This window comes from Aythya fuligula, chromosome 3 (assembly GCF_009819795.1).
Source record: "Aythya fuligula isolate bAytFul2 chromosome 3, bAytFul2.pri, whole genome shotgun sequence".
NCBI lineage: Eukaryota > Metazoa > Chordata > Aves > Anseriformes > Anatidae > Aythya > Aythya fuligula.
The window spans coordinates 23,025,648-23,169,826 of NC_045561.1; the positions used below are offsets into that span (position 1 = coordinate 23,025,648).

General features: G+C 41.5%; 3 protein-coding genes across 3 annotated transcripts in view; all 3 read left to right on the top strand.

The window, feature by feature from the left end:
• The first annotated feature begins 21,042 nt into the window (after nt 1–21,042).
• On the top strand, nt 21,043–87,533 carry LPGAT1 (lysophosphatidylglycerol acyltransferase 1). The gene is made up of 7 exons (XM_032185437.1): nt 21,043–21,296; nt 47,058–47,176; nt 53,354–53,449; nt 56,472–56,745; nt 64,182–64,308; nt 77,759–77,865; nt 82,024–87,533. The coding sequence occupies exons 1-7, from the start codon at nt 21,059–21,061 to the stop codon at nt 82,173–82,175; spliced, it is 1,113 nt and encodes a 370-aa protein (XP_032041328.1). The 5' UTR covers nt 21,043–21,058; the 3' UTR covers nt 82,176–87,533.
• Nucleotides 87,534–111,586: 24,053 nt separating this feature from the next.
• NEK2 (NIMA related kinase 2) lies at nt 111,587–120,468 on the top strand. The gene is made up of 9 exons (XM_032184845.1): nt 111,587–111,682; nt 111,783–112,000; nt 112,706–112,943; nt 113,655–113,737; nt 113,969–114,095; nt 114,744–114,963; nt 115,914–115,968; nt 116,064–116,134; nt 118,644–120,468. The coding sequence occupies exons 1-9, from the start codon at nt 111,587–111,589 to the stop codon at nt 118,868–118,870; spliced, it is 1,335 nt and encodes a 444-aa protein (XP_032040736.1). The 3' UTR covers nt 118,871–120,468.
• A 19,407-nt stretch (nt 120,469–139,875) lies between these two features.
• Nucleotides 139,876–144,179, top strand: part of SLC30A1 (solute carrier family 30 member 1) — a 7,548-nt gene continuing 3,244 nt past the window's right edge. Inside the window, exons 1-2 of the mRNA XM_032183758.1 lie at nt 139,876–140,521; nt 143,822–144,179. The exon at nt 143,822–144,179 is cut by the window's right edge and continues 3,244 nt beyond it. Coding sequence (XP_032039649.1) covers nt 139,876–140,521; nt 143,822–144,179 — 1,004 coding nt within the window. The remainder of the gene's footprint in view (nt 140,522–143,821) is intronic.

The following is a 144,179-nucleotide window of genomic DNA, read 5'->3' on the forward strand; positions in this document are numbered from 1 at the left end:
AGCCAGTAAGATTAACCTTGCTACAATTTAAAAAAAAAAAAAAAAAAATCCTTCTCCAAACGAATTTGTTTGCCTGATCTGAGAGGCATTCAGAACTCCAAGGACTCGTGTCAACTCTGGAGCCAATAAATAATACCTGAAATCTGAACGCTAGGTATGGGAGCTTGGGAATAGAGGGGTAATGTCTTCTGGAAAGTGCCAAGTACTACTTATTAGAAATTAACTTCTATAAGGTGGCTTTCTGGACAAGTATGTGAATTTCTGACAAATTACTAAGGATAAGTCTGCTGCTGGCCACTTTGCAGGTTAGATGTGCGTGCTGATCAAGCAGGACCCTGAACCTGTTACTAAACTGCCATTTAAGCAAATGCAGTGTTTTAGGTTATGTCAGTTTTATACTGAGGTTGATTTTGGCTGTGTTTTTGTTTTTATATGTATTTTTATTCCTAACACAGGGCGTAATACAATTGGCAAACAGCAACCAAATTTTCTCATAGAAATTAATGACTCAAAATACCCAACAAGAAGTGAGGAAGGTTGTTAGAGCTGCAGCAATGTACAGAAAGCTGTTGAAACTATCAAGGGTAAATGTGATCCTTTACTATTAATAGAAATAGAGAGGTTATCTTGCTTGACTCCTGTTTCTGGTGCCCATACTTGATCCTTTGTCGCATTATCTTCTATAAAGTACTTCTGTGATATGGGCCCAAGTTAAATCTCCGTAACATTTCTCAATAAACAAAGCAGTAACTTGATCACTATGGCTACTGCACACTCATAATGGCAGATGGTTCAGGTCTCTCACTCACTGGCAAAAGTAGGAAATTCAGTGGCTAGTCGTTGGTCTTGAGCCTGCTGCTAAGAGTTCAAACTGAAGAGTTTATGCAGGCAAATGCTAGCTATGTCATTATTTAGTCTTTATAATTACTATACATTTTCATCTAGCTTTGATAAATTCTTGGGCTGGGGAGGGGTGAAGCTGGTTATCAAACTCAGATGAGTTTGGAAACATTCATAATCCAAGGATTCAAGTGAATCCATGCAGTCCTGCATTAAGCCAATAGTAATCAGGGGCTAGAATTTAAGCTGACTTCCCCAGGGATGATGTAACCAGACTTTCTCAGATGTGGAGAAAATCTTTAAAGCTGGAGAAAACACATTCTTGCGAACCTGTGTTCAGGCATATCAGAAAGTGTTAGATGCTCAGCCAATCTCTTGCTCAAGCCAATGCAGATCCTTACAAGAGGTAGGAAAGGAGTTTTTCCCATTTAAAATTATAACTTTCTCCAGGGTTTAGAGTATAATCTTCCAAGATCACTTGAGTGACTTGAATGTTCTTCATAAATGTTTCCCTGAAATTCGCATCTCGGACTTCCCTTTTCTTTCTCCTTGAATATGCACTCATTTGACCTGAGGATTGAAATGCCTTAATTTAGCTAAGGTGGTTTTTTGTTTGTTTTAATTTGATAATAAGTGTATGTATATCTTGAATTTAAATCCTCTGAAACTCTACGGGAGTTAGGCAGGTCTAGAAGCAAGTTTAATGGTCCTTTAAATATAGGCATCAATTTTAAAGTGAATTTCTTTACTGATACCACAAATTTATATATAAAAGGAATGGGTAAGATCTGAAAGAATTACATTGTATTCTTAACATCTCTTTTAAATGATGTTAATATGAACATTTGTGGGCTATTAATATGTATAGAAAGTACAGTAGCTGTAGAGCTCTATGTTGAATGCCCCAGTCAGGAGTGCTATGTATATGAGTGCCTGAAGGGAGGGTGCAAGACAAGGAACGTGAACTGGCAGCGTGTGCTTGCAGCCCAGAAAGCCAACTGTGTCTGTGCTTCATCAAAAGCAGCGTGGCCAGCAGGGCGAGGGAGGGGATTCTCCCCCTCTTGTGAGACCCCACCTGCAGTGCTGCGTTCAGCTCTGGAGCCCCCAGCACAGGGACAGGGACCTGTTGGAACAAGTCCAGAGGTGGACCACAAAGATGCTCAGAGGACTGGAGCACCTCTCCTATGAGAACAGGCTGAGGGAGTTGGGGTTGTTCAGCCTGAAGAAGAGAAGGCTCTGGGGAGACCTTACAGTGGCCTTCCTGTGCCTAAAGGGGGGCTGCTTCTTCTAGAAGGACAGAGAGAGACTTCTTACAAGGGCATGTAGTGATAGGACAAGGGGTAACAGCTTTAAACTAAAAAAGGGTAGGTTTAGATTAGATATTAGGAAGAAATTCTTCACTCGAGTGTGGTGAGGCCCTGGCACAGGCTGCCCAGAGAAGCTGTGGATGCCCCATCCCTGGAGGTGCTCAAGGCCAGGCTGGATGGGGCTTTGGGCAGCCTGGTCTGGTGGGAGGTGTCCCTGCACATGGAACCAGATGTATTACTACACCTGGCTACTGTGACTATTAATTGTCACCTAAGGTTTTCAGACAAGGTCTGTTCTTGCTAAATAAACTAGAAATATGTGTAGATTTAAATAGTAAATCTGTGATCAGTGGTTTCGGGCGTGGGTTGTGGAATAGGTATATATGAAATGCAAGAGGATGTAGTAGTAATCTTTAGGCTGGTGAAATTCCTGTTGTCTTTCAAGCTGGATTGGGCCAGGAGGATTAGTATAACACCTGGGATGACTAAAGGGGAAAAACAAAAGTTTTTGGTTTTGTCCTCTGAAGGTACTTTCAGCTGGAAAAATTGTCAAGAATAACTTGGTCTGTTTTTTGTTGTTGTTGTTGTTGTTGTTTTTAACTCTGCCTACTAAGCACATTTCTCTCCTAGTTGACAACTTGTTTCAGCAGTAGTCTTGAAGTTTAGCAGCTTCTTAAAGGCATGTGATGCTGCCTTGTACACCCTGAAAAGAAAAGATACACAGGTGTGTGTATGTATAAATGGGTATATGTATGTGTGCATGGAGGGAATGATACTTTGGTATGGAAGCATTTTGCCTTTGGAATAGCTGTATTTTTTTTTTTTCTGACTGTCTTCTTTCTGCTGGCTTATGGTGCTTTGTCTCCTTGGTCACCGTGTTTATACACATGCCCTTTTGGTTCTCAGCAGCATCTTCTTACGACACTGTTCCTTTTGTGGCAGCACAGGTGTAGTCAGGTGTCTGCATTGTCCAAGCCCTGCAGAGGGGTAGGAGAAGTAAGGGAGAGAGGAAGGAGTGGATTTAGGAGCCCTGCCAGCTCACAAAGCAGTTCTGGGTTGAGAACTGGTGGTTCTCTGTGCTTGACTGCTGTAAGCCAGCATCCAGCACTATTAGAGTTGCTTGTGCTTCACCCACATCGATGCCTCCAAGGGCACAAGCTTGGATGCTAAGCCAGAGGAGACTTATCCAAATCCTTGTCCTATTAATCTCCAAGGCATGGAGAGTGATAGAGACCAAAGCACTTCTTGAAAGCAAGTGGAAAACAAGTGTTACATTGCTTTTCTTACCAGATATGTTATGCAGTGTTGCAGTTACCTTCTATCTATGTGACTATGAAAGCCAGGTGCAGTTTTCTGTTGCAGGGAAGTTATCTGTCTTAGCAGTGACCCTAGATAGCTTATGTTTTTTTGTGCTCCCAGGGACATCTCACAGACAAACAAACAGCAGCTGCTCAAACTCACTGTTGAAGTCACAGACTGCATGTATTTCATTGAGCTGTCTTAAGACAGCCATCCCTGTTGCTGTACTGCATACTCCCAGAAAGTTGCCTTACTCTGCTGCTTGTCAGCTTAGTGCTGAGAAATAGGGCATACCTCCCTGGTGTGCTTATTTGCTTTTAGGATAAAGTCTTGATCTACCTCTTGCTTGCCCATCTCTAATGCTGTCCAATTTAAGGACACGTTGTTAATGGAACTTCCAGTTAACCTCAACCCCTTGATCCAAGGATCTCAGACAAGGTAAGAAGGGGGTCACTGAACTTCAAGAGGAAATCTTTCTTGGGGTAGAAAGAGCCCATGGAGATCACTTAAGCTCTTGAGTCTGCTGGATGCTTAACTATAGTAAAAAGGTGTTTTTTTTTTTTTGTCGTTGTTGTTTTTCCCTTTTGTCAGTACTGAAACAATTGACCTAGTACAGCAGTCCAAGAGTTGCTGCATTACTTCCATTGCATAGAAATAATAGGCCATAGCCATGTCACAGTCCTTTGATTTCTTTTTTTTGATTTTTATTTTTTTTTAAATCATATTCCCTTAGATTTGAGACTGATGAAGTCTTTCAAAAATCTGACTAATAAAAGCCATTTTGTGGAGTTTTTAATGGGTATCAGTGATGACTACATAGCTCCAGAGAAGATAGAGGTTTGGATTGGGTGATTTAAAATTTATTTCTCTATAGTTTAGGTATTTCACTTGCTGGTACTCTGTCTTACAGGTCTGCTCCCTAGAAGTACTAAATTTAGATATGCAGTTAAATTAAAATCAAGAAGTGTTGGTGCTTAATGCACAGCTTTTAACTACAGGGCAAAACCAATGAGTAGCAGTTGAACTAGTAGGGACTGGTAAATATAAACTGAAAGGTATGTGAATGGCTGGCCCCTGCCAAAGGTGATGGGTGAGCCTTCAGGGTACAGTTTCACACTTCACTTAAGGCAGTCTAGCTGCGAGTTGTTGCTGAAGCAGGCTGTCTCTGCTTCTCGTTCCTGCTTCCATCTTTATTCCTTACGTCAGGTAATAAGTTTATCTAGTTAAAGCTTTCATTTTGCTAGGGTGTTTTTTCAGCTGAATCAGCAGGTCTGTCTTGGCTGACTGCAGCAAATTGATCGGAGCCAGTACCAGGAGGGTGCTGGGAGAGAAATATGGTGTATCCGAGAAGTAATAATCAACTGCTGGACTGACTGTGCATCTGCGGTGTGTTTCTGTATTTAACACAAGTCTGGAGGGAACAATCTGTTTGGAGACATCTGAACTGTGGCATTTCTGCATGACCAGTCGGAGGGCAGAGTTCACTTGCTGCAGTCGTCACCAGCCAGCTGTCTGGCCTTCCCTGCTGCCATGAGTCCTCACCCAAATGCAGGGCAGAAGGGAAGAAGTGCCCTCTCTGGAGGGATGGATAAGGCCAGGTCTGTGCTGAGATGTCAGTCTGTGCTCTGGAGTGAGTGAGATGTACTGAAAATGTCCCAGTTTGTCAGCAGTATGTATACTAACAGTCATGAGCAATGACAGCTGCCTGACTTGCATAGTTTAACAAAAATCCTAAATTACACAGACATTAAGGTTCTGATTTCACGTTACTTTTGTTATACTGGTGTTACTCTTACACGAACACTTCACAATTTTGGCTGGGGCCTGGCTTTTGTCACTTAATCTTAAATCCACAGGAATTAGTTCCGTGTGTACATATTTTCAGAAACAGGCCTATGCAAATGCCTGTGCCCAAACTACACCGTTGTCTTGCTGAGTAAAGTGAAAAAGCAACGTGGGTTGTGATGGATCAGAGCTCAAAAACCCACCTCAGACAAATAGGAAGTTCCAGGAGTTCTAATAATTAACCAAAAAATGTTGTCTGACCTCATCAGAAGGTCTCTTTCCATCATTTCATGAGGGAGGAACAAAAGCTATTGTAATTAATAATGCTAATTGTTGCAACTCATTCAGTGAAGCTGTCATCCTGGCACATGTTTTTCATGAGCAATGTAAATTGATCCTGACTATGATGTACAGACGGGATGCATCTGGGTGGTGCAGCCCACTCAATCTCTTCCCTAAAGAAATTTGTATTCCTGTAAACATTCCTAGGCTAGGTTTAAAAACATGAAGGTACTCCTTGATTTTTATTTTTTGGAGAGTGGGGAAGAAACAGGTGAAGCATGAGGGTAGTTGGAAAGCTGTTGCTTTAGTTGCCTTCCTAATAAATAAATAAAATAAAAAAAAAAAAAAATTAAAAAAAATTGAATTTACTCCTAATGCTTTGTTCTTCAGAGTTGTGGAGATTAATTTTTTTTTCTTTTTTTTTTTTTATCCTTAAGGAAAACTTTTCTCAAAACCCAGTGTTAGACCAGGTATTCATGTCCAAGTCTCTCCTTTCATGGTGTGAATGTACTAAATGGCGGATGAAGGTGCTGATGACTCACTGAGTACATTTATGCATATATGTAAACACTGCCGTACCAGAATACAGCTTACCAAGAGGGATATGGTAATTGGAAATCTGTTTCCAATGGAGCCCATTCTGTAGTATAAACACAGCGAGCACTTGCTGTGACAAGACAGATGGGAGAGCCCTCTGTGATATCTGCCTGATCACCTGGGCCGTGCCTTTCTCCTCCTCCTGGGCTTTCTGGGCAATCCCCTTATCGTCATGGCTAATAACAGCATTTAAGGGCTAATAATCTACTGTCAGGGCAGCCACTGTTTATCGGTGATGCAAAGTACCTTTCCTGATTCATGAGTCCTCACCAATGTCTGACCGCTTATTTATCTGAATGCTCTTTGGTAGGAGAAACTGCTGGGAGCCTGGGTGTGCTTCCTGCTGTGAATCTAGTGGCTGCAAGGCAGCCCAGGGAGAGGCTGGTATTGGCAACCTCAAATACTCTGCTAGGCAATCTGAATAAATTTTCAGAAATTATTCAGTTTTTAATCTCTTGAGCTTTTACGTTGAGCTGCTTCTCCGCACTCATGATGGCCGTAAATAATGATTTGCATAATCTCATTCCTCCTTTTTATTTTTAGTACTTGACTCCAGGATGTGTGGCTTTAAAAACAAAAAAAGGAACAAACACCACTAATCAAATGTACAATAAAATCTATCCTTCTGACAACATTGTTAATTCAATTAACTTTGATTTGGCCTTCAAATGCGCCCTCTTACAGGGTTGTGCCTGATATATTTGGCCATTCAAGGAGTAAAGGAATAGCAGAATAGCAAATAAATAGGAGTGTTACAAGCCAAGTGTCTTCCACTCAAAATTGTGTAAAAGGAAGTTTGGGCAGGTGGTGGAAAGCACTTGTGTGAGTGAGATTTGCAATTTAACCCAAGTTGATCAGAAGGAAGTTAGCAATTTAAAAATGTATCACTGCAATTATCTCCTGTTGCCTCATCTCCACCTTTTGTGTGAGGCAAAAAACTGAGTGCCCTCTGATCCTGTTCATGGAAATGATTACAGTAAGTGAAAGATAAGTACTTAGTAAACTGGAGTTTTCAAATATTGGTATCACTGGGAATAAAAATCCAACTTGCTTTGCTTTGTCCTTCACCTGCAAGGAAAGATTTTGTCCAGTTTTCCAAGGAAACTGCAGAGCCATTGTTATTCATAGCAGTTTAGCTGGTTGTGCACTGATTCATTTGTACCACTTCTGAGCACTAATTGTGTTGTTGATAATGAAAAATTGATGTCTGGAAATTACACAAGGGCAATGATGAGAAGAACCTTGTCCAACAAGACCAGCAATCCACAGATATGCTGCCCAATACATAACTTGTTTGCCAGTGATTAAGTAACTCAAGTTACTCAGTCTAGATGGATTTACAAGAAACTCACGGGAATCAAATTTCTCAATAGAGCATAGACAAAAGTTTCCTTGAATATAGGACAAATCCTGTTAACACTATAGTAGGGTCAACACAGGACACAAACTCTGCTATCAAACTCTTTGCTATAGTTCTATATTAGACTTCTGTTAAGACATAATTTATGCTCAACAGAGGCGGTCAAGGCTATGACTCATTTGTGCCACTCTAAAATATTAAAACTTCCAGGCCACTTCAATTACAAACCTGGCAGGACATATCACCTGATACAGTGAAATATTTACCTATGTTATCCAGACTGGCAAAGAAAGAATCCAATCACTGCAAAGAATGCTACTTGTGATTAATACTGTCATTGTTTAGATTTCTTTCTTTATTTTGACTACCTAGGAGTAGAAGGAGCTACAGATGAGTGGGCATTTCTTCTGTTAAAGTATGTTGGAGATGCATGAAAGCTTTCTACCTTTTCTTCAAGAGTTTAAGCCTTTGAAGTATTTGTGTTCATGCAAGCAACTGCTAATCTGAAGAGGGATGATGTGGAAGATAAGACACCAGATAAGCTTATGCTTCTGTAATAGCAAAGATAAAAGATAAGTAAGTTTTCAGTCAGTTGAGTTTAATTAACATAAGACATTTAATTATATTTACTAAATAAACTGTTAACACCTTATCCCCCCCACCCCATCACCACTCGACTACCTTGAGCTCCTTCTCAGATTCTCATTTGGAATTGAAGTGTACTTGATGATCAACTCCAATGCAACAGGAATTAGAACCAGGAATAAAGTTTGAATTTTTAAGCACTTCTAAATTGCTAAAACTAGAATCTTGTTTATAATCATCTGTTTTAATCTAGCTGGTAGAAATTTCTGGAGTCTACTTGCTTCTTGCTTTTTGTTTGTCTGTTTGTTTTTTTTTTAATGACTGGTATCATTGTATCATGAATTCATATTTTGATTTTTGTGTTTATGGTGGCAGCTCCATTGAACTCTGTTTGCAGAATAACAGTGTACTTGAGTGGACTTAGCCCAGAACAGAGTGCATGCAAATGTCTGTACATGTGAAACTGTAGACTAGCCCGAAAAATCTGAGTATTCCAGCTCATGTTTCCCTGCATAATGAAGTTACTGACTAGCTGGGATCAGATTAAATAAGAGGCTTCTTTGGCTTATATATAATACCTAGGTTCACATTAACTGTTTTTAATTGGCAATTCATATTGTTTGTCTTGCATGATGAAAGCATACAAAGAGCTGCTCATTTGTATACACTGTGGTGACCTTTGTTAGAAACCCTGCAGGATTTTTATAACCATTCAAGTGAAATTAAACGTGAACCGGATCAGCTGTTACAGGCTTGGTAGGATCTCAGCAACATAGCTCACAGGATGAAGAGTGCTGTGAACAAGGACACAGAGACCTAGAAAGAAATGGTTATTAGAGATTCTACTGAAAAGCAGTGATAATATGGGAGACAGACACCCTTTGACTAAAATATATTTTTTTCTACAACACTCGACACTTTCCTATCAGAATAGAATATTGATCCATTGTATTTTGTATTTTATATTCTGTATGGATATGTCAAATTTTGTATGGATATTTCTTTTGTTACCTGTTTTGTAAAGATGGTGACCAGAGACAGCTTGAGCAAGTCAGTATTTTCATCTTTACGTTTTGATTGTAAAGTCAAGTAGTGGTATGCATGTGGTCATTCAAATATACCTACCTAGTGATTCTTTCTGTCATTCTCTTAAGTTATCTTTGCAAAAATTGTGGTATTTCGGATTTTGTCAGAGAGAAGGGAGAGCAGAGGGAGGAGGGAAAATGTGCACTTGTGTGGTGGGTCACCAGGTGGTGATCACCCTTGTTGATTTACCTGATCTACCTCTACCTGACCAGGCTGTGTTAATGGCTGCCTTCTTCCTTGTTTGCACTTCACCAAGAAAATGTAGTGGCCAGGAGCAAATGTTAAGGCAGTTGGCATAATGAATAGCAGAGATGTGAATGCATCATTTCCTCAGCTGGAATGTGAGCCTTCCTTGCCATAGACTGGGACACGTGTACCTTCTGCTTGCTTGCAGTGCTAGCTGCTGCCCCTGCCATCTATCCAAGCAGAGCCCAGGAAATGCTGTTGTGGCCTCAGCTAATGAGTTGTTTCTTTTCCTCCTTTTTTTTTTTTTTTTTTTTTTCCTCCATGTGACCCTTTCCTGATCCATCCTTAGTGGAGAAGTGATCAATATCTAAGGTATGTAGCAACTCCAATGCTCCTTCCACTTGGGGAGAGGAGTGACCACAGTAAGTGTATGTTACAGGGGCTGGAATGTGCAATAGTTTGCATACCCCAAATTGCTGGCCTCCACCTCAGCCTGAGACAGCACCAACTGATGTGGGACTGCAAGGTGTTAAAGCCTCAGCTTCCATTCCTCCCTGCCTTCGGGAAAAGAAGCAGATTATGACACATGGTAGGTGCTCCTGCAGGTCCCTGTGCCCAAGACACTTCCCTAAGCAGGGTTGCTCTTGACTGGGCTGTCAGCTGGTGAGCTCCCCACAGCCAAGCAGGCACCAACTCAGTTCTCCACTGCTCAAGCTAGAGAATCCTTATGAGCAAGCTGTAATGCAATCTGTTCTTCAACTGCTGGATTTTATTTTTGTGTTTCTCTCTAGTAGCTTGGCCTTAACAAGGGTCTAACTCCAGTGCCTGCTGAGTACTAATAATGGGATAAAGGATACCAGGCTGGTTTCAGGAAGCAACAATCTCCTGGAAGGCTCAAGTACAGAGAAAAGAACATTGAATAGTAGGTTAAATACCCAGGCCTACCCTCTTCTGAATCTTCCTGCTCCCCCAGCATATTGCTGGTTTGATCCTTACTTACAGTTTGCCCATGAAGCCACGTTTTATGGCAAGATATCTTCATACTTTTTTAATGTTCCTGCTCTGACTGGAACTTTCAGCTTCTCTGTAGCTTTTTGGCCTAAAAGGTTTGAATTAATGTCTTCCCTTTAGATATATGCTGCTATTTAGAAATGTTATCTAAAAGACGTGCAATTAAATCTTGACCTCAATTAAGTCAGTACAAAGTTCTCGCAGCTCATTGTGATAAGCAGTTATGGTTCTATGATACTGCGTTTGCTGTGATGTATCATTTTACACTCAGCATTAACACAAGGCACATCTTGTTTGATAATTTTCAGAGCCTCAACACATTAGCCTGTTTCCTGTTCTCCTCCCCCACAAAATCTAATTATAGTGGCTTTCACTGCTGTTTTCAGTCTTGACAATTATTAGTGGAAGCAAGCAGAAAGACTTGAGTTATACCAATCACCAGACTTCTCACTTATTAGTCTCATAATTTCATTTATGTATATGATAGCCATATATGCACACATTTCACCTCAAAGCTGGGGTTGTATCCTCATCTGAACTACCTGGTGAGTGTCCTGGGCTAAGTGCACCACAGATACGATGTCCTACTCAAGTATGCTCTTGGCCCGGGACGTTATCTTCTGCTTCCTCCTTCTCTGGGCTCTTTTGGGCCCAGCTTGCATTTGAATTCTTGGGGCTAGAGAATGCTGAGAGGTGAAAGCTGGGACCCTAGCAAAACAGTGGTATTTGAGACACTGCTTTTAGGCTGGATTGGCCAGGTGGGGTTAAAAAAGTGTGTCCAGAGCAGCTCAGAGAAACAGAGTATTGAGGGCAGATATGAGAAGAAGGGATAACTTCTCATTTTTCTTTTCCCCTTGCATCTGTTTTGTGTAGGAAAAGTCTTTCATTTGGACTGTGGTTTTTCTGTTCATTCATCTTTTTTTTTTTTTTTCCTCATAAAATATGATAAATGAATAAGTCTAAGCAAAAGTAGCATTACGGTTGTGTCTCAATCATTTTGAAATCTTTGTTTCCCTTTGCCTTTTGTTATGAGCTTTAGGCTGATCAAATCAAGCTATGTAATCCCCCGTGGTCTGGCTGGATTCACCCGTGCCATTAGGACTGCTTTTCTTAGCCACAGTTAACAATGGTGTAATGGATTTTATAACATTTTATTAAGTTGAAAGGCATCAATAGCACTGATGAGAAACAATTGTGGTATTTTAGGAAGAACAATTTCCAGCATTTATTGCACATGCCAACTTGCAGACCTTTTGGGCAGCACTTTACTCTATGGCACGAAATCTGAAGTATTTGCCCATTATAGACATGTCTGTTGTGTGGCACAGACTTCAGGAAAGTAGTCTTGGAGTCCTGTAGTAAGAAGTATATAAAAGCATTACTTTCATCACTTTAGATTAAAATTCTTCTTCATCTGATGATGACTGTTGCATAAGCCTTTGCTGCTGGCTGGTCTAAATCAGGAAAAAGTGGCCTGACTTGGATTTACTGTGGGGATGATGTGAATGTGATTGTGGTGATGCCAGTTGTACAACGTGACAGTTGTAACATAGCCTTCTCCCTTTGTCCTCCCCTGATTCACACTGGGTCTGTCCTTAGCTTAGATCAATAAACAATGTGAAAAGACAACTTAGATGCGTAAGGATTTTCTGGAATTCAACCTCCTACATCTTAAAGCCTGAAGAAAAAAAGGCTACTTTTTAATGCCTAACTAATAGTGTTAATAGGCTGACTTAATTAATGATTACTGATTAACTAATGCCAACAATAGCTGTAACTGAACTTTTCCAAGGAAATGATTAATTGCTGTTAGCAACAGACAACAGTATTTTACTAAATTCAGCAAAAAGGCAGCAATAATTTTTTTAGCCATGCAACAATCAGGTAGTGAGACTGCAGAGGGTGTGGGTGAATGTAGCTTAGATGCAAATCATGATGTGACTTCTCCTTTTGGATTTCCCAGTGCAGGGTTATTTCTTCAGTCAGCTTCAGCTTGTTGTGCAAAAACTGCGTAACTGGCTTGCAGCATAGACATATTTATCATTACCCTAACTCAGCAACCAAGTCAAACACGGTCTTGAGGAAGCTAAGCAAAAGAGTTGCACATCTGTATACGGCACCATAAGACAAAGGGCTTGAATGCTGTGCTAATTTGTGCTAAACTGGGGGAGGGAAGTTGAGTTTTGTTTTAATTTCTCTCTAGACCCCAGTCCTGATCAAATTTCACTGATGGTATTTATTCTACAACACCTACTTCCTAGAAATGCTCAGTGGACCTTGGATCAGGCCTGATCATTTTGTCCCCAGTGCTTCAGTCAGCTCAGTTGGGATGGATCTTTGCACTTTGCACAGAGTTGTTTGAAGCCACTGGAATTCACATGAACAAATATACTCCCCTGCAAAGGTGGCTGGCATTGTTACCTTGGACTCTACTTTCTTTTTCAACTAGAAAAGTAACACTTTTCTGGAACATCAGTATTAATTTTAATGATAACGTAATCCAACAAACATAGGAAGGATGAAGTGGTCGGAAAACATTTTTAATTTTATAATAAGCTATCTATTGGGGGTAGGTATTTATATATACAGTTAATATTTATATATACAGTTCTCTTGTACTTGCGGTTTGATCTACAAACATTGACCAGATGTTGATAAGAGTTTACCAAAAAACAAGTCAGTCAGTCTGGTAAATGTTGACTTGAACTGAACTTGAACGGGTTTGAAGAAAATAGGAGCTTAATCTGGTGACTGACCTCACAGCATGTGATCTTTACAATCAGGGCCGTGCAGTGCAGTGCACAATCTGCCAGTACAGATGGACAAAAATATTAGAGATTAATTCAGTGCAGCCAACTTCACATTTTTCACTACGTATTTTCAAAATGGCTAATCGCAAAGCAATATGATAATAGCTAGTAATGGTAGAGGAGTCCCATCTGCCTAAAGACAGGCTGGCTTCAGTTTTCCATTCATACAATGACTGCATAAGCAAGCATTATGGGATTACAAAAATCTTGTAAAGTGTAAATTTATATGTAATCAGTATATCAAAATTGCCTGAAGTAATATGATTTTGTAGATATGATTGAACTCAATCAGTTTGTTGTGAATAAATGATTTCATAACCAAGAGAGCACAGAGGTTAAAGATTCAGTAAGTGCAACTTTAGACCTCCTTTCTTTCAAAAACCAGAACAAACAAACAAGCAAAACCAAAACACACCACCAAAAAAAAAAAAAAAAAAAAAAAGCACAAATTTTCCTTGATGATGGTTCCTTGGTGATGGTAGTGTCAACAGATGAAAAATGCCCATGTAACTGAAAGGCAAACCTAGCATTGCTCTCTACGTGAGCCACGCATTGACTGACAAACACAGTATGGCAGAAACACCATATCTGCAGCAACAAATTAAAGTGTTCCTCACTGACCATCTGGTTGCATAGTGATGTATCTGTTATCCATCTTTAATAAGTAGTCTCAGTCAAAGTCTTCAGTTTAGTTTTAATGAGAAATTAAACACCTCAAAACATCTGAATAATTCAGCTCACAGTGACGGATGCTGGTGCACGGAGAAATCTAGTATTGTATGAAGTGGCACTGTAATAGCACGAGCAACCATTTTCTTCCCGTATGTATGCTTACTGCAATGTTGAGAGTCACATCACAACATGTACTTTGTGGAAGCAAAGGCATGAATCTGAGACTCAAGGCATTATCCCTCTATGGTTAATATTAAGTTCTTGCTCATCTTATACCTTTATGAAAATTGTAGCCAGAAATGAGAACTTTAAGTTCACTTGTGCTTCTTGGAGGAGATTGAAGCATCTGTTGAATGGTTTATCTGTCTAAAACCTAACTTTTTTGAGTGCTAACCTCCCCCTTTTTTAAAGGCGATAGTGATTTGGTAACTGTGAAACAGGTTACTAGTAATCTTATCAGATCTTCTTGAGTTACAGAACATGTAGCTGTAACAAGAGGCTAACGCTAGACCAAAACCAATAAAAAATATTCTGAAGGCGATGCATATATTTTGTGTAAAATTTTGAGATGGAAAATCTGAGTGGCACTGCTGTAAAGGCTAACAAGCTACTCTCAAGTGGAAAATTATGAAATTTACATATGGCTGATAGAAGAAAGAGGGATGATTATATCTGCTTCGTGTTCTGCTATTCTTAACTAAGTGGCAAATAGTTAAAAATGTGATTCATTTATTTTTTTTCCACCTTTTTCACAAATGGTAAAGGACATGAACAAAGACAAGTGTGCTGTTCTCATGCAAGATTTTCATGCCAAACTTCTTGACAGTGTTTGGGTTTGATCTGCTATGCTGTAGAAACAGTAAGTACATTCAGATGTGAATCTACCCAAACCCTTTTAGGAGACCAGCACGACCTTCACTGAAGTGTCATGTGGCTTGGGCCCCCTCTGTAGCTTATAGTTAGTCTTGTTATATTCTTTGTAGTAAAAGTAGTACAGGTGTTGGTTATCACACCTGTTTTTGTAATACAAAGGTAAAGTGATGAAAAACCTTTTTTGCTTGTTTGTTTAAAAAAAAAAAATCATAAATAACTGAGCACTTCTAAATTTTAAAACTTTACCTACACCTAAGGAAATTTATAAACTATCATTTTCTATGTGTCTGTACTCATCAAATCTACTTTGACACAGCCTTGGCCTCAGGAAACTATCAGTAAACACTTGATAAACAAGAATTAGCTCTCAGGCGGGACTAACACACATTCCTGTAGATAGTGCCCGACTGATCAACAGGATCAGGAACAGGTATGATCAACAGGAGGAATACCATTTGTTGCCTCAGGTCCAACTTGCTCAACTACTTGGAGCAGTGGTGATCCAACAGATGAGTTCAATCAGCAGTGCAGGACAGGGAGGGTTATATCATTGCTCTTGCGATTTCTCACTGCATAAAGAAAATCCCTTTTGCTGCAGGACTCGCTAGACAGAATGATGGGATTGTAGCCAGAGCCAGCAATAGATGTGAGTGGTCCTCTCTTTTCCCTAGTAGCACACTTGATAATTTGTACTTGTACTCATTTAGCATAGCTGTGTCTTCCATGTCAGATGGCCTCCTTGGCTGTGGCTCCTCTTGTTCTCCTCAGAAGCCGTGGGTAGAATTTTAATTTTTACTTTATGTTGGACAGAATTTTAAGCATCACATTTGAATGGAAAGTGAAGGGATGTTTCCTCGCTGGATCCAGAAGTTGTTCTGTCTGTGCCTAACTATACGAAATTCCCTGAAGTAAAATTACAGATGCAATGCACCCAGTTATAAAACGTTTTCTTGATTTCGTTTAAGCTTACAAAAATATTGGAAGAAAATATCAACTCAAAGACATGTAATGTTCAGTTTTGCCTAATATTTAATTAATCATGATTAAAACATATATATATTTAAGCTCGAGCAACATGACATCGATATGTGACCACAATTTCTATGTACGCTAAAGGAATAGCCTCTGTTTTTCAGTCTCTCATATCCTAGCAATAACCTTTTGATTTCTTTGGGCTATTTAGTTGTGGTTTTATATAGTTTGTTTAAAACCAGGAAGTCTTCTTTGCCACTTTCTTTAGGAAAAATACAGATGCCCCTAGAACAACTCAAGGCCTTAACTTGGCAGCCTTCAGTTTTGTCAGAACACTGTCTGAGGTCTGATGTAAACTCAAGATAGTAGAGAGGGGGAAAAAAGTGTGCATTTATCATAAGCCTGAAATTTTGGACACACTTGTGACACATTTTCTCTGAGGCCTATAATTTTTTAATGAGAAGGAACTTAGGCTCTCATCCAAGAGCTTAAAATATTGGAGAAACGAGCAAAAATGACAATGCTGTATGATAGAACTGTAGGAGCTGGCAAGGCAGCCTTGCCTGCAGCTTGGCTCATCTTGAGGGATGTAACAGGTACTAAAGCCATTGGCACAATTTACTGCATTTTAGTGGCTCCTTCATATTACCCTGAACTGTCCCTAGGCAGAGATGCCCCTAGGAGAAGATGACCTTTCAGTGAGAGTTGCTTTTATTTGCAGAAAGACTGGTGGTATTTACTTCCTGGGGAAAAATCAGTCAAGGAAAATGGCTGTTCTGTTTTGTTTTCATTTTGTGTGCAACTCTTCAAAAGGAAATCATGCCTCTTAAAAGATTGTTGAAAGTGGGGCTTTTAAAAAGCATGGCCCTGCCACTGGATCAGTAAGAGAAAGGACATAAGACCCTCTTGGCACTAAAGATCAAGGGACTTTAACAGGCATGATTTTCCTTGTTCCCCCTGAGGTTACAGGTCGTAGAGGTGGAGTAACAGATTACCCTTTAAGTTTAAGAATTGACTTGGAGCACAGAGGTGGTTTTACCTCTTTACAGAGAATGGAAAGGCAGACAGGGTTGGAGAATACTACGGAAGGTTTAACAGATATTGTCAAAAAGAAATGAAATGTTTAATGTTCTGGGGATGGCAGTACGAAAACCCTCCAAACCAGGGTATTGTACACCATGTAAAGCACCTTAGAATTGGAGGCTGCAAATTTAACTCTCTCGCTTTCAGGCCCACAAATTCTTTTATTCCTTTTCCTTTTTCTTTCTTTATTGCAGCCTATGGAAAACATAATTGCGAGGTTCTTGGTGTTTCTTTAAACTTTTATTTTTCCAAATCCAATACCAACTACTCAGTTCATTTGAGATGCTTTCTAGAATTATGCTGCCTTGAGCATATGCCCTATTTCATGCTGTGCATCTTCCAGCTGTCTGCGCTCTGCACACGCTTCCATATTTGTAGTTCCTCAATGTCAGTTTTGTCTACTTTTATCTTCTCTCATGCTACCTTTTCAATAAAATTTATACTTCTTTTTTCAAGTAATAATTTGCCCTGAGAGGTGGGAAACAGTAGTCGTTTCCTGCTCTGCAGAATTTCTGAGGTTTCTCAGGCTGTCTCTGTTGCCTGTATGACAGGCCTTCATGATTTTTTAAAGGCAATTTTGGTTTTAGTGTCATCTGCACATGAATGCCTATTCCTAAGGCTTTTTTCTCAGGCCATATGGCATCTGTGACTTTAGTTTGCTACACGAAAAGCAAGCAGGGAGAACTGATTGAATCTGGTCAAGACAAAGGAGCAGCGTTTTATTTCCCAGCCTTGGACCTGGATGGAGGTTCAAAAGCATTCCAAAACTTACTGTTTCTGAATTCCAGAAACACATCTTTAAGTCGATTTGGTGTTTACAGCTTTGAACCTGGATTTCATTATGGAGATCTATGCCTTTGTAACATGTGGCTTGCCTGAACGTCCGCAGTGTGTTCTCTCCTCGCAGCTATGCTTGGAGGCAGCTCTAACACGACGGCAGCGTTGCAATGCAAATGCCTGCCCTCGAATGGCAGCGTGCGAGAATCACGGCAGCCAGGGACTTCTTCAAGGGTAACCAGGGGCAAAAGAACATTATCTTCTGCTAAAGTCTCTCAAGGGGTTAATGAGTAAAAACTGACTTGCATCTTGTAGCCAGACACTGTGATCAAAGCCAGCCTGGTGAATTCAGAACCTTGCAGGCAGCTTGCCTGCATTCATTTATAGGCTGGTTAGGCTAACTTCTTAACATAACTGTCTGAGTGTAACAGATGTGTTTGTTTATTATTGTGTAACACTTCCACTGCCATAACAACATGGTTTTTCCATCTAATAGGCAGGAATAAGTCTAACCTTTTTCTCTCACTTTTTTCCCATAGGTTTTCTTGGAGGCTGTAGGAGACACTTCCAGTAGTGAAGTTTCTGCTCCAGCTATGCCTGACATCATTTAACCACCTAATATTACCAGTGTTGGTATCTGTATATTTCTAACAGTTAATAAGCACATTAAAACATGTTTTTCCAAAGATGAATATTGACATCTTTGTTATTATCATCCTCTGGGCTGAGAAGACATAGTTTCAGTAAGTTATTTAGTTGAAAAATGTGTAAAATGTAGAGAAATGGTTAAAAAGGCCACAAATCAAGAGCTGCTTATATTAATCTTAAATCCTTTTTAAATGACAAATTACACATTAAGAAAACTCACAATCTCTTAGAAATTATGAGGAATTGCCTCGAGGAATTGAATTTAAAACAAGAAAAAGAAGAAAGAAAAACCACAACAAACCTCTTGTGAAACTGCAGAGGTTCAGCATTAACAGCTACCAACCAAATGAAAAAAGTTCACTTAGTTTTTTTTTTGTTTGTTTGTTTGTTTTTTTTTCCCATTTTTAATTGCAGTAATGGCACATATATGCACAGAGGTGTTACTTTATACCAGAAAAGTTTCCTCAGAGCCCCAGACTGGATGACAGGCACCTCGGGATCTGTAAGGGCTATTTCCTTGAGTGAGCTTCCTAGAACATGGGTTGTCCACATGAAGGTCAGGAAATGAGGACTAAGGGTGGGTCTTTGCTACTAGCTCATTCAGCAAAATGTTAAACCACAGCTTCCTAAGCTTTAAGGCCATAATGCTGACAAAGAATGCTTTGTACGCCTGCTCCCCCATGTGCAATTCCTTTCTGCTGTATAAATTACCTAATTTGTTAGTTGTCTAACATAAATGCTGCGGACTCTCTCATTTTGAAGCATCATATATCAGGATTTTATTAAAAATTGTGCAGTGATTAAAACAGAATAAAAAGAGCAACCAAATTTTATATGAAAAACATGAATTAAAACTTATTTTTATTTTGGAATTATATCCAAACAAGGCTTCATTTTGCTATTGGGATGTAAAAATTAAAATGTAACTTTAATTATTACCTAACAGTTGTCCTTTATCTTTAGGAGTTTGGACTGACATTTTGCTGAGAGTAAGCTCAAGTATATGCTCTGAGTTGTTTGCATGTGTTATAAAAGAAAAAAACCCGAGTCCTACGGAAGTTGATAACACCTCAGAATAGCTAAAGTTGACTCCATAATGATTACCGAGTGCACTGTCAGATTTAACCCAGTAATAAAAGTATCAGAGCAAAACACCCAGAGTTGGAACTGCTAATGCAAGACTTGTCCGTTTTGTCAAGAAGGTCAGCAATTTTGTTTTGTTTTGCTCAAACAGAACACGATGGTATTATTTGGTTGTTTGTGTTTTCAAATTCTGAAATGAGATTGATCTGCAATAACATCTTTGTTTTCTCCCTGGAGTGAAGGTTTGGTTTTAATTTCCTTGATGGTACAGCCATCTCTGAAGACTCAGTGTCTGGGAAACAGTAGACTAGCATTACACATAGTACGGTTTGGATGTGAAAGCGATATGTGTTTCAGTCTAAATACTACAGTTTGAAAATTTTATTTTTCAGTGCAAAAGATGTTCTAGCAGAGATATCCTTCTTGAGGTATATTTATTTATTTGTTTGTTCCATCCTGTGTCTATTCCCTGAGAATCAAGCCAAGTTAAAATTACGTGCACAAACCACTCAGCTCAGATCAAGCATGACAATGTTTGAACGAAACTGGGGAAACTGGGCCTGGTCAGCCTGGAGATGGCTGGAGGAGGTCAGCAGTGGGAGACGGGTGAGATTTTTTGCCAGGCGTGCACAGTGAAAGAAAGGGCAGGGGACTGCAGTAAGGGATGCTCCTCATTCACGGAAGGCAACACTCCTCAATGGTGTGGAGCAGTTTGTCAGGAGGGTGCTGCGAAGCCTCCAGCGCTGGAGCCTGGCCTGCCCTGGTGGGGCGCAGGGTCTTGGGCCCGCTGTTGCTGCGACATCCCCTGGGGACGGCTGTGGCGCGTTCCTAGAGGAAGCAGGCAACGGATGAGAAGAAAAGCTGAAGGTTTTGATGGATACGAAGCACACCCTGTGCACCTATGCCTGTAGAGCCAGCAGCACACACCGCCTGGCTGCTGCCCTTGGCAGGACCGATAGCACCGAGCCCTGCCAAGCCAGAGCGTGAGCTGCAGGTGCCCGCGCCCCGCACAGCCCCCATCCCTTAACTAAGGGGGTCGCCAGCCCCTAACCCACCCGCGTGGGTGGGGACCGGGGGCCGAGCGGCCCCAACAGGTGCAGGGGGCTCCCCGTGCGCGGCCGGGCAGGGCAGGGCAACACCGGGCAGGGCAGCCCCAGGTAGGGCAGCCCCGGGCAGGGCAGCCGAGGCCCGGCTGGGGAGAACCGAGGTGCTCCCGCGGTCTGCGCCTGCCCGCCCGGCCCGCCGCTCCCGCCTCCCCGCCGCCCGCCCCCTGTCTCTCTCTCTCCTCTCCCTCCCCGCGGGGCTGAGCAGCCGTAGCCCGCCGCCTCCGGCTCCATGAGCGGCCGCCAGCCGCCGGCCGGCACCGCCACTGCCACCGCCACCGCCAGCGGGCCCAGCTCCCCCAGCCCCGCCGCCGCTTCCGCCGCCGCCCCGCCGCCCTGCCGGAGGTGAGCGAGGCCCCGCCGTGCGGGGACGGGGCCCGGCTCCGCTCGGCAGCGCCGGGCAGGGCAGGGCAGCGAGAGGCCGCCCGTGACCTTCGCGGAGGAGGCGGGGGGGAAGATGGAGGGAGGCCGGGGTCCCGCTGCCGGGGAGGGAGGAGGGAGGGAGGGAGGGAGGAAGGAGGGAGGCGGGGAGGCTGCTGCCGCCGCCGGGCGGAGCTGGGGAGCTGCCCCGCTGCCTCCGTGCCCCCGCAGCGGCGGTGGCCGGGCGGCCCCGAGCCCCCCGTGCCCCGTTCCCAACGCGGAGCCTTCACCTGCGCCCCCCTTTTCCTTCCCCTGCAGGACGGTCCCGCAGTGAAGAGGATGGCCGTGACTTTCCAGCAGGCCCAGCGGGTGGGCTGTACCTTGCTGAAAGCACTCCTCAGGTTCGCTTTTATGGTCGCCAATAACCTGGTTGCTATTCCGTCCTACGTCTTGTATTTAATTGTGCTGCAGCCGCTCCGAGTGCTGGATAGTAAGCTCTTCTGGTATATCGAAGGAGTGTTGTTTAAATGGCTTTTAGCTATGGTGGCTTCCTGGGGCTGGTGGGCAGGATACACAGGTAAGCACGTCTTATTAACTACCAAACGTACCAATATTACGCTGGCGACAAGCCTGATATCGCGGGTGTTTTGGCGTGGGGGAACCCCGCAAGGCGGTGGGCACGGGGGGTGTTTCTCTTCCAGGTGCCGTGCAGGGATGCATTGTGTTTCTGCACGGAGATGCCGAGCGTACCGAAACGTTTCTTAAACTGTAGCTGCACATTTATTGTGTGTTAAACAATGGAGTTTCTCAATCGATGCTCGGTGCTATCAGAAACAATGCTTTTTTGGCATTATGTGTCTTGATCGCTTCGGTTTAGTATTACGTGAAGGAGGCACGTCTATTCAGAACAGTGTTGATTTGTGCTGTGAGTGTAGCTGCTAGAGCCAAACTCTGAGTGTGAACAAACTTCCTGTAAAAGTGCATGCATCTCTAAATCATCTCCACTTAAAACTGTCAGGACACAAAGCTAAGAAGTTTGGCATGAAGGTCATCTCAAAAGAGTAGGTCTTCTGGTCCTTGAAACAGCAACTGTCTTCTCTGCTGCCTGAGAACGGAGGGAAACAGGGAAACAGAAGCAGCCTTTTTCACAGAAATAGCGATACCCGGTGTTTCTTGACTGTGTGGCTCTTCATTTACTGTTAGCAAAGCTAATTACAGAACCTGTAGGTTCCCCCTCCCTCCCCTGCATGCTTGTTTTGCAGCGATTATTGAACTTATTTTTACTTGTTAGCATTCATAGGCTCATCGAGATGAAGGACTGAACTGAAATATTAAGGAAGGCTCTAGTCTTGTCCTTGAATACACTGATTTTCATCCTGGCTACTGCACTTCCTGCAAGAAAACAGCTGTCAGATCTTTGTATGTGCTTAGACCTTGGAAAGGGGAGGAAATGAATCTACTGAGTGCAAAATATGAACAGCCCTCCTAAAATTCTTTCCCTCTCTTCTGCCCAGGCTGCATCCGCAGGTCTTGTCCATGTAAACAAGGAAAAAAAGGAATGGCAACACACAGCTCTGGAGTCTGGTCAGACTCCCGATTAGTCAGAATGTCAGTGTTGACCCAGACGGAGCGCTCTTTTTGTTAGGCTACAAGAGCTGAAGCCTCTGATAATATGCCTTTTGGTACCCTGTCATGTGCCTTTCCAAGATGCACAAAGTTTCTGTGGATACTCTAGGTGAGCTTCCAGTTCTTCTTAAGGAGATGGTGGCAGCAGCAAGCTAGATCCTGGTCTGCCGGGCTAGAACTGTCGCAGCGTTGCACTGCTTCGAAATTGCCTTGCCTGGTACAGCTCAAGCTTTTCCAGATATGCTGTTTTAAAAATCTGTTTATATTTGCTCCTTAAAAGAAGTCCACATAGTATTTGCAGTGGCAGGTATATTTTTTAAAAGTCTGCTTTACACCTTTAAGCAAAAAATCCTCCCGGAAGGGAGGGTTAATTTTCAAGGTGTTGTGTGTATTATATTAATTGGAAATGGGAAAGTTCATGGGCATAACGGGAACGTTAAAGTCATACAGCATACGACCCTGAGGATACGCTGCGTATATTGAACATGCTAGTTAAAATTCAAGCCGTCATCCCATGGCGATACGGTTGTCAATTTTGAAGGCAGTTTCTTTGGGACAGTTTTCCTGCTGACTGCAGAACTGTGTGGTTTCTTTTGCCTATTGCTTGGGAAGTGGTCTTAGCATGATCTGCATATCCTAGAGACTTCCTGAAGCATCTGTTCATTGGTGTTGCTGCTGTATCTTGACGATTTGAAATCCTTTGTTTTGCAGTCTTGAAATGTCCTAGTATGTTTATGTGACGTATCATTTACAAACAGCTACCCAGAAGTGTTTGCTGGGATGATGTATGGGTAAGGAGGCCCTTCTCTTCGCTTCTCACTATAAAGCATGGCTTCTGATTCGGGGAGGATTTTAAGCAAGCGCTAGTATGAAGTCTCAGTTTGAATATATTTTCTTATTTGGTATGAAGACATGAACATGTTTTATGCTAAAAGCTACAAAATAGCAAAAATAGCTGGTTTCTTTGTCCTTCCTTTCTTTACCCTCATCAGTGTTCACTACCACACGCAGAACAGACCTGGAAAGGCTAGGATACCTTTCTGACTGCAGTACATGTAGACAGAGGAAATCTGTCCGTCTGTTTCCAGATGGGTAGATTTATAAAAGGTTGTTGCTGTGCTCTCCTCTTCATATAGAGTATGACATACATTAATTCAGGACTGAAATATTACTTTATTAGAGTTGGTGCCTAAGACTTACAGTGGTGTATCTGAAAGAGACATTGCTCTAGAACTTTTCTGTTTTCAGTTCCAAGACTAAGCCAAAGATAGGCTGCAATATATTCCATCTTCGTGAAAGTAAACAGAAGATAATAGGTATGTATGGGTTCATCCAGAAGATTAAGGATTTTTCTTTTTTTGGTGTGGTGGAGTGGTTGGTCAGTTGGATTTTTTTTTTATTTTTTTTTCCCTCTCAATTCAGAGGGTTGCCAGCTAAATAAGTTTACCTGTCTTTTAATTGGAGGTAATGTTCTGTTTTGCTTGTGTTGTAGGTGTGTTTCTATTTTTATTTTTTACTTATTTTTCCCCTTCCAGGTTTGGGTCATCTGTTGAGTAAGAAGTGACATTAAACTATAATTATGGACTTAAACTCAGCCTTCAAGCTAGATTCAGGGCAGACTTTTTTTTTTTTTTAATGCCCCATGTAAGTTTGTATGTAATATGTAGGAGAGAGCTTAACACAAATGAAGAAAATATGGCGAGTGTTAGTTTTTCCTTCTGGGCTTTGCTGTTGTTGCATAATCGTTGGTACACTTCACTGAATCGCGCTGGAACAGCTGAGGAAAACTCATGAACTAGGTCTGCCCTTCTCCTCCCCACCCCCGCATAAACCTGTGCTTTTGTGCTAGGATCCCAGAGGATTTGTTAGAGAAAGTGCATGATCTGTGTCTGTAACAGCAGCTCTAATCTGTGCTTTTTGATAAATGTAGGTGTCTCTGTTTGCCAGTGCACTTGATCTTATGTAAAGAGGTAGCAGATAACTGGACAAGCAAAACAGGGAAAGGAAGGGGAAGAGAGGTTGTCAAAATTCTCCTTTCCCTATAATTTCCTTTTAAGATACAAATATGAGAGAGAACTTGGAACTTTGATTTTTCAAGGGCAGGGTATTATAAGGATATGTTGTTCCTGTGCTCTTTATAGTATTTCCTAAGAAAGGGAAAACTGAGTATCTTCTTAAGAAGAATGTTCAGATATCTAATGGTGTTACTTTATTTTTAGCTGTTTTCAGAAAGACCTTCTTGGAACTCTTGTAAGCCATTTTTTTGAAGGCTTTTTGTAATTTGTATTGCCCTTGTAGGAGCAGTTCAGTTAGGGCACTCAGAATCTACGTGTTAGTGTGGTCTGAAAGGCACCTTTGAATGACACTTCTCAATATTTTTCCTGCATTTGTTGGAAGACGCAGACTGAAAAAAAGCGAACTTGAGAATGCTTGATCCTTTGTTGGCAAGTACCTTTCTTCTATGCTATAATTTGTCATTTAACATACAAGTAGAACAAAAGCCCCTAAATAGTACGGTAGATGTAATGGGAGGGCGATGGAGCGTATCTGCAGAGGTGAATTTCTGATGAGTCCCTGCTCACCTGCAAAACTCCTTTTAAAGCAACCATCTTCTAAACTGGAACTTCTTCGGGTCAGTAGCTACTACTGAGTAAAGTTTAATATCCCTGTGTCTAATCAAGTCTCTAAAAATAGTTGGGGCTGGTAGAATTAAACCTCGCTTGGCTTAAAAATGCTTAGGTGCACTGTTTCCTTGTCTTCCCCTGCCATCTATGCAGCAGTTATCATTAGCCGGTGACATTGCTGTTGCGGAATGGCAATTATAAGTCTCCGTGATAGTCATCAGCAGTCCTGATAATCGTGATGCTGATCTCATGCTTCACTCCTCTCTGCTCAGCTCAGTCCTGCTCGGGGAGCAGCACCGTGTGCCTCACCCTGCCCCGTGGTGACAAGGAGCTGGCGATGGGCGAGTGTCCTCTGTCTGCAGGAGCTTCTGCCTCTCCAGGCCCCAGGCACATCGCATGGGGTCAGTCTCAGAGGGGCTTTGCTTCAGAGTTGTGCTTGGAGCATTTTGTACTCCAGTGGTGAAGAAGGTAGAGGGTAACTCAGTGCTACCTTCTGTTCTAGCCTCTTGGCAGCGCACACGAAGTCTCTCAATAAAGTTGGACAGGGTGGTGAAAGGAAGAGTAATAAACTTCTGCCACCATGCAGAAAGCATCTTAGTGGTGTGAGGATGCTTGGTGGTATCGTGATGCAGGTAAAAAGCTGAACTAATCAAATAGTATTGCCTGTTACCGCTCTGTACCAGCCAGCAAGGACGTTTAAATAGTATCTAAGAATATTATGTTTTTGTCAAGCAGTGAGAATTTATATTTTATCCCTTTTGATTATTCAGCCTGAAAGAGTAAAACTGAGATTTGGATTTCTAGTTGTCTCTCCCCTCAAGTAATTTGAAATCCATTGTAAGGCACTTACATAAAATCAAGTTGTGACCAGAATTTAATTCTTCTATAAAACTTGTTCAGCAATCACCCCTTTTTTTTTTCCTAATTCAAAACATTCTTTGTTTCATCAGTCAACAGACTCAACTCCTTAAACCCTTTACAAATGAGAATGTTTTGGTAAGATCCAGGTGGGGTTGTGATAACATTGCACAGGCAAGGCGTGCTGTCAGTGCTGCTTGGCATGGCCAGGGCCCCTTTCGTCAGGCAGGAAGTGCAACATGAGTTGGAAAACAGCAGATGAGATAAAAGTACGTTTTTGGCACCAAATAAGGCAGGGGGTGTTGTTTCAGGACGTGTATCTATGCATTCAGCCCTGCCATTGTCTTCTACCCCACTTCATTCCTGCAGTATGATTTCTAATTGGTAATATTTGGGGATTGTTCACCACTGCAAGGACTGCACAGTTGGCTGGGGGAAATAGTCATGTTTTTGAGTTGTGGAAATGAAGAAAAGAGATTGTTCCTGCTCTGTGGTTTGTTTGAATGTGTGACGATAGTCGATGTGCCTCGATGGCTTTGGAAAGCAACGCACCAGGCAGAGACCGGTGCTAGGCTTCTGGGCAGTCCCTGACTTGAGTGCAGCTCTCCCCAGTGTGTGTGACTTCGGCGTAGGCTGGGGTTGGAACAAGCTGGGATCTTTGAATTTATGTTGTAAGAGGAAGTTTGTGTGTAACTAGCGAGCTGCCTTGATAAGGAAAGGTCGGAGTTGAATGAGTGAGGGACGCTGGAGCTGGTTTTGGTGCGGCCGCAGAGCAAAGGCTCATTGTGCCTTAGCGTAAGAGGCGGTGAGCAGTACAGTGAACTCACTGTCCCCTTCTCTGGGCAAGTGATGTCTGTGTTTGTAAAGGGTGCTATGTAGTGACCCCTGACCTATTTTAACCACATCTAAAATCACACCAGGAAATTCCCATCTCGCCTTTTCGGAGCACAGGCTTTGCCATACTTCTTGCTTTGTACTTCGTCTCTATCGTCAGCAGTGTGTCAAAAGCAGTAATGCTCATCTTTTATTTTCCTATTGTATCATTTAACTACAAGCGGTCATTCTGAAAGATTAGCTATTGAAATGCTCTCAAAGTTTTATTTTTAGAAAGCTGGCACAGAACTTCAAGCACAAGCACATGCTGTTATTTTTTTGCTAGCGGTATTTGTGTTGTTTGTTGCTATTTGCTTCCTCTTTTTTAGGGTGGGTTAGTCTATGCTCCCGCGTTTCACCTGATCTGGATAAAACAATACGTTGCCAGCATACCAAATCTGTCAGGTAGACCTAAGGAAAGTAAGAGCGAAGTTACTGAGGAGTACTCGTACAGGAAGGTGTGAAGGGGAAATTATTTACTCTGGGAATGCCTGTGGAATGCTTCTGAACTGCAGTTCCATTCCTGCTTACGGCCAAGATTTCTATTTTTAGGACGTGTTTTCATCCCTCCTAGTTCTAGGCCTGACATTGTTTGTAGTGTGTCTATTCATGCTAGTCATCTTACTTCTCCCTTCATTGCTGGGTAAGTGCCTGGAAGGATATGGCTAAGAATACCTGAGAGATGTCTCTCTGTTCTCTGTACCTTCTTTTTTTTTTTTTTTCTTCATGGTAGGGTCTTAGGAACCATGTGAAGTAATTGTAGAAAAGGTTTTGTCCAGCTCTGGTTTGGAGGAAGAGCAGAATCTTAGGGCATTAAACTCTTTATGCACCACTTCTCTGCAGTGTGTGTGAAGGGGGGTTTGGAACGTGTCAGGGACAATGCCTTGATGCCAGAGATGCAATTTCTCCTTCTCACTTGTGTTTAGTATAACTGCTTTAGCGCAAAAAAAAATAATCTTAGAGCTTTTCAAGAAAACTAGAGAAAACAATTTTATGACAGGAATAAAACCTATTTTTCTCTGTCATTTTGTTCTGAGAAATTACTTTTTTAGAATGCAGCTCAAACGAGTAGATGTATTACTTTCCCTTTCTCTGTTGGGTGTGTGAGGGACAGAGAAGTCTTGCCAAAGGTTAGTTTGGCAAGGTTTTAAGCCGTTGAAAACAGGACTTTAAAAATTGAAGAGTTGTGCAACTTTAATTAGACAGGGCAGTTAGTAAATCCTTTATGGAATATAAGCTTAGTGGTGTAACTTTCCGGCGTGAACTGAGCCAAAATACAGCTCCAAGATATGTAATCTGCTCGTGTTTATTACAGCGGAATATAAACTAATGCTTAAGATGACACGTCAAATGCAGGATTGCGTAGGCACGTAATTGCACTGCTCTTGCAGTTGCCACACTGGAGATAATAGTCCATCCATTCGTATGTGCAATTACTGAAATAAATAAGACCAACATGTTTGCGTTCCTAAAAATGCTCCATGACACCAGTGAGAGATTTTGCATACAAGGCTGTATTTTTTCTCCCCACAAGCATTTTGAGCAGGGAGTGCCCCCGAAGAAGGCCAGTCCCAGGCTTTCAGCCTCATGGTTGCACCACTGCCTCAGTGTTCTTGCCAAATACTGCAATGGTTGTGTGACGATCTGCATCACGGCCCTGAGACACGCTAAAAACTCCCCACCGCCTTTCTTGCTGGAGTACTGAGGGACAAAACACACCAGCTCCCAAACCCAGTTCACTGTACAGGCAGGGTGAAAGAAGATGGGAGCAGACAGCAAAGGGAAAGAGGACCTGCATCTGTTGGTGGCACGGCCAGCTTTGCTGTAGTTGTTGAACTACTGCACGTGGCCCCAGTTTGAGAGAGCAGTCCTGTGCAGGACAGGGCTCCAGTGGTTAAGGTGTCACTGAACTTCACCTCCTTCTGCTGTCTTGTGATTATTGTTATTTGGGCTGTAAAAGTGCCTTTTGCAAAGTTGCTTTAGAGAAGAAAATCAAGCGTAGGGTGAGATCGAGGGGCTATCGTGAACCGAAAACGGGTTGATTAGGGAATAAAAAGGCCAGTGTTCGTTTTAATGAAAGCTTAGCAGTGGGGTTCCTCGGAAGTTTTGTATACTTGGCTGTTTGAGTTTGTCAGCTGCAGAGACAATTGTAAAGAACTTTGAAAGTAGCTAAGCAATATGAATAGCCAGCAAATTGCAGAAGTTGTTCAGTGTTGAACAGTCCAAAATAATGAACATTTAAGCAAAGTAGCAGCTTAGGAAAGAGGTCAGTATCACGATGGAGAGCTTAGGGAAAATTTTGGCTAATGTTGTGTTATTATTCTCCTTGTTCTCAACATATTTTAATAAAAGTACTAGCTTCACACTTTGCTGTTCTTGTCTCAGTTATTTTAAAGCTATTTGGGAATTAAGAAGGGGCTCTACGAGGGTCAACAGTTTCATTAATGCAAGCTAAAATCAAAAAAGAACCATTTAATTCACAGCTAAACTTGAATCAGAACTGAACCAGACAATTTAATGGCTCTGTTTCCCAGGCAGAATAATGTAGAAGAGATGCAATCTCCCCACCTGTGTGTAAAAAAAGAAGGGGACTTTAAGTATCATTGGAAGGTAATAAATTTAAATCTTTTAAGATTTAATAAGTCAGCAGTGCTGATTTTTGGGGTTTTATTTTCCTTATGGCTTTTCACAAATATATACTTTGCAGGATAGGTGGTATCATACAATATGATCTCAAAACCTTCTAAAAGGTAAGGAATTGTCCTTGTGTAAGGGATCTAATAGTTTAAGCTAGTTTAGAGTGTCACCTACCTTTGTAATTTAAGTAAAGGGGGAGAAGAAGGATTAACAGCTTTATTACTGCTTCTCACTTCTGTAGAACTAAAAGTAGAAAGTGTTCTGCAAGCCAGGGCCAGTGTGCTGCTGTCCGAGAGGACGCAGGTTCTGGAAAGTTGAATCTGTAGGTCACTGACATAGTGTTTGTGGGGGTGTGTTTTTTTTGGTGGCAAAAGGGAGGATTTTGACTGTCTTTTTTTTTTTTTTTTTTTATCATCCTGTTTATTTAGTTTCATTTGTTTTCTAGCATCCTGACAATCCAAGCATGTGCAGTTTCTGTGAATGTCTGTAGCGTCTGTGCTCGTTTGCCAGAACAGGGGGAAAAAACAACCACCAACCTTCAGAATATGTATTTTTGGTTAGTATAAGCATCAGTTGTGTTTGAATGTGGTATTTGGGAGAGGCCATTGAACACCTTTTTAATGTAATTTGGTGACTTGGGTAATTTATCATGTACGTAGATAAATGCTTTTAGTGCTTGTAGTATGGTTTCCTTTTGGGATTAAGCCTCTTGTTTAACAGCTCTTCTTTTTGTCATCCCTCCCACATTTCTGATTTGCCTCCTCACAAATTTGTCTGCAGTTGACCAGATGGTTCAGAGAGAATGATGTTCTCGGGAGTTTTGTGAAAACTGGCAGCTGAGCAGAGAAGAGAGAGACCCGAGCCAGTGCCTCAGCTGAGGGCAGAGCAGGTGGAATTTGACCATCGTCTGTGTCACTGGACATCAGCTGCAGTGCCAACTAGTGCACAGGTGCTTCTGGGTTTGTCCCACCTCTGGCATATCTTGTCTAGCACGTTGTGGGAAAGGAGGTTAGGCAACAAATCTTTGGGAAATGAGGCTTTGTTGCTTCTGCAGCTTCCAGAACAACTCATTCATCTGGCAGTGGCAGATGGTGTCAGATGCAGCGTCCTTTCCTCTGAAAGATGTTTAATTCACCTGGTTTATCATGGCCTTTTAGATCCCAAAGGTATACATGGGTAGCTGTTCAGCTTTAATATAAGGAAAAGGATAAGGTAGTAATAGAACTTGAAGTATTGTGGGTTTAAGACTTTCTACTCACTTTGCGTATATATAAAGGAGTTGGTGTAGCATCTCTAAAAGGAAGGCGTGAAGGACGTCAACCCAGCTGCAGCTCTTGAGGCACAGCAGTGATGCTTCGATTACCGCAGGCAGGGCAGAGCCAGAGGAAGTCAGTCAGAAATCTGACCCAGGGTTACGTGGAAACATGAGGCTTGAGGTGCATTTGAGAGTGCTTGAAGAGACCTGGGAGAGAGCAACCATGTGGGCGGTAAGCAGCGTGACGATCTGTCGAGCAGGGCTCTGCACCGTCACGCAGCATGCGTGAAGGCACTGCATTAGTAAGGTGACCTCTCGAAATTTGTACCTGTCTAGTCTGTTTTGATATGCATAAATACATATAGATGGCCTGGCAAAACTCCAGCTCCGGTAGCTGCCAGCCTCCTTTCCAAATGCATTCCTTTCATTTGGATTACGTACCCCTTTTTATTTCCTGCACTTGCCGCTGGCATCAAATTCAGTTTTTGTTCCTCCTAGCAACAGCTTTTTACTTGGAAACAAATATAACCATAGCCTGTGTATGTGCTGATACACCATGAAGGAACCCAGGACGTTTAGTTTACATTTGTAAAAGTGTTTTCAGATGAAGGTATGGTTAATATGAATGTCTGTTAATCCTCTTGCGTGCATTGGATTACATGAAAACTAATTTTTCAGTATTAGAGACTTCTGTTCGTACCACCAAATCTAACACTTTGGTCTTCTAACCCAATATGGGAAGGGAGTGGCAAAGTCTTTATCCAGATTGTTCTGTTGTCTTGGATATATTTAAAGGATCATCTGATGCCCACCTTGGGCTTTTGAAGTTTTATGAGACTTTTGCAGGCTGAAGTAGAACTTCCATGACAGAAAACATTGAAACACCTTTTTTTTTTTTTCCCATTATTGCTCCCATTCTTTGCAAATATTTTAACAGCCTACTGAAACTTACGAACTAAATTGCAGTGCTGAGGTCATCTAACCACGAGTGGTGTCACAGTGCGTCACCAAAGGCAGGTTAATTTGGGTGGCTGGCGGCAAGGAACAAGCTATTCCAGGTGGCATGTTCCTTCCTTTTTCAGTCCCACTACCATCCTTGTCTGATGCAAAAACAACGTCTGATTGCTCACTAGGTTTGTTTCGAGGCAGGGTTTCTTTGAATAAATTGTGGAGGGTTTAGTTGGATAGGTAGAATTTGATGTTTGAATGGATCGGCCAAACTCTTATGCTGTGCTAGTGCTAGACTTTTTGTGGCCTGAATAAACTCTTTTTTGCCCAGTTTTTTGCCCACATTTTTGATCATTTGTCAGAGGAAAGAGCAATTTGTGAAACTTGCAGCATGTGCTTCCTGAGTAAGTAAAGCTGCCTGTAGCCACAGGATATGACAAGCTACCTATCAAGTACTGTTGATACACACGGCCTTAGGAGTATTCACATTAATCATTGAATTGTAAAGCAGAATGTTGAGATTTACAATGTCTGTTTGTATTTGTGGCATGTTTGCTGTGTTTGAAATAGAGAAGCCTGTTTTTACAGTCTGTTTCACAACTTTGTTGTTCAGTCCCTTTACTGGTGCTCTCCAGAGAAGCTGCTCTACAGTGAAGTACTGGTTTTAATTGATGTATTTGGAAGTTTGTTCTTTTTTTCTTTTTTCCCCACACAACATTTGTCTGCTGTCATTTTTAGCATGTGTTCCCAACGTTTAGAAGAACTTTGTGATCTGAGACGTGGATTTTTATTTATTTATTTACTTGGAGAGTGAGAAGAGAGAGAGAAGCCTCAATTACTGTCATTGCAGCAACGTACTTCAAAATTGGGATTTCTTGGGTATTTCTTTGAAAGGTACATTGAATATTAGTCTGTGTGCTGAGAATGAAGGGTAGATATTACAGCCAGCTATTCAGAGTGTTTGAATAAATTTGTTGGAGACTGTAAAAAGTACTACTGAAACTCCTGGTAAGACTCACCTGCAAATCCAAGGTATTTTTTGCAGTTAGCAGGTATAAGAGGATTATTTGTTTTGTAATACTAACAGGTGCCAGAGAGCTAAACTTTTTTAAAAATTAGGAACAGCATACTTGCTGCTGCTGCTTTGAGGTACATCAGCTAGAATAATGAGAGTGAGGCTGCCCTCCCTTCTAATCACTTCATTTGTGGCAGCCTGAGAGTGCCACTGATGGTGTCTCCTCTGATTTTATGGTAATGGACTTCTGCTTACTGGCAACCTGTAACATAGGTTACACATTTATTTCTTCAGAGTCACTGAACTGCTATAGGATAATCTGGGGTAAATATGTTTACATATTTAACTTGGATTGTTTGCTGCATCATGCCAGCAAAAAGTTTCCCAACTAGAATGACTTACATATTCTTTCCAGCATGCTTCTCAAAGCTGTTGTGGCCTTTTGTTCTTAACAGTGGGCCTTGCATAAACATAGAACTGAATATAGGAATTTGCTGTTAAATTAATCTGCATCACTAACTTCTTATTGTTTTATGATTAATTTACTTAGATTAAATTTGTGGCAACAAAACATCTTATTTCCCTGGGCCTTTGTAATATCCATTCATTGAAAAAAAGAGCATAGTATCTCAAAAGCCCAGGAGGAAATGTTTGTAGTTCTTGTTCATGTTCTAACTTCTTTGTTTTAGACTGTTTGTAGTGTGGGTGAAAAGTTTAATAAAGCCCTTGAAACCCAATAGTGCAGACATTTAAGGCTTCCTTTAAAAGGTTTGTCCTTGTGCTTCCTTGCATCTGTATCCAGTTATTTCTTGATTCTTTGCACGCCATTCATTGTTAAGTTTTGCCCTCCACACTGCAACCTGAAAATGTTCAATGACTTCGTTATGTTTTGTGGTGATCTTAACCCATTTTAACACCTGGAGGATGGCAAAAAAAAAAAAAAAAAAAAAAAAGGTGTGTGGGGGGAGGAAAGAATAATGCTGCAGCTGCTTGATTAGCACCCAATTTTACTGTCTGTGGATATTGATTTTTAGATTATGCTACTTCTGCAATCTCAAAATACATTGTGTGAATATGTATTTCTGTTCTTACGATCATTCAGGCACACAGAATTTGTTCTTTTTCTGTCAGGAGTCAACTGAGTTGAGGAGCTTGAAATGGTCAGTGCCCTTCAAGGGGAGACAAGCTCCTTGGTTCTGAGTTGACTGCAGGGGGACAGTGAATAAATGCACAGAATGGCCTTTTGCCTTTCCCACGTAGGCCTTTTAGCAGAGATAATCTAAAAAGTAAAGGGTTTCCTGAATGCATTCTGCATTATTTTTTTTTTATATATACTCCAACATAAGCTGGGCTGAAAAAGGTCAGTTGTATAACAAGACAGCATCAACAGCACTTTGCAGTAACACAGAATCACAGAGAGGTTTGAGCTGGAAGGAACCGTAAAAGCCCACCCAGCTGCAACCCCCTGCCATGTGCAGGGACACCTCCCACCAGACCAGGCTGCCCAAAGCCCCATCCAGCCTGGCCTTGAGCACCTCCAGGGATGGGGCATCCACAGCTTCTCTGGGCAGCCTGTGCCAGGGCCTCACCACCCTCTGAGGGAAGAATTTCTTCTGAATAGCTAACCTAAATCTCCCCTTTTTTTGTTTAAAACAATCACCTCTTGCCCTATCACTGCGTGTCCTTGTAAAAAGCCTCTCTGTCTTTCTTCTTTGGCCTCTTTAAACACTGGAAGGCTGCTATAAGGTCTCCCCAGAGCCTCCTCCAAGCCAAACATCCCCAGCTCTCTCAGCCTTTTTTCACAGCAGAGGTGCTTCAGCCCTCTCATCATCTTCATAGCCCTCCGTCTGGACCTGCGGAGACATGAAGGATCCAAAGAGGTAACCACAGGGTAACTGAAGTTGATTTAGGTAAGCAGAAGGAGAGCAGGGATATAGGAGTGGTCTTACAACCTGTATAATCTTGATTCCCCGTAATAGTATCATTGGTTTTCTTGCCTTGAACCTTCATCCAGTAAGTAAAGTCATGTAGTTTGCTTCAATTTGGAGGAAAAGTCAGTGGTCTCATATTTTTGAATCAAGCACTTATTCAGAGAATATATGCAAAATCATGTTTCTCTGAGCCCAGTTGGATTTAAACACTTGGAAAACATTTCCTTGCTCAGCTGTTTAATTCTGGTGGTGTTTCCACCACCAACAACCCCCAGTTAGCAAATCTTTCAAGAAGTGCAGTCTCAGTTCTTAGCTGTAGCTGCTCTGGAAGCTTTTCTTGGGACCTACGCTCTTGGCTGTATCACTTGCCTGCTCCCAGTCCTGGGGAAACAGTCTCAGAGAGAAATAGTCCAATGCTCACGCAGGGTTTGATCACACCTTTCCACCATGCTATTTAACTAGATTTGGTATAAAGGGATGAATGCAAGCTTTTACTTGGAGTTTTAGGCAAGTCCAACATCTTATTTAAGAAAAAGTAACGCTTGTTTGCTTCCAGCCCCGTTGAGACTTTTCTGGGTTTTGTATTTGATAAACCTCAAGGTGCCTCAGAGCAATTCATGGGTACCAGAAAGCCCTCCATTAGCGAGCTCTCCAGCTACAGTAGAAGCACGCTAGAATAACATGCTTTATTGATTTCCTGTGAGAAATTGCTCTCCATCTTTGCAGAAAACTGGTGCTGGACTGCCTATTCTGCGTGTGTTGTACCTGAAGGAGACTCTCGTAGTGCTCTGAAAAGCTTACAGTCCCCAAATATATGGTGTTTTAAAACCTGCAGTGAAGAATGGAAATGAAATTTCCACCTCATGTCTTCCCATTGCTGGCTAGCCTCTCGAGGTCTTTGTGTATACGTAACTACCTTCTGTTGAGGTCTTACGCTGTCCCAAGAAGGAGCTGGTATTCCACAGTACTGGGATATTTGTTGTAAGAGTTCTGGGTGTATCAAGTTATTTCTTCGGGAGAAAAACATCTGAAAAGTTTCTAGTTGTTTTGGATTCCTTGAAACAGTACAGGATGATGCTTGCAATTTGCACATTTTGAGAGGAGAATGCTTAGCCATCTCTTCCTGAGCGTGTTCATGGCTGTAAACCACCAGTTAACTGCAGTTTAAAGGCATGTAACATGGCCTGACATGGAAGCCTGAACTAAGTAGTGTCATAAAGTTCTGTATGCCTAGCACTGAGCCTTTCCAAATACCTCACTTGTCATTTAAGCAAACCACCATCAACGAAAAACCACCCTGAGCAGCAGTTTATGATAAGCTTTGCTGTAACAGAGCTTGCTCCCTCCTAAATAACCGTGAAAACTTTGTGCTGATTTTATCAGGCATTCGTTTTGGGCAGTGCAGCTGTTACCACAGAACATACTTAAACTTTTTGTAACGGGTTCCTTCGTCAGATCTTCTGAATCGGTTGTCGACAAGCAGTGAGGCCTCGAATCTGCCCTCTGTACAAGCACAAAATCCAGTAGGAGAGGTATACCTCTGAACGTGCTGCATATTGCCCTTGATTAATAGCAGCCTTAACTATTGGGCATGCTGCATAGCATTATCTCAGTGGAGCTAGTGGAATAACTGCCGTGCACGAGCTGCAGCCATCCTTCTGATTTTCACAGGCCTTTGCCCTCACTCTGCTCTTGGAGCCGCTTTGATGTGAGTTTGCTTTTATGTGCCAGCATGGGCAGAAAAAAGAAAACCTGATTAAACCTGCTGGTGACATCCATCTACTTACCTATTTATGATGGTAGATTATTCTTTATTTATAGCCACTGGACTCTGCTACTGTCCTTTTTTATTTTTATTTTTTCCCCTTGAAGCAGAATTGCAGTTTTTCTCCAACTACTTGTTTGAAGGCTGCCTCTGTCTTGTGGCTGCATTTTTTTCCAGTGGAATCTCCAGTCCAGTTTCCCCAATATTTGTGTTTTTCTGGACTGTGCAGTGCAGACTATGTTTCTGTGATAGGGAGAACTGATTCCTCATGGCAAATCCAGTGGCATTGCAGTACACAAGTCTGCGTAAGCAGCCAGACAGTTGGATGGAAACCATCGGATGGGAGTGCTGTGGTCCTACAGGATGGCCTGTTGATTATTTGCTTTAGCCAGCTTGCACTAGACCAGCTAGTTGACTTTCTTCTGTTTCTCTTTTAATCAATATCCTCAGATTTAACAGCTGAGGCTGTGAAGCAGGTTTCAGCCACCCCCCTACTTTTAAGAAGGTAGCTGTCTCTGGAGGAAACAGGACTGATATTTCACAAGTCATTTGCTTTGCACACGCCATTTCCCTGAAGGCATTTTTCACATGGCTGGTTCTGATGCACTGAGTTTTGGTGCTGATTACACACTCTGAGAAGTGTCCCTTCAGTTAAGGCCATGAACCCCTGGCATTGCCTACACCTGCTGGTACAGTAGCTATGCTTTTGGAGCCACCTTAACAGCTGATGGAAATAAAGTACCTTATGAATGACTCTGCCCTGGCCTCACAGGGAATTTCACATCTGGAAAGACAAGCAACAGCATCAAATTAGTAATGCATACCATTGCCAGTGACTCAAAAGGAAACTGTAGTAATAGCATTGTAGTTTGTGATAATGCCCCTGGGTAGATTCAGCCGTGTAGCAGTTGACTCTGCAGAGACAGCTCAGGTTATTGTCATGATGCAGTAGTTCAGTTGTGACAGAGGGTGTGTTCTCAGAGTGCTCTCTTAAAACTAATTTTTATTTTCTTTAAAATCTGCTTTCCCTAAACAAACAGCAAACCAAACAGCTGTCGCTCTGTCCCTGCCTAAACAGCGGTTCTGCAGTGTGTGTGGCACGTGCTTACACAACTTTTATAGCAAGGATTTATTGTTTTTAAAGCAACTCATAGCAACTTGGGTGGCTTGTGCAGGTTATGCTCTGTATGTCGGGCTGATGGGACTTGCCTGGCAGGTCTTCCAGCCTAGCAGAGCACAGCTCCATAAGGCTTCATTCTGGTTCAGCTGGTGCTGCCGTCATCCCGTCTTCTTGATACCTCAGATAGGGCTGTCCCCCTCCACCCCCTTTTTTTTTTTTTTCCTTTTAATTACCAGCACGGATGCTCACATGATACTGCTCTAATATTTGGGAAGCAAAAGAAAGCCATTGCAACTTGCCTAACAGGGAAAATAGGAATCTTTGGAAAAAGAATAGGGGAAATAATTGAGGCCCTCCCATTTCACAGTGCGGAAGAAAACGTGCGTGCTTTTTTGTTTACTTACTACTACTCTAATCTTGAAGTCTTGTGTTTAAGTAGGTGGTAGATGGCTAAATCTGAACGTTAAGTAGTAATCTCAATGTCTTGGTATTTGAGTAAGTAAAAATTGCTTAATTCGGGTGTAACTGCCTGCATGCTTAGTGTTTGACATGCAGACAAAACAGTCTCAGTGAAGTAGCTTGTTTTGCCATATTTTGTAATACAGATAAAGATACAGAGGAAGACCTGAAGTTCTTCATCTTTGGATAAATATCTGAAGATATTGTAACAGTGAACGCAATGCTTTGTTGTGGCTGAAATACATTGCTGCCTCAAGTTAGCGTTGTTGCTTACTGACCCCACTCTTTGCCTTGGTCTGGTGGTGCCAGGTGAATCACATTCTGCATCTTACATTGGTAAGAATTGAACCATCCTTCAAATAAATTTACCTCTTTGCAGTTCTGCAGCAGTAGTGTCAGCAGTAAGACAGAACAACCGTGCCAGTTCTTATGTGAAATGTGCTTTGTGACTAGAGGCTGTTCCTGCTGCAGGATGAACTGGGCCCAGTGCTCCAGGTGTGGCCTCCCCAGTGCCGAGGGGAGGACCCTTCTGGCTCAGGGTCAGCTTGTCGGCCAGGACATCAGGCCTTTTTTTGCAAAGGTGTTCCCCAGGTGCAGGACTTGGCATTTCCCCCTGTTAAACGCTGTGAATTTCCTGCTGGCTTGTTTCTCCAGCCTGCCCAGATCCCCCCGAATGGCAGCACAGCCATCTGGCATACCAGCCGCTCCTGCCAGTTCTGCGTTGTCTGCAGGCTTGCAGCAAACTTGCAGAGGGTGCTCTCTGTCCTGTCATTCGGGTTGCTAACAGAGATGTTGAGCAGTGCCTGTGCTGGTACCGACCCACGGAGTGCACCCCGGTCAGTGGACTTTGTGCTGGGGGTGAAGATTCTTTTTCCTGTAACTTTCCATCTTAAAGCTCAAGTCCCAGTGTCAACGAACTGAATTTCAGAGTGCCATGTCCCTTGTCTGTGTTGTAAATGACACTTCCCCCTTCCTTCTTTTTTATTTCACATTCTTTTGAGATTGTGTATCCAGGGGGCTTGCCTCTGAATTATTCTGATGAGACTCCAGGAGGAAGCAAGTTCTCCAGCTCACGCAGCAGTTGGAAATTTGTATGAAGATATCCTGAGTTAAGGGATTGACCGTGGTGTTCCCATCATTGTCTGTGCTATGGAGTTGAAATACACAAAGGGCATACTGGTAGAAAAACCTTCTATGTCTTGTTTTTTGTTTAAAATTTCTTTAATATCTGTCTATGGAGCAAAAGAACACATGGACCAACATTTTTCAAACCAACTTTTTTTTCCATACAAGCAGTCTTGTGGGCCCTGCAACTTGTGCCATGTTTCTTTCTTAATATGTAACATTTTATAGTCTTGCTAAACTGCAAATCCTGTCTTTTATCAGTTTAAGAACTTAATGGAGGTCCACCTATTCAGAGCCTCTCTGATTTTTGTGTTACATAAATATGTTTCTTTACTTCCATCATTGCAGTGTTGCAGCTTGTTGGCCATCCTTCAAATATTTAGCCAGCAAAAAGCAAGTCATCTTTAGCTAGCCTCTGTTTCTCCTTTTGGTTTCCAGTAATCTCAAAGGCAGTCCCATAAATTGTGTGTCTTTGATAATGTTGAAAATCCCCATTTCTGAACATGAATTGTTTCTTTTCCACAATATAACTAGGAATGATCAGCATGTTACTGTCAGCTTTAAATATGAACTGAAGCGATAGCTGTTCATCTGCAGTGTATTCACTGTTTGTCACCAAGGTCTTAGAAGAATCTGAGCCATGTGCTTCTAATTAAATCATTTTTTGTCTGTCCTTTGAAACTCCTTGTGATTCTTTTAATATTCTAGCCTAGTTTTTTGTTTTTGTTTTTCCGTTTGCCTTTATAACCTTTACTTGTTCTGATGTTTCATTTCATGTGTTTAAAATTATGAAAAATTATTCTTCCACAGCAAGAAAAATTTGGGACAGTGGCCCATTGTTTTTCTTCTTCTTGTTCTGGGCTTTAAACAAATAATGATTCTTCTGGCCTCTGTATCATCTGCAATATATTAGGTATTAGGGCTTTAAGATATTATATTATTTCATGAATGCATTGATGTTCCTCTGGGTAGTTAAAGTTTAATGCATTTTATCTCTCACTGGGGAGGAACGTGCTGTACAGCTGGCTCTGTCTGCAAGTGGTCTGACTCATGAGCTTCGAGGTACTTCAAAAGGATTTCAGAGCTCCATCCCATTCTTCAGTCTTGGAGTTGCTTTTCTAATAATAGAGGCAGCAAAGCAGGCAGCAGGATTGCTTCTCGGCTGCCATGGTTTGTTACCAGCATAGCCATGAAAAGCTGTGAGCGCTGCCCATCTGCTGCCTCTGCTTGGAAGTGGTAACCGCTGTATTCGACCAGGGTTCCAGTTTCTGTGGTCAGAAGGAGAAGTAGCAGGGCTTCAGTGCCCTGTAATGCAAGCGGAGTTGTGGGAGTGGCGTAAGGTAGCTTTTGGAGACCTCCAGCAGGTATGGAGGGTATGTCGAGTGAAAGATCCATCCTCGTAAGATGGATGATATATTGGAACTATGCCTTAAGCATCTGTAACCAGCACAGCTCACCTGTCCTGACAGAATTTGACTTGAAAAGTTTTCTTATCATGTCAACTGATTGCCTTGCGTAGTTACGAAGAGAAGCAGCTCTTGGGATGATGCTGTCTGTACTGAAGTCAGTGAAAGATTTTGCTTCACTGAAGGTGAGCCAAGGTTTCATTTCTATTGATTCTCAGTCACACGTGGGTAGAATGAGCCCTCTCTTCAGCCGCAAACATCATCTCTTGTGCCAGTGAATTACAGAACTCAAGAAAACTGTGCCCATGAGGTCCTGAATGTGCATTCCAGGAAAATGAAGTCAATCCTCAAAAGTAGTCATCACCAGGGGCTATTTCTAAATGGAACTGCTGTGCTTTAGGAAAAGGATGGTTCTTGGGTTTGTGAGATAGGAGACAGGGCATCTCTGTTCTAATTTTCACTTGTTTTTACCACCTCTTATTGCCAGTTAATTGCAATACAGGGGTGGATGGACTTACAGCATAAATATTGTGACCACCAAAGTCCTCTTTTCCACAAAGCAGCAGTTTGTAAATTTCGGTCCTAAAAGGTAGAAGCTGAAAAGAACGGAACTGAAAGCAAAAGGAAATGCTCCTAAAATGAAACATGGAGGAGCGTGAAATAGTTTGCTACAGAAAAATTACGATGGTGACTGGGACATCTCGGTATATTAACAGATGCTGTACAACAGGCTCCTTTTGTTTGTGGGTTTCTCTTCCCCAGCTTGTTCTTCTCTTGCTTCTCTCTGATAAGTGTTTTTCTTGAGGGGAAATAAGAAAAAATTCTCAGTGGAGTCCTGAATTGAGTTATCTGTAAAAGACACTTTTTTTTTTTGGTATCAAAATCTTGTTTGAAACTATTTTTTACAACCTTAAGGTGTGTATATTATAATGGCATTAATATTTAAAATACTTCTGTTAGTAAAGACACATTCTTTAATAAGATAAACAAGACGATGAGTGAAGCTGAGCTTAATGATACCTGATGTTGTATGCACATTCTTTCCTTCCTTTTCTGGATTGTACTTTTATTAATCTACTGTGTGTCCTGTGTGTACAAAGACAATATATGAAGGTGTTCTTGGCAGTAAAAGTGAATCTTGAAAAGAAAGGGTAGCCTAGGAAGAGCTTTTTTCAAGGGTAGGAAGAGCGTTTTTCCTCTTTCCAATAGAATGTGTCTGATTTTATATAGTTTTTAAATGCCTTCTAGCCCTAAAATATTTATTTAAAAACAAAACTAATTGTATGCTGATTTACTTATCCCATTGTTGGTTTTCTTTTTTCCACCATAGGCAAGTATATCGATTTACAGAGACAAATGCCTTTAGCCTTTTAGTTAAGGGAGTAAAAAAACACCTTTAGCGTGTCTTTATCCACTTTTTTTTATGAGGCCAGGAGTGCAATTTCTTAATGGCAGCTGTCAAGGAATCCCATCTGTAAAGGAGACAGAAATGTATTTGACAACTCCATCTGAAACATGCTTTGACTGGACATTTGTGAACAACAGTAAAGCAAAAAACTTGCCAAATACAAATGCTTGCGCATGAGGAGGGATGTTTAAAATGTAGAAACCTGGTTGTCATGAGTTAAATTACTATTGAGTAGATAATAACAAGGTCCCTTATTTTTGAAAGCAGGGTGATTTTTGAGGAATCAAAGGAGACTGTCCATTAATAACGCCATTTATTTGTGACTAAAGCTTTGCAAGAACCACAAAAGGTGGTACTGTTCCGCTCTAAGCATTGCCAACCCGCAGCTTCTTGGAATTGTTTTTCTTGAAGTCTTGCTTCATGGATGTGTGTGACTACAAGTGATCAGAAGAAAAATAAATCATGGGGTGGGGAGTTCCGGAGTAAGAAGTTCTTAGCTTCTCTGATTTGTAGAGAAAGTTGTGAATACTCTGTGTAAGAAAATCTAAAAGGTAAATAACGTGGATACCCAAATCAGTTACACCTTTATGTATATCATAACTTGCAGATGATTTATCTAACCATTCTATCATAAAATCACAGAATTGTTTGGGCTGGAAGGGACCTTAAAGCCCACCCAGTTCCAACCCCCTGCCATGTGCAGGGACACCTCCCACCAGGCCAGGCTGCCCAAAGCCCCATCCAGCCTGGCCTTGAGCACCTCCAGGGATGGGGCATCCACAGCTTCTCTGGGCAGCCTGTGCCAGGGCCTCACCGCCTTCACAGTAAAGAATCTCTTCCAAATATATAACCTTAAATCTAACCTGTTTTAGTTTAAAGATCTTACCCCTTGTCCTATTGCTACACTCCCTGATAAAGAAGTGTTTATGGTGTTTGGGTTTTTAATAAAGGTAATTAGGACACTTAGAGTTTCCCTGCCCTTGCCATAAGCATTGGCCTTCTCATGTTTTTTATTTATGGAATTAATGTGGGAGCTTTCAGATTTGGATGATGCTGGTAAGAGAATTGCATCTGGTTCCTTCACATTTCCTAATGGCTGTTGAAATTTCTGGAAGGAGGTTTTCCTTTTTCTGCTTTCCAACTCAGTGGAGAAAGAAGTTGAAACCCAGTGTGATTTCTTAATAATAAGCCCAAGTGCTCACTAGAACTTAAGTCATTAATTTGCCAATAAAATTAATGCTGGTTCTTACTGCACACACGGTAGTGCAACTGTTAACTATAATGAAGAGGCAAGGGTAGAAAATCTTAAATGCTTTTGACGTTTTAAAGTGCAGCATGCAAAGTGAAGTTGTTCATATTAATTGCTATGCAAATCACAGGACTGCTTCACCTGTAGACAACGTGCAGAATACTAGGCTGTCATTCTTGCCAGCTATGTTCTGAAGTACGATGTAAAGCTGCTGAATTGTTAGCTAGCTGAGTAGTGATCTGCACAGCCTAATGACATGCTGCAATTAGAGTGCTTGAATATTTATTCATAGCATCACTTACATTCATGCAGTTATGATAAGGACATGATTACAAAGCAGCCACGTGTTCTGACAGCTTTCCATAGCTGCATTTAGATGTGCAATAATTGAGTTACAATCTGAAAAAAAAAACCTCTTTTATTGCTTTTATTTTCTTCTTTAAGCTTTGCAAGAGTTAGCTCATAAAAAGCTCAGTTTGCAGCTCATTTTATGAAATATTTTCTTAGTTTTAGAGACTTGTGTACGTCTTGGACTCGGAAGGAAAAGTCTTTCTGTCTTGCATTTACTTGCAGCTGCATGCTGTGTCTTCATCCTTTCCTGGAGAAACCTACCTTTTGCTTTCAAAACTAAGTCACAAATGAAGTCTCTCTTACAGCTAAGCCATTTTTGTGTCACTCCTGCTGGTAAAAGATTTCATTACTCATCAGGATTACTAGATTTGTTCAGTACTGAATTTACCGTGGCTTCAAATTACCAGGTTAAACTGATTTCCTGCTCCTCCCTCTCTTTATATTATTTCACTATGTTACACCACATTTACAGAAATCTAACTGTTACAGGGCTGTAGACACAGAGCTGGTATCGTTATAAAATGTGTCCTGGCAATACAAGGAAGTTGTGGAGGAATGCTTGCTGGGTTTCAGGCACCCTGAGCAACAAATATTTGTCTTTGAACTGTTTTTTTCTTGTTACAGTGGAGCAGAGCCCTGTTGCCGGTTCTGCTGCCATGCATCTGAGGCTGTGATTTGAGTGTTTCCAATTGGAATGGAGGAATGTAATGGCACAGGTATTTCTGAAAGAAAAATGCCCATTTTGAAAACTTGAGAGCAGTTGGAAAGTCTGAGAGGGACATTTATTCCTCCACTGAGTTTAAAGGGCACTGTGAATTTAAGCTAGATGGCTTTTTTTTTTTTTTTTTTTCTTCTTTAAAAAATTGTGGTAATGGCAGTGGTTCTTCTGCACACTTGTGGTTTGCTGTTCTGTTTCCCATCCAGAAATGCTATGTGAAGGACTTGTACAAACTGTTTCTTTTCTCCCTGATAATCAGCTCAATCAATTGACCATAAAACGATATTAAGCACAACAGACAGGTTGCCTGAGGAGAAATGGCAGAGGGAAAAGAAGCTAGAGGATGTACAGCTGAATCACTCTGATTTAGTAACTTGCTACCTGTCAGCTGAGCGGCAGAGGTTGAGCTATTAGTCTTACCACTTGATTTACTCAATTCATTTTATCTGTCAACTAAAGGATTAAATGAAACTTTTGTTAACCTTGCCACGGGACTCACCTTGGTACTACATCTCTGCTGAAACTCATTAGTGCACAGTAAGCTGGTTGAGTGTTTGCCCCATATTATATCTAACAAGAGCAGGTAGAATACTCTAGGTAGTAGCAGAAACTTATTTTTCCCTATTTTCACTTGACTGGGACCTATCTGAAAATGTCAAGATCACCTCTTAGTCTTTGCCTAGTATGCTACTCTTTTATTTATTTATAGATATATATTTATTTATTTATTTTTATTTTTTGCAAAACAAGCTTAAGTTCTCCTCTTCAGTTGTTTTCAGTAGTGTGTTACTTCTCATGACTTTGTTACGAACTTTACTTTAATCCTTCAGAAAGCTGGATCTGTGAAATGCATTCCAAGATTAAAAATAGGTTATTTTTCAACTGCTTTTTTTAAGCTGTTCTGTGGTAGAAGTGATTAATAATATAAACTGATGTGTTCCAAGGAAGTCTCTATGGTAAAGATTACCCCATCCCCAATGACAGATCTAGAAGTAAAATGGTTTTATTTGGTAATAATTAGACATCTGTGAGCCACCTTATATTGCAAATTCTCAATGTATTTAGTGCTTAGTTTTTGGTGCTTTAGTACTTCAGCTTTTGTTGGAAAGCTGCAGTTAAGTATGACTATTTGTGTATTGGCGCCTTAGTAAAGTTGCTGAAGTAATAATTCCAAAATGGGCTTAATACATTTTCTTTAAGACAGTTTTTCTTTCGTCTGACTTTTTTGCATTGTTGGGTACTGTTGTGCCCAGAAATGTGAAATACTTGACCGTGCACCTGCCTCATCAACTGAGATTGCAGCATCCCGGTGCTTTGTGCCTTCCATGGAGTTAGAGAGGACATCGGAGGATATTTGCTTGTAATCAAGGAGGAAGAACAAAGATGATCTTCAAAGTTCACACTGAGAAAAATGAGGAAGGACCTGTGCTTAGTTTGCCAGGGAGAGGAAGGAAGGTTGGACATTATGGGATGAACAGGCTTCCCCTCTCTGTATTTGTAGTCTGATTCCATCTACTTGTGACCAAGTAGAGTATTTTATTTTACTTTTTTATTTTTTTTACTTTTTTTTATTTTACTTTGTGCTTAAGTCTCAGGTCATACTGCTTTTGGAGCTGATGGAAAATAAGCAGCAAGTTTCAAATGTGTGATGCTAATTGGATTTCTGCGAGGACAGGGAAGCTATGCACGGGTTATTACTTCTTGCCTTCAGTGCATAGCCTATGGGTTTCTCCTCAGTTAAACTACAGCTGGGAGCACAGCAGAAGTATAACCCTTGAATTGTGCTGCAGGGAGGGCTGGTTGCTGCTGGGAGACCTTTTAACAAAACCTTTCTTAACTGGATCTTTAGGACCATAGTGGAGCTGACATACTGCCTTTGAGGTCAGAAATGGAGATAATAGCCAGTGAGAACCTCTTGAGGTCCTGAATGAATACAGAAAAATAATCATGTCCTACGTGCACAGGCAATGCATCTTACTTTTCCTTTTGAGCTTCATAGAACTGCTCAGCCTTTCCATCCTTCCCCTTTCCTTGAGCTGCAGTAACCATCTCTTGTTGGCGAGGGTCAGACTCTGCTCATCGGTCTCTTTGCCCCAGTAAGAGCAGTAGGTGCATGCTGGCCTTTGATTTATGGCAGGCGTTTTTGTTTTCCATCCTGTGTTCTTCTGCAGGAGGCCTTCTACTCTCTATCTATTTATTTTCTCTGTGATGATGCAACTAGCGATTTTAACTCCTTCTCCTCACCTCAGCATAGTTTTTGTGAGTATAGATATTGGATGATCAACAGCTGTGGCTTCCTCCTGATGTCATTCTTGCCACTGGAGTATCTGGTCTCTGGTCTACAAAGTAGTGACTAATAGTTTCTGTCATCTGAGCAGCTCGTTTTCTGAACCCACTTTCTTGCTTACAGCTAACTTCATTTGAATTACTAAGTTTGTTTAATGTAGTGTTTTAAACAGAATGTTCCAACTCAAGTTTTTTCTTTTTTTTCTTTTACCCAAGTAGCTTAATAATTGTATGTGTAGAAATGAAGCAAACTTGCCAAGTTTTAAAAAAAAACAAAACAGTAAAAGCAGCTTTTTTTTTTTTTTATGACATAATTCGAAAAATAAATCTAACGAAGCAAGATGGTTGAATTTGAAAGCTGGGTCAAAACCTTATGTAATTTTGAGACCCTAAATATAGAATGGTGTAATGACACAAAAAGATCAATCTCTGCATATGTCCTGATAGAGTATTTTTGTTTTGTTCTTATTCTATGCATGCGATTTAAAACTAAGCTGGATACCCTCTGCTTGGAGAAACGGTCTTGCTAATATAGCGTATCTTATGCTATGTGCCAATTTAAATTGACATGTAGCATGTAGGTTTCTTTGTTATAAGTGTGTGGGTGTGGATTTTTTTTTTTATATAGTGAAATTAGCAATGTGGTCATCACAAAGTTTACCTTTTATTTTTCTTTTTCAATAGTAGTGGAATGGGGTGATGATGTTAAAGCAGTATCGGAAGATGAAGCCATGGTGCTGGTGAACCATCAAGCAACGGGGGATGTCTGCACTCTGATGATGTGCCTTCAGGATAAAGGCACGGTAGGCTACAACTGGGGAATGGGCAGCTTCTGTTTGCAATTTGTAACCTTGGGTGTGCGTGTGTCTGTGTGCGGTGCTGATGACTTACTTTCTTTTGTCTGTTAATCCATCAAATAATCCCAAGGCTCTGAATACAGGAAGCTTTTTGTTTAGATTTCATTTAATGTGACATTACCTTGGAGCAGGTTTTTAGACCATAAACGTTGCCTTTAGGGAATGTCAGATACAAGCTGACTCAGTGTGCAGGTCCAGGTTAACATGGAGGGAAGCAGATCTCCTTGCAGGTAATCGTGTCCTCCACTCTTTCCTCTCACCATATGTCCTTCTGCAATTCATACCACCTTTGGTCAAACCAACACAGGTGTAGCTTCTTGGTTATGACTTTATTCCAGTGTAGAATTTTCCTCATGAAGTCAGGAGCAAGGTCTGTATGGGGTGTTGGTTGGAGTTCAGAAACTGGAAGTGACTCCCCTAGGGCAGCACATCCAGGCTAGCTAAGGTCAGAATTGCTTAAGCTCTTATTTCACAGACTCTCAAGCATTTCTCGGTGAGAAGTGCAATTAATGTCAGTCACTTCGTGCATTGGTGTTCAGAAAATTCATGTCTAAGAGTGTAGTGCCAGAAACTAGAGTAATGGATCTAAATGGAAAATTAAATCAATGAGGAAATTAGGGGAAAAGGGTAAGTATGATTAGGCTACAAAGGGTGAGGGACACACCTGGCAAGCTGAAAAGCTCCACCAGCTGTGTGTTGTTGGTTTTCGTGCTCTCATACTGTGGGGAAACAAGGGAAAAAAAACAGCTGCTCTTTGTTGCATTTGCACAGCTTGTAACTGACACTGTTTTTCTTAGTGTACATTAATATAGATTATGTATCCACTGTATCTCTACCAGTCACTTAACATTTTTTGTAGATTTTTTCCCAGATGTTACTTATGCCAGCAGAGCCAATTTGTAAAACAAAGGAAAAACAAACCCCCTCAAAGATTTGAATTGGAAAGTATCACAGTGCCACTCAAGGCTGAAGAAAGGGACTTACTTCTTCCTTTCTACTATAACCTAGAGAAGAAAATGTTCTAGAAGCACTTTTAGTTTCTTTTAATACCTTTGGGAATTCTCAAGTTAGGCTTGTATGGTATTCTGTACTATACCCAAATGAAAGGAAACATTTGTTCTGTCTTTTGTGATCAAGGTGTGACTGTGAAGATACAGTCCTGTGGATGTGTATGTCATATAACCCTGACTATTGAAGTCTCATGTGCTTTAAATATCACAGAGGTTTGTTGACTCATGTATGTTTCCTAGTGTGCTCATCCATATGTATAATTTAAGCCATGTTTATCCTATTTGTCTCCTTAGCTAAAAAGCTTCAGTCAGGACAAAGCAAGTTTCAGTGAGTGCAGAAGATCCTAAAAATGGAGGAAGGTTTTGAGGTGGCAAATAACCTTCACTACGGAGAATGTTATGTTTGTGGGCTTTTCGAAAAGAAAAGCAGCCTTAAAAAATCAGCATTTTTCCCTTAGAGTTGCTGTTGTTGCTCTTGGAATATACATGTCCAGAGCCTAGAGCGGCTTTAATATTTTTTTTAGCTAATAAAGAAAATAAGTACAAACTTCAACACATTCTTAAAATATTGCATGAGTGGTACAGCTGGCTAAAAATAATGAGAAAGATCAGGATAGTTTATCCTTGATAGAACTTGCTGAGTCGGGCACTTTTAAATAGCATGCTTCATATTTCTGACCAGGAGAGAATGTGAAACCATTGGGGGAGTGAGGGGGAACCTATCCAAAAGAAATCATTATATAATAAACTGCTATTTAAATGAGGCAAGTTTGTTTGGTTGTTTTTTTTTTTTTTTTTTTCTTTTTAAATACTGTTTAAACTTAACTCTGGAGTTACAAAAGATTAGAGTATTTTGTAACTTTGATATTTGTCTGTAAGTAACCAGATAGTAATTTCCAAGAATTGCTTTTATTACAACGGTTAAGTTGTGTTAGTTTCTAAACAGTTCTTACCACTTGGGAGACCTTTTTCAGCTCAAAGTATTTTGCAAAAGTGAAATGCTCATTTCCATCTCACGCAGAAGAGTGTACAGAGAAGTAAAATAACGTACCAAAGGTGGCCTCTCAGTGATAAGGCAGTGTCAGAACTAGGAAGAACTTCCTCCTGTGGCGCACCAAAGTGTTTTTTTTTTTTTACTGTCCTTTGCAAGGTAGTATGGACTGAATCCAGATTTAAGCAGCAAGCATATATCCATTTGCTGCTGCCTTTTTAATTGTTAATTTAAGAAGTCAGAAATGTTCAATTTAAGACTAAACTCTGTTTTTCTGTGTAGCAAAGTAGAATTCAAAAATTTTCTTGCAGCTTGACGATAGATTTCCTAAGGGCCAGGTCAGGAACTGTGACATACTTTTTTCTAGTGTTCTATAAATTCTTATATACAGATGATAGTGTTTCTTATCTGTTTTAAGCAAACTTAATCTTATTAAACACTGAGTTAAAATGCATTTGTTAATACATTTATTCCATTTCAGATTAACTTAGGTGGATAAAGAAAACTTTATCTTTTATTAGTGAAGTGGAACTTAGCTAAAAGTTATGCTTTAACAGAAGGGCTGGTCTGGTGTTGTTTGACTAATACCATAAGACAAGTCACAGAGAGCAAGGTTTCTGCTGAATCAGATGTGACCTTATTTCACTTTTTATATAGCTCAAAACGTTTGTTCCAGTTTGTGAGTGTTAAGGCAAACTCTTAGTAAGTTGGTTGAGGTCTCATAGCCTTTAATGCCTGTGTTAAAGAAGTAGATTAAAATATTGTTATTACTGCATTCTGGCTGGGTTAGGATTGATAAATTTGATTATTATTATTTTATTTTTTTTAATTAAGAACAGAAACAGTACAATGGAGAGAAAAAAAAAATGCATCTTGCAGCTTTTTTAGTACAAATGTCAAGACATGCATACCTGGCTTTCATTGTTGTTATGGACAGGTGCTTTAAAAATGAAAGTCAGTCTGTTCAGGTTGCTTTGTTATGAAATCTAAGCAGGGTGAAATGAAAACGGGCCTGTGAATAGGAGGCACCTACATTTCCTATTAACTCATTAAAAACTATTTTCTGCATCCTGAACTTTGCTTAAGTGGAACTGGTGTAGAAAAAAGGACCTGAAACAGCATCCAAAAATTCTCTGTCCATGAACACCTATGAGCCTACATTCAAAAATGTTGAGTATCTTTGCTTAACCTACTTGAAATACATGTGATTAGAGACCCACATGAGATGTGCTGTTTTGTTCCTGAGGACATTAATAAAAGTGCCAGCACCATTATCCTGCAGTTTGCTCTGCTCTGCCCTTGGTAGCAGAACAGAAGGAATACCCATTAATCTAGTTTGCTTTCTGATTGCAAACAGGATGATTGTGTTTTACCCTCTGAACTCCCCTTTTTTGATTTTATGTGCTTGTGTGTATTCATCAATTAACATACATAAAATATTTGTATTTCCTTTCTGTACTTTATAGTACACCACTGCACAGGCTTACAGGCAAATTTGTAATCACTGAGCTCTGAAGTTTGCCTTTCTGTAGCCCACTTGGCAGCAGTATGTATGTTTTGTCCTAGTTAAAACTTATGTTATGCCGGTCTTTGATGCAGTAGCATCACTCCTTCCCAACAAGACTGAGGAAGTCCAGGCAAGGTTGTTAGAAACTCTTGTGTCACCTAAAACATGGTGAGATGGGACTTCAGACCCTGCAGATCAATGATCAGCCTCCAAGATAAAACTACAGTCATCTGAATTTGTGATCTAAATGCCCAGCTGGCACACAGCCACAAAAAGTGCTCTGGGAGGAGGGAAGCCCCAGTATTGCTGGGCAGTTCTTCCTCTTGGATTGCCACACATAGGGACCAAGGCTGACTCCTCAAAAGACCCAAACTGTTTCTTTTCAGGGAAGCAGATTATTATGGTTGTTCATCTCCTCTGGCCAAGCAGATTATGTTGGCTTAGCTTCTACTTGGTAGAATAGAACAATATTTGTAAAACAGCCAAAGTAATAGATGAACGCTGAGGGTCATATGGGTGCTGCTGCAGACTAAAGCATCATCAGTGGAATTTGAAAACTATTTTTAGCTTGATGATGACAAAGGATGTAGTTCTCTACAACATGTCTTCCCTAGGCTGGTGCGTGGACATGAAGAGGTGGTATTATGGTGCTTTGAGGAGCAGTAATACCTCTCAGTAATGCTATGTTTTGTATTCTTGCCCTTGGGGCCCACCTTTTATTTCTTTTTTACTTCGCTAAGGCTTTCTCTTTTACTGAAATGGAGAGAATGTGAAGCTCTGAAAAAAAAAAGAAAAAAAAAAAAACAATAAAAATGTTTCACCTATATTAGTCTCAAGTGGGCAGTTATATCCAGGAACTAATTTTGTTTTTTTATCCCTCACGAATACATACTGTGTCTTTGTTCCCTTACATATTTAACATCTAGTAAGAAATGTCACTAGCAGACAGGAGAGGATACTGGCATGTCATAGAGAAGGAATGGATGCTTGCTTCTGGAGCAAAGTATTTCATGTCTTTCAGAGCTGCCCTTTTCTCTCAGACATGGTTTCCCCTTTCCACTTCCAGTGATGCTAGAAAGTCCAGATTCCAGTGTTCTAGCATTATCCAAAATCTTCAAATAGAAAGTTTGCTGATATGAAAACCCCACAAAAGTTACGGTGTTCTTAATGCATTCTGTGACGTTTAGATTTAGCTGAGATATCAGCTATATGTATAAGGCAATAAAGCATCTTTAATGTCCTTTGGCAGTTATGTTCTCCTAAGTGTGTAAAAATTTCACTTTGCTAAGCATCTGGCCGCAGTTGTTTAAGGATAAGTAAAAGAAGCAGGGTAGGTAACAGTTAGCTTTCTCCAAATACATAACCCAGGATTCATTTATAGCTTCTGTGGTCAAAAGGGAGAATAGGTAATCAGAACACTCCAAGAGAGGATTAGATTTATTTGGAAGGAAGACTTACTGATGCAATTCTAGATAGGTACTGCAAATTATCAAGCTTTTTTTTTTTATTATTATTATTTTTCACGAAACAAAATTCCCGCAAAACATGATCTTCAGACTGTCAGAGAATTACAGTGGTTCTCCATACTCTTTGGATCGTGATAAACGGAAGAGTATTCTGTTACATGACTGGGTTTCACTGAACTTGGAGCAGTCTGTGCAGCCTTCTAACACAGGGAAGAGTAGAAGGCAGCCAGCCTAACGTATTGACAGCATGGATGAGACATCGGATCTTCCAGTGTTGGAAAGCCAACTCCTACTCCTCTTAAAATATACAAACAGGAGCTATAGAGGGGAAGGACCTTGGGGGCAGAAGCTTTTGCCTTCTGTTATCTACTTTTGGAATAATTCTCAGACTTTAAATCTCAGAGGACGGAGCACATGCAGTATCTGCTTTTGCTGTCCTACAAAAACGATGGTCAAGGGGAATCTAATGGCTCCACTGTGCTTATGCTTTCTCACCACGCTGCTTGGCCAGGCAGGACAAGGAGCATGACTTAATGAAATTCTCAGGGACACATGTGGCTGCTCTGCCACGAGAGAAATCCATAATGGTATGCAGGCTGTGCATAGGTCTCAGTGAACGCCACTGCCCAGAGATTGTAGTGAGCACGTGGGGAGCATGTGCATGTCAGAAATGGGAGAACAAAATGATCTCACCCCGAAATAAGTACAAAAACGTAAGGAAAGATTTTTGTGGTAAATATAAAACACTTGGAGATTTCAAACACAAACCTGTGATGTTTTGTGACCTTTAACAAACACCAGAAATAGTTTTAGTTTGCAGATGACTTAAAGTTGTGACGGTGTGTCAATAAGAAGCATTATACCTCCAGTGCAAAAAGACTGAGTAGAAATGACTGTAGCATAAAGCTAATAGAGTACAACTGTATGTTATGTTACAAAAAGGTTCTTGAGGGAGAAGCATAGCATTTGTGTAGCTTTATACTTTGATGCAAAAGGACTTTCTTCCATACATTTGCTAGTTTTATTGCTGTTATGAGGGTGACTGGTATATACATAAGTCTCTACACATTATATTTACTAAGCCTTTTCTTTTCTTTTCTTTTTCTTTTTTTTTCTTTTTTTCTTTTTTTTTTTTTTTTTAATTTTCAGGTTGTCCGTCAGATGATGTGGCTGATGGATCATATTTTTAAGTATACAAACTTTGGCATTGTGTCTCTAATCCATGGAGACTTCTTTATAAGACAGGTAAATAGAAACATGTAACGGTGCTTTGATTTATCCGTATATACGGGGTGTTTTGGTGTGACAGGACTTACTTGCGCAAGTCCTTCAGGGTTGCTTTGCAGAATGAAATAACTATGTTGAAATATGTGTGTATTCTGATAGAGTGAATCCAGTATATTCTGAAATTTGTTATTTTAAAGCTTATTTTATTATTTGTGTGGACATGAAGGTCTACAGGACTCGATTATGATGAAAGTCTTTTGTGAGAGTTGGACAAGCAAAGTACGTGGGTAGTCCTCTTTGTCTCTCCACTTCTGACTGCCCGTTGTTGTCCCCTCTCTTCTTCCCTTAGTGACCTTGAAGCTGTGCAGTCAGCCTGGTTAATTCACTGTTCTGACTGTCAGCATTTCAGATAGAGAAAGGCAGGACCATTCCTTTAGACAGTGACACGGTACCAGTTTCAGGTAGTGGTGGACCTGCACTAATTGCAATGAATGGGTTCTTGAGGATCAGTTAGTATTTGAGCATCAGGAAAGAATGTGTTTGGAAAAGCATCCTAAATGTTAATAAATGAAAAAATGATTTGTTATTTTTCTTTATTTTTTTTTCCCCCGGGCTTTTGTTTTGTTTTTGTTCTTTTTGGGGGAGTTTGTTAGCTGTTGATTAAACCATACTGTAAAAGTAGAAATGTAAAAGTACAGTGGTAAGTATGGATCTGGTGCTATGAACTGTAGTATCTAGCATACATGTTTCTTTCCTCTTTATTTTTGTCTAGACTTGAGCTCTGTGGGCAACCAGAGAAAATTCACTTATTTTACATTTACAGAGGAGAAAAAGCTAATTTACTTAAAAATAAATACTCACAGCAGTAAACATCTAAAGTGAGATTTTAACTAAAACCAGAGTCCTGTTTAGAAAACATCAAGCAAAATTAGATAATAAAGCTAAGATCTTGAGATACATGACAGTGTACTGTGAGCGTATTGAAAAGAACAGGTGTGATACTTCATAATGTATTTCAGTGGTTAAAATTCACAAAATACACATTTTGAGGTACACGAGGCTGTCAGCTTGTTAATTATAATTTCTGAATGTGTTGTTGCAATTCCAGTTACAAAGCTGAACTATTACTGAGCTGCAAAAAATAGTTTTGCACATTCCTCTTCAAGTGACTGAGGTCTGCAACATCAAAAATAAAATATCGTCCTAAGTCTACATGCAAACATATTGAAAATAAAATGTTTCTGAGTCGTTTGGTAGCTTCTTATCAATGGGTGTAGCAGACATGCTTAGGGTGAGAGAGTAATGATCTTTTACCTAACTATAGAAAGGCCCTACTAACATTTGGATGAGCAAATACATTATTTTTACATAAAAAATAAACAGTTTGATGATGGTGCAATATAACCGATTTGGTTAAAAAGGTACATTAGCCTCACTTTCATGAGTAGCAACAACGGCAGTTTTAGGAATGCTTTTGGTGTCTACTACAAGGAGAATGGTGCTTTCTCTTCTCCCATTGAGAAGTTGACAGGTAACCGAGGGTGTCAGTAACTTGCCGTATTGATGATGCAAATAGCATGGCACCCTAAAGAATTTGTCAGTGCTCTGCTGCTACCTGTTTTCTTTCCTCTAAAAGAAAGAAAGCTGACCCAGTGTTTGCTAAATTGCAGTTACCCACCTGTCCTATTTGCCAGGTGTGTTTAGGTTTTGGAAAGTCCTGATATTTAACTTGCATACAGTTTATTGTTCACTGCTCTTTTCTTAAGTACTGTGCTATCCTGGAGTCCTGTGGTCTGGTGTCAAAAGACTGTTTTAACTGAGGAACTTTTATATTGCTCTTTAATTGCATTAACATGAGCAGGCAGAGCATTTTCCTTCTTTTCATGAGGTAAGTTTGAAATAATTGCAGTGGTGAGATTTTAAAATTTAGGATCCAGACTTTCACACAACTTGTCTTTAATAAAATACTGTTTCTTCTTGTTTTCCCTTAACACCACTACTTCCCTCTTCCTGCCAGGGGGGGGAAAAAAAAAAAAAAAAAAAAAAAAAAAAAAAGTACAGTGGAAGGTTTGTGACAGTATCTTGAACTTAGAGAACCCTTAAAATGCTAATTCATGTAAATTCATGCCTGTGAAAATTTGGGTGGCTTGCTCTTGCTTTGTGTGGAGGTGGGAAGAGACAAGATTGTTGTTGAAGATGATGTAGATATTTCTGCAGTAATTAAAGACAAATTTTACTGTCTTAAGTGGAAAAAGTTGTCCTAATATGTTAAAGAGGAGAAATTAATGAGTCTTTTTCCCTACCCTTGGTCCTTCGGGTTTAATTATCACCTGGCTATAGCCCGTATACAGCTAATTATCAAACTGGAAGCTGGTGTCATACATCTAGTTGGCTAGGCTGTCTCTCACTTTTATTGCTGTGGGCTTTTTTTTTTTTTTTGTGAAGTTTACGCGAAGCACAAAATGCTTCCCACTCAACAGTTTCTCCTAGAGGAAGAAAACCTGTAAACATCGTAAACATTCATTTTTCACATGAGGCTTTTTTCCTTTCATATGTGGTATGGAAGAGATCCAGTCCCCAAGTGTGCCCATCAGGGTGCTGATTTCAGCTAAAGGGAAGAACCAAGCGGCCTGGTTTGGGGAGAAATCCTCTGTTTGCTGTGGTGGGGAACCCACCTGGCCTGGCTGTAAGGTCTGGCTGTGGCTTCTGGTGCCCGTGCAGCTCTTGTCCTGGCTGGGGCTGAGGGGAAGAGGTGTGTGGAAGATGATGCAAGGAAAGTTAGTGCTCGGCTAGGAGAAATTACTGGTGGAGTGCCCATTCACTGTCCAGATGTCTCCTGCAGACAAGTCACCAAATAGAGAGTTTCATCCTTGCTAGCAAAGATTTTTTTTCAGATGGTTTGTGAAGCAGCAGTAGGTGCTCTGAGGAGAATATTGTTTGAGTCTCTGAAAGGGGAGAGAAATCTTTGAAATGTAATAATTATTGGTCTGATGTCTCTTTTAAGCATTCATTTTACTCAGGCAGTGTTTTATTCTTATAGGGAAAAGCACACCGTGACCAGCAGCTTGTGTTACTCCAGGAGCATCTAGAAAAATATTACAGGAGCCGTAATCGGAAATGGATTGTTTTATTTCCAGAGGGTGGCTTTCTGAGGAAAAGGAGGGAAACAAGCCAGGCATTTGCCAAGAAAAACAATTTGCCATTTCTTAAACATGTCACCCTGCCAAGACTTGGGGCAACGCAAGTAATCCTGAAAACGCTTGTTGCTCAACAAGAAAACGGAACTCCTGCAGGGAGAGACGCTGTGATAAAAGGTAAAGATCACTGAACTCTTGTGGATAAAAAGCAAATTGAATGTCCAAGATGTTTGCATTGTTAAGCAAAACCTTTTATGTATATTGAATTGGTCTGTCTACATGTCAAATACACCCGTAATGCACACTCATATTTATATAAATGTTTTCACGTTTGCTTTTATTTCCTCTATTTTTGTGTTGGGACAAAAAGGAAAAGAAAACCTTAATTTTAATTTGATTTAGTCTGCACCATGACTGTGTGAATGCTCGTCTCAGCACACGTGACGGGCAGAGCAGATACTGGAATGAGCACCTGGCAGGATGAGAAGGTGGGGCAGCTCCTTTCTGCGAAACCGGTGGTTTGTGCTGCTTTACAGTACTATGGAATTGCAGTAAAAGTATTTCTGGAATATGGAATAAGCTACATTTAAATCTTTATTTCTGGCTTTAAAAGTAATTTTGCATCCAGTACTGTGTATTTCATTCTTCTTGAACTATTTTCTATTGAGTTCAATTTCTTTTATTCTCTCCAGATTTTTATGATGACTGTCCTTTGCTACTGGGAGTTGTGCTGTCACTGACTGGATTTGAAAGATTGGTTTGGGTCTCTTGTATTGGAAGAGTTATGAGGGATCAAGAATATTCCTGCAGCATTATTGTTCTGGGATGCCTGGGCTGTAGGGGAGAGTACAGCTGAGATATAAATAATGCCTGTAGTTACGGGACTTGGTGCTTTTAGTCTCTCAGTTTTAAAAATGAACTTCTTGGCACTTTCAGACAGTGGACTTGGATCCTATTTAACCCAGTTGTGGATTTCTTTTACTTACTATAGAAACAATGGATAGGGGAATTGTGTTGTTCTCTTATTGGTGGGTGGTGGTGGTATTTCCATACCAAAATTATTATAATCATTTAGCAGTTTTACTCATTTGGAACCAAATCACCCAACCTAGTGAAGCCACATTCACAGATAACTTCTTTTTTTTCTGTGCTGAAGTTCAAATTTCAGGGTTAAGAGGAAACCTCATACAGAAATTACTTCCAGATTTTCAGTTTCAAAGTTACTTTTGTCAACATTGGAAATGAATGGAGATGATGCTCTTGCAGGAGTGGAAGGAATATTTTAAATGAACTGAAATCAAGCTGTGGAATGCATTAGAATATTTCCTTTCAGGCTACGTTCAGAAAAGAAGGACTCAAGAAAGCCCAAATTTTCTTAAGAAATTCTAGGTTCTAAAAAATGAGAAGGAAAAGGTCAGCCTGTTCCATTTCTTCTTCTCTCAAAGGCAGAACAGTGTGAAAAGTAAGTTCCCCAAATGAATTGCAGGTCTTCTGGTTCTGGAAGGGAACCAAACATATGTTGTTTTCATAATCTCAGATTTCTATCTTAGAGTGCAACTTCTCTGAACATCAAGCTCTGCTAGTTTTTGTTTGTTTGTTCGAGTGGTGTGATTCAGACTCTTGAGAAAGGGGTATCTGATAACAGTTGACTTAGTTGGGTAACAAAATAAATGACTCATCTCAGAAATATAATAAAAGTACATCTACCATCTACCCATCCTTCTGAAAACACAGAATTGGGGAAAAATAGGAGACAAATATTTGATTTTAGCTATTACTCTTTCAGAGTAAAAGAGCACTGGACATGAAAACATAATAAAAGGGAAGGAAAAGAGAAGTAAAAATAAATTGTGTAGGCTAGGAAAGAGTAATATTTGACATGTGAAACCGAGCTATTTAAGTCCTCTCCTCTCTTAAGCTCACCAAAATGTTTTTACCATGGTAAAATTTTACCATTGTAAAATTTCTCTTCCAGAGATGTATGAAAGTTTAGTTCTTGATCTATACCTTGCATGGAAGACTCTTGCTCGAATCTTCTGCCTTCCAAATGCTTTTACTTTACTCTTGCCACTTCAGAAAATTGAGGAATATTTGTTCAGCTGAAGGAAATAAAACATTACAAGTTTATATAATTTTAAAGTCTAACAGGTTAGTGGTCATCTTTCCTTTTTATCTGTTTTATTTTTTCCTTTTTTAACCACTTGAAGAAACCCATCTCAGTGAAACCAAACTTGGGTGTATCTTCTTTGGTTTACCATCACTGAGTTGTGGATGCCAGAATTAGCTGCGTGTATGGTTTTGTTTTCAGCAGTGCTTTGCACAGAAATTGTGTGTAAGTTTGCCCTTCCTTACTGCACTCCCTTGCTTGGGAAGTGACTTTTTTGTCTTGGTAGCATCGCATTTGAGTTTCATGGTTCGTTGAAAACATTTTTCCTCTGCACTACTTCTTCGTGTTCTCTGCACTGTGTTATTTAAGTGTCGCTGGTGTTCCTCTGTCCTGGGTTCCCAAGTTACTCAACTTACTGTAATAAGCTTTCTGCTCTGTTATTTATCATTCTCCCAATCTTTTCGTTACTTCCAAGTTTTATTACTAATGATTAGAGTTCATCTCCCCCCTCACCTGATTTTTGTTAAAATGCTTTATACATTAGCTCCTTCTCCTCAAAAATTATATCCCTTTCCTGTTGAGTTTCCTTGGTGTTAGTGCAGAATAGAAACAGGACAGCATAAAAATACTTGATGTCTGTCCATCGTCACCCTAACTCTGTGGGGACTGATGGTTGGGCTATTTTATTTTGGTGTGTTTTTTTTTTCTTTTCCTTTTTTCCAGGGCACTTAGGCCACAGTTGCAAGTGAAGGGTTTCCTGAGTTGGAAAGAATTGATAGTCTTGAAAGTTTGAGAGTTCTCTTTGCAAGAACTAGCAAAATCTTCTGGCAAAAATCAACTACTCTGTTTTTTTTTGTTGTTGTTCTTTGGTTGACTTGTGTGTAGATCCAAATCTTAAGAAGGAACAGTTGGCAAATCAAAGAAGTTTGGAGCAGTTGCTGACTGAAGATATGCATTACAGAGCTTATTTTTAATCAGCTGTGCTCTAGTATATTTTTTTATCCTGTTTTATTTTACCATGCAGTAAATTCTGTCTGATAAGAGGATGCTATGAGCTTGGTCACAGCCATATTGAAATGTTACCCGTCTGTCTTCAGAGGTAGCACAGTACACTCAGTTTTGTTGCTTTATCTCAGAGAAATTCAGTTTTCCTTTCTGCAGAGCTGGACTCTGGACTTGTTTTTTTTAGCTCACGTTTTGATTCACTTTTTGTGGAATGTGACTTGGATAATGTGGGAAGGTGGACTTGGCTGTTGGTTTTAATCTTGTAAAGGGGGCTTCTGGTTTTGTTCCCAGGTGATTTCTTGCACAGAGATTTGGGCTGATGAGTAAGATGTTCCGTCTGAGTGCTAATTTCTGAGGAAGGAGTTGATTTTGAGGTCAGTGCTCCAGCTGATCACAAGAGGACAAGTAGAGGGCAGAATGTGTTGCAGGGGAGGCAATGGGCCTCTTTTGGCTGCATTTAGAGCAGTGTAAGCTATTCAGGAAGCCACACCTGAATCCTAGTGAATGCTAGCAAATATTTTCTTTCACAAGTGGAAGCTGGAGTCCCCAGGTTCACTCTCGGTTGATGATTTCTTTCCTATTCCAAGTGCAATTTGACAGTGTTCCAGAGCTTGGCTGGAGGCAAGGTTTCCAGCTAAGCCTCTCTTTGTAGCTTATTCTTTTTCTCAGTGGTGACTACTGATGGTCTGCTGGTGGCTTTGAAGAGTCTGCTCCTAGTTGAGCCTGGATGGCAGCATTGGGTGGGAGTAACACCAGGGAATGAATGGAAGGGACAATGAGAAGCTCTGAGCATCAGTAAATCTCCAATTGGAGGTGGTCAAATGTCTGCTGTGTGAGCACCACAGAAAGGGAGAGCACTGCTGTCTTGAAGAATCTGCCTGAACTAAATAAAAAGCAACATACCATCGCTGAATGGAGAGTTAGAACAAAAGTAAGACACAATAGTTATGCAGATTTACCTCTGCTGGTGATTTAAAAAAAATAAAATAAAGTAGGAGACTGTTTTATTTTTATTTTTGTCTAGATTGGAAAACTGCCATAACCTCTGATTGCTCAATCTTGTCTTTGTGCACGTCTCACCTTAGCACTCCCAAGGCAAGTGAGTACCATTGATACTGAGGTATATTTTTACTGTGTGGTTTGAGTACAGCCGTGTAGGACAGATCCCCGCAGGCCTGTTGTGAACGTTTATGTACAGTTTAAACAGAATCGTACTGATGGCATTTTGAGGCAATTTGAGAAATCAAAATCATCCACCGGGGCTGAAAGTGGCAAGCAGACTGATGCTGCGGGAGAAAAACGAGTCCTCGGAGAGATCAGCTTAAATTTGGCCTCTGCAGCTGTTTCTGCTGCTGAAGTCTCGGGCAGCCAGGCTGCTCAGTCTTTCAGCAGGTGCTAGAAATGAAGGATGAGAGTGTTGTTTAGTGGAGGTAGAATGTTCAAAAGGGTTTGGCTGCCAGAAACATCTGTAGCTGCGTTGGCCAAGCCAAGAGGAGTTCTTGAATGGGTATACTCGATGCCCTCTTTTTCTGTTACAAATACCAGACCTGAGATTCACACCATATTATAACTTTTGTAGTAGCCTCTCCTGAGTTTCTGCTAGTTCAAAAGTCTCCTTACACCTGAAAGCAGCATTCTCAGAGATGTGGAAGTCGGACCCCCTTGTGTTGTGTGCAGTTGTCCATCAGGATCTGCTAGAGCTTCGTGGCTTTAAAAATAAGCATGCCTCATAGACAGGACACAGCACAATATATAAGACCTGCTTGCTCAAAGGGAGGCCTGCAGAGGCTGAAGTTCCCTTTAGAATTATTTTTTTTTTTTTAAACTTGGGGTTCCTGGCAGACTGCCAGAGGTGTGTCTTTCTCCCCACGCTGCCCTAGAAAGGGTTGGAGCTGATCTGAGGAGTCCATGCACAGATCTGCCCCACAAAAGCAGAAGGTAAGAAATCAGCAACGAGGAGGACTGCAGCAGTCTTCCCATAGTGAAGTTTGAAGCACTATCCACTGAAAGAATAGTTTGAAATTCTAGCTAAATATTTAATAAATGATTTAAAAACATTTTACTGTAAATAATAAGATAATGTGCCCATATTTATCTGGCGCTTTTTAATTACAATTAATGATCTTTGTTGCTTACTCAGACAATTTACTTGTCTTTGTCCATTCCCACTTTACATCTGGGAAAATAATAAATCGAATGGCCTTGTTTCGAAATCCATTTCTAAATGAATACTTCTGTGGATTTACTATTAATTTCATATTGGCTTCTCTCTAATACATTGCTGCTTTTAAAATGAAGGGCTCTGCACTTAGTGCTTTTCTTGAGAGCGCCTTGACAAGCACTCTGTCATGATCCTGGCAGGCCTGGAGCCTTGTGCTCTCATTTCACGTGTCTGTCAGCATTTTGGAATACAGTATTTCCAGAAGGTGACACTGCGGATATTTCAGCTTGACCTGTGTAGCTTGCACGTTGTCAGATTTTGGCACATTGCATGCTTCTAATAATTCATGAACTAAATGGTCTGACACACCGTCTCGCCCCGCGCAGGTACTGCATTTGCATTGGTAATGAAGTGGTACAGGTAGGCACCGTGACAACAGGAGGTGCTTTTTTAAGATGACAGATATATGTGATTGGGTTGCTGGAAATGTCTTCACACGCTTAATTAAATTGAGTGCAAATTAAGTGAAACGCAGGTGGAAACCTGTGAGTCAGCCAGGTATGTTCTAGTTGGTGTGGCTTTCAGAGCGTGCCTCAGACTGTGCTGCAGATTTCTTCATGTGTGCGGTAGCTCCTCAGTAAAATTTGGGTGGCAATTTTGGACAAGATCAGAAGTTTGTCTAACCCCAAATCTTCTCTGTGGTTCCAAGTGCATACCAGAGGCAAAGGACAAACAGAGCAAACACACATCACACTCCTCCCGCCACACTTCTCCCTCACATTCTCCTAGCTTGTGATTATTTTCAGTGTGGCACGTTTTGCAAGCCAGATGGGGGTTTCTGCTTATGTATTTATTCCTCCAATGGACATCTTCCATATACCTGTCCAGTTTCCTCTTGACGCCCAGTCTTGGCATCCTTAACATCCTTTGGCAAGGAGTGCCCTGCAGTTTTACTCCCCTGTGCATGAAGAATCATTCCTCTCTGTCTGAAACCTTTCTCTGTTTGCTTCAGTTTGAATACCTCTACCTATACTTGTATCGGTAAGGTTGGTGAACAGTCTCTCACTGTCTTCGTGCTGTTTTTTGTCTTGACCTCTATCATAGTTAAGTATCTCAGTTGCAGGCTTGAAGAGTCTTGAACGTGGTACTAAGATGTAACACCTCTTACTTATGCCAACAGGTGGTTATTTATAACAGACAGCTTTTAAAATTCTGTGAGATATGTTGCTGGCTATGGTGTAACTGTGTGCCATTACTCTGCTAGCCCAAATGTGGCATGACCTCAAATACAAGGCAACTCCAGTTCCCACGGAATGGAAACAAAATTGACAAACTCAGCTCACAGTGCCATCTGGCAATGTGCCCCTCCTTCTTGGCTCACTTTCCAGATCTGCTGCTCTCCCCCTTGGTGAACCTGGGGATTGAAGATGGGCCAGATGGGCTGAAGCAAGAGCAGGGAGAGGGCCTGGCTAAGCTGCTGTCTGTTCTTGACTATTGCTGGTAGTAGCTTACATTAAGGTTTAGATTTGACTCCACTGAATAATTTTCACAGCAAGCATGTTCACCTCCTTTGACCCTTTTTCATTTTCTGAATTTGATGAGGAGTGTAAGAGCAAGCCCTGCTACCAGCCTTCCAGAGACCTCGGGGATGGAAGCTCCATTGTGAAAACCGACCAGCTTTTCCTCCTCATTGCTTTCCTGTCTTTCACACACAAAGTGACCAATTTTTCTTCTTTATCTTGTAACTCAGATTTTTAAGAACCTGTAAGGGCTTTTTATTTTTATTTTTATTTTTATTTATTTTTTATTTAAACAAACAAAAAACTTTGAAAATCCAACTCTTATTTTATGACACAAATCACCTTTATCTGCTTGCCTTACCCCCGGCAGTGGGGTGGGTTGCCCAAAGGGATCTGCATGGCTATTGCTTCATCAGAGAGCTGCAAATGAAGTAGGTGCTGAGAGCTCTTACAAAGGCCCATCTGTAAATGTCCTTAAAGTGCAAAGAAAATTGGATCTTTATTTTTTGAAGTTTTCCTTTTGTGGAATGGGGGGAAGCACCTAAGATTTGGGGCAAGGCGGTATATGACTATACCCAAAGGCTGGAGTTGCTCTGTGGTAAAGTTTTGGTCTTGCCAGAGTTTCTAAAGAGTATTTCTGTGCTCTGAAATGAAATCTAGATTTGATTTTTGGCTGTCTTATGTTTTCAAATTTTTAAGCTATATTTGAGCTTCATAGTTCATTTGAGCTTCATAAAGTAATCTAAAAACGGAATAACTGTCAAATCAGTGGCATGCACTTTCTGATTAATTTTAACATAGCATTTCTTTTTACTCCTAGAGAGCAAATCAAAAGGCCTCCAGTGGGTGATAGATACAACCATTGCGTATCCCAAAGGTGAACCCATTGACATCCAAACCTGGATTCTTGGCTACCGGCAACCAACAGTTACACATGTACATTACAGGTAGGAAATAAACCTTCTAGTCCCACATTGAACTAAAGTGTACATATATGTAAATTACTCAGAAGTTATTAGCAGCATGTTTTGGGATATGGGAAATCAATAGCAATGTCTTGTGTGTATGTGAATCTCACACACGTAGGCAACTCACTATTTATCAACGATTTTCTTCTGAAAAGTTCAGTGACCATTCTATGGCTTAGCACATAAGAGTTGTTAGGACAAGGAGTTAAGGTTTTAAACTAAAAAAGGGTAGATTTAGATTAGATAAAAGGAAGAAATCCTTTACTCAGAGGGTGGTGAGGCACAGGCTGCCCAGAGAAGCTGTGGATGCCCCATCCCTGGAGGTGTTCAAAGCCAGGCTGGATGGGGCTTTGGGCAGCCTGGTGTGGTAGGAGGTGTCCCTGCACATGGCAGGGGGTTGGAACTGGGTGGTTCCAACCCAAACTATTCTGTGATTCTGTGAAATTTTTGACTAATGTCTTATGGTTTAACGTAGTTTTGCAGAGTATGTTTGAAGGCTTGGTCATCTTTTCTACTTCAATATTAAGTTGATGTTGTTAAACCCAACTTAGTGTTTGTTTTCCGTTTTTCTGTAATAACAACAGACAAAAAAATCACTTTGTTTTTAGATAATAGGGCTTCTGAAAGATTACTATGTATTACTATGTATTTAACTTTTTGACAAATTTCAGCTTTTTTGCAAAAAGCACACTCTTACTTGTTGAGCAGAGCAATATTTTTGAAATAGCAAATTCAGTTGAAACTTAAAATGGGTTACCATTTAAAATCTTAATCCTCAGCAGTTCTTTGTCTCAGGGCCTATACTGATGGAGAGAGAAGTTGTGCACGTGTGTGTGTGGTGTATGTATGTGTGTGTATATATATATATACACACATATATGTATTTTATATTTATATTTAATTTATTATTTATTTTTATATTTTATATTTATATTTAATTTATTATTTATACTTAACTATGATAGAGGTCAAGACATATTTATATATATATATATAAAATAACAGTCTGCTTTGTTGTTCTGTCTTTTTATATATCTATATCTGGATGCACAGAGTTAAAACACACAAATATGCAGATCTAAACTGCTTCTGGGAAGTTGATTAAAAAAGAAAAAGCAGCACCAAATACCTGATTGTTGTAACACAGCTGTTGCTTGCTTTGTTTTCACTTGTTTTTCACCTGCCCACAATTGATTGGATTTGATATTGAGTGCTCAGAAATTAAATATTTTCTTGGATTTTTTTTTTTTAAGAGGTCTTTGTCCCTGGACATAGGCAAATCCAAATTTTGGCATACAAACATTTTCTTTTTTAATTGGTGAAGCAAGCAAGGGTATTTCATTAAGGCAGGGTGTATCTTCTGGGCTGTGTATCAGTCCTTGGTATGAAGTTGCCAGTGATGTTGTAACTGAATGCTGGCTGAGAAATAATTACCTTGGTTGCTAGGAAGTTGTCATCATGCATACTCTTGGGGTAAGAACTTGATTAAAGATTAAATTTCTTGAAAAAATCTTATTTGGAGCATAGTAATAGTATTTCATGATCCGTTAAACTCTGCTGTATTTCTTCACATGCTGCAAACACACGTGTATATATAATAGAAAGAGTTCTTGGGTCAGGAAAAGGGTGTGAGGCCTCAAACATATTTCTGACATGTCTGATAGTTTAGTTGTTTTTATGTTAGTGGTGCTGGTCTTGATCAATATTATTCCCCAGCATCATTTTCTGAATGTTCTTAGGCATTTTTTACTGATTGGTGCCCTAGGAAGTAGCTGACAGACACTTTATACCTTTACAGTTACTTCTAGCTCCTGCAATGCTCCCTCTCAAGCATCTCCTTATACCCACCCCATACACTCAGGAGTTCGACCACCAACTGAAGTGGTCATTTTTTTTCCAGAGAAATCCTTGTTTTGCGTAGGCCCTACAGAGTCTGGGGGTGATAACTTGGGAACTTTTTTCACAGCAGTGCTACAGACTTTATCACCTGGGAAAAGCAACTTGCATCTGTCTAAGGGAAACCTGAGGCTGCCTTGCTCCTTAGTGTTGGGAGCAGCTTTGACAGAGTAGGAGACCTTGATCAAGGAGGATGGCACTGTTTCGGGGGGGGGGGGGGGGGGGGGAGGGGAGGAAAAAGAAAAAAAAAAATTAAAAAAAATGCTACTTTTCCATGACCAAAAAGGATTTATCATTTCTCACTTCTTTATAAAAAAAAAAAAAAAAAAACAGTCTTTTGAATGTCACTTATTCCAGCTCTCTGCTTCTGCTTGGTAATTTCAACAGTGCAGTTGGGTGGCTCAGTAAAAAGAAGAAACTCGTGTTTGCTACATACTTGGAAGTAGAACAAACTAAAGAAAATAAAAATAGCATAAATCTTCTATATTGATTGTGCCCTTTAAGTTCAGTGAGTCATTATGTGCTTTTACAATAGATTCCTGGTTTGCAAGTCTGCTGCTCTCTAGCAAGAAGGAGGCCTTGCAGAAGAATTTAGGTCTAGTTTGTTGTAGAGTGTACTAGGCTGGGGCTCATCTTCATCCTAAAATAAAACAGTTGACGCACTTACATCAACGATTAGGTCCATCTAAAATGAGAACATTTTTCTTCTTACCAACTTGCCTTGAGCATTTGCTAGTAACCATTGTCAAAGCAAATAAAGTAATCCTATTGCTGATGTTTTGTAAAAGTATGATACTTAGATTACGTATTTGGGTTAATGATATATAAAGCAGCCTGCCTGCATATTGTGAAACCAGCAGCACTCCAAAGACTACCTGTCCTCATTAGGAGTGCAAGTACCAGCACATGGTGTGTCTTGGGGATGAAAGGAAGATGCTTCTCCCACAGAGCTCTTTGATCTCCCACTGGATTACTTTTTAAAAATTCACCCTGCAGTTTTGTTTAGTGCACTTCTTGCCTTTAATCACTGTACACGTTGAATCGTTTTGGAAGAGAAATGATTCAGTGTCCTATTACAGACAGTACCAAGATGATTTTCTCTCCACAAGAGTTAAATTTTGGTAATGAGGGCAAGAAGTCACCCCAGCTCCTGCTTTCAGGAGCTTGGCTGGTGTGCATCTGGGGAAGCTGTATCCCAACATAGCTATTAGAAACTCATAAGAGAGGCAATGTACTGTTTTTTTCCAGTCTAGGGATTTTTTCTTCAAGCAAGTAGATCTGACTGATTACCACTTACAGTATTCTGCAGCAGGTGATGTGAAAGCTGCAGCTACAGGGAGAAAAACATGCATGCGACCCCAAAGACATTTTATTTTTATTTTCCTAGTTGCTGTTTGATTTTGATTTGCATTTCATTGCAAGTCTGAAATCTGCAGGAATATTTTAATGCTCTTGCTATGTCAAATAAGTTGATCACGTTTACATCACAAAAATCCGTGATTTTGTCTTAATTCCCTTGTGCTGTTTACTGAGCTTCTGGACTCTTACAGTAAGGTTTCAGGTCTCCTTATGTGGGTCCCCTTGGATGGTACTTTAACTGGGAATGACCTTGTGTGAAGCACAGTACAGGATGCTCACTGGAGTTCTTTTCCACAGCCATGCTTAAATCTGTTCCTGCTTTTTATAGAAATCTGCCTTCAGGTTTCTCGAAGGTGAACGTACTTACAATTTCTATAGGACATCATTTACCTAATATGCCTTATTCAGGTCATCTTAGTACTCCCTCACATCTCTGGAATAATTGCAAGTTGAATGTGTTTAGAATTTCACTAAAGAGACTTCCAAGACTACTTAAAGTTTTTTTTCTTTAAAAAAAAAATAATCTGAGGTTGAATTAACTTCCTGATTCTAAACATGTACATTGAAAACATAATTCTGAACATGAGCATAAAGATGTTGTTACCTTCCTTGTACTGAACTTGAACATTACAGTGCTTGTAATACTAAAATTTTTAAATTTGTAAGAAATTGTTTATTGTTGGGTGTGGGTTTGTTTTTTTTTTTTTCCAGAAGGTCTAAGTCACTGGTTTGGAGGACAGGGCCTCTTGGTCTAATTTTTAAAAATGACTTCTAGTAGTTGTGACTGACCCTATAGAACTTCTAAAAGTATCCCCCAAGTGGAAACTACTGCAGGTTTCTGAGGCTGAGAGCTGTGTACCATGCCTCTAAAATGAGAACGGAGGGTCTTGGCTCTGCCTGGTGCTGTGGCTGACTTTCCAGTCAGGGTCGTTCTTGGTTGGCTTGCCAGCTTGAGGTACGTGTCCTCTGGCCCATAAGGGCTGCAGTTACACCTGGGCCAGCAACTCCTACAGATCTCTGGGAGCAGACGGCAGTAACAAGAGCGTGGGGAGGGAAACCGTGCGAGATCCCTCTGCACGTGGGTGCTTGGTGGCTGTAAAAGGCCAGGCTGGATGAGGCTGTGGGCAGCCTGGTCTGGTGGGAGGTGTCCCTGCCCATGGCAGGGGGTTGTTACAAACTGATCCTTAAGGTCCCTTCCAACCCAAACCATTCTGTGATTCTATGGACTTGTCTGATACCCTTTATAAACTGCTTACACTTTAGACTTTTACAACGTCCCGTGGGATTTACTACGTGTAATTGTTCTGGCGGGTGGCAGCAGGGAGTTGCTTCCCTTTTGCATGAAACTTTCCACCGATGACTTCAGCGGGTGCACCCTGTTTCCCGCGTCCTGCCAGTTGTGGCTGAATCACTCGCTCTGTGACCGCCCCGTGGCTCTGCAGCTGTCTCATATCCTGCCTCGCTGTGCCCCTTCCAGCCTGGCGAGTCTTTGTGCGTTTGGTGTCTCCTTACACCAAAAACCTCTCAGATGAGCTTTGTCTGTGCCTTTCCTGGTTGTGCTGTAAGCAGTTTGGGAGATGACTGATACCCCCAGTTCCCCACAGTGATTTTGGGATCACTTAGCAGAGTGAGAACAGCTCATCTTGGAGCCTGGGGCTGTCTGTGCATATGTAGCAGCTCTTGCTTGTTCCTTCCCCGGTGCTCATTGCCTTGCACATGCTGGTATTTGGATTTGGTCTGCGACTATTGTCAGGCCCTTCTGCAGCTCTTCTCATCTCTTTGACTACCCAGAAGAATTCTATACCAGAACCATTTTGCTGTCCTTTTTTTTTTTCAGGCTTACCATATCATTTATGAATGAGATGTGAAGAACTAAAGTATCTGGGACTAGAGCTGTGGTTTGGAATGAGTGCAGTGAATTTTCACCTTCAGTGTTTATGATAATCACGTTTATTTTTAGATATTTCCGTGTAGCTTTAAATATATATTTAACATTTATGTGGATAAACGTAGCCATGTTTATCCATGGCAGCATTGGCAGAGAACAGTTGAATTTTGTGTGTGCATGAGTTCACTCAAGTTGCATCATCTTTTTCTGTTGCTTACACAGGCATTTTCTGTTGGATTCCATTCAGGGCATTACAGCAAGCGCTTCTTTTTTTTTTTTTTTTTCCTAGATCACCTGGCTTTACTCACTAGCGGTTATTTTTTAGCAGAATGCTGCAATGTCGTGGATACCTTCAGGGTTTTAATAGTTTCAGATCATGTACTGGCAGTTTGAACCGAGTTGTTGGTACCACTGAGAACCTGTAAGGATGGAGTATGAGCTTGGGAAACAGGGTGTCAGGTAGGGAAGAGTAAGGAACAACAGTTCTCTCCCTGAGAGTTACTGGTGAAAGAGAAAACCTTACAGCTCTGCTGGCACTTGATCAAACCTTCTCCAGCATTGGGAAGCCAGATAATTGAAGCCCAGTGGACCAACAACAATTTCTTAGAGCTTATTTGTGAAGTTATCAGCATGACCAGTGGAAAACTCTCTTTAGAGCCTCCCAGGTAGTGTCCTCACATGTCCAAACATACAGCGATGACTTGATCCCATTGCCTTGTCAGATCTTAATCAGGAGTGGTTCTGTGGTGGAAAAAAACACCACCACAACACCTTGTATGCTGGTTAAGCTGCGTGTCTTGACCTGGAAACATGAGCTGCTTCCAATTTGTCTTCTGCATGGAAACCAGAATATTAATCTAACAGAACAACCGGGGTGTCTGAGGCTGTCAGCGTGGAGCACAGCTGTTTATTTTGCAGATCATAAATCTGTGATGGTTCCTCAGTGATTCTTAATTCTGAGAGCCACTGGACATTAACTACTGCTGGTTCCCAGCCTCATGGGCAAGTATCAGACCAGTGACTGAGGTTTGGAAGGTCCTGTGCTCCATTAAGACCTGAGATGTCATTTTGAAAAAGATTAGTACATTTCTTTGTTAACTTTTTGAAACAAACTCAGTTTGCAAAGGAGATACTGAAGGAAAGTGAGTTTTATCTTTTCATGTAACTGCTAAAACAATGGAAATGTCAGGAGTGTTTCTGTTTGGGGGCGGGGTTGACACAGGAGATCTTCTCTGAAATTGCCATGAAATGTATATCGAATATGTCTGGATTGTTGTTACTCACCTTTTTCCTTCATTTGACACAATAAAATTTTGCTCATTACCTTTCCTAATTGTAAATGCTTTGGGAGCTTACATTTAAAATATTTTTTAGGGAGATTATTTTAAATGACTGAGGAGAGAGGAAGGTCTGTGTCGGCCTGTGCTTTAGCACACCAGTTTCTCATCTTGTGTTGTTTGAACTGAGTTCTGTGTCTAGAAAAAAAATCATTTAAAAAAAAAAAAGTGCTTGGAAAAAGTAAACAATAATTTCACCAGATGCAATCTCTGATGTGTGAAAGGAGACTGGGGACTTGAAAACGCTTTTTCTTTGTTTAAAGCAGTCCAGAGAGAGACGTAGCTTTTTTCCACTGCTGCTGTTCATTTTCTGTGCTACTTCCTCGCTCTGAAGTAGAGGAAGAGATTGCAGAGCCTCCTTTGTTTCAGTCACTCTGCCATCCCCCTTGGTCACAATCTGTCTCTGCCATGCTGTCTTCCAAATCTGCTGTTTTCCTTTTCTCACAGCCTGTCCTTTTAATGCAGGATTGTTTCTTTCATCCTACTTAGAGAGCAGCAGGAGGAGTGTAGAGGACACAGTGACCAGCCTTATTTTTTCATTTGTAGATTTTTTTTTTTTTTTGCTGATGGAAATGTCAGAGAGAGTTCAGTTTAATCCAGTAATCATTTTTGGTTGAAAGCTCAATTTTGATAGGTAAGTTAAAGCTTGCTTGTCAAAATTCCGTTTTCTGTACAAATCACGTGGTTTTCAGCTCATAATTAGGCTCAGCTATGGCCTCATTTTTCCTCAAGGTTTTAGAAGAACTTTCTTGGAAAAATGGGCAATTGCCAAATTCCACAATCTTCAAAACACAAAGGTGTGAAAGCTTACCCTTTGAACTATTAGAATAAATTTTTGACCCTGACAGACTTTCCTCAAAACTCCCTTGAAAGTGCTGAAAAACTGATTTTACTCTCAGAACCATAAGAAGCAAGGAGAATATCTGATTAACTTTGTCCAGGTCAAACGCTGCTGGTGTTTTGGGGGGAAATTAGAGTGGCTGTTAGAGCACTAAGCGAAATAAAAGGTTACGTTCTAGGAGGTGTAGGGTGTCTCTAGCTAGAGGAATCCCTGCGAGATCTGTCAGAAAGGCTGGTCCCCTTCTCAGAACAGTTTAGCTTTGTGCAGGGGTCATCCTGTGCGATGTGCGTTGAACATAAATCCAGACTAACGACGTTTACACAATGTAGAAATAAGTTGAGTGATTTGCTGTCTATGTAACAAGACAGCATACTGGCAACCCTCCTCAGCTTCTGCTTTTCCCCCACACTGAGCTGGGTTTTGTTGTCTGGAGGGAGTTTTTACTTTTACACCAGTCACTCGTCAGTCTGACTTGGCATTTCTCAGCTGGTCTCTAACAGTAAGATTTCCCTAGTGCTGCTGTTTGCTGTCAAAACCCAAGAGTTTAAAATCGGTTTAGTTTAAAAAAAAAAAAAAAAAGAAACCTGTCTGTGAAATTTGTTTGACATCTAGACTCCACTCAGTTAGGAATGGCTTGGTGTTGTAAGGTTTGTTTTGCACTAAACTTCCCCTCCGGATACAGTCGTGTCCCCGGTTTGCTCTGGGCAGTAGTGAGGGTGGTGTAGAGGCCCTCAAGTCAGAGCCAGCCATAGCCCCCTCCACAGCCAAGAGGAGAACCCCAGCTGTGCTGCAGGGAAGGACCACATTTTATCGAGCTACCTCAGCCATCCCACTGCCACAGAGCAGATAAGAACTGTGTCACCTTCCTTCATCGTACCAGCTTTTGCCCTGTGCTGCTTTTGAAGCAAGCTTCCAGCTACTGAGGAAGTTTGTTTTCTGTGTCTACATGAATACAGATTTATTAAAATAAACTAGACTCTTAGCTATAAATAAAATGGAATATTTTGTGGCTGCTGAATGAGTTTTGCAGAAGCGTGTCTGAAGGGCATCCAGCGTGGCAATACATTTTAATATGCTTTTTTTACGCAAGTAACTTATTTTTGGATGTGCCTGAGATCTACCAATGACCTCCATCATGTTGAGTTTATTTAAAGAGTCATTGGAATGGCAAATAAGATTTAGAAAGAGGAGGGGGTAATAAAGAATTCAGGATAGGACAGGGGATGAAAGGCGATTAGTACTTAAAGGTGGTATCTATGAACTTCAGCATTTTCATACAGAATTAGTGGTGGTTTCTCCAATAAGGCCTGTTTAAAATGGATTAGTTGATCCTGAGAATGCCAAATTTCTGAAAATTATTTGTTAGCTTTTGAGAAAAGAGGTGTAATGTATCTTGAAGTGTATCATTTAAACTGTTCTGCAGACGTAGATTTTAAGATAACTATCCTCATTCTGTCTTTCTGTTCCTTGCCATTCCTTTCTACCATGCAGTTTTACAAAGGTGTTCTAGCTAGTTCTTTTTCCATAAAATTCCTCTTGCTCTTCTGCCTCTCCAGGTGTAAAAATACCAAATTAATTGTTTTAGGTAGTTTCAAGTCTTCATATATCTATTGGCACGTGCAGATATTGCTGGTGTTAGTGATAAATCTGTCAGTTCAAGGTGGGCTTCTGCCTTCTCTTTGGTTTTCCTCTTTCCTCTGTGACTGAGAGCAAACCCCTTCCCATCCGGAGGGGATGGAGGCTTGGCGTGGCTGCAGGCGCTGTGCAGTGTTGTGGCAGGCAAGACCACTGCTTGTAGGCTGCTGCCTGGGATGAAGGAGTCTCCTCTGAGGGGTATGGAGTACTTCGAGGGGTACGTGCTGTTCAGATGCGGGACAGCCACCTTTCGAGTCTTGCATTCTTGTTGGATGGATCGTTTTAGATGTGAGGAACAGAAGAATGCAGATTAAACTGACTAAAAATAATTCTGTACTTACGTATCCTTTTCTTCTGCGTCACAGGGTAGGGAGGAATCTAGCAAGAGCTTTAGCATTTGTTTCGTTACGTGTACTGCTGCACATGCTTCATCACGAGTTTGAAGTGCGGCAGTCAGATGGGGTGGGCACTCGGAGTAAGTTTCCTCTATTAAAACTAAAGCCAAGGACAGTAAAATACAATTTTTTGTTCAGCGCTTCAGAAGTGGATGGCCCCAGCTTCCTTGTGAGCCATTCTTCTGTTAGCTTTGGGACTGAAGTTACAGTAACTGACAATGAGGCATGAGGAGCAAAATGTTCACATGTGGCAGGTTGGGGCTCTTCCAGAGTATGTTTGGTCCTTGTGGAAGGCAATATCAATGATTTATAATTGGTGGCTAAACAACTTCTGTGGTAGGCTTGTGAATGCGCACATGTAATGGCACAGGGGTTTGAGAAAGCAATGCCGCACGCAGCAAGAAGAGTGGAGGTTGTTGTTTATCGCGGTGGTGCTAACAAGATGAGGCTGATTACCTGTTGTGTGCTTTGGAAACTAGAAAAAACATCTGCTTGCAGCATCATATAGGAAATACCCTCCCCTCTTGCAGGCTGTTACAGCCAGGCAGTCCCTGACTTTGGGGAGAGCCGGGGAAATCCCTGCAGAGGGACGAGCCGCTGCCAGCCATGGGGCTGGGCGGTCGGATGCCAGCTCTAACGCTGCCTGAGGGCACGGGCCCGCAGGTGCTGTAGAGAGGCTGCTGGGCTGGTGCCTCAGATGGTTGTGTTGAATCAGGTCTTGAAAACGTTATAATAACATGAAACGTTATAATATTCTGAAAGAGGATTGCTTATTTATTTGCCCAAATATGCATTGCTCTCTTGCTGTATGTCTGGTGAAAGCTTTATGGTCGTTGGTTTCCCTTGCAGTCTTGCAGATGGAAAAAAGCTTGTCTCTTTGCTAAATCTCAAAGAAAAATGCTAAAATAAATATTTTTCCCTGTTCAGTCTGGGAAGTATTCTGAAAACTTTATAGAATAAAATTGTGCCTGAGCTGAAGTGAGGATCTCTTTGGAGTTCCGGCAAGAAGCGAACTGAAGCTGCTTTCTTCAGCTCATGGTTCATGGGTGAGGGAGTTACAGATGTAGGAGTCTGTATGCGTACACACCTCTCTGTATGTTGAGAGGGAAGGACGTACAAAATGTTTATTCTAGTCTTCACCATGGATGTAATTACTGTCTTGTTAATGGTGGAAGGAGAAGACAGGCCTCGCAGCCTTCCATCATGGTGCGGCCTTGCTGCTATCGCCACTGCCATCGCCGCTTCCAGGGCCTCAGGTCACAGCTGGTGGTAGCACAGTCATTACTGGGGTTGGCCAGCACCCCTGATGATACTGAAGCAGCAGTGCCCTTGATAAGAAATTAAAATTTCTATTCTGCTTGACTTTCATGGTCAAGTCATCTTACCTGGTGCTATAAATTTCTGTGTTTGCCACATCAGGAATGAAGAAGTTTATATTTTCATGCAGATTGAGGCCAGTGTTGCTCAAAAACTAGGAGGATTCAGGTGCCTGAGAGACTCCAGAGGTGTCAGATACTACGTATTGACCCACTGTTCCCTGTCAGCACAGTTCTGTATGTCAATACATTTTATTTTCTTGAGCAGTTCCTTCCTTCTTGGCGTTCCTGATGCTGGAAGCACAGCAGTGGGTTGGAGCCAAGTTGATGCTCTGCCTGTGACCACATTGACCAGCGTTTGTGTATCACTGAAAAGACAAAACTGTTCCCAGAATCTTTGAACAGTAGAGCTGGCAGACCTCGCAACTGATGCCTGGTGATGAACCTGCTCCGGTCAGTGTGGTGCTTTCATCCTTTGGGTTTGGATCATCCGTGTAGAGTTCGGTAACATCAGGCTTCTCAGTTGCTTTTCCTGGACCCAATCTCCTTTTAAGACAGAGGTGCTAAAGGAGCTGTCTGATGAGCAGAGAATGAGGATAGTGGCAGTGAGTGTAGTTTCCAGTGTTTTAGGATTCTTTTAGACATTTCATCTCTAATTAAGTTCAGTCATTAACACAAATACTCTGCAGGTAAAATATAAACCTAGATAATCTAAAACTGTTTGAACATACTTCTAAATACACTATCAGTTATCATTGATAACGTGACAGGCAATGTAGCACTATTGGGAAACCACTTGTTTTCCGCTCTACATTAATATTCATTCAAATTAATATTCATTCAGAAAGGGTGTGACTGTGATTGCCTCTTCAAAAGTTTGAGTAAAAGTTTGAGAGATTGGAGTATTCTGATACTGTATTGATTCATACAAGAACCTGAATGGATTCAAGCAGGAAACTGCTATGTTGCACTCCATTAGTCTCTCAAAATATTAGCATCCGTTATGCTACTTTGCTACTCCATTAAAGTGCCAGCTGATAAGTAGTTTCTAATGAATATCTTGTTAGCTCTTGTGATAACGTTTTCAGACTAGTGAGTACATTCTTGGAAAAACATCAGGCTTGATTAGGTCATTGAGTAGTCGGTCCCTTCAGTAACTGACAAGTGGAGGTGAAGAATGCCTGCAGCTTACAGTGGAAAATGCATGTGAAGCCAGGTAATCCTAGACTTCTGTCCTGAGCCCACGCACACATTCTGTTAGTTCTGAACCATCTTCAAACTTGCGTCAGCAAGCATCTGTCCTTCAAAAATATACTGTGAAACACAATATTCAGTTGCTGAGTCCTTTTATCTCTTCACACCAGATAGGCAGAAGAGCGTAAAAATAGTGCTTGGCAACTTGGTTGTGCTTGTGGACAGGGAGTCAGTCAGCCTTAATGCTAAGCCCTCAACAGAAACGGTCTATCAGTGTGTTTTCACTTGACTTTACATGCAATACCATTCAATATTGATTTGCGGTACAGCATCTGGGCTTCGAGATGAGATAGTTCTTTACTACCTGTCTTTTCCATTTTCTTAATGTGCACGCTAAGGACTTGAGCTTGCTGCACTACCAGCTGTCTTGTACTCTTTGTCCAAAGACTTATGGCACAAAGAGCTCTGCACTTTGAGAAAGGTAAAGGTAGAGCTGCTACCAAGGCTACACAACTATCTGAGTTAACACTGATGCCATAGCGGGTAAATAAAATTGTTCATGTATTTATATTGAAGTCTTCTCTATCTACCAAAGCACCATTGGTTTTTATTCATTCGTTAGATCAATTCTTTGCTTCTTTTCTTTTCCACTAATAGCTTGTTTTTTCATGTGTAGAACTGTGAAAGGAGGAGGTACAAACAACTTAGCAACAAAGCCAGGATGTTGAAAACAGGAACAGCAACAAAAGCATTCTTCAGATGTGTCCCTTATTTCTGTAATCTGTCATTATCTGTTCAGAAACTTCCCACATGATAAAGTTATCACTGCAAATTCTTTTCAGTATAATCAGTCAGACTGCGTTTAAAAACAAACAAAAAACCCACCATAGCATAGATGACAAGGTAAATGGTAGCTCTCCTGAGAAGAGAGACCTACAGTAAAGGTCTTACATTTCTGAGTGTGAATTTTTCAGGCTAGCCTGATACGCAGATCTTTTTCGTTGGCTTACCTTTGAACCACAGCAGATACATAGCCTCTTGTATATATCAAAAGGCACTCACTCCACTGAGGAAATTTCACAATTACTGTAGGACTTGAAATTTTATTTTGAAAAAAATCTGCTGAGGTATGGTGGGTTATTTTGGGGGTTTCTCTCTGTATATATCTTAGTGAATTCTGTCGTGGACATCTGATTTTTCTAAATAGCCTAGTATTCAATGCCGAAGTACAAAAACAATAGTAATTCTTCCCTTGGGCTTTTAAAATACTGGTTCTTCAAAACTGTGGTTGAACTTTCTCAGTATTTTGTATTTGATGGTTTCAGTGCATGAATGTCATTGCTTCTTGATTGGTAATTTCTCTTAAGGATAGTAATACGGTGTGGTATTTTTCTATTAAAAATAAAACCACAACTTATTAGCTTCTCTTAAATGCTGTACTATTGTATTTGATAGAAGCTAATAATACTTCTGTCTTCTGTGTGCGCCTGGCTGGTAGTTTTGTTTTGTACCCTTAATATTCGTGGTCTGTGAAACAGAGAGAATGAACTATGTTTTTTCTTTGGTAGGATTTTTCCAATTAAAGATGTACCTGCAGAGCCTGAAGCTCTTACACACTGGCTATATCAACGATTCATTGAAAAGGAGGATCTCCTGACACATTTCTATGAAACAGGTAGGATGGTGTCTAGCAAAGAGAATTGTGCTTTGATTATGTCTTTTCTTATAAGGATCTCAAAGTGGTTTAAGAATGCATATATGTTTTTCACATTAATACAATACATATAGATACTAACACTTTTTATGTGGCAAAAGAATGTATACTAAGGAATGATGTAGAAAACAGTTTGCCTGGCTGTGATTAGCATTGGGTAGCATTTGGAAGCTGTCACAGTTGAAACAGAGCTAAGGAAATCCCCTTGTTTCACCAGTAACATACATGTAGAGTTCAGCTGGGAAACTTGCTGCCAAAGGGGAATAATTTAGCAAGATTCAAAGAGGTAGTGAACGTTCACATGCACCAGTAAAAAGTATTCAGAATTTGTTAAGTTTGGAGGGGATATAAAATCTTCAGGGTTTAAAAATGAGCAAGTTCTTGATAAAAGAGAATAAATAAAGCTCTTATGTGAGGCAGGTTTTGTTTTATCTTAGTGAGGCTATATAGCATCTTCCTCAGGCACTTGTACAGAGAAAAACTGACCGAGGTAGTCTGTAGGTGTAGTCCAAAATCGTAGCTCTCTTCTGTTTCCCACTAAGTTGAACAGAAAGATGATCTGACTGGAAGGATCTGTAAGAACAACATAGCATAACGCCTTCGGAGTCTTTGTCTGCCTGCAGCCCTTTGCTGTGAGCACTGGTCTCCTTGCCATGACATACTCTGGGTCACTTCTGTCGTAACGTACTATCAGTGTTAATGGATCAGAGAGATACCTAAATACATTTGGGTCTTTAATAACATTACTGAAGGGATACTGGCAAATGATGTGATTTAAAATACCAGGTAAATGCTTAGCTGGGGAGGTGTTTCCCCAAGGCCCTTTTTTTTTTTTTCCCATCCAGTTGTTGGCTGTGTGTGTGTTTTCAGAGCACAGACCAGAGGAACTTATTATAATAAAAAACAAAATCCAGAGAGTAACAAATACAGTTTTGTTTAAACATACAGGAAAGGAAGTTTGTCAAACAAACCGAGTGGAAAGACTCCAGATGAAATAATGCAACGTGTTTTTGAAGAAAAATAAATCCCTTAGCGATTACAACAACTGCTGAGGAAAAATGCAGTCTGTTGAATCAACTGAGTTTAATATTCCAGAGTGACTTATGAGAGATGTTACTTCTGTTAGATGATTTACTGCAATAACTGTTTTGATTCCGTTCTGAGTGCTTAATTTATCAATTCTACTGCTTAAAATGATTGCTTAATTGAATTCGTTAGCAACCCAGCGTTGTACTGTGCTGTATGAAATATTGCTGTCATTCAGCCATAATTGATAGCCAAAGTCAGACCCTGCTATGTAACTTGCATCCAGATGCATATATTAGACAAATAACTTCGTGAGTCTGCCTAAAAGTGTAGTCAATAGGATGCAAGGAATTGTTGTTATTGAAACATTATTTCACAAATACCATGCCAATAACATGGTCATGCCTAAAAACCTACCTAGACCAGAATTTCAAACAGTATAATGAATATAATCAGACATACTCCTTGGAATGTGCTTCAAAAATAGGATGATTGGTTGTAATTTACTGGGTAATGAGCATGAATTAATAAGACGCTATAAATGTAAATGCTATGACACAGAACCTTATTAGACATAAATTAGCATAATTTAAAGTTACTACTAATTATACCAGTTGAGAACTTACTTGCATTTGCTTTTGCTGTCATGGTTTACTGCAAATGTGCTATTGCAGTTTTTGGAAAACCCCACCAGTCCTGAGGACTAATATGAGGGGAATCCCTGAAGCTGCCCAGCAGCTTGCTTCTTGGGGGCTCGATGCATTGTCTCAAGTTAGTGCATTTTTAAGACTTGGGGATGTGGCAGCATTTTGACTTTGTAATACATGCTGCTTGGGAACTTATCTGAGTTCATAAGGTTTACTTCAGGTAGTAACTTTCATTATAAAATTAAAATAGTTTTATTTGGTGAACTATTTGTTTTAAGCCTGAGTAACTTTTAAGGCTACTTGAAATGTCAAAAGCTTGTTACTGGTATAAACTCTTATCATCAGTAGGAATATGTTATTTTGGAGTATTTTTATTTGGGAAGAAAAAGAATATGTGCCTAAAATATTTTTTCCCTTTTTGCAGTATTCCTAACTAGTAAGGGCTTCAATTGATCTAGGGAAAACCTGTAATATTCGATGTCTTAAAAAAAAAAATCTTAAAATTTGAAGATGAAACTGTCTCATTCTTTCTTATAGGTAGATTTTACACATTTCGTTTATAAAATTAAAATATTTACAGTAAATGTCTGTAGGTATGAGCAACACAAATATTCGTAGCAGTTAATGGAAAGCTTGTACTGGCAATTGCATGATTTCTCTGAAGTCTTGAGTGGGTTAACATTGAATAATGCAGTTATACAAATGGGATTACTTAGCACTTGGAGACTAGTTTTAAAACAAAAAACACTGGAAATGAATAATTGCATACTGAAGACATCACACTCCTTGTTCATTCTGACCACAAGCCAACTTATGTGATGTAACTAAAAAAAGTAAGCAGTGTCATCCTACAGGGCAGCAGGAGGGTATTTTCAGTAGTGGTACAGGAACACTTTTTCCACTGTACCAGCTCTGAAACCTCATCTGCAAATTCTGCATATAGATCTGTCAAGAAACATGAGTTGAACTGGGAAGAGGGGCAGGTAATAGGTGCTAAGATGATGGAGGAGACGAGGAGTTGTTTCTGGGAAGGACAACTGGAAGTGCTCGTCTAGCAAAGTGAAGGATCGTTTTCCCTGTAAGACACAAGTTGGCTTGGGAGAGGAGGAAGGGGAAGAAGCAGTTGCTGTCAGGTCTGAGGAGCAAGGAGAGTTATTTAAACCAAAGGTCAGTGTTGGTACAGGAAAAACAGATGAGCCATGGAAGACGAAATCTAGTGTAGAGTGGGCAAAGAAGAGATCAGCAGTGAGAATTAGTGGTGAATAAATGGCGTGGCAAATCTGCCCATGTGTGAAAATATGTGTCAGTGAGAGGAGGATGGGACTCATCAAGATTTTTTTTAATGTGAGAGCATTCATATAAAAAGAAAAGCTTTGTCTTAAGTACTTGACTGCAATTCCTCCAGTGATTGCAAATGTGAAGCACAGAGATAAGTTGCTGATGGTACCTAATTGCCCAAATTGTGTGGCTTCTGAGATTCAAAACTGACGATGTTGTATCTGTGCTGTTTGAATCATTCACCTCTCGTTCTTCTATGAGTAGCTGCAACTCTATAATGCTGTTGCAAGAACGTCTTCATCTAGTATATTTAGTTTTTGTATCCTCTGTAAATAACTTAAAAAAAAGTGGTTCATATCAACTAGGTTTTGTGCATCTCAGCAATATGTTACACAAATTATTTAATATACAGAAGTAAATATATGCAAACAATGTGCTTTGATCATAAGGCTCTGATGTATTTGGACACAGTGTAGTGTTGTAAGTCATAAAAAGTCAAAATAGGGAAAAATGAACGTTTTAATTGTCAGCTGTAACTCCTGCCAATCCTTCTCATATAAACAGACATCTCAAAAATTACTTCTAGAAAACAGAGTAGCAAATTAGAGTGCTTCCTTGTGACCTTCAGTCTATGTGACCTGACCGGCTAATGAATGTTCAAACAACATATAAAAATTATTGTAAGGGGAAAAAAAAAAGTATATATACATATTATATGTATGTGGTTGTGTGTATATGTCCATATTCAAGAGGAAAGTTGAGAGATTAGTTGTTCACAGTATAACAAATTATTACCAAACAGCTGCAAAGCTTTACACAGCATCCATTCAGTTTGATATTAGCACATTAGCACAACTATAAAAAATAACCCAGAAGACTTCAGTTGCCAGTCAGATCTCCTTGCAAGGGTTGAATACAGTCAGGATGGCTGCTTTTAAGGAAAGTTTAAGTTTATATCCAAATGAAATGAATGTTAGTCTTAATAATAAAGCTTATTTTATTTTCTTGAAGATGACTGGTAATAGTGAAGATTACTTTGAAAACGTACAGCCTAATACAAAACTAATCAATACATTGTTATGGGTCAGGTAGCAATGGTAAAGGCTAATGCATGAAGCCTATCACTCCTGCTGTGAAAGCATTACCTGTGTGTTCTTTTCTTTTTCAGGAGCTTTTCCTCCACTGCAGGGTCAAACGAAAGCTGTGTCTCGGGCGATGACCCTCAGTAATCTGTGGCTAGTTGGCATACAATCACTTGCATTTTTGTCAGGCGGTATGTGGTACTGCATCCTACAGTATTTTTATCATTGCCTATTTTAAAAGTCGAATGGGACCTGAGGACACAGTGGGAATCCAGGCTCTTGCAAATGAATATCATATTGTATGTGCAAATGTGAATATACAAGAGTAAAGGAAAATACTGGATGGACTCTTACCTCTCTCTGGGGAAATTTTAAACTCCACTGAAAGTGAAGATCAGTAACATAGTGACCTGATGATGTATTATTTTAAGAATTGTCTGTATTTTTAAAAAGTGTATACTCTCACCCACACTTAAGCAAATTCAGCATTTGGACAAAAGGTGCAATCGTACAACCACCGTAGAAGAATGTCTGCGACAAGAAAACTGTCACCGCAAGTATTTCTTGGCATTGTAGTTAGAGCTCAGAAAATTCAGCAACTTGTCTCTTCTGTAGTCTGTACAGCATTGGTGTGGTAGAGATTCCTCATTTGCACAAACTTGTACTTTATTGCAGCTCATTGTGCTGGAGTCTGAGATACTCTGCGGAGCTGGTGGCGGTAACTTTGAGGCTACCCAGTCAGCAGCTGTTGTATCTGACACGTTGATCTAAAACCAGGACCCAAGTAAGGTTCAGCGTCAGGTGTGCTTTGTGAGGAATCAGCCCTCAAAAAAAGCATTGCAGCATCATAGTGTGATTAAAAGTTATCCACGTGTGATGAATCAGCCCATCCCTGCTGTGGTTTTACCATCAGCTGTCCGAATTCTGTGTGCTACCAGTATCTCATATTAGGAGGAAACCTGGAGAATATTAAAGCCACTTGGTCTGTTTCCCCATTGTGTTCAGAATGCATCCCGTTGATCATTATCACTTTTCAAAATGCACTTTTAAAGGTGAAAATACAGTGAAGGAAAGACATACATCTTAGGGAGTAGGGGAAAGCTTTATCTGTCATGCATTGGAAGCCAGAGCAATTCTAGCTGTTTCTGAAGGTCTGCTGGTGCTGCTGGTGATTTTTAGCCACCTTTGTATTTTGTATACTGCGGTCCCACCAAGGTGACCTTTGAGTGGTTTCTAGAGGCCTTTTTCTCCCCTGCTAGTTGCAACAGCGCTAAATATACTTGTGGGAGAGTTTAAATAATTCAATGCCAACCATCTTAATGTTTTGCTAAGGAATAATAGAAGGAAAACTAGTTTCTTAAAAAAAGAAAAAAAAACAGGTATAGTAGCTGTCATCAACTTATAAGAAGATATTACTGCAAAAACAAAAGGTACGTGAAATATTCTGAGTAACTCCAAGGAGGGCAGTACTAATTAGCTCACCAGTGTGCTAGAAACCATGGTGGAAGAACGAGTTGAACTTAAAGGCAAACTGGACCAGAAGTTCCAGTCCCATTTTTAGGTGTGTGATACAGGGTACTTCCGAAAGGGTGTCTGTGATGTACGGGCTTACTTCTGGCAGGTCTAGTTGGCATTGTGTTTATGTGATTATACACAGATTTGAAAGAGCTGTTCCTAAAATAAAATTAATCTCTCTAAATACCAGCAGGATAGCCAGAACTTCATACTCTAATTTTACTGAGAACATAGTAAGCCCTCAGTAGTTTTGGCTCTGAATTAGCAATATTGATCCCCCCTTCTCTCTCTCTCTCTCTCTCTCTCTCTCCTGCTACAGGAATCAGTAGGTGGTGTGCAGAATTTAAATAAATAAATACTTAAAATTTAAAGTGTTTCTTCTGGGGGTCAGGAAGGGGGAGTGAAGAGCGTACTAAAATGAGGCAATGCCAATTCTCCTGGTTCAATTGAAAGACACCTTGTCAAATATGCATCTCTATCTCTCCCCAAAATAGTTTTATCCTAGTTGCAAAAAACTAGGATGGTTGCATACTGCTAGACGATAGTAAGTTTCCCTGAACTGAGAGTCCACTCGTGGACTTAAAAGTACCTCTGTAACTGAAAGACAAAGGACAGTGATTGCCTACAGCTTAGTATTTTATTTAAGATGTCTCTAAATCCCACCTATTTACACCCAGTCACACACCTGAATTCTAGTGTAACATAAAATCCACTTAAGAGTGAAGCCCTGAAGAGGGAGGCAGTCTTGGGAGTACACTATTTTTCCTGTTGCTCCTGCTGAAGTACAGCTGGCAGAATGAATGTATTTAATCTGCTGCTTTCCAGGCAGGTGCTGAGGCAGCCAGTGCCATTACAGTGTAAGTGGTTATGTCTGCAGCACGTGGGCATAAGTGGACTCTCAAAACTGCAAAATGCAGATGGTGAGCTAATTATTTCTGTCCTCCACCAGGTGGTTTGATCAGAACCGCAGAGATGCCCATGATACAGCTGGTTTTATTTTGAGCTAGGACAGACTAGAGTGATATAAAAAGGGAAGTTTATATAAGCAGATTGCACAGCAGTAACTTGCATCAGGAGGTTGTTCTTTGTAGACCCAGTAAACTCCATGTAAGATCATACTGTTTTTTCAAATGCAGGGTTTTTTTGTTTTGTTTTTGTTTTGTTTTGTTTTGTTTGTTTGTTTTTCTTCCAGTGGATTACAGTCAATAGTGAGTGTTCACATGCTGCCTGAAGAAATTAGTAACGCGCAATAATGTTTCAGATAATCCTTTGATTTATCTGGTCCTGTGCATTTTCAGTTAGTTCCTTTATACTTCTTACTATTGCAAGACATCTGTTTGCAAGCACTGATTGTTGTTTTGATAGGGTGAGGACATAGTGTTAGGTCCTAGGCTTCTTTTCCTTCCTGCACTGGAAAATGTGAAGGGAGCCTAATGTTGTCTCTCTCCGCGGCTGAGTCACTGTAGATGACAGTGGAATGAAACTGTTGTTAACAAAACCCAAAGCACCCTCCCAGCACGAATTTGGATGCTACTTCGTGGCAGAGAAGTTGTTCTAGTAAGGGAAAAACATAAAATGTATACAACACCTGAGAGATTCTGTGCTAAAAATACCATGCTGGTGAAGACTGGAGCTTAGCAGGTTGGTCTGTAGAACATAAATTCCTCTTGGTTGCAGTTCGGTTCTGCCTGCGGGCAGTTGGCCAGTGGTGGAGTTGTAGCAAGCATTTTGCTGCAGCATCCGTGGGTTTCCTCTTCTGAAGAGCTCACGATACATTTTATAAAAGTGATGTTAACGAACCGTACAGTTGATCACAAAATGGTTAATTACTGTACCTTTGAATTTGTATTAGGAGAAATATTATGGAAGAATGTATAAAGTGACAGGATGAGAAAGGTAAAGAAAAATAATTGTTGCGCGCACAAGCGAGAAGATAGTGAAGTTTATTATGAATAAAGACGTTTCTCTGCTGGGGTTGCACACAACATTTGTAAGTTTCTATGTTTAATTTTTCATAAATAGGTTAAAAGTGAAACAATGCAAGTCCTAATGGTTTAGCTCTTTGAATCCCGTTATATGAAGAATACCTGCCCCTTCAAAAAGAGCAGTGTTTTTATTTCAGTGCCCTCTGAGTGTACCTTCCTTACAGATTCTCTTTTGTGTTTGGTTCTAGAAAGTATTTCAACAATGTCTCTTGCAGGAGGGACTTTTTTTGTTTGTTTGTTTGTTTTTTTTAAGTTGCTCTCATCAGATTTTGAGGAGAAAGATTGCAATTTACCGTGCTCACCAGAAAACTAAAAGCTTCCTTCTCCCTCTTATGTGCTCAGCATCAAAAATAAGATGCATCTTACTGCATTAAAAATCCAGCGACCACTGTGGTACTGCTCATTATTGACTTGTTTTGCAAATGATGTAATTGTTGGGTTTTTCCTGTCTGACATTGCCATAAAGTGCTGTTAACTTTTTCACTTGTTTGTACAAGTTAATACAGATGTACCGATCACTGTGTGTGACAGGATTCAACTGCTCCACTTTGCCTTGTCATAAAACGTTGGGACCAAAGGTACTTGAAACTGGGATTTCCAAATCATGAGTCTGGGAATGGTGCGTTCTGTGATAGTCAGCTGGAGGTTCGGTTGTTGATCTGATACAATCACACGAAGTAATTATACATCTGGGGTACTGTATTGTTTGGAAATAATGGAGCCATATGAAATAAAAGGTTATTTTGCAAAATTGCATATGTGATAGCTTTTACACTTTTTTTTTTGAAGAAAAGACAATTGGAAGAGCAAAATTGAAACCATACTCTGAGTTAAAAAGTCTGCATACATTATGAACAGTTTTGAGCAACTTCATTTTTTCTGTGTAAAAACTGTAGGCTACTTGGCTGTGACACAAACCAAGTCTTTAAAACAATTCTATGCATTTTAAAGCTAAATCTTTTATCATTGGATAATGAAGTAATCATACACTGAGGAACTGACCTGTTAAAGTGAATTAGTTCCTTTAAAGTTACTCTACAATATTGTTTGTTTTGTATGATAACAATTAGCTTTCTTGATACCATTTATTTTAGCCTCCAATTTTCTCCTTCCCTCCTGTGTTACTCGCATTTTGTTCTGTATGATAAAATGGATGCAGAAGCCTCTAGTGAGTCTCTGTGATTTTGCAAAGGGATGGTTGTGTTTGGATTTACTTTACTGAATTTATTTCATTGCATTTTTTTACCAAATCTTTCCCGCAGCCAAGATGTCTTTCAGAAATGTAGACAGATACAGAAGAAGCATTTCTCCACAGAGATTATTAGGTGTTTTTTCCCATTTTTTTGTGTGTGGCAAAATAAAGTTGATTTTTTTCACGATTATTTCATGTGCTTCTAATCCTTAATAGTGGAGATGATTTTGTTTGAGAGTTGTATTTATTGTGGTTGTATCTAATAGTTGCACAATCTCTGTTGTGCTTGCCATCGACACTACAAACAGTAGGGTAACACTTCGGTTCACCATACAGTGAGTGTTAATTTAAGTGATATTGTTGCTTGTAGAGCTCTCAGGAAGGATACAGAGAAATCTTTCTGTGCCAGAAGTGGTTTAAGGGGAGGAGTGGAGCAGTAGGGCAGAAGCAGCTTCTGTGGTGCTTGCCTGCTCGAGCACCTGCTGGAAACTTCTCTGGCACCGAGACCGCAGAGTTTCTGTGCAGGGCACTGCGTGGCAATGATTCCCCTTGAAGTCTGTGAGAGTTCAGGCGGCACCAAGAGCAGGACCTGGGCCCCCAGCGTCCCTGGACTGCTGCCGTCCAAGAAAGAAACGAATCCAACCTTTTTGTGAGCAAGGCTGTAATGGTTTTGTTGGATGCATCTATTTTTTGTCAGAGCAGTCTGCTTTTAAACAAGTTCAGCCAGGCAAAGCAATATAGAGCGGGACAGCACCCCTCCTTCTGTGGCCTGGGCCAGCTCGCTAAGGATAGCTCTCAGAGTACCAAGAAAAGGAGCTCCTCGGAGCACAGGGAGGCATCTCGCGAAACTGCGCAGTGGTTGTAGTTATGTCTACCTCTTTGTTTCCCTTCTGGGTTTCGTCCTGTTTTCCTGTGTGGTGTTTTTTGTGAGGGGGGGGGGGGAGGGGATCGGGGAGGGAAAATTTGAAATCTAAATATAAGGCACTGGTGGGAGATCCACTGCTTACCAGCTGTGTTGTCATATTGAAAAAGCCATTGTTTTTAATTCCTGCCTAGTATGAAATGTTTTAAAAATCTTTCCTGCTGGAAAGAAAAATGTATTTTTAAAAAACAGAAAAAAAATCCTTCTTTTGGCTATGAGAATGTCAGCTGTATGAGTTGTGACCATATCATGACATGCTGATCAGATATAAATAAATTTTTATCTCTCAGGACTCTATCTTGTATTTTTACTTTTCTGGTAACTGTCACGCGGGTTTTTGTTTGTTTTGTTGTTGAAAATATTCTTGATTTCAGCTGAGGCAGCAAATAAAAAAGGTATGTGAGTGTCATGTCACATGTGTACAAAGAAACACCTCTTGCTGATCCTAAAATAAAATCACCATGTGGAATGTATCCCGAGGCTTGCTAGTTCACAGCAAAGGGGAATTGCTGCAATTAGCTTCCACTTCCAGGTGCTTTTCTCCCTTCTTCCCTTCCTGCCTCTCTCCTTCCCTTCCATCCTCTCCGAGAGCTTCGGCTCCTGTAAAATAGCGCACTTGGCCCGTCTGGCATGCAGAGTGCGTGTGCACCTTTCCAGCCGATTTAAAAGCAGCCACCTTCTTACACAGAGGGTGCAGAGAAACAGCTCTGACCAGAGTGATGCTCACAGGGGACAGCAGTGTGCCTGTGGATAAAAACGGGTGTCTGAGGTGGTCAGGTGTGTTACATCTGTAGGCACTTTATTATTTTTTTAAATTTTGAGATCACAATATCTCTGTTTTCTGGCAGAAAAAAAAAATATATATAGAGACATATGTGTTAATTTCTTTGTATAGATAGACTTCATCAATACTTACATTTTCAATGCATCCTTAGATTCTCTGGGGAATAAGGAAGAGTTCTCTTTGGTTGTCCTTCCAAGTGTCAGTCTGGTTTTGTACTGAGTTAAGTGGCTGGTTTGATAAAAGGCTGCATTTTGAAAATAAGTTTTCCATTTGCAGTTAACTGGTATGATTCTATGCAGATCAGTGGCATACAATATATTTTCATAAATTAGATTAAATAAACTTTTTTTATTATATCAATTTGTTATTTATAAGGATGAGTCATTGAGCAGTCCAAATCACTTTGTAAAGTTTGTGCTTGACAGTAAGCATTGTTACAGGAAGGTTATATATCTAGCCACAAGAGATCATGGAAGAGTCCATCAGGAAAAGAAGTCATCCCAGGAGGCAGTGACACCAGAAAGAATGGAGACGGTGGCAACCAATGACTGAATGCAAGTTTCCACTGTAAATAAATACAAATAAATAAAAGGGCAGGCTTGGTTCTTCAGGCAGATGGGTGAAGTAGCAGTAGAGTGCAGTAGGATTTCTGTCTATGGCATTATTGGGACCATATATTGAATATTGACTCAAAATAGCTGGGCAAGACAGAACAGAGAAGTTAATAAACCATTTTTTCTGCCCTCTCTGTTTTCCTTTCTGGACTAGGTATGGCTGGCTGGCTGGCTGACTTGAGATGAGACATGCTGCCCACTCCCTTAGCAAATTTTTCTCCTCCTCTTCGGGATGCTCACTTGCAGTTGTCTCTTTGACGAAACTGCATGCTCCCTGCTCTGAGCCGTGGCTCTCTAACTTGTCTGCTTGTCACACCCTGCGCCTTCTTTTTCCTTCCTTTTGCCCCAGTCTTGGTTTTAAGGAAGAATCACGCATTCCTCTTCATCCACTGGCTCCCCCTTCAGGAGACTCCATCAAACGAGATTAGAGGCTGAAACTTCACATTCAGATGCGATGGTGGAAGTGCTGCTGCCTGACTCCTGTCTGTCTCATCCTCACCTCCCACCAGCACAACCAGACAGCCGACCTGTTTCCCTCTCCTTGCACACATCTCCTTCACTGAGGTGAGGGCGATAGGTACAGCAGCACTGGGAAACCCCAAACCTGCCAGTACTGTTCTCTGAGGTGAAGTCGCTGGGTTTTCTTTTCCCTGCAGGCTTTTTACACCTTTGGGAATGCTGAAGCTGTTGGTTGGTTGTATTCACGACGGTGTATGTTTTGGTTGTTTTGTTGGGTTTGGTGGATTTTGTTTTGTTTGGGTTTTGTTCGTTTTTGTTTTTCCTGCTGCTGTTGTGTTCCTTCATCTCTGTGTTTCTCTTAAGCTGACACGTGGGGATGGTGCTTGTCGGCAAGTACCTGAAGTGGAGGAACCCATACCTCGCAGGTGGGGACTGTCCCTCTGCACTTGTGGCTTGAAGTACACACGGTCGTGGAGTTGTGCATCCTCTGAAAACGAAAAGAGTGCCTTCCGCTGGATGAGACAGCTTCACTGTGGCAAACTTAAACTTGCAGAGCAGAATTGTTGGTTCAGGGATTTGGTTTCATTTGGCCACTATTTTGACCAAATCCTCCCTGACAACTGGTTTAAAAAAAAAAAAAAAAAAAAAAAGAAGTGGAACATTGTTGTATGTGCAGTGCTCTGCTCTGTTACACCACAACCAGTGAATTACGGGGTCTGCACTTGACAAACACAAATTCAGAGACTCCAGAGTTGAACCTCATAGGCTATAATTAGGGTGGGGCTGTTTTTCCAGGAAGTTTCTTAGCCAAAACTGATGACAAAATATTAATATTATTTTAATAGGCCAGTAGAGTCATTGCTTACAACTAGGCTCTGTTTATTGCCCACAAGCCTGCAGTAATAGTTGCTGAAACAACGTGGATTAACCACTGCTGGATTAATCTCTGGCAAATAAATGTTCTTCCACTTCTGCCTATTCCAATACTGCGTATTGATTCCTGTGTCGCTTGAAGCAGATAGATTTTGTTTCTCCAACCATTGCCTTACAGTAATACTAATGAGGTTTGGTATGTGCTTTGTGTTTACCCTGTAATTATTTAACCTTGAGAAAAGTAGTATGTTTTGCAGACAAGTAGGTATTTGCTAAGTGGACAGAAGAACACGCATGGGAGGACAGTCTCCGAAGGTCGTCTGTGACACCTATAGCCACGTGGCACATACACAAGTTCAGTTGTGCCAAAAGAAGGATCTAGACCAAGGTGGAGTTTTAGCATTAGTCACTGAATACATTTTGACTTTTTTTTTCCCTCCAAGAAACTGAAATGAAGTTGTACCAAAGTCCAAAAAAGACCCCACAGAGCTAGTTAAAGCTACAAAGGTAATCTGGAAAAAGTTAGTGGAAGAACGAAGCCTAGCCTGTTTATCCCATGGAAAGTAAAATAAAATTCTATTATGTAAAGTCCTCTGTAGGTACTTTCACTCATGGACTACATAGTCTGAGAAGAAAAGCCCTAAGACGCAGCAGTTCTGTGCAGAAGAAGCTATCCTGACAGGTATGTGTTCGGTTCTTCAGTCTTGAAGATACAACTGTCAATTTAAATATTTTACTACGGAGCTGAAATAGAAGGAGGCACTGTTTACCCTGATTACTACACTGGGAGGTTGTGACCTACATTATGCAGGTTACTAGACTAGATGTTGTCTGAAAGTCTGTGGAACTTACTATTTTGCTTGTAAGTCGAGTGCCAGTTCTCTTTTAGGCTTTTAAATTCATAGAATCAGAATGGGTTGGGTTGGAAGGGACCTTAAAGCCCATCCAGTTCCTACCTCCCTGCGGTGGGCAGGGACGCCTCCCACTAGACCAGGTTGCCCAGGGGCTCATCCAGCCTGGCCTTGAGCACCTCCATGGATGGGGCACCCACAGCTTCTTTGGACAAATTCTCAATACAACAGGCTCAAAATGACTCTGATCCTGCAGGAGAGAGCAACAAATAAAATAGTATTTTTTGAGGCTATTCAATGATTTTTCTTATTGGCACTGTTGTAATGCCTTCATTCATTATGTGAACACAGCTCACAGCAGCTGCACAGTGAATCAGCCCCCAGATATGCCCGAGCCATTATCTGCTCACCAGGAATAGCCAGTGCTGGTGCCTCAGGGAAAATTGTAAGGATCCCTGGAGTGGATAAGTATCAAATAACCTTGCTATATATAGGATTTTTCTTCCTAACCTTTCTGTTAGAAGCTGGCTTGTGTCCTGGCCCACTGGAATTTAGATCCCAAATTTGTTTTCTTTTTAGTTTGCCTCCTCACTGTCTGTTCTGTTTTGTAGTCCTGATATATTTTTGTGCTTGGGGAGGTTAATGAGTCCTGCAGGCCACTTACAGGCTCTTCAAGAGTCCACTGTGTTTCATAAAAAGCTTCATTAGATCTAAGTGTTCTGTCTTTGCATTGGTTATTTTTCCCCCTTGTGTTAATGAGCAGTTTAAAAAATAAAAAAAATCTCCAATTTGTTTTTTTCTGTTTACCTTTCCTAGGTTTATATACCTCTGTCATGCCTACAATGACTGGGATTACTCTGAGCTAACTATTTAAACTTCTGCTCTCGTTCCTGTAGCTTTATCACCTGCACAGTTATTTCCTTCTGCTTGTTATTATAACATTCAGAGAACTGATCATCCTGTTGGTGTAATTTATTTAAATAGTAATTTATTTAAATAGTAATTTAAATACATCTTGATGGCAAGGTTAGATTTATTAATGGATTTACCATTAGTGATATCCTGACTCCGGTGAAACATATATAAATCAAATGGTAACTATGTTAGCAGCTACTACTAGCTACTAATAGGCTACTGCCAATTGTTCTTTATCCCCTGTGCAAAAATACACATTTAGCTTCCTTGCTTAAGGAAGAAATCCAAAAAGATAAAATGGTTCCATAAGGTAGGTTTTAAGCAATCAGAGAATTTAAGAGAATTTACTTCCTTCATCCTAATACTTATCTTAAAAAAAAAAAAAAAAAATGTTTAACAAACCACTCGAGGTTCGTTTGCATCCCCCTGAAATCTTTGAGGCATGAGCTGGTGTTTGTAGAAACCAAAGCACAGCCTGAATACCCTAAATCAGTCACTGACTGAGGAATAGTCCTGGCTCTCTAAAGCATCTATGAAATTTGGTCTCTGATTTCTATGTGTGGCCATTTAATTTGCTATATGAAAATAAATCCAAAATATTCAGCTAAGCCAAAGGGTGAAGATATGGAAAAAATACATGTTACTATGCAAAAAGGTATTGACAGTTGTTTTCTGGCTTGCATGGCTCTCTCTAGCACCTTGTTGTGTAAGGAGGTATTATATATGCTGCGTATGGTAGCTCAGGCAGCACAGCAAACCTGAGTGTATTAAGGGGAGATATCACAAGGTCAGAAGTGCCAATTGCACTGATTAGTGCAATCCTGACTAAGAACAGTTACATGACTTTATTTTTAATGAGTACAAGGATTATGGGAATTTAGATGGAACAATAATCTATTTTTATCTAGTATTTTGTAAGCTCAGAAGATGAGTCAGAAATAAGCTGTATACTAAGAAAGGCAAGAGCGACTGTTAAATGAACAAAACTGCAGAAGCAAAAAATTCTTTGCTTTGCAGCACTGTATGAGTAGTAGGAAATCTTGAGCTTATAGCAATAACCCTTATTACCTTCCAATACCTTACTTGGTATTGGAAGTACATATTCTGATGACAAAATGCAGTGTGGTGCCTACCTAGGAAATCTAGTGCAAGATTATTTTAAAAATGCTTCAACATCTGCAAGTCAGGAGGAAAAAGAAAATGCATTTTGCTAACAGATATACTTGTTCCTTCTAATTGCTGCATCATCTCCTAAGGAAGGTAAAGAAGGCTAAAAGTACTAAAAGAAGGGGAAAAAAAAAGGGATCTGTAGAGAAATTGCTGCTTTTCAACAGCCCAGTCTTTCCTGCACATCACAACCTAGAAAAAGGGGTATCAGCTTAATTCTTTAACTTCTTCAGGGGTTCTTTAGAGACAGCTCATGGTTGTAAATAAGGTTGTAAGGATGCTCAGTCTGTAAGTTACTCACTTGCATCGCAATTACTGTACATGGCACTAATTAAAGAATGCTTGAAGGCAGCACCACACAGCCGTTTGACAGACTACAGGCTCAAAGTGAATTAGAGCAAGCCCAAACAATAAAGCTCCTGTTCTCAAACCTGACAATTGAATAGGTTGTGCTATGACTTGGAGTTCATTTCTGGCTCTTTGTAATGTGTCCTATCATGCTTCAGGTTGCACTGATTTTAATTATGATTCTTGTTAAACTAACTATAGTCACAATAGTAGCGTTGTGCTTTTGTGTGGGGGCTAAATGTTGTTCATCTGAAATGATGGAAGGGAACTTCCTCCAGTGTCCTGATTGAATCCAGGTGGGCTCATGAGACAACACCTTGATGTGATGGTTTAACCACTTTTTCAGCTAACTCTGCTCAGGTCTTGGCTACACAACAATTGAAATCCCAGTAGACTTGTTCATACCAATGCTCCCATCACCACTGACACTGGTAGACTTGTGCCAAATCAGAAAAGAAAAGTGCAGAGAATAAAAACTAAGCAGACAACAGGACAAGGGTCTGGAGTGCTCACTGATGTGGCTAATAAGGTTACAGGACAAGTACCCAATATTGACTTTTATCAGGCTTGTGGCCCATTCAGAACAAAATTAAATGTTCTGCCCTGCCCTCTTTTGAACTGTTCCTTGCTAGGGGGCCTATAGTGATCACAGTACAAAGTGTCTCTTGCTGCCTTTTACCCTTTTCTGATAGAAGCACCTTACTTCTAGCTCGTTCTTTCCACAAATCTGAAGAAAAATAATTACTTGACTGAAGCAGCTAATTTGAATGTAAGAGATAGGAAGCAGCTTTGTAGAAATAATTACGTACAAGCATTCAGTGGTTTAGTTAGACTGGCTCAAGCATGTTAAAGTACTCATCTTCTGCTCTGAAACATATCTTAAGCTGTTTCTGGTAAGTCCCCAAATGCACTAGCTACACTGCTGTCTAGCAATAGCCAGTGCTACTGAACAGGACTGCAGGTAGACCAGTTTCTCCCTCTTCTTTCCTGCATTTATCACTGCAGAAGTAACACCATGATTTACGAGCCTGTTCTGTATACATGTATTAACCTTTGAAAACAGATTAGCGTAAGGAAACAGAAATGTTCTTGTTCTTCCTTTCAGAGGGAATGAGGAAAAATGTCTTAAGAAATTGTCTTAAGACATGTCACCTGCTCCTCAGACCCATTTTCACGGGGGTGTCTGTCTGTTCATCTCTCTGATGCACGATGTTAAGAGAAACATTGATTCCTACGAGTGTATGCCTCTCATCCTCATTGACTAATGCATGCCGGTAGACACTGAGGATGAAGCATCATTATGTAATTGTGCTTGGTGCAGGCATTGAACCTCTCCTGGCATAACAGATCCTGTATTAAAGGCAGAAGCAGCTTTATCCTAAGTAGTATTGCTCATGTGAATAGACCTAAACAGGAGCAGATGTACTGCATCTACATGAAATGTTATGTCACTATGCTGTTAATAATTTTCATGCTGTTGATAATTTTCAGTTAAAAAAGAAAAAAGTTTGATTTCTTTATAGAGGAAAAAAAAATAGACCTTTGAGTTCTGAACATTTTGTAGTTTAATCTGTGACGTTATAAAGTCAGTACTAGATAATTGTAAGACATACATTAAGCAACGTATTTTGACCTTGACTACTCAGACCTCAATTATTCAACCCTTCCAGTTATTATAAAAGGGGTCAGATCCTCTGATGTCTACTAATTAAAACTATAAATAAAAACGTTCCAAATTTATCTGCATGTTCCCTATGCAGATTTCTCCCTAGAAATAAGGAGGAATTTTGCAAAACCACATCTTTTCAGGAAGATATTTCTTTTCTGTTTGGAAACATCCTCAGGTATGCCTTCTGTACAATACATGAATGCTGGAGGACACTGCTATTTTTTACAAGTAGTTTAATCACAGACAGCTAAAGCAGCAATCTTCACCTGCGTTTTCCGTTTCAAAAATGAAACCTCTCAGGGAGCTGACTAAGCTAGCAGTATGATCCAGCAGGTGACAGGATTGATTGATTTCATAGGTAGAGTGCAAAATTCAGTGATCTGTACCTCTGAGCAGCACACAGCAAATGGTCCTGCTGTTACTAACCTTACTGAATGGAAGATTTCAGCTTAGTGCAGTGCAGGTCAACACATCTGAAGCAGAACAATTTGGAGCCAGTTCTTGTTAATTAGGAATCACATAATGACAGTACGGTATATTTTTCTATTAAAGACATTAGGAAAAGCCTACTGGGAGAAGAAATGTATTTTACAAATGTATTTTACTAGATCAAATAATAAAAGATACTGCCTCTTCCTACAATCTTGCCTGAGTCATATTCATGTAGTTGCAAGGATGTACAGAAAGTTCAGAATCCATTTTGAGATTCTTTGACACAGTGTATAGCAGGCAAGAATGGGACTTCAAGGAACTGTGCTGCAGGGTATGTCTAAGCTGAACAGATAAAGAAGTCATAGAAAGGTAATTTTTAATAGACACATTAATGTAAGAGAGAGAAGTGAGTACCAGAGCTCATGAGAAAAGTCTAACCTCAGTTTAAATTATACCCTTACTCTTGTTTATGAGCTGAGTTACTGGTCACAGCTAGTCAGACACACTAGTCTGTCACTTAACCTCCACGAACATTTATCCATGGACTGATGTTGATTTGAGCCAGTTAACATCTTTATTGTTAAGGCACTTCACAGTAACACTGCTCTCTTTCGGCCTACATAGAGCTGTCTTGGGTCTCCTGGTTAGCTTAGGGAAAAGCATATTCCTGGTGTTAAAATGCTGTTAATAGCACTGGGGGTCAACGTCAGAGAACAAAATTGAGCTTACCTATGACCTTCACGTCGATGCTAACATTGTAAGCATGAGTGCACTATGCTGTCATTCTCATCAACACTGAGATGCATTAAAATGACTGTATTTGGTTCGTCTGTAGTTAGTTGGGCCAAAAACAGGCTTTTTCATCTACCTACATTTTTTTTGTCAGACTGTGGCTTAATGGGAAACTCATTTTAAGACTGAATAGCTGGATTCAGCTGTAACAAAGGACAGCTCTAAAATTAGTCTGAATACATTTTCAAGGTATCGGAAAAGCACCTTATCTGTATATGACATTTTTAATTATAAAACTTATAGGCAAAATCATGCTGTCCATCCCCTCAGTCATATTAGCGATTTACAGTGAAATATGCTATAGAAATATGGGATTATCCCAAACCCAAAAGGTTTTCAAATCTAGAATTATCAAATTAAGATATGTAATTATTATATGTTTATCTAGGACATAAAAATGATTCATCTCTGTCATGGCAGTATAGGAAAATTACCTTATAACATCAATATGCCTTTAGAGTATTGTATTACATTTAATTGCCATAAAACAGGTTTTCTGGGAGTCTTAATATTGCATTTCCATCCCATCCATTAGGGATGGGAGAAGCATCCCCAGTTTCCCAAGGAAATATGATCTTTGTGGTTGGTCCATCTGCTGTTACCCTGCCCCATAGCGTTCAGGCCTATTGGCCATACTCAGCTACATTTAAATCAGGTAGAAATCTCAAGTGTGATCCTAAGAGGAATTTCTATTGACAAAATCGATAGCTGCATGGAGGACAGGCTCACCATTTTAGCGAGTCCCATAAGAATTCAAAAGAAAATACAGGTAGAATACAAACGTTTCAAAGAATTTGCTCAGCTGGCCAATATGTGGATGGCTGCACAGTAACTGCAGCATGTGTCGCCTGTGCCCAGTGGGCATCTCAGGGGAACACGCAGCAGAGCTACTATTATGTGGTGGGAAACAGAGTTCAGGCAAGAAAAGAAAAATCTGTAGGAGCCCAGCATTCATTGCTCATACAACAAATTGAAAGAGTTTATCTCCTACATTTCTTTGAGGAATAATTCTTGGTTTATGCAATAAATTACCACAGGATTAAATGTATGAGAATGTTAATAATGAAAGCATCCTACTTTTCTACACTGCAACCCATCAAAAGATCAAAATTTTGATCATTACCTGTCTCCTGTGAAGTTTGTAGCAGTGCTCATTTCATTCCAGAGCTACAGAAATGCCTCACAGCCACTGTGTCCACACAGGAACATGGGCAGGGAGGGTTTAAGTAAAAAACAACCTCACCATTTTCAACAGCAGCATGTAGATAACTGACCTTCCTGTTGTCCTTGTTTAAAGGAAGGAAAAGACTTATTCACCCATTATCTGAAGATGAGTGTGTTCTGGTTTTAATCCACTGAAATAATTTGCTACCTGGAAGCAGCAAGTATGTTGCTTGTTGGAGCAAGCAGGTGATTCTGTCATTCTTGTAGAAGTCAAGTTTATGGAAACCCCTTTAAATGGTCTTGTTTCCTGAAGTTTTTCATATATATGACTTAAAGTGATTTTTATAAATGATGCACTTACTTTATCGTCACAGGGCTAGTTGCTAAAATAGTCCTAATCTAGCTATTCAGAGTGAAGATAGAGATGAGGCACCTGTTGACTTGACCAGAGCTGAGACCTCACGTTAATACCTTAGTACAACATTAAGTTTTGATTTTACAAATTCAGCTGTGAAGATATTAAAAACTAAGGAAACTCCTTTCATCAGCTGGACAGGAACCTCTCCGTGCTGTGTGTAAAAATATCAATAGCCCCAAAGTACTTTCTGAGCATGAACGGGAGACCAATGGGGTGCTGAGTTAGGAACAGATTGGACTGAGTCCTATTCCCAGCCCTCCCCAACCCTTTCACCTGCCGCTCCCTTGCATGTAATGCCTGTCCTCCCACATCTTCGTATTCTTGCCATGTGTGGGTTTCTTCAGCGACCAGCTTCAGCAACCGTCTTTAGCTTGCATCTACACAGGAAGGTTGCAAAATGATTAGGGCAGGTTGGGATCAGGGAGAGGCCACGTCTGGGAACCTGGCAGTGAGCCTAGAGCAGCTCTGTGCGACACTTTCTGTTGGCATTTGTAGAAGAGTGGGTGAAATAAATCTCTGCTGAGTACAGGTATTCAGCCTGGCAGGACCCAAGCTCAGACAAGGTAGGCTGAAATTCCATTTCTTTTTAGAAAGGAAAGAGATAACGAAGGGAAGGGAGGCAGTTTTGAGGAGAATATAAAGAGACTACAGATTGGTTTTCTTCACCCTAGGCCATTCATTATTTCAGGGCTTTGCCCTCATTCTTAATGTTACAAGGCCTAAATTACAGCGTGTACATTAATAAATCAAATCAATAAAGAGAGGATCCCCTGATGCTGTGTATTGTGGGACTGTAGCCAGTAGTGTCTGCTTTTATAACCATATTGGCCTCAGTGCTGTTCATTCTGCATTGATACCACTGTTAGAAAGAAAGAAGTAGTGTGTATTTTAAATTTATCCTGTCCTGTTTTTCTTAGCCATGTACACAGAATGCATCCTTTCATTGTCAGTTTGCTTTGGGTATTGGTAGTGGAAAAAGAGCCAGCTAGAAAACAGAAAGTCTTGATGAAAACAGCCTTAGGTTTCCTAAGAGCTGAGCAAGGTGTTGGGCCACATGTTCTCCAAAAATCCCAGCTGACCAAAATTGTTCTAATTCTATCCCAGCCTCCTGTTTAGAAGGAATTGCTGCTTCCCGTGGACCTGTGTGTGTTATTGTGACAGTTCTCTTCCTAAAAGTGAGAGCTGCACTTCTGTGGGACTTGAGGGCTCCTGTACCCACAGAGGCCGTCAAGGCCAAAGCTGCTGCTGTGCCAGGACAGAGCAGTGTACATGAGTGTGCCTTGTCCATGGGCCTGCCTGCTGTGACTTCTTGTAACACCAAAACTTGGGGGGTGGGGGTGAAATGAGGACAGGATGGCAATGTGCAGAGCACAAATACCTCACAGTAATAGTTGCCGTCTCCGTTACTGTCAAATTAATTCTGAATTGCTGCACATCATACCCTGTTTAGCTTGAGGGAAATGAAATGGTGTCTTTGCTTCTTTGGCAGAAATAACAGTAGCTAAGCCCTCTGAGGAGCCTTCCAGAGTGGCAAAGGAAATGTCAAATAGCATTTGGTCAAAGAGTGTTTTTGAAGTCCTCTGAGGAGCTGTCCTTGCTCCATACACTTATCTCTACTATATATATAGAGCAGAGAAATAGAAGCTGCTTTTTATTTAGGAATTATCAGCTCTCGGACAACTCTGGGGACATTTACAGTTGAGACTACATTTAGACTGAGACTTAACGTTTACAGACCAAATGGGCACCTTCAAGCAGATGTACTTTGACTTGCAATCAGAAATGAGCTAGTAGATGGGACATCAGACTGAAGTAATTCAGGATAATCAAGCTCAATTTCTGGCTCAACAAATAGCTTCTCATGTGGCCCTAGGCAAGTCTATGACACTATCACCACTCCCTTTCTAATCCAGCACAGTAAGAATCTCAGTGCAGCAGACCCTTTCATCCAAGATAACTACCTCAATCTTTAAACTCTTAGATAAAATCTAGGCAACTGCTCAGTTGCTCTGATAAATGAGATTGAACCACAATGACTGTTAAGTATCTCAGTGAATGAAAGAACATCTAATCAGATGCCTAGCTAGAATTAAAATCACCAAAGAGGTTTGTTTCTACCTTCATACTGTACATACATTTGGAGAAAGGAAAAGATGATCACATGCTGAAAAGAAAATAAAGAAGGAAAAATGATCCCTCTGTGTTCTGCCTTAATCAGTTTGATCTCTGGATGCTGCTCTATCAAGTTGCTGGTTCTTTTAAGCTTTCTCCTCCCTCTTCTTGAATCTTTCAGTTTACCAAATTGAAATTTGGTGGCAGCATTTTAAAGGAGAAAACAGGAAAGTGCACCACAAGTTCTGCCTCTAAAAGCCAGTCAGGGGTCTTGGTAAAGAGGCTGATGGTGCTGAATGAGCTTACTGTGATAGTCTTGTCCCGAAAGCTCTAGGAAGCTGCATGCTACTGGACCTGTACACTAATATTTAGATGCATGGACTGTGAGATAATGATTAGGCCTTCTGGTCTATGGTGCTGCTGGTGTGGAATTTGTACTGTACAATTAAATGTTTGAGTCACACACCTCAGGGTGATTACACAAAAACTGGATTATCTGTGGGGTCGAGCACCTCATGATGTTGCTTAAGGCTTCAGAGATTAACAGTCATCCTACGTCTTGCAAAGTGACCTGAACATTGCAGTCAAAAACAAACACAGAAATTATGATGACAGGCTGCACTAATTACCCTGTTTGCCTGCGGGAAGGTACAAGTAGTTTGCTACATATGCATTCTATACGCCTGGCTAAAAACAGTGCAAGACTCCCAGCAGAAGCTGGCAAGAAAACAGCTAACTGAAGCCCAGGTGCAACCAGTTCAGTCACCTCAAGGGCAGAGCAACCCCTGTAACTCCTGGCAGGGTGTTAAGAGACCAGGGATTTTGCTCTCTCCCTTGCCTTCTCCCCTGGATTCATAATGGTGGCTGTGTGGCTCCCTGTGGCCACAGGGAGAATCACTTCTGTGGTGGGAGGCTTTTGCAAAGATCTTGTTTGTGGAGTCACTTTGAAATGATTCTAAGAGGTGGCATTATAACTTTTGGCTGTTAAATGCTCCAGTCTGTTCTGTGTAAAGCTGTGGAGTATGACTAATTAATATAATAATCACCTCTCGCAGAGAACACATTAACTGCCTAAATGCTCAGGACTTAAAAGATGAGAGAGAACAAGTTGGAAGACGCTGAGAAATTGAACGAGCAGATTCTTGGGCTGGCAGACAGTAAGGGACTTCATGCTCTCATGTGTGGTGAGGGATGAGCACCGTGCCCTGGGGACGCAGGCAAAGCCACTGTCTTCTCTGGGATTACATCATGTGGGCATGTCCCTGAGGACAAGAAGGGAATAAGCTCTGGAGCCCTGTTTTTATTCAAACGAATATTCTGTGAATCAAATGATCTAATTAACTAAATGTGCATTTGACCACAAAATGTTATGTTATTTTTAGCTAGCATTGTAAACCTGCATCAGGGTTGCTTATTTTTCATACTGAAACTCTGCATCAATTTTCTACATAACTCCCCTGTTTTGCTGATTTAAGTCCTCAGTAACCTGTGTGGCTGCTCTTGAATTGAGAATTTCAGAGCACATGACATCCATTCTTCCTTTTTAGTGATAACAGACAACTGTAATCAGATTCTTTGAAACAAGTTGTAGCCAACAATACAGGTACAAGTAAAGTTTTCTTTCTGTTTTCAAGTAGAAAAAGAGATGGAAATTACAGATCAACATGACCCCCAAATCACTTTCCAATTTAGATTTAGATTTTGATTGCAGATCTCCCACATCTCAGGCTGAGCTTGAGATGACATGAAAATCACCAGAATGGAAACAACAATAATATCAGATTCTGAGTTTTGGCCACTCCAAAACTGAATGAGGTATCATAGAAATCGGATTTCACATTCCAATAAAGTCTCAATGGCTTTAAATATTTGTTTATTGTGTTTGCTGTGACCTGAGGTTTGTGGGCTGCCTAAGGTGTCAGCAGCCTCTACCCTGAACTGTTTATTTTATACTGTAGCAACTAACAATGTGTCACCCTACCATGTAAGAGTGCTGCAACATTTTGTCCCGTTCTTAGTTTCCAGAAGGGTGATAACAATCTGGAAGGAAAAAAATAAAATTAAAAGTGCATGATCAAAGGCTGCACAGATGGTTCTGTAACAGCCGATAGGTAGCTGTGTTTTGTAGGTGACAGACTGAAAGGGCAAAGAAGAATTACTACCCACATTTAAAGGGACTCTGCCAGGTCACAAAATAGTCCTGATGAAATAAATGCTTCAGATTTTTTTCCAGCACTGATATTTCTTAAATGAGAATAAATTCCTCCAAAAGACAGGGACAGCCCTCTCTCTCCTTTATTTCTTTATTTTTAAAAAGACCGTTTAAAACTGTGCCGTGCATTGGGTATGTCAGAAAATATGACCCTAGGAACAGAAATCTCTCAGGTGTCTTGCACAAGCTGCTCGATGCGTGCTGCTGTGAACAATTACAGAATTACCTTCTGTTGTAATGTGGTATGTGCAGTGTCTTGCAGGAAAGAGCTCAGGTTGTAACAAGCAATAACCAGAGCTCCTACCAAGTTGGCTTTTGACACCATTCCTACCCAGGAGTGTTCCTGGGTCCAGGACCAGTCAGTCAGCCCCACGGAGCCGCAGCACCTGAGCATGCCCTGCAGCTGAGAGTGGTGCCCAAGGCATCCTGGCACGCACAGCAGGCTACCTGTGGAGGAGCTGTGGTTCCTCTGGGAGGTGTTCCATAGGTCTGAGCCTGCAGATGGCACCTTTTTGCTACCTTTCAGTGCCCAAACACTACCACATATAAAAGCTTAGCCACACAACCCTCCCATTTACTGTGAATGGAAGGGTTACTCTTGCTCTGCCTCCAAAAGCCTGCCATCCAGCAGAGGTTTTTTTAGGCAGTTGGGCTTTTCAGAAGTTTGGAGCCTGCTGCCCACCAAAAAATACCTAGGTAGCCAGCATCTTTTACAGCTTGGAGGCTTTCAGGTTGGCAAGTCTTTCCATCAGCTCTCGTGTGTCTTGTGTGTCTTGGGAGATGGAGGAGTTCTTCCCCAAAAATGATCACTGAGCTCTGAGACAATGTTAAAGCCTTGGCCAAGTGTCTGGAGTGGGAGCTGAGCACTGCTGAGCCTTTTTTTTTTTTTCCCTAGTAATCCTTAGGAGTGGCTTTAGCATGTGATAGTACAACCTGATGTGATTCTGAGATAATGTTCTTAAACACTGAGCAACAAGTGACAAGGACCATGGTTGGTTTGGGAGCTGGTCCTAGCTCTAAATTTCACATAGCCATTCCTGATGTATTTAGCCTCTTTACACAGTTCTGTTCTTGTTATAGGTGTCCTTGCTTTTTGCACTCTGTGCGCACAGTTGAGGTACAACCACCTGCCAATTACAGTCAATATGTCCCTAGTACCCTTTTTACTTAAACGCTCTGAGCTGCCTCTAAACTCTAACTTTGTGGTCCACCCTTTCCAGGAGTCTATTACTGTAGGTATTTTTTATATAGATATAAAGCTACCTTGAGATGCAGTGGGTCTTTTTTTCCCTTTCTGCTCTGTCATAGGGCTGAGAAAAAATAATTCTATCAAACAGATAATCCCCCAGAAAGTGATATCAGCCCTGATTTCATGCAGCAGGTTCCCCCTGTAGTCCAAGACATGTCCAGGTAGATTTCGACGTTTTCTCTTATTGGATTTGCAGAGTGCCAAGATAGCTCTCCTCTGAACATGACAGGAACAGCTTCATTGACCTGGAAAATTGTGACCTGTTTTTTCTCTTCCACTTGGAAAATTAACCTTGAACTTCTGACGCTTGCTACCAGTAGCTGTCTCACTGTTTGCCAAGGTGCAGTGGGTGGCATGAGTCACAGTGCTACAACCTTAGTGCTGAGCCTGCTTGATGCCTGTGGCCATATCAAAACTGCAAACGTTCTCCCACCTATGGTCATAGGTGTCCTTAGCTCTCACATTGAAGAAAGACTGTGTTCTCAGCCTGACTTCCCAGCATTAGCCTCAGACACCTTCTCTGCAGTCAGCTTAATGTACACCTAGGCAACAAATCAGCATAGACTCTGAGAGGATAAATCAGGTTGTTGCTACAGAATGGCATCCAGGAGCATGGGTGAGGTAGAGAAAAGCCCACTGTATTATACTGGGGAATCCTGCGTTAAAGGGCTGTACTGGTTTTAGGAAACAGCCTGACCGACTGCCACTGAAAGCAGCCCATTTTTGATCAGACAAGAAATGCATATACTTCTATTTAAAGCAGTCCTTCCCATTTCTTCCTTCTCTATGAGCAAAATATGAAAAATAGAACAAGATTTCATGTCTGCATTGGCCACATCAGTCCTGCAGTAGCTGTCTTCCTGTTTTTTTTTTTTTCTTTTTTTTCTTTTTTTTTTTTTCCCCCAGTTAATCTGTATGTATTATGTCTGTCTTTTCCATAATGACTTCTGCTCAGATATTACAATTAAACTTGGTGCTCCCTAGGCAAGAGGTCATCTTAATCTTATTAAGTCTCTTCCTGGAAGCTTCCTACAGTAATGAGGCTTAAGAATTGTGAGGGAAAAAAGTAAGGTGGCCACCTTGCTCTTTAAGGCTTAGGCCTAACCACTCTGTCTGCTGACCATTTCAAATGAGGACAGATGAAAATATTTAAACTTACCTGAGCATGAAATCAAAATTTGCTAAACTGTATTTGTGAGGTGCCAAATGATCTAAAGGCATCTAAAATAGATGGGCCCCCGACTTAACAAAAGGGTTTCTTTAAAGAAAGAAATCACTTTATACTTGTCTGTTTTTATATTCAGACGTTATTTTCCCTTTGTTATTTACACTGATGAGAGTGGGCCTCTTCTACAAGCCTGACTGAGTGCCCCTTGCTTGCAGCATACATGTAAAATTTAAGCCAGAAGGAAACATGCTCTCTTCTGGTCTGACTACCTGAATAGAAGATTTCATGCTGATTGTTATGGATAGAGCTTAATAATCTGCATATGGTTAAAGTTTGTCTTTCAAAAAAAGGCATTGTCTTGATCTGTAAACTTTAAAAAAAGAGAATCTCTATTTGCCTCAGCTGTGTGCTCTGAAGGTTACTTATTCTCTTGGCTAAAAATCTGTGCTCTTTCCTCTAATTTGTCTAACTTCGTCTTCCAAAAATCAGTTCATATTATGCTTTTCTCCATTAGTCTAAAGAGCTTGTAAGTACCAGGCATTTTCTCCACATGAAAGCACTTATTCACTGTAATCACCTTACTGTAACATAAGTAGGACTGGGTTTCAATTTGGTTTCAGAATAATACATGACAGATCAAAAAAACATATAGTTAAGTAGGCAAAGGAAGCTTGCTTTCGTGTGGATATCTCATAGTTACACTCTATGGTGTCTAGGGTACACACATTAGTCAAATGTTTTCCCCCAAGCCAGTCAATATTGGTATAAACACATTCATCATCATCATCACCATCATCATCCACATGGATTCTCTGGTTTAATGATATAGTTGAGCTCTTTAGGATGTTTCTCCTTTATTTTTTGAGTTATTTTCTCGGAACTTGTAGGAATGTAGTATCTTTAGGAATAACTTAATGGGGAAGGGATAGCGACTAATAGAAACATAATGTGAGATGATCGGTTCAGTTCCATTTACATAGGGAACCAGACAAAAACAAACAAATAAATAAATAAAAATCAGTTTTGTGCAAAGTAAACACTGTTTTCTGAACTTTTGCAGTGGAAAATGCCACTCCAGATGGTTGTATGTGGACTGTCTTGTTTTTATAATCTTTTTTTTTGATATCGTCATTAGGAAAAACAAACAAACAAAACCAACCAACCAAATAAATAATAATAATAATAATAAAAAAACAAACAAACAGGAATTCCTGTAAGGTGATGGGGTACAGCTGCACCAAAATTCAATTCTTTCCTCTTTCAAATCAGGCAACTTGTTTCTTGTAGTTTGAACTCAGGGACTCCAGGGAGTTCTGTACCACAGGGTACCAGAATATGTCTTCTACCAGAAATTTCTGTCTCCTCATCCTGTGCTCCAACCACATGGCCTATTTTCCTTAAGTTAATTAAATCAGATAGAACTGGTATTCTTGGCACAACAGTTTATTTGTGCCCTGAAAGCAAATGATTGGTTTGGGGTTTCTGCTTGCTTCTACATGTGCCTACAGTACGTCATGTACATGTACATGTACTGCCAAGAGTCCCAAAAGTGGCAGGTGTTACCTGTGCCACTGCTACAACTGTTTGTGGGTCTTGCATAATGGAAATTGCAGTCTCTAGCCCATCTACCTAATGTAACCTTTAACACTACAATGTCTGAATGCACGTTATGGGCAGTGCCTGAATGAGACTAGGCATTCTAATTTGAGATCATTATGTTAGAGAAATTGATTCCTTTGGTATATGCTACAAAATATCTCCAAAACAGGTATTTGCATGTACTTGTAATACATAACTAAACTTTTCTCCTTTTGCTACCAAATAAGCAAATGTAGGACTGCTGAGGCTTAAACTCTGCCTTTACCTAAATAGAATAGAATAGGGGTAGTACTCTCAGTCTCTGCTGTCAGTCAGTTTTAAAAGTGTGGTCAGTCAGTGCATGCTTCAGCCAAAGAAATGTGTGGTGTGAATGAAGCTGGACAGGGCTTGGCCGTCCTCTAAGCCTAAAAGCTGAGATATCAAGACTTCGCAGAAGCCATTGTGTCATTAACAAGAGTTCCAAATTATATAAAGCCTTCCATTTGAAGGCTTTGCTGCCTGTCTTTCCAGGCATGGTGACTCGTGAAGCAGGAGATATTTGGCAGCTCCACGCTGTCTTACTGCCTTACTACCTCCTGAGCGTACAGAAAGGTGCTGGATCCCTACAGAGCAGGTCTGAACTGCATGGCATTTCCCAGTGCAAAGGCCTCAGAGAAAATGTGGAAGAAATTATGCTGTCACTATTTGTGATGTTGCTTTAACGTCTAATGCGATTCCTGTGCCTTTTTCTCCTACAGGAGACAGAAGGTAGAGGAAATAATGTTATTTTTGTGGATAGCATGGGTCCATAATCATGGAGGTTAGACACTTAATGAGTGGCCTGGCAACAAAACCATCTGTGACAATAATGGTGCAGTGCATGCAAACCTGGTGATGGCTTTGCTTGAAAACATTTCTCCCAGTATATCTGAAGGGACTGCAATAAATAAATGGGAAAAAAAAATATTTGAGACAGACTGTTACACATAATAAGCCCTAAAATACTTGATTTTATTTAAAAACAAAAATGTGCAGCTCCGATAAGCAAAATACTCACATATTCTTTTATTTAAAGCATTTTTGTCAAAAATTTTAATGTATACTACCTACAAATGTCAATCTGGAAGGTTACTATACTATAGTACTTCTCTTTCAAAAGAGAAGAAATCAAGGAATAAAATATAAACTTGTCTATCTCTGTAGAGATGAGTTAGCAAGAGAGACCAGAAAAGAAATCAGAAATTGCCATAATATTTTTCTTGCCCGGGGACAATTCCAGTTCTTCAGATTTTGATGAGTTCAGGATTTGATGCTACTCAGGTATTTCACATTTGAAGTTCAAAAAAGCACCTCAAAGCACCTTAAAAATTGGTCTCTTACTCAATTTAAATAGTACTCTTAAAGATCAATTCAAGCACCTTCTGTTGATGAAGTAAATGAATGCTATCAGCATATACATGGAGACACATATAGTAGATAGGAACATTAGTTTCACTTCAAGAGTCAGGGCTAGGTAATTATATACTTTCAAAATGTCCAGCCATGTATTGAAATATTCCCTTACAGAATATAAGAAATGCATAAAGCAAATCTGGATTTAATGGAATTCACGTGCTGCCCTCTCTAAATGCAAAAATGTATTTTTTACTTTCTTCAGTCTCTTTCTCATGAATTCCCCCACTGTTAGCTTTTTTTTTTTCTTCTTTTTTTTTTTTTTTCTTTTTTCTTTTTTTTTTTTTTTTCCAGTGCTACATGCAGGAACTTAACTTGCTGCTGAATTTGTATTTATACCATGTGCTTTTATGGTTTTCCTCATTTTAAAAGTTTGTTTTACAAAACTGTAAAGGTGTGGCTGCTGCAACAAACTCCCCTATTGAAGCTTGCCTGCTGCATGTATTTCTTCTGGAGTCTAAGTTGGCATTGAATCCTAACATTACAAAAAATGAAATGTAGAGTGTACTTAAGCACTATAATTGATGCTTCTAAATTTTGTTCCTTTTTGCCTTGTCCACAGCTGTGTTGTGCAGAATTTCATCAATGAACATGTTCTTTGTTTCCCCCTTCAAACCAGTAGAGGAAAAATACTAGGAAATTTTACTGTGGTATTTTTTTTCTGACATCTAATCACATGCCATGAATAAATACATTGGAATTTTTCTATTATTATGAGCTATTATCCTCATCTTTCATATGTAATTTTGTTGAACATGGATGTCTGACAAAGGTATAAACATCTAAAATTTTCTGATTCTAAATACTGTGAACTGGAATATTCCAGAAAGCATTAAACTGGAATATTCCAAAATGCATAAAACTGGAATTTCCAGTAAACTGGAATATTTCCATGGAAAGCATTATTACATCTCAGTTGATAGTGATTATACTGAACTTTGCTTCACCACATTAAATTATTCTAGAAAGCTGTTTTTTGAGTGTGTGTGTTTTTGTTTTTTTGTTTGTTTGAAATCAAATAAACAGTTCTGCATGCTTCATTAATCTTTGCTTACCCAGTCATCTGTTTAGATACAGAAGGTTTTCCACACCGGGGTGTTTCTAAAGGAGGAGAGTGCTACAATGTAATATCCCAGCATTTTTATGATTTGATTTTGTTTTAGTTCTAGATATGAATTTTGATGATAAAATCTGTGTATTGTAATTCTTGGTAGACGTAAAATTTGTGTTCATGAGACCAAGTGAGAAAAGTTGGAAAAACAAGCACAGAAACAAACAAACATACACTTGCTAATCAAATAAAAAACAATTTACTTAGATGGTGAAAATGTACTAAAATAACACACCAATGTCTCAGTTGCTCTAATTTTTATAATTTCTCTTTTTGTCATTTAAAGGAATTCTTTAAGATCTTTTACCTTGCTGATGCCGTGTACTCAATTCCTCCTTTTTGCTGGTGGACTTCAACATATTTCTGAGATCCTGGAATATGATTTCATGTGTCTTTGAAGAGAAAAGACAACATTTTCTGCAGATATTTTTGTAATTATTTTTTACTAAGTACATTTATTTTTCATTAGAAACCTCTGTCTGTATGTATTTTGAGTACTTTTCCAGTTGGGCATGTTTTCTGTTTCTGAACTTCTACTTCCATGCAGTTTTCTCTGATTGGCTAACAAAAATAAAGTTGCCACAAAAATAATTTAATTTGCTATAGTATTTTAAAATACTTTATTTTTGCTATCAGTCTGGATAAATATACTCATTTGGACTCCCACAGCAAGTGTTAGCCATTTGTGTTACTTATTTCCATGCACAAAAGAGAAAATATCTAAGAGAAATAGAACTTCATCTACCATATTATCTATCTTCAGTGTTTAATACTTTGTCAGGTAACTAGGCCCTAGAATATGGAAAATGGTACCCCTTATGGCAAAAATGGTAGGTATCACAAAAATTACTGAACTTTGGCAATGAACTATGGAAGAATTTTAGTTTATTTTATCAAGTTTTAGGAAACAATTGGTGAAAATTGTTGGAAAAAAAAATTGCAAGCAGTATTAAAAATAGATAAAATAGGTTATCAAAAACTATTTTGTGTCTTTCAAAGACCTGAAGTCAGGACATGTATTTTCAAGACTAGAAATCTAAGAGTTGCTTCTGAATTAGAGATCAGAGTTGAAAATACAACACCTGACAAAAGTGGTCTCCATTTCAAACTTGAAATATATTCTTGGAATCATTGGACTCTGGGTTCTCTTATACGGTAAGAATGAGAAAGAAAAAGAAAAATGAGCACCTACAGAAAAAAATAATACTAATTTTTAGAAATGCGTTTTTCTCACTTTATCAAGCTCTTTAAAATAGGAATAATTAGAACAAAAATGACTGTGCTACTGGTTTTTGGAGCATGACCTTTTGACATTTCTATGATTCAAACCAACATTTATAAAGAAACTTTTAAAACAGACCCTAGATGAAACACAGAATTCAAAATCTACTCTGTTTCTTTTGAAATATAAATAGAAAGGCTCCCATTGATAACAGTGGGGATGCATGATGGCCTTTTGCTAATTTAAAAGTACAGAAGTTTGAAACAGAGAGAGATTTGACACCAGAAATGAAGCTTACAGCCTGCATAATGCATACTGCAATTTGTGTCATTCTTATTGCATAGCGCCATCATTTATTTACAAAGCTAATACTGTATATGGGAATTTTCTTTTAACGTAATAATTAAAAGTAGTGATAAAAATGAATGATTTAGAGTACCCTGTTACTCATTAACAACAAAACTATATACGTCTTTATACTCAATTGCTCATTTTTTCCTGTAATGAGTAGACATCTACAGATAGAAAGCTATAGAATTCTTATAGTGGAAAAACAGGAGCTTTTGTGCCTCCTGATGATTAACACAAAGGCTTTGTTTTTTCTAAACTTTCAGAATATAAGAATATTTCATAAATATTCAATGAGAGCATAACATCTATGCCCCCCAAACCATTTTTAAAGCCTTAAAACTGCTCTTTTTTTGTACCTGATTCAGGATCTATACAAGTGTTACAATTCCTGCTTCAGAGTGCCATTTCCACACAATTGAGAGGGATGAAATTAAACTGAGTCCACAACTGACTCCAGTATCACTCCAAAAATACCCTAAATGATGCTAAATCATACAGCATATACTTAAAATCTCTGTAATGCCATTCAGTGTATTCTAGTGTTATATAATGAAATTTAATAATAATACTCGTAATAATTGCTGGTTCAACATTTGGACACGGACCCACACATTCCTGCTGTCAAATTTACATTTGCCCCTTGGCACCCTTTGGTTTATTTTCAGAAGCTGTTTGTCTGTGGTAGGACAGCTGTCCTCATATGCTTTCTCTGTCACTTTTGTGGAGTTTTTAACAACGATTTCTTGAAGAATCAGTTTTTCCCCGCTGGTCTCGGGGGTTATTTCCCAGACCGCTTTCCTATCGTTTCTAACAGCGTGAGTCTGGTCACGCCCCCCTCCTCAGGCCGGCCCCGCTGTGGCTCTCGCCATGGCTGCCGCGCGCCGCCTCCCGGCGGTTGCAACGGCCGTTAGCGGGCGGGCGCTGTTTACCCCGACAGCCAATGGGAAGCGGGGATCCCCGGCAGGGCGGGGCCGCTCGGCCAATGGCAGGGCGGGGCGGCGCGTTCAAACGGCGGCGGCGGCGAGGCGGGGGTCTGAGGGCAGCTTGGCGGTGGTGGCTCGGCCGCCATTTTGGGCGCGGCCGCCATTAGCGCCATGCCCGGGCGGCCCGAGGACTACGAGGTGCTGCTCACCATCGGCGCCGGCTCCTACGGCAGGTGCCGCAAGGTGCGGCGCAAAGCCGACGGCAAGGTGAGGGGCGGCGGCGGCAGGCGCCGTGATCGGCGTGGTGGGGGGCGGCGAAGGGGGCTGGGGCTGGGCGAGCTGAGCGCCGGTGTCCGTCCCCCCGCAGATCCTGGTGTGGAAGGAGCTGGACTACGGCTCCATGACGGAGGCGGAGAAGCAGATGCTCGTTTCGGAGGTGAACCTGCTGCGCGAGCTGCGGCACCCCAACATCGTCCGCTACCACGACCGCATCATCGACAGGAGCAGCACGACGCTGTACATCGTCATGGAGTACTGCGACGGCGGGGACCTGGCCAGCCTCATCTCCCGCTGCACGAGGGAAAGGCACGTGGAGTACCTCGGGGCGATGTGGGGATGCGTGGCGTGAAGCATCTTGGGCAGCCAAAGGAGCGAGGTTAAGGTGAAATGTGTCTCTGAGCTTGTGCCTCGGAGTCCAGCCCTCTGGACCCAGCAACTGCTGTGAAACGTGCAGAGGGCGGTGTGAAGTGCTGCTGGGAGTTCTGCTAGCGGGTGCGCCAGCTGATCGGATGCTTCTCTGTCCGAAGGATAAAAAGCCTACTTCTGAAGCATAATGTTAATCTTCACAGGCTTAGATTGAACAAGTACATGGCGCTGCTCTGTGAGAGCGGTCCAAAGTGGCACCGGAGGTGTATAAACCAAACTGGTGCCCTTGTTTAAGGAGGGCTACGTTGAAACAGGTGTCTTAAATCTTAATGTGTTGATTACAATTTGATGTTTGTGTTGTTAGGCATGGAAATGCTGCATATCTGTTAAACCCTTTGAGGGAGGAAGGGAATGTCATGTGGACTCTGCAACAGAAGCCTACATCTTACAATGTGTTTATTTCTTACAATTTCTACTTTTAAATTAACACATGTAGGTGCCTGCTGATAGCTTATCTTTAAAGGTGATAAGCTTGATAACGTTACTAACTGTTAAAAATATAGGACTAAGACTGGTAGCAACTACTGAAGTTGGTGTATGCTATAAAGCATCTATTAATGTTCATTAAATGTTTTTGTCTTTCAGGCATTACTTGGAAGAAAGCTTTGTTCTCCGAGTGTTGACTCAGTTGACGTTGGCCTTGAAGGAATGTCATAGACGGAGTGATGGTGCAGTCACTGTGCATCGTGACATAAAACCAGCAAATGTCTTTCTAGACAGCAAGCAGAATGTTAAACTCGGAGATTTTGGACTGGCTAGAATACTGCACCACGACACCAGCTTTGCCAAAACGTTTGTTGGAACTCCATATTACATGTCTCCGGTAAGAGCTCCCTTTTGTGTCTTGTCTTCCCTTTCATCCCTTTGAGAACTGTTTTCTGCGGTGTTGATCTCAGAGTCCATTAATACTTAGGAGGATTTAATGAAGAGTTACTAGTCTTAAATGCAGGTGACTCTTTGATAAAGTGTGTGTATGTTCTGGAGACAAGGTTATTTTGCAGATGGTTAGCTTCCAGATACCTTCACCTCATTTCTTCGTCACACCATTGCTACCTTCTAATTAAGGTTACTTTTCACTGTATAAGTATTACATGCTTGGAATATTATAGATGTAAGGTAGTTATGTTGGAGTAGCTTTCTGTAAAAGGAACAGAGAAGCTAGAGATCTCTTCTGTTTCTCAGTGTCAAGGTAAAGAAGTTATTAAATTACACACTGAGGGTAAGATTCTAATTTGTATGAGAAATGAACAAGAATGTGTTTCCACTGATAGTACCTTTTGGTGGGGAGAAGATTACTGTTGCCTGGAATGTGGGGTTTTATCAGTTGAAAACTGGTTCAATGCTTCAGTCTTCTGTAGTGTGGCATTGCTATCGTGATAACACCTTACTAGTAAGATACTTGAGGAAGTTAATTAAGAAGGAACCTTAAAAGTACCCCCAGCAACCAGTGGTTTAATTCAGGTTCAAACAGCAGCTGATCCTGCAGTAGGAGAAGAATGTCTCTAATGTTAAAGATTGTTCTCTCTCTCTTTAGGAACAAATAAACCACATGTCATACAATGAAAAATCTGACATCTGGTCTCTAGGATGTCTCCTGTATGAGTTATGTGCTCTCTCGTAAGTATAGTAGCATGGTAATAAATGTAGAAGAGTAACTTTTAATGTGTAAGTGATTACATTTTGTATAAATGAAAGCTTAAAGGTTTCAAAGACCAATCCTAGGATTTTTATTTCTATATTGGTCTTGACATGAGATAACTAATCTTCCTGCTTTTTTCTGAATCTGACACTCTAATGAAAATAAGTCCTGTAAAACTAGCGAGAGACTTCAGTAAAACTCTTCTTTAGGCCTCCATTTAGAGCTTACAACCAAAAGGAGTTGGCAGAAAAGATAAGGGAAGGGAAGTTCAGACGAATACCGTACCGTTACTCGGAGCAGTTGAATGAACTTCTCAAAGAGATGCTGAATTTAAAGGTAAGAACTGATTTATTATTTTTCCACCCATGATATGAACTAGTAGTGAAGTACAAGTTTCCCTTTTCAATTATGGAACAAACTGATCTGAAGTGGTGATGCTATCATCTTGTCACCTGCAATATCGCTTGCATGGGGAAGTGGGGGAAACAGTGCTTTCAGGGCACCAATAAATAAATAAAAGAAGCAGCTCAAGCATTACACCGTCTTATGTGAGATGGTGTCTCAGTACTGGCCCATGCGGAGTTTTGTGGTCTAACTTTGGGGTTAAAATGGCTCCCAGTGTGTTTGGAACTTTGAAGAGGTTTTGTCTTCACTTCTGTTTTCTATGGCTAATATATGGCTTGGCCCACACAAGTGGGATGGGGGTGTTGAGAAGAGCTTTGCATGGGACAGCAAAGCTGTAACAAGAACCTGAGACAGGTGTGGCTCCTTTAGGACTCAGGTACAGGGGGAGATGCAGAGTGTTGGCTCCAGAATCTACTGGCACCTGCCTCTGTGGGCTGCCTGCCCCCACTCATGCTCTGAGTTTGCCTTTTGCTGTATGGCACGTAGCTGGTTTCTACCTGGGGTGGGCCTTGCTAGGGAATCCCTGGCCATAATGTTTCTTGGTTGTAAAGTGACCTGTTGGTAATTTCTTCCCTTTAGGATTATTGCCGACCTTCTGTTGAAGATATTCTGCAGCACCCCTTGATAGCAGACTTGGTGACAGAAGAGCTGAAAAAAAACTCTGATAAAAGAGGCCGGAGATCTGGGGAGCCAGAGAGGCTGCAGCATCTGGATGCTCCAGTGAATGAGCTGAAACTGAAGGAGCGGCAATTGAAAGAAAGAGAGCAAGCCATTAAAGACAGAGAGCAACGTTTGGAGCGTATGATATTTCCCTTTGGGAAGGGGGTGGCAATAAGATTCTGATTGAAAAGATTAAGTGCTGAGGAAGGAAAGGTAGACTATTTTCAAACCCCTCATTTTAGTGCCCTAGGCTGTCATGTCCCTGGTGTTGCTAGCAGAACTGTCTGAAGACTAAAACAAAAATGCTTGGACTTGATCACCTAGACAGGTTTGTTCTGGGTTTCAGTTACTAGGATGTAGTTGCCAGTTCAGAAATGGAAGTCTGGTCTGTGAAGATCATTAAAAATGAGCAATAACCTGCAAAGTATGCAGGAAGCCTGCATATATTGCCCTGCACTGTGCGGTGTAGGCTGCTTTTCACCCACTCTGTGTACATTAACATTAGCTACCTTAATGTATAGCCTAAGGTGAGCATAATGTAGCCGCTTCTATAGCAGCTGTACCCTCCAGGTAGCTTACCTGTCAAACAGCGCAGGTGGCTGTTTCATCTGGTCACTTATCTTGACTAGATAAAATACTGCTTTGCATATGTAGTAGGCTCTGAACACAGGTTTTTAACTATGTATGTTCAGCTTTCTGAGCCTGAATAACAGCTGCTGCTGTAAAACATGGTGTTCAGTCATTGCTGACTTGTTAGCTGGCGTCTAAATGATTATTCAGACCTGGTGTCATGTGTGCCATGATATAATGTGCAGAGTAGAAAGCTTCTGTAGCTTCACTGTTGTAGGTGTGGCAGACTTTTTTATAAAGACTAGCACTTTGGAGCTCTTGTACAGTGGTTTATTAATGTTTTGTTAAAGCTTGGGTTCACACAGCAGCTATGTTGCTTTGTTTAGAGCCATAGGGTTAGAAACATTGGTGCATCTGTCAGGCTGCTACTACTGTCATCTTCTGCAAGAAAATCCATCATGCACAATCCCTTTAACACTTGCATTCTAACCCTGCATACTGCCATATTTCTACTTCCAGAGAGAGAACGAGAACTCTGTGTTCGAGAGAGACTGGCAGAGGACAAACTTGCTAGGTATCTACTAACCTATCATTGCCTAGATTGTAGAGTTTCTAATTTTACAACAAAAACCTTAAACTTTTTTTTTTTTTTTTTTTTTTTCAAAACAGAGCTGAGAACTTGATGCGGAACTACAATCTCTACAAACAGCAGAGGACATTAGCTTCTGCAGATGGCCCAGGTATGGAAGTACGCAAGAAGCCAGTTGCACTGATAGATGTGGGCTGGTATGACCAGAAGGATGCCTGTGGTACCCAATGCGCTGTACCTAGTCCCACGGTAGCAATCCAAACCCCAATCATCTCTGCATGGCTGGGAAGAGATTTCTGCCTTTCTCCTTTACAGAAAGACTTGATGAATGATGTTTGCTTATGAATATGTTACCACTGTCAGCACTGATTTTTTTTTAAACTATTTCTGATGAAATATCGAAGTATGGACTTGTAATCTAAACTTTCTCAGAGCTGTACTTATTTTAGCTGTCTTCTTACAGAAGTTTGATTTGGTTAATAAATTTTCATGTCCTTAATCACTGCAGCTTTAGTTCCACTTCTAAAGTCCTTAAAGTGGGGACTAATATTCGTTACAAGCCACCTAGCTGTGATCAAAGCATCATCTAAGCTCTGAAGAACTCTCAAAGTGCTATTTGCTTGCTTCAGTTTAATTCACGAGAACAAGGAACGGCTTCAAAAAGGTGCTGCAATACTTGACTACCTCTACTCCACTCATTTTTACAGAGTTACTAGCTCATGAGTATTTGACACTGGCTTTGGACTTGGTAATATTGAAGTCCTTGCTACAATAAGAGAGGTAGTATCTACTGTTCATTGCAACTTAGATATCTTTAACAGTATAGATGACTAAATACTTTTCTGCTAGGGAGAGCAAGATTAAGACAGACATGGGCTATTAAATGGCTGAGTCTTGGTAGTAATTCTAGAACAAAGAAATGGGAACACACCATGTAGCAACAAATCTTTTAATTTAGTTTTGGTCAGAAACGAAGTGAGATAAATGTATGTCACTGTCACCACTACAAATAAAACAAACTTTTTTGTCCCCCCCCTCCTTGTGGAGTGCCTATACATGGCAGGCAAGAACACAAGTAAAATATCACTGGAAGTTAGTGGTGCCTGAGCATCTCTAACATACCTGTCTACTTTGACAATTCTGCCCCTCTCTATTTGATACATTAAAGAACACAAAATTAATTTGTCTTGGGCTTTCTGTTGCTGCCTCTAGTAGTGGATGACTGAAGCTAAACAAGCTCCAGCACATGCTTCTGTTTTCTTCTGCAACCCCAACCCCTTCATACTGTATTTCGATCTTCACAGATACATTAATTTTTTATGAGGAGCAAAGCCACTTTGAGTAATTAATACATCTAGATAATACAGAAAAGTGAACCTAGAGCAGAAGAGTGACCAGCTCTTGCTATTTCTCAGGTGTAGATCATTTGATTAGACACTTCTGTATCAATATTTGCTACTCTTCCAGTTCATTCTACAGTATTATTGTAATACTGTTTCTAAAATACTTCCACTCCTGACACAAATGGTGTTAAGTGTTCTTGAAATATGTTATCAAGATCACTTGCTACTTTTATCTTTACTTGCTCTAATGTTACCACCTTTCTCACACAGCTACCTAATTTCTTTCTCAGTCAGTTGTGTGGTTCACTTCACAGTAAAATGGAATACCAAAAATCTGAGTTTCTGTGACCATGTCCTAGACACGCCCCTATCTCTGCAGAGATTTTTCAGCTTCCTAGGAAGGTTTTTAATGTTTAAAAAAGGTATCAATTACTAGTATGAAATTACACCGCTCTCAAACATTCACTGGCATTTTCAGTTTGATCCTTTTCACCTTTCTGTGCTTGTTAAATCCTTGTTTTAGCCTAACAAATTGAGAATTAGGGTTTCACCAGAGTTATGATTAGGACAGTTGGACAGCTAATAAGGTCTTTTTCTGTATTTCTTATTCAAGATAAGTCATATGAAGTTGGCTCTTTTGAGGGACAGCTCAGCTGTTACAGTATTGTTTGATGGTTGTTTTTGTACCGTGAGTCACCGAAAATAATAAACTGCCTCTTGATTGCGGCAGTTGTGTGGATAAGGCATAGCTATACTTTGGAAGTTCCTGTTCTGAAGGTTGCAGAGGAAGCAACTTATTAATTACTGATGCACCTGAACATGTTCATGGAGTTGGAGCCTAGCTTGTATGCCATTGACTTAATACGCAGATAGGGTTGGAGCAATGGGGGTAGGACAGAAGGACTGCAACAGGCAGCTTGGGGTTGCCCCTGCTATGAAGGAGAGACAAGGTTTTTAAGTAGCTGAGAGCTTAATTCCACATTTCCCTTTTGACCTGGATTATTACTGCCTATTTTTTGTCCTGCAGGAGAAACTCTGTGTTTTTCTTCTTATTTCGAGTAATATTTCTTTAGATACTCTCTAGAAGCTGCAGTGATACATATATATATATATCCTTTTACCACAATGATTTTAAAACTTTGCTTTCAAATGTCACTCAAAAACGGAAGAGAACTCTTGCTATGATCTGAAGTGAATTCAGTTAGATCGTTTAAATCCATAGGTAGGCAGTAAAATGGGTGACAGGTTTAAAGGACAAAAGTTAAGCAATAAATGCTGAGGTGCACTAATTCAGTTTTTGTTTGTTTGTTTCTGAAGACAATGAGCTTCTGTTCCCCTTGTCTACAACCAAGAAGAAAGTCCACTTCGGTGGAAGCGAAGAGAATGCTGTGCCGCCTGCTAATGTGGAAAAGCACCCCCTTCCCAAAGGGAAATGCTCTGATCTCAAAAGACGCCTGTATGCTGCAAATCTGCGCGCTCAAGCTCTGTGTGAACTGGAGAAAAACTATCAGCTGAAAAGCAGGCAAATCTTGGGCATGCGCTGAAACTGTAACATAGGTACATGGTATTTATCTTTTTAGAGTTGATTAAACGTATAGGAAGATATTTATGCATTCTTTTAAGCTGGAACCTACTGAAAATAGAGCTTAACGGTCCTTATATGAATTCTTTTAGTCTACTACAGGTAGTTCAAAATAAGGATGTGAGAGATTATGTTACAAAAATAAGTAGCTTTGATACCAAGCTGAATTGTACTATTTAAAAAAAAAAAAAACAAAAAACAACCTTTTGTTTCTCTTTGTGTACCACACATCTCTGAAAAAAGTAAATAACAAATGTAATAAAACAGATTGTTCCAGATCTGTTGTAAAAAACTTCCGGCTGAAAAAGTACAGAGATTTGCAGTCTGCGTCAAAATGATGCTGTACATAATGTAGAATATTTGATAGAAGTATTGATATTTTGTATATGTGGGAAAGTAGTGGCTTTTTATCTGCTTGTAAATATTTTTTTAACTCGCAAAAGAGCAAAAAGATTTTTGTATCTCTTCTCACTAACTAGGTGACCTCTCAAAGCAGGCTACTTTTAGTTTAATGTCTTTGATTAATGAGTGGGATTGTCAGCTTAGCATAAGTGATGAGTTTATCGTCCTTGCTGCCTGGACAGCTGCAGGGCTTTTTGTCAGCTCCTAAAAGACTCGCTTCAGGGTATAGTATCACCAGTTTCTCTTGAAACTGAGACATAGACTTGATCCCCTGGCTCTGCTCTCCTGGACAGGACACCGTCCAGGGTATTAGCACCTGTGTTTCCGGGAGGAGCAATTCTACTTGGAATAGCAAGTCTGTATTTTCTAGAAGCTTTCAGCCTCTCTTAGCTATCACTGTTCTTTTCTAGAGTGGGTGTTGCATAGGGTGCTTTAAGTTTCATGAATAAACTCTGCCTCAAGAATTAAAATAAATCCTTTGGAACTGCAATGTCTGCCATATATTACATACAAAGATTTATTATCTCTAGGTAGAAGTGCTATAAAACATTCACAGAAAACAGCTGATCTTTAAAACACTTGTTTTCTTCTTGGACCATTAATCTTATATAAAGAGGTATTCTAAATGTCTAGTATATGGAAAAGAGAATCTAATTTGAAAAAATATGTATTTTGACGTATTTGCTGTTATTACTATCACCAAACAATATTCGTAAAATAAATAAATAAATAAAATTAGTATCACAGAATCTGTGTGATTCTGTGATTCTTACATGTATTTGGAGGCTGAATCCCTACTTTCTTAACATGTCTGCATACTCAGATTTTGCTGTTCTGTGCCTCAACCAGAAAACCTGCAATGCAGTTCTTCTGGCCTTCCTGTGGATCTTTATTGTGTAGCCCATGCAACAGCAGAGGGTAGAGTATGTGGTAGTATTCTTCTAACCTGAAAAAAGGTGGGATGTGAGTATTGCTGATGTGAGCTTTGTCATCTGCAGAATGCAGGTACTGATTAGCCAAGGGAGGAGACCAAGCAACCAAGAAAGTAAATGCATAATTTGTGATTCAGGAAAGACTGTATTGTGAAACAGCTGATAAAATGCTTTGATTTTTAACAAGATCAAACTAATAAAAAGTCTTGATGTTATTATTTTTTTCTCTTGGACCATATGTAAATAATTTGTGCATTTAAAAGTCAAATACCTTCAGAGTACCTTCAAATACCTTCAAATACCTGCACCTTCCCCTCTTATTTCATTCTCTACTGACCTCAAGATGGCACTGTTGCCTTTTAATCAACGGGACTCTCCTGTAGTCTATGGATACATTCATTAACACAAAATTTAAGATCTGGTTGAAATATGTTTCTACCTGTTTTGTTTCAGAAAATCATAAGTGTGTTGCTGCAAGATGGATTTTTTAGGTTACAGATGCTTTTGTACTTGCTGGTGCAATTAATTGTAATTATCTGTAATTTGCCATTTTGCATCTTTATGCATGTTTTATAAAAATAGTCAAATCAAAATCCTAGTTAACAGTTACACTATTATGAGTAGGAAATGCTACAGAGTGTGCAAACTATCAATCATGTTGGCAGAAATAAATGAGAACTTTGCTTAAGATACATCTGTAGCATTGAGCTACTTGAGATGCATTACGAACAATGTTCTCTTGAAGTATTATTGTTCTAGTATGATAAAGGTAGTCTTTCTGGAGTTTCTTTTTTGGAATAAGAGCTTCTTAGCAGCATATGTTGAACATAGGGGAAGATATCCTTGTGGATTGTCTTCATTATGTCTCGGGTTTTTTGCTTTGGAATCCTGAAATTTACATTTTTCTACAAATGCATAATTGTTTTTCCCAGAGCATGCATGGGAGTCACATTCAGGTTTTCAAATACATACAAGGAAATAAATAGAATATTTATGGGAATAGAGATTGCTTATAAACTGCTTGCGAAACATTGCCATTGTGCTGAGGGGTATAGTCATCTCCTGAGAGTAAGGGTGTATTTGTACATATATACACAGTACAGCTAAACCTTCCTCTTGCATGGCGTACAGATTGATGATAATAGTGTTCACTGCTGGATGTTGTGAGATACTCGCTGCTGTTTAATATTAGTACCAGGAATTTTGGAAATGTCTGTAGTTGTGGGCACTCAAAGGATATACGGAAGTCACCTCTGAAGTTACAGAAGGTTTGTGTGCGTGGAACATACTCTGTCTCAGATAGATTAGAAGGAAAGTTGCATCGCTTTTGGAAAAATGTGGACCAGATCCCTCGTCTTCAGCCTTTGTGTGAGACCTTGCTCAAGACCCTGCCGTGTGCCTTACGTTCCATCAGTAACAGGCTTGGCACAGGGGGGAGCTCAGAGACAGCGCTGGGATCTTGTACAGGTCTGCACTTCTGGCAGATTTTTAATGTTTAAAGGAAATCAGGTTTAAAAGTAGACCATCTATTCGTAAACATAAATATCACAAAGTCCTTTAATGTGGTCTATATTATTGAATAGGTGGACGGATAAATCCTCTGTAACAACGAACTACAAAATACTTTTTCCCAGGAAAATTCACATTTTTACCTTTACTCAGCGAATAAGCGAGGAGAAGGCGATCTGATCCTAATAATGGTACAAACTGGTTCACAGGTGCTCACTTCAAGAGTCTATCTGCAGTTTCCCACAAGCAGAAAAACGTGCAGAGCAGAAGCTCCCTGCTACAAGTTTTCCTTGTCCAAAAAGACAAGGTACTCTCACTTACGCTGTTCATCATCTTTGTGTCTGCGTGCACTTCTTGCTGTGCTGATAAGGACAATGTCTATTTCCCAGTAAGCTCTTCATAGCATTCATAACCCAAAATACAGTCAGCCTAGTGATGGTACAGTGACAGCCTTCGGGCCATGTCTGCGTCCTGTTCTTCCCTTGCGTAATTCGTGAAGCCAGAAGAATTATGATAACCATAAAGCTGGGGAAGACTTTGGCATAATTAAGGCTACATATAATATAATCCACCTCAGATATAAGAAGTGAGTTTTATTTGTATATTTACTTTAGAAGTTAGCTGGAAGTTAAATATTAGTCTTTACAACTTTAAAAGGCTCCACAGACTGATAGTGTTGTGCCACATGTTATACTGCTTTGTCATTTAATCTTGCTTTCAGCTAGATCAGCAGTGCTGGGAAGTGACTATACTTGAGGATAGCGACGCCTTTATCTGACATCTTCCTTTGAAGGCAAAGTGCACTTCTGAGGCTTAGCTGCCATGAAAGGATGAAGTTTTATCGGAAGAAAAATCCTCTGTATTCTGCAGAGTGGACTCCTGCCATTTGGATCTCACTTTCAGGTTGCACCCACGTTCAATTATTAGATCCGAGATACAGAAATCTGCGGACATTTAGTGACTTAATACAACATGCATTTTTACTCCGTCAAAATGAAAGTACATAACTCAAGTTGCTGCCAATGATATGAGTCAGTTTTATGATACAGAAGAAGAAGAAAGGTCACAGAGGTACCTAGCATTATCTAGCTACAAATTGTCTTATTTTTTAATGTAAGCTCTTTCTGGACAAGAAAAGATATTTATGAAAAAATCTCACTAATTAACTTTCATTTTTTGAGTGGTTCCTATCGTGACTGATGTATGACACTTCCTTCTGTTTCACCTGGTTCGAGCAGAAGTAATTCATGGGCCCAGTTATTGCTGCATTGTTCTCTACTGTGATTTATAAATATATATATTAATGGTCTTAATGCATGATGTCTGTGTCACTTGGCAACTGAAACTGGCTAGGACATGACATGCAGTGACTGATGATTACTAAACAATGCAGTTTCCACATGCATTTTTTTGTCATAAAACATGCAACATGCATATTTCTGAGGAATGTGGCAGGAACCTAACAGGTGCTTGAATATTTGGCTAGAGCTAGTAATTTTTTCATTTATTCATACCAATCTGAAAAACTTTATTTGCAAAGATAGCTGCTGAAAACTTTTTTACTGATTAATCAGCTCTTTCAGCAGGTCTTGCTCATGTAAGGTCAACAGAAGGAAGCTTATGCATAAGACAATTTTTTGCACGTATGTATCAGTCTAAGTCCCAAGGATACAACAGAAGGCCGGTAAAGCAGATGACAAGCTTCCCTTCAAATTCAGTGAAACCTTGGCTGGACTTCAACTTCATTAGCATGAGATGTCTGTAAATACTTACGCTTGTCTGCGATGTGTGGACAATGTGCATTGCCACAGGCACGGCAGGAACAATGCATCCATCTTATTCACCAGAAGTGAAGACAAGCCACTTCAGGTAGAGCTCTCAATCTTGGCTTCCACCAAATCGGACTTTCCTTGACAAGGAGTCACATCAATAGCCCTCTGGCAAGCTGGGGCACCACAGACCTCTCTGGAGTTGTATGTAGTATTAGGGAACAGTGAATGCATTTTTTTTTCTGCTCATAATGCATTTTACCATTCAATTGCAACTAGAAGCAATATTATATAGCTGACCTCAGCTCTTCACAGACCATCGGGGAATATTGCAGTGACCCCAGAGCTAGGTGCCTATTTAGGTCATCCAGGAAGTTTAGAAAATCCTGCCTGACAAACACAAGTGTTAAAGTCACGGACCAACCTGAGCACTAATTGCCATTTAAAGTCTTTCCTGGCTACTGCTAATCAATCTTTAGTTGCCACTAGGGAAAGATAATATAGACTTTCTGAGACTTGGATGATAACATAAACAAAGCCATCAGGGCAAATGGCAGATCATGACAGATAATGATTTCCTGGGAGGTGAAGCAAATACCTCTTATGGCAATGATCCACGTAATTAGCTTGAACTGGATTGTAAGTACTTTGTGGTTGCAACTAAAAGCAGGAGGAAGCATTAGCATTAAAGAAAATGATATAATCAAGGAAGTATTTGGTTGATTGGAAAAAATAACCTAGTTCTGTAAGAATTATTACAGGCTTACCTTTAGGGCACATTTTGAATTTTTCTCCCCAGGTGAACTGAAAGCTAGGAAAACCTTCTCACCATTAGGTTAGTTTCCAGAGGGACCCGTGTGATCAGAAAACAGTTGTGTGATGTGCTCAAAGGGAGCTGTCTGCCCATAAGGCAGGCTGGGGCCTCACCCTCATACATGAGGTCACTTTTCACCTATTTTCCTTCAGTCACCCTCAGCCATGTGATGGGCACAGATCAACAGCGTGGTGAATACAGGCGAGCAGCCAAGAATGTGTCACTCAGTCTCTGCAGAGGATGCAACAAGCAAAGCTCCCTCCTTTAAATTTCCCACTCTTCTTCAAAGCTGAATTCCTGACTCAGGGCTTGATGCCTCAAAAGGAAACTAGAAACATGGGAACTTCACCTCCGTGCAAAGCCACGTCCAATGGACCTCCATTAGCACAAAGCAAAAGGCCGTGGAAGAATTTTTTCTAGTTACTGATCTTAACTAAGGTACTGAAAACAAGACCCTGCATTGCCTAAGTTCAGGGAATTTGTCTGGGCAGAGCCCTGAAAACCTTACTTCAGAAGCTTGGAAGGGAATTTGTGTATGAACAACCGCAGCCTTCACTTGTGCATGTTTTTAACCTCTTTCCCTGTTCATTTTGCTGTCTCACGTTCAGACTAAAGGAATCCACAGCAGACCAGTCTTGTAACTGCTGCTAATTTGCACTTGCTGCTGGCATGGCTGCGGGTGCAAACAAAACAGTTAAGTGTTGGCAAGAAGCGGTGGGTTAATCATGGTCTTGGAAGCCTGGTCCTCCGCTTGTGCTCCAGGGAATGAGCTCAACTGAACAGCAGAGCCCAGCCAAGGAACTCGGCCTTGGGCTCATGCCAGGCAATAACCATGAGCTTTGTTTTCAAATCTGGCTCTGCGGGAACTTCTTATATAAAACCCTAGAAGCTTGGCTTAAGTTGACCAGCTGTTCTAATGGTCCCTTGCTTTTTTTAAATTTCATTTTTGACGGTTTGGATTCCAGCTGCAAGGCCATTTTCTGGAAGTGAAGTAGCCCTTGCTACAAGGGTCGATTCTAAGCATTATTGCAATGTTTTGCAGCGTTTGCAAGTGGCTTGCCATATCTGCAGTGCCCCAGTCACATGCAAAACTCCCTGTCTGAAATGGGAACTGTTTCTAAAGGCTCCCTGTGTGCCATACAGGCTCCATGTCCTGCTTACCAAGATGTTTATCCACGTCTTCAGCTTGGGCGAACAGCCAACTTTCTTAAAAAAAAATAAAAATCAGCTTAATAAGGTGGGACTGAAGAAATTCCTATGCCATGGTGAAGTATTTTGAGAACAGCACATGCTGAATAATGCTATTTAGCTGTTCAGAAGTTTGGAGTTAGTGGACATGTAAAGATATCTCGTATGTAACCAATTGGCATTGGTACAAAGTTGGGGAAAAACCATGTATGTTCTACAGGGATGTATTTTTATTATCATATAAATGTGTACTGCCAAAGACGCTGCCAGCTTTAGTCCTGATCCAGTATCCGACAGTACCAGGCTGTGAACAAACATTTTTAGTGGTCCTATAGTAAAATCACCAGTTGTTTCCTTATAGAAATTCAGAAGCATCAACAAGAGAAACTGAATAAAACCAAATCTTTGCAGTGGTAAGGACAGCTTTCATCATATGCAAACATAGACCTGTCTTCTTTTGACTAGCCAAACACAAAACAATTAGCCTCTTCCCCAGTTTACAGCCTCATTCTTCCTGGTGACTCAGCCCTGGAAGAATGGTAGCTGCTCACTTTTTTAATGCCAGGGCAACTCCTTATCATGCTCTAAATCATCCTGTCATGTTTCAACCTCAGCAGTGCTGAGAAACAGGAGGGGTATGCAGTGTTAGCACCACCTGCCCCTAACTGCATCTAACGCCTTCAAGACCCCTGGCTACTGCTGAGGTACTTTCCTGCCCCTGATAAATAATAAAAAAGTACGAAAAGAGCAACAGACGATTCTCAACCTGACAGTTATTCTAGGGAAACTCATATCTGGGACTTCCATCACCTGTCAGTAAGGTTTTTGTTTACTTTTAAGCACATTGCTAGTAGGAAAAAAAACATGCTGATGAGTTGTCTTTACACAGCTACCGGGTCATTCATAACTTACCAATGCAGGCTACTAGGTAAACTGGAAAACTCTCTATAGCAACATCCACCCTCCTCATTTTCTTAATTCATTTAATACCAGTCTTTGGGTTGACAGCCCGGTAGCCTGATTTCCTACCTTCACAGGAGGGGAATTCACTCTGAATTAACAGGGTGAGACCGTCACCATATGCACTCTGCTCTGTCTTCTCATCAGGGTTCCTCACACTTGTGTCACTTTTGCTTATTTGTTTTAGAAAGTGGTTACTTCAAAGAAGAGGAAGGATAATTTTAAGTAATTTTATACTGATTACTGAGAAGGTATCAAGTTATGATAATATTTGGTATCCTTTCCCCTCTTTTTATTTTGTCGGAGCTAATCCTCCTTTGGCATGGGAGCAGGAGTGGCTGTTTAAACAGCAGTAGTTTATTTACAGCTCCTGGGGGTTTCATTGTCTTATGTCTGGGGTGGTAGAAACATTAACCCTACATCAGCGGTGTAGGAAGCGAAGGATTTCCATGTAACTCCTTTTGCAAGGTGCATGTTCTACAGGAGAATTCTCATTTATGACCATTTCACAATCTCTTCTTCTTCTTCTATGGGTTTTGGGGAGAATTTTTCACAAAATTGACCAAGAATCATTGGGGCCAAAAAGTCCACTGATCCCTTTAGTTGTTTTAAGGCCGTCTCTTTGCAGCATATTCCTTCAGAGGTGTGCTCTTGCATTGAATCTTGTTACCTGGCTGCACGTACAGACTGGGGGATGGGAGGCTGGAGAGCTGCACTGCAGAAAGGGAGCTGGGGGTTTTGGTCAATGGCAAGTGGAACATGAGCCAGCGGTGTGCCCTGGCAGCCAAAAGGGCCAACCGTGCCCTGGGGTACACCAAGCCTGGCACTGCTGGCTGGGGGAAGTGCTTGCCCTGCTCTGCTCTGCGCTGCTGCGGCCTCACCTGCAGTGCTGTGTGCAGGTCTGGGCACTACAGCATAAAAAGGACATGAAACTGCTAGAGAGCATCCAAAGGAGGGCTGTGAAGATGGTGAAGGGTCAGGAGGAGAAGACACATGAGGAGCAGCTGAGGTCCCTTGGTTTGTTCAGACCAGAGCAGAGCAGGCTGAGGGGAGGCCTCATGGTGGCCTGCAGCTCCCTCACGAGGGGAGCGGAGGGGCAGGCGCTGAGCTCTGCTCTCTGGGGACAGCGACAGCACCCGAGGGAACGGCATGGAGCTGGGACAGGGGAGGGTCAGGCTGGGGGTTAGGGAAAGGATCTGCACCCAGAGGGTGGTCGGGCACTGGGACAGGCTGCCCAGGGACGTGGTCACAGCACTGAGCTGCCGGAGCTTGGGAAGCATGTGGACAACGCTCTCAGACACAAGGTCTGATTTTTGGGTGGTCCTGTGTAGAGCCTCGAGTTGAACTTGATGATCCTTCTGGGTCCCTTCCAACTCAGGATATTCTATGATTCTATGATTGTTAATGTTTTATTTATCCTCTCCTGCCACATTCCCAACATCTGGATGTGAGTGATTGTTGCTGCTCTTGCCAGAACACACTGGCAGCCAGGGGACAGCCAGACGGCAGGGCTGGATGTACTGGGGAATGAGACGGCTTCCCAATGACCTGAAACCCTTTTACCACTGCTGGCTGGATTTCAGAAAGGTACTCCACAGTTTAGGCAGTCATCTTTGATGTGAGATTCTCTGAGTCAGGCTTTAAGGTTACTTCAATGCTCATCTTAAGGCTGAGCCTTTGAGCAGCAACTTCAGAACTTGTCTTTGAGGTTGCACGTTTTTCTTCCTCATTCTTCAGAGCATCTGTGAAAGGCATGTGTTTCTTTCCCAAAGAAACCTGTCCTGTCTTTTTGGCAAAATATATCCAACTAAAAACTATCCCACTATCCAGATAAATGCTGAGTATTTCCCTCGCTCCCCAGCTGGCAACTCTTTTAAGTTTTAAGGTCTGGGTGATACCAGATGTGTGAAAGTGTGGGTGCTCACAGCTCTGGCAGACAGCTGCCCCGTATCAGACACTGATGAACCAAGAGGTCTGCAAACCAAGGAGAGTTGCTGAAGTTTACAAAGCTTAGGGGAAGATTATAAGGCTTGTCCTTCGATTGTAAATGCAGGAGGAATCCTGGCCCTAGGGGAATCATTGATTCAGTTCTGGCCTGGGTTGCATATGAAGTCCTGCCTTTTTGATTTAGAATGTTTATTTGTTTCCAGTCCTTTTCCCCCACCAACCCTCACTGCTGCTCTCCCTGGGGAGAGCAGTGGAATAAAGCCACATGAGTTTAACGCCCATCCAGCAAAAATACTTGAGGACAGACTTTAAACTGAGCAAATGTTTTATTACTTGCTGAAGAAGAATGTTTTCATTAAGTGACACCCTTATGTCTAATACAAGTAATATGTCTTATTAACAAGCCAATTTAGCTAAAGAGAAACCTGCAGAAACTGCCCCACTGTCCAATAATCAGGTGAGGCTGGCAGAAGGAGGCAACTCTGCCTGTTACTTGTTTTTATTTTTTTTTCTCTTGCTGCCTTTGCTCCACCTTGTCTGTTCATGCCATTTCCTTTATATTTTCAGTCTCTCTCTCTCTCTCTCTTTTTTTTTTTTTTTTTTTTTTTTTAGCTGGGACAAGCGAAGCCCCAGATGGTACACTTTGACACTATTCTAGTCTCCAGCACCAGGCAGCCAACAGTGTTTTCCCAAGTCTTTGGGCACCAGGAATCCTTGCTCTTTACCTCTAATCAACACTCAGCAGGAAGAGGACCGTGTTTGTAAGACTGTGTGCAGACAGACGCCTGTGTACACTTTATGTTACAGTTGTGATCATCTGAAATTTCACAAACTAAGGTTTGTTCTAAGGTTCTAAACCATTTTGGAAATGCAATTATTTCCCCATTTCACTTCAAAAGCAGCAGTCCCAAGAATTTTTAAGAAGGCTGAGGAACTCCCTGATCTTGCTGAAATTGTCAGGCAAATAGATAGCAGCACAGACACTAGCATGCTAAATGCAGGCCAGTATTTACCTTGGGTATCTGAATAATCTCTTGATGTAAAGGAGTATTGTGTTCTCCTTAGCGCTTTGCTGCAGAAGCATTTCTCCAGCAGTAAAACTGAAAAAGCAGGTTTAATTATTAGCTGCTTTGCCACCTTGGTGGCTTCAGCAGGCTGCATGCAGCCTTTGCAGATAATGGCTCTCAGGCACACCCAAAGGCTGCACAGGCAGAGTCTCGAAAGAAAAAGCTGGAGGTGACCATTCCCCCCCACAGGCTCCAACTATCCCAGACAAACAGCTGCACAGGAGTGAGCCTGGGGTCAAGGAGCTGGTCTGAGTGCTGCTGCTCCTGCTAGTCAGCTTGCTGCAGGCAGGAGGGTCTCCATGCGTCTGTGCTATCCTGCTGGCCCAGAGGGACGGACCCATGCAAGGTTGCCTTGCTGGGTGGAGCAGATAATACAGAAACACGAAGTTGAGCTGCCTCCAAGTCTGGCGTTGTGCTGGAGCACGTCAGTCACAGGATGACTGCGCTGAGCTTTAAGCTCTGTGGCCAGTGGCTGTGCTCTGCCTGGGACAAGGGGTGCTGAAGGCTGCAGCACCTGGCTGGAGCTGGGAATGGCACAGCCATTCAGTCCCCTTTGCTGCCTGTGGTCTGTCCTGCCTTTTGGACAGCCCCGAGGAGGTTTTTGATAGTCTGAACGTGATGTGGGATCCACAGAGACTGTATAGGGTAGCATGCAAACTGTTGAGTTATGGCCTGCCTGCACGGCCCTGTGTTACCAAACCAAGCAGCAGGAGCAGGCTGCGTGACACAGTTACAGCAGGTGAGAGGGAGACTAAGAAGGTCAGGAGGACAGTGCGGTATGTGGGCTAGGATGAATCACCTCAGCAAGGAGAAGACTTGGCCAAGCTGTATGTGCCAGCAGGAGCTGCTGGGCCATGTAGCGCTGCAAAAGCGACCCAGTTGCTGCAATTGCTAGATCAGGCCAGGGTCAATGCCAGGAAACCATTAAGCACGACCGGGGTGAATGGTAATGACAGCGATCGAGCAGCTCCTCCTCTCCCTCCTGTAACACTTCCTAACCTACGTGCTGCCTGCGTGCTGCCACACTGAACATTTCGGGAGGGGCCATGCATGTACACACCTGATTACATGTTCACCTCCATGGAGTGTCCCGGAGGGCAACTCACAGCAATGCTCACCTCCCACGGAGGGCTGCATCAGGTCAGCCTGTTGCAACTCCTCGGGGAAGCATGAACATGTGAACGCTATCAGTTGCCTTTCTGCGTGCTCATGGGCTACTGTCAGGCCTACAGAAATCCAAAAGATCAAGTGGGAAGCATTTTTCCCATTTAGGATTAGACAAAAAGTTGTTGGTTCTCATTATTAACAAGCATAGAAGCTCTGAATACCAGCTAGACAAAGACCTATAAATTCATTGATTTTTAACAACTGGTGTCGATTTATGTGCATATTGATAGTACTTGTAGTGATTTTATATCAGTATAGTGGTATAAACAGCAAATACCAGTGCATGAACAATGGTGGAATGCTGTGATGCTGCTCATCAAATAAGTACATATTTTGCTTTTTTTACTTATTCCTTTTTTTACATGGAAAATATCTTCCTACAGGGAAATTTCCAAGCAAGAGATAGGCTTTGGCTTATCGAACTATCTAAGGCACAAAGTATGTCCATTATATGTGACTAATAACAAAACAAATAAGCATATTCCTAGAACTCCAGTTGGAACTGTGGACAATTCTCAGGTTATACACAGTTTAACAGCAGTTTTTTTGCACAAGAGCTTGACATACAGCAGGAAAAAGACCTTTACCCCACTGTTAACTAACCAGATGATATCCACTGTTAGTCAATAAGGGAGATGGAGCAGATACTTCATGAACAGATTACTTGGAAACTTGATGGACAAGCCCTTCCAAGGACAGCTTCAGTAATTGCTGTATTTCATGTTTGCTTTGCCACCTCAGCAGCAATAGAAACAGATTCCTTCCTTTGGCTTTGCAGATACTGTGGCACATCACTTCATCTACCCATGTTGATGTGAACTTGGTTTTCCCAAACATGATGACAGAAACACCTGGGCAGGTACTAAGCAGATCAACACAAATAAGGCTTTCAAGAAGCAATATTCACAGTTGCTCTATGTGAATAGCCATTCGTAATGGACTGCACAGAATTAGCTGATAAGAAATTTAGAAGAAGGTTTTTGAAAAATGCCTCAATTGGCTCTTCCATGCTTAATCACCTACATAAATGTCCTGCTTTCCAAAAGTAGCCACCACTCTTGTTTGCTTCTGAGGGAACTGTTGGCTACCCAGGGCTGACTATATCTGAATACACCCTCTATGCGTGTGAATTTTGGCTCGGAGCTGCAGCTTTGAATATCATATTTCTAGTATATCGGTATGAGCATCAACATTAGTCGGAAGTGCCACTCTTCCTTCTGACATTATTCAGTTTGGGACATTAAAGAATTCACCTAACTCACATTTTAGTGTACAAATAATAAATAAATACATAAATAAACAAATAAACAGATTCCCCTACAATAGGCAGAACTAACACTTGGGGGCAGGAGTCACCTCATTAGCTGTTGACTTCATCTCTGAGCTTTTCACACCAGGCTTTCTTTATAGTCATGGACAGAAATGGGCACTCTGAGGGTGGGATTCATCTGATCAAGTACATATGACTCTAGGAGGAGATAAATCACACTGTAGGCTCCGCTGGCAAAGCTGATTAGATCTCCACTGACTCGACAAGGAGACTCGTGATCTGAAGATGTTTGTGTGTCAGCTACCGATTCCCAGGCATGAATCCCTCCCTTATTGTCCACTTGGAGCTGTGGTTTCACGATCAGCATAAACAGCTATGGGCTGTTGCTAGTTTATGGTCACACACTTTTCCCTGCCCTAATCACATTGTCCTGTGTGTCAGCCCTAGCAATCCCGCAGCCCTAGGTAAATAGGATTAACTTGCTGAACTGGCTGAAAACTAATGCTGAAGAAAAAGAACTGGGTGTTGGTTGTGCTAGCAGGCAGAGCTGGTGCCTCTCGTGGGGCATCTAGCAACTGCTAGATCTGAGGCCTGGCTGGCTGCAGAAATCACCTTTCCAATGTGGAAATCTGGCTGCCCTTTTTGGCACCAGCTTTTAATTAGACTGGCTTAAGTTGACCACCAAATGGCCTCCATGAAGGGAGTATTAATAACAAGTATTAATAGATTGAGTTACAGAACATGAAGTCAACACGCTTATGCTCACTGTTTTGGGATATGATTCGACAAACATCAAATACAACTGGTCCTTGGAAAGAAAAGAGGTGATGAGACCTAGCAGGCACAAACCTTCATGTCTCCCTCCTTACGTGAAGGCCACTTTTCATGCCTGAAGAGAGGAGCAGTGTCCAGAAGGTCTCAGAGTCAGGTTCACAGCATGTTCCAAATCACATTGGCTCTGGGGAGGAGAAATTTTAAGTAATCAGGACTGACAAAATGTCACGTTTGCTCTGGACAAAGCTGCTTTTCAAACAGGTCCCCAAATGGTTACCTGCACAGAACGTCTATAGTGTTGGCAGGCTTGCTGTTAGCAGAAGGCATTGATCATTTGACACCAGTTGCTAAAATGGCTTCTTTCTAAATATCTGCAGCTTAGAAAGGACAGTCTTTGTCATGAGCTTGTTTAGTGTCTGAGGAACAGCTATCCACAGCACCTACAGCCCTAAATGGGGAAGGGATAGGACTTATTACAAAAACACTCTGAGTGGCAAAATAAATGATGATTTTCCATGGATATATCCATTGTGTAATAAAGGGAAACGTGTCCTTCTCAAGCTGATACAATTAATATCTAAAATATAAATGGTAAAATGAAGCTCTCAGCTGCTTAAAAGGCTTTACATGAACAAACCTGTGTCATCAAGGCGGCTGGATGCAGTTCTGACCTGATGCGTGTTGTGGCACCAGGAGCAGCAGAGCTGGGTGGGTAGACGAGCCGACTGGAAACACCAGGTGAACCTGGGTTGCCTGCCCAGGATGAGCCTGAGGCCGCCCTCAAGATCAGACCTGTTGGTGCGGGGTCAGAGCGGGAGCCTGTGAGCCTTTCAAGGGGTCCCCGTGCCCGAGCACGTCCTGCAGCTCCTGTGCCACCAGGCTGCTTGGCAGGCTGGTCTCGCCGAGCAGAAGCGATAAGATGTGCCGCATCCTGTGCTCATGGCCCTTCCAGGAACCATCCTTTAAACTCTGCACACGAAGCCAGCGCGATGGCTTTCGCTCCAATTTGCCTGGGGATTTTCCTCTTCCGAGCCAATACTGTTCCTGCACGGAGTTCTTGACGTTGGCTAGTGCAGTCCCTGGGACTGAAATAAAATATTTGCATGGTGTGCCCTTGATGTCACCAGGCTCCCAGGAGATGTGGAGGTGTACCAACATGACTCCATTTGTTAGGGCAAAACCTGTCTCCATAGGGCATTTCTTCTTTCGTGGCACTACACAGAGGTGTTTTGCAGTCTCACATGATTCAGAATTGCACTTGTTGAACTAGTTTTGAAACGACTTTTCAAGTGCCAGAACATGCACGTTTATGATTTCCCTACAATATTCACGGGTCTTGTAGGGACTTCTCGGGACTTACCTGGAGGGACCTGAGTGCCTTTCTTCCTGCAAGCAATTTTTAAAAGTCCTACATCAATGAAATCCAGCATCCTATAGCAACAGTGGAAACCCCTGCCCCCAAATAATTAATTTTAATGCCAGAAAACTTTGTGTAGTCACTGACAGGCTTTGTAGGTAGGTGGGACAGGCAGCTGCTGGAAGCAGCGCAACAGTGATAAGTGCACATCTCTCTCAGCGTCTGTGCTCAGTAAAAACCCATTGATTCTCTGCCTGAAGGGTTCAAGTCCCAGTATGGAGGAAAATGAGCGTTGGAGTTCAAAGCCACCCAGCTTCACTTGCATTGCTGACAAGGGGGGTGTCCCAGAAGTAGGCTGGTAATGGCACCAGTGTAGGAATGCTGGAGTTACCACCTGACGTGAGCGACCGGCCTCCACCTCCCACCTGTCACCTGGTCCTCACACAGCAACTGCAGAAAGGGAGAGAAAACTGCACTTATCCAATAAATAAATAAAATAAAAACACAAACACCAACGTGATGCCCAAGACAGGCGCCTAATGAGCAAAATTTCCCAAACCCGTTTTTTAGGTTAGACATATTCCAGAGTCAGCCACCTAGGAGCGTGGTTGCATTTCTGGTATATGTGGCACGGCCTTCTGCCAGCTGTCCCGGGGGAAAGCTGGGTGCCCAGCACCTTGGGATCCTACACCTGAACATGACAGGCGGCTCCAGAGTTTAACCAGCACAGTCTGAGTGCATTGGCTGCAGGTCCAAGAGGATCTCTGCTGAAAGCGAACTTCAGAGCATGTCATAGATGCTCTATTTGTCCCACAGGTGTTCCAAACAACAAATTGCTGAGGTGAGTGTGCCGGGGCTCCAGCCACTTATGAGACTATGACGTGTGTAAATGTTAGAAACAAGAATATTTATATCAATAACAAATACTTTGATTCTATTAAGAATATTGAGATTCAGGTAATGCTTAGATTACAGCCAGAGAACATGCTCTTTCTAAAAATAATAAAAGGCAGACCTTAACAAATATGATTTCAAACGCCATATGAAGGATAATTTATTTCAGTAATAATAAAAAGTGTTACTGACAGGTGTAAAGACATTTTTTTTTTCATTTGATGAATTCTATATTTACAGAATTTTCCCATCCCTGTTGAATCATTATTACTTATCTTTCCAGTGGGAAGCTGCATTGTGTGGAAAAGTGAATAACACCATTTTTTTCCTTTTTTTTTTTTTTTTTCCTTTAATGATTAATATAGTGATGATTTTTCTAGTAGGGTGCACTTGAACGTTGGTTGAATAAGTTATTAGCTCTAAAACCACAACGTTTGTTCACAGCTGATTAGAGCAAGAATTTCACCTACTTACCTGTGAATTTAAAAAAAATACTAATTGTACCATAAGCAGAGTGAGTGGTAACCAAACCAGTCAGGAAATGCTCTCAAGTCCATTGAAAAATGCATGTTGATTACAACCAGTTATAGATCGGCTGTGCAGCTAATCGTGGCAGAAGTTATGTTGCAGCTGCAGGCTGCCAAATGCTATTGGATCAAATAAATGGATGGATAGCAAGAAAGCAAAACAACCAACATACAAAGGAAAGTCAAAACTGAACATAAGAGGCATATTTTAGAACCATTTTCTTTATTAGAGAGAAAAAAAAAAAATCAGAAGGGGATTTTTTTTTTTTCTTTCATCTGCTCTGCAAGGTTCAGAAGAGGTATAAAGAATGTTATCCTGACCCCTCAGCTTGTCTGGAGTTCTGCTGCTGACTTACAAAGGGCCCAGATTTTGCAGACACAGAAACCACCTGGAAGAAAAAATCTCTTTACAGAGCAGGATGCTCTTCATTTCCTATCTTTAGGCCAATTGCAGCTTATAGACTTTCTTCACAGACCACAAGTGAAAGCATTTAAGCACATGCTGAACTTGCTTCTATTCAAAGAAGGCCTTTTAATTAGCTGCAAACACATGCTTAAGTCCTCTCCATGATAAAGCTGATTTCCTGCATCAGGATGCAATAGTGATTTTGCCACAGAGCTGTGTGAACAGCAATACTTGCTTTTCATTTGTATTGTTTTTCATTCCAGGAAATCAACTTGGTAGTACAGGTAACTGGACAGTGAATGCTTTTGTTCCCTTTGGTGCTGCTGACTGGATCTAATTTGAAGAAACCTTGTAAGGACGGTTAACAGAGACACACTGCCTGCAAGAAACACAGCCTGCAATGAACGCTGACAGCCCTGAAGTGGAACAGACAGATGGAGTCATGTTTGTCAGAGTCCCACAAGCCCTTATTAAAAGCAGACAGGTCTGATGACTGCACAGAAAGGGAACAAGTTAGGTGTTAAAAGGAGGCTGTGTGCCCTGTAATACGTGACCACACTGGAGGCCTACAGACAATCATTTCCAAGTGGAAAGACATGTAGCGACGACGAGCCTCCTGTGGCTGACCTCTCTCCGCATGCAAACTTGCACAGAGATTCAAAGGAAAAAAGCAGTGACTTTATTTACTCAGCAAACATGTGAGTAATAGTGAATCTCCCAACCAAAGTCCTAATACTTCCCACAGCGCTTAGAGTGGACTCTGAGAGTTCGGCAGCACCCAGTGCAGAAATTTTTGCCCGAGACCAGGCAACAAGCAGCAGCTGTCTTACTAGCTTTTTGCTATCTTGTCACCCAGATCTGGGGTGGTGTGTAGCTGCACGCCGGAGATTCAGAGTTACTTCTCCCCTCACGACACGGGGCATTTGCAGTAAGCAAGCAGATTTGGAAACTGTACATTCCACATGTGTGGACCGGAAGCAGAGCCGAGAGAAGAATTGGGTTAGTCACAATGCCTGGAAGCCTAAAAAAAAAAAAAACAACCAACACACACACACACAAAAACAACACCAGTCCTCTCCGCTTTGAAGATATAATATTCTCTTCAAACACATAAGCAGGAACAAAATGTTCTCCTGTAAGCACATCATCTTAGGCTTGATTAGGTACCTTTATCAGTCATCTTGCTATTAATCTTAAAATTCATAATGTTGCCACATGGACAGCCCTAAATTTAGGAACTATCCCTGTTCCTCTTGGATGCTGATACATGGTAAAACAATAGAAAAGCCTGGGAACGGCAGTGCAGAGCACATTGGTTTACAAGAAGGACTCTGGGGCAGAGGTAGTGATGGGAGCTCAGCTGCTGCTCTGTGTCTGACAGGACCAGCAGCGGGACTGGGATCCCACTGGGGATTATTAGCCCACGGCCCTATATTTGAAGTAAATGAATATAACAGTGGCCACTGGGTCCCCTAGGACAAAGCTAGATGCCCATCCCTCTTCATCAGGGGACAGTAGAAGGCCTGAGGAACCATTATCACTTCTAGCCTGGCAAACAGTCATGGCCTCCCAGTCTCCTGAGGTGTACGGTCCACATCTCACAACTTTTGGGCCCAAGGAATTTGGTATTCAGCCTGCAATAGCAGGAAGAAAAGCTATCACTGGACAAGGGCAGGATCAAGAACGTGCTGTGCCATCCCTGAAGGGGAAGACAGCAGCAAATTGACCAGCTGTATGGTATCTTTGAAGAGATTAGGAGGTCTTACGGTGAATAAATGTTAAAAGGATCCCAAATTGACCTAGCCATTATTTACATCCTAAGAAAGAAGCCAAGAAAGCTCTTTACACAGTTTATGTTCAATGTTGATTAAATTTTATTAATCAGTAAGTAGAGCATCAATATCAGTACCATCCTTAGTTTGGTGAGGAGGGGACCGAGTACTTTGAGTCACCTAGAAAAGCACAGTGACATCATGGGGGAACCAGCTTGTGCTCAGTTGTCCTTCATTGCTACCTAAATTCCTCTGGATTAACACTGATCCCCGTGAAATGATAACCCACTCCACCTGCAGGAACTAAGAACGGTTTGAGCTGTGCCAGTTTCCTTGACCCGTATATCGTAATTTGGATAACTCTTCCTTATCAACTAATGGCTGAGGCGGTGGTGGTGGTGAGGAGAGGACACATGTTCCACTGTAGTATAATGGCTGCTCAGCTGCCTGATTACGTGTAACACCTTATTAAATGATATTATGGCATATGGGAAATCAAGTAGATGAGGAGAATATTACAGCAATCTAACTGCTGACGCTCTTACAGTACTCTTAAAGTGCTGGTTGTCATTAAAGCATTCCATATGGTTTCCCAAGCTGAACTAAAAACAGAGCAGACCTAGATTTTGACACATGAACAATCTCACAGCAGATACAGCTCAGGGTCATAGGGCAGTAGAGCAGTGCCTGTGGTGCCCAACCTGTGCCTGTAACGTAAAGAGCACAAGAGAGCAGTGTAAGTGAGGAGGAGACGGTGCACAAAGACCAGAAAGACATGGTGGACAGATGTGGACTTGCTGGGACTGCTGAGTCCAGCGTAAGCCGGTCCTGAACTACCGGTCTGTTGGGCCTGTTGATACTCCTCCCGTGCGGAAGCGTGACCGCCTTGCTGTGCTCTCCAGCTGTCAGAAACCTCTGCACAGACCCTGAACCTCTGCCTCTGTACAATAACAGGCTCTGGCAGTCTTGCTACATCTCCTTGTCAGAGCACCGGTCTCCCTGCCTCCACACACACAGCGGTGGCTGCTGGTGTCCTCTCCCTTCATTTCCCACCCGCAGATACTCTCAGGCACCCTATCTCTTGCCGCCACGTTTGCTGGCCCCCTGCAACGCCACCGGTGAAGGAAGGAATCAACTCTGCCTTTTTTTTTGTAATTACATTTATCTATTTTTTCCCAGATGTCTCAGGAGATCATTTTCCCTTGTCTGCCCTTGACTACAGCAAATTCAATAAAATTAATAGTGATTTATTAGCGCCCGAATGCTTTTGCTACACTACAGCTTTCGCGAGCAAAATTACCCCCTTCTTCTCAGGAAATCTGTTATGTGTGAATGCCCATTTATATACATTGTGGATGTTATATGTGTTATAGGAGTCACACGTGTTATGGGTGTTATATGTGTTATAGGTGTTATAGGTGTTATATGTGTTATGGGTGTTATATGTGTTATGGGTGTTATATGTGATATGGATGTTATAGGTGTTATATGTGATATGGATGTTATATGTTATAGATGTGTTAAGTGTTATAGGTGTTATAGATGTTATACACGTTCTGTACATGCTATATACGTTATGTACAATATACGTTATGTATAACACGCTATACGCCACGCACACGGCGGGGCGGGCTGTGCAGGGCCAGCCTCGCCTCAGCCCTCCCTGAGGGGAGCCGCCGGGCGGGTAACAGCCGCGCGTGACGTCACGGAGCCCCCCGCCCCGCCCGCCGGCCGGGCCGTGTGGAGCCGCGCACCTTTTGCACGAGTCCCGCTCGCCGCGGGGCGGGGCCGGCGGCGCGGGGGGGGGCGTGGCCGAGGCGTCGCCGCCAATGGGCTCTCCCGGCGCGGGGGGGACGTCACGCGGCGCCCCGCCCTCCCACCACTCCCCTTACGAGGCGCGGCGGGCGGGGCGGGGCCGGCCCGTCTCGAGGCGGCGCCGGCCAATGGCGGGCGAGGCGGGCGGCGGGGGCGGGAGTGGGCGTCGCCGCCAGCCAATGGGGAGCGGGCGGGGGGGCGTGGCCGGGCCGGCTCGGGTTCCGTGTGGAAAGAGTGAGGGGGCTCGGGTGCAAAGTTTGCTCGCCCGGCGCCGCGGCAGGGAGCGGCGGCGGGGCCGGGGCCGGGGCCGCGCTCGGGGCCGGGGCCGGGTTGGGCCGCGCCGGGCTCCGCGCTCCGCGTCCTCCCCTCGGGGCCGGGAGCCCCGCGGCGCGGCGGGATGGCGGCGGCGGCGGTGTCGGTGTCGGGGGAGCGGCGGCGGCGGCGGTGGTGGTGGCAGCAGCGTCGCGCGCGGCTGCTGTGCATGCTGGGGCTCACCTTCCTCTTCTTCGTGGTGGAGGTGGCGGTGAGCCGGCTGACGGCGTCGCTGGCCATGCTGTCCGACTCCTTCCACATGCTGTCCGACGTCATGGCGCTGGTGGTGGCGCTGGTGGCCGTGCGCTTCGCCCAGCGCACCCGCGCCACCAAGAAGAACACCTTCGGCTGGGTGCGCGCCGAGGTGATGGGCGCCCTGGTCAACGCCGTCTTCCTCACCGCCCTCTGCTTCACCATCCTGCTGGAGGCCATCGAGCGCTTCACCGAGCCCCACGAGATCCAGCAGCCGCTGGTGGTCATCGCCGTGGGGGTGGCGGGGCTGGTGGTCAACCTGCTGGGGCTCTGCCTCTTCAACCACCACGGCGCCGGTGGCCACGGCCATGCCCACGGCCACGGCCACTCGCACGGCGGCGGCCGGCACCCCCGGCTGGGCGGCGGAGCCAAGCCCGAGCAGCCCCCGGGGGACGGCGAGGCCGCGCTGCACCGGGAGGAGACCAGCACCTTGGTGGAGAACTGCAGCAGCTCCAACGGGGTCGGCCAGGAGAAGCTGGGTAAGCCCCCGGGGGGGAAGGCGGCGTGAGGGTGGCGGTGGGTGTCCCGGTGGGTGTCCCCATGCCCCCCGGCACAAGCTCCGTGGGGACCAGCCATCTGTCCCCATGGGAAGGGGCAGCGAGCATTGGCTGCCCTACCCAAAACCTTCTCCCCGGGCGCTAAAAGGAGCGCCTCGCATTGTGCCGTTGTCGTGTGGACAGGTGAGAGCGTGAAGGAGCCTCAGGGTGAAGCGGTCTCCCCTGGGAGAGGCTGGGGCTGGCTGTGAGGGCACACAGCGGGTGCTTTTCGCCTAGCGACTCCAGCTGTCACACGGTGTTGCCCTGACGCCTTCCGAACTGGCCGTGCATCAGCCCCGGTGCAGCTCAGCACCGTGCTCCTGACAGCCAGACCCCTCCGCGGGGTCGCTTCCGAGCTGCCCGAGGGGCTCTCTCCCTCGGGACGCAGCACACTGAAGCACGCTCTCTTGTGTGGTGTTGTACTTCTTGGTGACATGCATGTTGGAAGGAGAAATTCTTGGAAATTGCCAGCCAGACCTGGGGAAGTGGTGCGATAGGTGCTGAATGCAGAGCTGGTGTCAGGGCACACACATGGTTCTTGGAGTTAGTTTCCTTCAGCTGTCCATAGCGGGCAGCTTCCCCCTCCCTTGTGTGCAGAGCAAAAAATTAAAGCTTCCCTTCCCAATGCTGACTAAACTGTCTTTTTTGTGGGAGGGAGTTCCTTGGGTTGTTGTTTTTAACAGCTGTAGAAGCCTGGGTGCTTTATGTGGAAGTCACTTGGTCTAAGCCAAGTCCTGTGTGCGTTTGCCACTTCTCAGCCTTAGTCGTGTGGCATCCCAGTGACAGGGAGGAAAGGGTTTCAGTCCTCAGATCCGCGTCCCTCCTTTATTTCCAGGGCAGCGTCAGGACACCGCTGGTTTAGCTTACACTGAGCTTTCTTCCTTGGAGTGAACTTTGCTACAGTTTCGGTATTTCTGATGTTCCAGTCCACATGTGAGAAACTTGCAGTTTCTCTGTTTATTTCTCTTTTCCTTCTTTTTATTCTCTAGCGTTCTGCTGGTTTAGAAAAGATAGGTTTTACAAGAGGATAGGAAAGTTCCCCTGAATGCATTACACTATTTTCTTGACCACATAATAAGCTCTTAATGTTGTGTTAGTCCCAACAAAGGTATCTTAATAATTAGTTCCAAACAATGTAAATCTCATTTAGCCGTTGATCTAATTGATATCTTGGCTTTGTTGAAACATAAATTGTGCTTTTAGCTACCTTCTTGCCTGGTTGTAGGCTAAGAGATTGACTTGTAGCGCAGATTAAAATGCGTCCTGTTTTTGGGGTAGCGTGTCCGGAACGTCCCGTGGATGTCCTGGCAACAAAAGGTAATTGGTTGTGGGTGCTTAGGAAGTAATGGGGCATAATTTTGGTCACAGAGAAACTTTAAAGTGAGTTTATGTTTCCTGCTCTGCCATGTCATGGTTATGCAATGGCTGGGGTTATTCACCGCTGCCCCGGGGACGAGTTAGCGGTGAGGGGTGCTGTGCCTGCCTCTGCTGGAGCTGGGGCGGGGTGGACCCTCCTCTCCCGGGGCTGACCTGGAAACCTAGCGATAGCCTTAGGGGCCGGGCTTGCGCGGGTACAGGTAGATTAAAATGAATCAAAATCCAAATTGGCACATTTAGCCATTTCCCCTTAAAAAGACTGGTGCTTTCTGGAGCCACGCTTCCCGTTTTCTGCCCCTTGTGGATGACGCTGCCGACTCTCCAGATCTCCTTGGGTCGCAGCACTTCCAGGAGAGGGCCTCTCCTTGCTCACATTGTGGACACCGAGGTCTGAACTCTGTAACCTGAGCTGTTTTCCTCTAATTTATTAATTTATCTGGAAAACTGCTGGCCTCAGGAACATTTCCATACTTAGTAACTTTTCTAAGTTGTGTGCAAAATGTAGCTGGAGCCTGAGACGATATGTGGAGCCCAACATAACAAGCCTGGGGCTCGGGACTGCCCTGCTCAGTCCCTGTAGGAGCCTACCTCCTCTCTGGGGAGGAGAGAGCCTGCAGACACTTTTATGATGGCAGAATTACAGTCATGAGAGCAGAGTGGCAGAAGCCGGAGGTGATACTAACATGTTAATGTTTACAAAGCTCTGAACTGAATGACCATGGAAGCAGTAAGCGCTCCTCGTTGTACTTGGTCAGGCCCGTGGCCAATGCTTGTTACATTTCTTTGACACTGAGAGTTTGCTGTCCAAAGATCTCCTGAAGAAGCACGAGAGGTCCAACTTGTACACTGATTTCAGTTGTGAAGTTTGCAAAATGTATTTTTTTTCCCCCCAAATTTCATGCTACCTCTTCGTAATGGGACCTTTGCTCTAATAGAGCTAGTGAGGTGTGGTGCAGTGGCAATATCACAGCTGATTTTGACAAAGGAGGGCACTAAAATGTTCATTTGCTAATTACGTGGTTTGTGACGCGTGGCTTTGGGCATCAGCAGCTATATGCCACTCAACAGCTATACGTTGCTTGAAAAAAAGTACTGAAAATGTGTTTTCAGGTACACCAGAATACAAATAACGCTAGTTCGTAGCCTCTGAGAATGTAAGTGGTAGCGTATAGTATCCTGGAGTTAATGCTGCTGATAAATTCTGCCTTTTAGACCTAAAAGCTCAGCTCGTTGTATCTCACAGTTCGGCTGGCTGCATGCACCATCTCAGGGAAGCTCCCTCTTCCTTGGCTTCAGAAGTCTTTTGGAAATGAACCACTCAACCTGAAAAGAAAAGAAGTGACTATGAAGCAGTATCCATACTGCTTTTGAGCTTCTGGCCTCATAAAATGTGATTTCAAATAGAAATGCATTCCTATGGTTCAAGAGAGATTTTAGTAACGTAATTCTCAGCCAGTATTCTCCTGGCTTTTCAGAAGAGGAAGCAAATACCAGTTAGTTAGCTACTGAACCAGCTTGTATGTATGTGCTCTGCAAGTCTGCGTGTGGTTTAAGAAACAAACAGTGATGGTTAAACAACTGGAAAATGTGAAAACAGCCTTTGGTAAAACAAATTAAAACGCATTCAGCTTCATACTTGGCCACTCGACATCTTTAAACGCTGTGTACGAGCGATTACCTTTGAGACCGTAGATTGCTTATTGGAACAACTGAACGTTTCTCAGCCAGGGGAAACGTTGCTGAATGTTTTGGGTTGAGATGCTTGTTTTTTGGGGCAAGCTTCTCATTGGTTCCTGTTTTATACAGAACTGTGGTAACGTGTGGTGTGGGACCATGTGCCTAATCGTTGCGCTGCTTTCTTGTCAGGTGATGTGAAAGACGACGCGGCTGACCTACAAGTGAATGGGAATGCTGGCCATTATCCTCTGGACGTAGAGGAGGTTGAAGAAGACTCCAGCGCGCAGCTTAACATGCGTGGAGTATTTCTGCATGTTTTTGGAGATGCCTTAGGTTCGGTAATTGTGGTAGTGAATGCCTTGCTCTTCTACAGCTTGTGGAATCCATGCCCCAAAGATGGGCCCTGCTTTAATCCCTGCGTCAATAACCACTGCATGGAGAACGCTACCCTAGCCCCAACACTTGGCAGAGCCAACAAGTCTGAGCAGGAGAGCGTTACGGTGGCTGGGCCCTGCTGGTTGCTGTACTTAGATCCCGTCCTTTGTTT

Bases quoted from the DNA above. Each gene is read 5' to 3' on its own strand.
- LPGAT1 (XM_032185437.1), top strand. From the start codon at position 21,059: ATGGCCGTGACTTTCCAGCAGGCCCAGCGGGTGGGCTGTACCTTGCTG. The intron at 21,297-47,057 runs GTAAGCACGTCT...CTTTTTCAATAG, and splicing joins CTGGTGGGCAGGATACACAG to TAGTGGAATGGGGTGATGAT. The intron at 77,866-82,023 runs GTAGGATGGTGT...TTTCTTTTTCAG, and splicing joins GACACATTTCTATGAAACAG to GAGCTTTTCCTCCACTGCAG.
- NEK2 (XM_032184845.1), top strand. From the start codon at position 111,587: ATGCCCGGGCGGCCCGAGGACTACGAGGTGCTGCTCACCATCGGCGCC. The intron at 113,738-113,968 runs GTAAGTATAGTA...ACTCTTCTTTAG, and splicing joins TATGAGTTATGTGCTCTCTC to GCCTCCATTTAGAGCTTACA. The intron at 115,969-116,063 runs GTATCTACTAAC...TTTTCAAAACAG, and splicing joins GCAGAGGACAAACTTGCTAG to AGCTGAGAACTTGATGCGGA.